Genomic DNA, 144,179 nt, shown 5'->3' with positions numbered 1-144,179 from the left:
TTTGGCATTCTTTTTTTTTATTGTTATTTATGCTTTTGTTACTGTTTTAAATTTATTAATTTCTTGTTTCATCTTGGTGACTATATATATCTTCATCCCATTTTGAGAAAGGATACGCGAATGGAGGAGTTATTAAAAGTATGCCTTATAGCCAGAAACTGAACAAGGAATTTTTTTTTTTTTTTTTTATAAGTAGAAACTGAACAAGGAATTGAACTTAACTGAGCAAAAACTTGTGCATACACTTAGTTCAAATATGTCCCCATGCTTATATTTAGACTAGGTATTCACGAGATTTCACCCCATAGAAGTGTTGGGAGTGTTGCTATCGGTGGTATCTTTGCACAGCTTGATGTTAGAAGTATGAGATATGTGGTAATTGCATAACCATTCAGTGGGGAAGAAAATGGTGGTGGTTTTTGGAGGGGAATGAAATGCTTGTATTTTTAGGCGCAAGAATATTCTGTGGTGGGTGGAGTGAATCTCTTAGATCTCTTGCTTCAACCAGTTGTTTATTTTACTTTAATTTAGGGATTTTGTTTCTCTTTCGGCGTTTAACACCTATATTTCATATTTCACACCTACTTTTAGTGTTGCCTTCTGCCTATTAACAAACTACCACATAAGAAAGGTGTGGTAGTTGGATAATCAACGTAAAACGAATTGAGTAAGGTGTATCTGTAACTGCCTAATCAGAGTTGATGATACATATTCAGCTCTAGTCACTAAAGATAAGAGTGTGTGTGTGTGTGTGTGTGTGTTGATTTCTACGTGTATTGTTGTCTCGTTCATGCAGGATATGGAGTAAAGTATATTGGTTTGACAAAACTGTGATTGTTGTCTGGGATGACATTTATGCATTGATTTATCATAGACCCTCTTTTAGCATGAATTGAAAATTCAATTATTCTGGCTCCATACTTTATTCTGCAACTTAATGGAGTGTGCATGTCTTATGCAGTTGACAGTTCCAAAAAGGGTGATCCGAAGGCACAGGCTTTGAAGACTGCTAAAGCTGTGAAAACAGGTCCAACCTTTAAGAAGAAGGCTAAGAAGATACGAACATCAGTTACCTTTCACCGGCCAAAGACATTGAAGAAGGAGAGGAATCCTAAGTATCCTCGAATTAGTGCTCCACCAAGGAACAAGCTTGATCATTATCAGATTCTCAAATATCCCCTCACTACTGAATCCGCAATGAAGAAGATTGAAGATAACAACACTTTGGTTTTCATTGTTGACATCCGTGCTGACAAGAAGAAGATCAAGGGTGCTGTCAAGAAGATGTATGATATTCAGGCTAAGAAAGTGAATACTTTGATCAGGTGAGCCTTTCGTATTACCAGATAACTGTCGGTATTTCTCCTTTTCTTATCACAATTGTTAGATGGAAAAGAACAGGATGGTGTGTAAAATGAATCAATTCCACAACCATAGATTTTTACTTGTAAACAAAAAATCTTGTATTTAGTTTGCTCATTGTAAAGTACTCCAATTACTCTGTAGTAGTTCTCATTGCTATATTCTTTCCAAAACTAATTGTTGCACACATTTTTTAGTAGCATGTGCCTTAATAATTTCTCTTATTCTGGATTGGTATTAAAATTTTGAGAAATTTCTGATAATGATGCCAGTTCCACCTATAGCATGTTTCCACCTGTCTGAAACAAAAAGGTTTCTTATGCAGTGTTTAAAAGACATGGCTGCCTTTCTTTTTTATGGATGCAAATTTGATCTCTAGATAATAGATCTGGAAACTTGAAATGTTGCACGTACATAGAGGGGTGCAACACATGGAATACGTCATTTCGAACCCTTGTGTCTTGTAACTGGCTCTACTCCTGTTGTCCTGTAAGAACTCTTTGGTGAAATATATGCTACTTCATATGCTTTTCAGTTTTCATGGTTTTAATTCTATTATACTTGTTTACTTTTTTACGTTACTGGCCTTAGTTATAAGTTGAGCCAGTTAACTGAAGTGGACTCTATTCCAGATTGTGGGGACAAATAATATTGCTCAATTGTGGTTCTGTTTGGTATAATTGAGTTTGAAAATGTCAAATTTGACTGTTGGAACTTGGAAGTGTGTTTCTTCAGAGTTGATTTTAAGTGAATTTTAGTATGCATCACATGGGGTTTTACTTGACGTTGGCTACCCATTTTTTGCAAGGGTACTGGTTTACAAAGTTATGTAATTTCATTATTGTTTGTTATACATGTTTAAACAGCTTCCAGTGTGTCTTTTTACTTATTTTTTTCCAATCTCTCTGGAATATAGTCAGATTCTTATCTTTATATACTTCCTATAATACAGGCCTGATGGTACCAAGAAGGCCTATGTTAGATTGACACCAGACTACGATGCCTTGGATGTGGCAAACAAAATTGGTATTATCTGAGGTAGTGTCTGGCATCCTCTTTTGTAGCTTTTTCTTTTGTGTTTTCAATTTAAGGAGTAAGTTCTGTTGGCACTATAAACAGCGAGATTTTGAGAACTAGTTTTAAGAGTTGTAATCTTGTGTCATTTATTGTTTATGTTTGTCTTTTATTATTAATTGATAAATTAACAAGGTAGGCTTGAAGTTATGGTTGACTTGGTGATGTGAATCTTTTGCATACATGCGACCTTTTGTGAAACTAATAGGTTTGGATAATGAGTTGAGTTGAGATGAAAGTTAAACGTTGAATAAAATATTGTTATAATATTATTTTTTAATATTATTATTATTTTGGGATTTGAAAAAGTTAAATTGTGTTTATTATATTTTATGTGAGAATTTGTGAAAGTTGTAATAATGAGATGAGATCGGTTGAAAGTGTTTCTCAATCCAAAACCTAACCTAACTCTTTCAGATGATATTCGGAGAAAAACCAGTCATCAGTAAATTCAAAATTTATTTGTGCCCAACTATTAATTACCTTACTTGGTTCGAGTACTGAGTAGTCCGTCTTAGAAGAGGAAGATTTATTTTTTGTTCTTGCTGATGCAAAATCTACTTTGGAAACAAGCACCGGAAATATTAAAAACTGGGAAAGCGCCAATTATTGTGAATAATTGGTGTCAATGTTGCAACCAAATTATAAGGTTTTGCGTCACCTTGCATTTTGTTAATCCTAGCTACATATCTTCTTAATTCGAGTCATGGGTTTAAGGCTCACCCGCATTGCAAGATAAAACATGCCAGCTTATTTTTCATTTGCATGGCTACGTTCACCCATGGTTAAGCAACGGGTGCACCTGGTTTGCTGAAAGTCTGCATTATACGCAGGTTTCCTGTTATATTTGGATGGTAATTCACAGTTTCGGGACTGAGATATGAATCATCTAATTCCGGTTGATTTTGTTTATCCTCCCTCATCTTATGATATTCAGCTTCATAGCTGAGTTATCGAAAGTCTTGGAACCTTTATATTTCTATGGTTTGGAAGAAGACTCGTGTAAAGTTTCGGTTGGTATTACCATGGTAATTTCAACAAAATCAACAATTATAACTACCTCATCAAAATCGCCAATTATCTTTAAAAAGCTTGACTTCATGAATCAAATCAACTGGGGTTAGTGTTAGAATTGTGGAACGGAGGGCCTTGTAATGCGTTGTCCTTTCTTGGAAAAAGGTCCTCGGAAATTCGGAATATCCAGCATCGTGTGAAAAGAAAGATTCATGGTGTATAGCGAGATCATGAGCACGTGGTCTGCAGGGAGGACAGCTTGATTGAGACTCAAACCAAATTTCAGTGCGAGGAACGTCATGGAAGGCATTCTGTTTCGATCAGCTCCAATTTTTTTTTTCATATTTCTAATCATGGATTTAAGATTTATTTCAATGACATGATAAAAATATAAATTTGCCAGATCATTTTTCACGTACACCACTGCTGCAAATCGGCATTGTACTCGAAATTTCGTGTTACATTAGAGAAACCAGTATGTTTTCATAAGCTGATTTTCGCAAGACTATGATGTACATTATCTTGTTTGTTCAACAGGATAATACAACCCCTGAAACTTGTAGTTTTCAAGGCTGTCCTGTAGATTTGCTGTTAGCCAAACTCCCCAAAGTTGAATCTCATTCAATGAACAACTCCATTGGGTAAAAACCAAATCAACTGGCGCCGTTAGAGAATTCATGTCTCGGTCCTGAGTCTGCTATGATTGTAGAATGTAGAATCTGGTAACGTGCTGCCCTTTCATGGAAAAAGTCTTCCCTCCTTAGAGTTTCCAGCATTGTGTGCAGAGAAATAGAAGATTCATGATGGATATCGACATCATAGACATGCGATCTGCACAGAGGACAATTAGAGTGAGACTGAAACCAAGTGTCTATGCAAGGAACATGGAAGGCATGAGTGCAGTTGGGTAGATGTTTTAGCCACTGCCCTTCTTCGAACTCACCCAAGCAAACTGCACACTCTGTGTTTCTTTCCGTGTCTTCTCCTTCATTCTTCTTCTCAAATTGAGTGATGGGAATAGAGTTCAGGACGGAAGATTCCAATCCATGGCTGTGAAACTGTAGGGAAAGATCATCGGATTCAGGGTCGGCCTCGTTCATAAGCTGCCTTCTATCTCGGTTTCTAGAGGTCGCACCACGAAATGCAAGGCAGACACTTTTGAGTATACTGTAGTAACTGCACAGCAGAACAATGGTGCAAACACTTGCAATGAAGGAAATTTCCCATTTATTCATGGGTGAATTTTTGTAGATAGGAACATAAAAGGGCAGAGGTTAAAGTGAAGGACTTTGCCTATGTTTAATGTTTGGAGATATTTTTGCGTTTGGGAGGAAATGGGGTTGTTGATTAGATCGAAGCAGACTAGATATGGACATGCAAACGGTAGGTGATAATATTGAGGAAACCCTATTGTATGAGCCGCCAAAATGTTTATAGGGCCATCTATGTAGGGATTCTCTTCTTGTTTACTCCCACACCCCTACATGTACAGCCTCAATACTCATGCTTTGGCAATAAAGACATGCATGCGGCTGAGTCTGCTACTTGATGACAGATAACGGATAAATATATATATATATATATATATATATATATATATATATGGTTTTCTTGGTCCAGGCCCCTTTCCAGAGTTCGCAAGCTGTCTTGTTTTCTAGGAGAATGTCGTCTGGTTTGTTGTGAGATTTCCAGTCTGCTTGATAATCATTCCTATATATAAATCCCCTTTAAGAGTAAGGTCAGCCGTTCAGATTAGCTTCTGCCGCACTCGCAAACTTCTCCAGCGTCCAGAGTGAACATTACATTGAGTGAGACTGAAACCAAGTGGGCAGCAAGAATTAGGAAAGGCATCTTTCAACCTGGTTTCATGAAAACGTTAGATCAGGAATTGGAAGTATGTAGCAGAGCCGTTTCGAGTATGCAGTAGTAACTGATGGGATAAAAGATGGTGCAAACTGCAAAAGTAGACACCAAGGAAACTTTCCATGTGAAGAATCAAGTCTTGGAGATCAGTATGGACTTGAATGAGTGCAGCATGCTATGCCCAAATTTTGTAGACCGGTACAAAAAGATGTCAGACTAAAGTTTCCAAAAAACTTCAATGAATTTTTGCTGCAATGCATTGGGGAGCCTTTATATTCCTAGAAAACATCATCCAGAGAGCCTCAACGAATCTCAAAACTACTGGAGATGGATCATTGGATGCCATGATTTGTACAGTCCACCAACAGTTGAAGCAACCCACCAACAGTTTCTTATTAACAAGTTGAAAGTTCTCTTCTGCTTACAGATAATTGTCATAATAAAAAAGTGACTGATTTCCAGAGATTGAATTCATGCCTTCAACTTTTAAAACTTGACTAGACGCTAAACATAAAATGATTCGTACAAACTTAAAGTGGGCAAGTTTCATCCAGTCACTTTGAAAAAAGTAGGACACACCCAAGACCTACATGAAAAAATAAATTTTTTCATTGGTTTATATCAGCTTCTATTCATCCTCATATCCCATGCTGACAGTTTTTTTTCATAAGATGTGGGATGTGGGATGGTGAATAGTGACTGATAAAAAAAAATATTATTTTTCATGATGAACTTTACTTTTTTTTCAAAAAAATTGCACGAGACATCCTCAAATAATCATTACAAGCAAAATTTTTATCTGATAACCGTGAAGCAAAAACCATGATGCAAAAAAGAACAAAGAAAGTTCTCATTAAAATAACATACCATATTTAAATCAAAAGAAAAAATATATAGATTATTTGATACTATTCACAACTTTTGCAAGACTATGTAACAAATATTAGTTTTCTTTTGAATTCATTTAAATTTTGTTTGACTTTGATGTGTTTGAATTTTAAAAAAATTACTATATTAAGAAGTTATGTAATAAATGTATTTGTGAGAGGATTGCGTACCTTACCAAAGTAAAACTCTATTATTTCAAAATTATATAGAAAATCAGTAATATCGGTTATAAAACTAAAAAGGAATGAAAAGAAAAAGACTAAAAAACTAAATATTAATAAATTAATTATATAAATTGTTTTTCAATTTACAAATTCATGGTAACATGACATATAGAATTTACTTTTGTTTGATGGATCTAACGGAAGTGAATTGTCACATCTGATGTGCTTATTTTATAAAATTTGCTCTCGTCACTAATCTCATACTGAAGAAGTCTGTGACTCTATGAACAAGAACATGCAAGCAACCATTTGCAAACAACTGCAATTAAAGATTCTTTTAGCACCGAATGAATTTCGTCTTTTGTATACAGAAGTAAAACCCTTCTCCTTTTTGCTTTGTTGCATCTAGTTTCCATGTGTAATTCCAACGTCAAAATCCTTAGTACTCTGATTCAGCACTAGCATCTTGCTGCTGCATTATCTTTCAGCACACTTTAATGTGTTTCTAGTTTTTGCTCGAACTTCTTCATTTCTCGTCTCAGAATCAAATGGAAATGTGCGATTTTGAGGTACAATTTAAAAAAAGGATAAACCCAAGTTAAAGAGAGCTATCTCATTCAAAACTCAAACCCAAAAAAAAAGTATCCCATTTACACCATCAACCACTGAAAATTGGTTTTTCTACACAAGAGAAGCAAAGTCTAGCGATTTCATTGAAACCTTTGCCGCTTGGATTCTGGGATATGATTGTTAAAACTAGCACAAGAAGTCAATAGCCGTGGATTGCTCAAACAGGAAGAAGAAGGATCGGCACAAAAATTTATCAGAGAGGCAGAACAAGCTTGGGAACTCCCACGAGACATTACAGGATATGGGGATGAGCTCTGTGTTTTCTGAATCCCAAAGCTTGCATTTGCAGCAGATTTAAAACTGATATTTGCAGTTTCACAACCCTCAATGGAAACAGGAGGGATTTTGAATGGCTGCGAAGGAGGAGGATTTCTCCAACGAGGAAGTGGCCCTGCAACAATCAGTGTCTGAAGTAAAGGGCCGGCATCCATCACAGCCTGCAGGAGTTTTCCCTTTTCAGGGAGAGCTTTTCCTTTAACAAGATTCTCGATCACTTCAGAATCCGGATCGATCTTTACCTTTCCTGAAGAGGCTAAGCCTGGGGAAACATAGCCACTACTATACTTATGAACAAGATGCTGATTCACAAGACCCATGTTTCCTGAATCAACCACATTAATGTTGGAGAAATCCGGAGATGAAACAGCATCAAAGAACGAATCTACAGGGGAAGATCCATAAGAATGGTGGTTATGTGTTTCAGACAGACTGTTAGATTCTGTAATGCTTGAGTTTGCTTTTGCAGGTATTTTTACGAGGGGACTTTCAGGTTGGACATGGGTGCGAACGCTGGGTAATTCAGTAGTGCTAGAGGGCATGAGCTTGTTCAGAAGCTTCTGCAGCTGATCTCTAGCTTCATCTCGCTCTTGGTTTGCAATCTTTAGAAGATTGAGCAAATTCTTCACGTACTCCTTGTTCTTTCTGATTTCCTCATTTGCTTCCATTTTCAATGATTCCAGTTCAAGATTGGTGTAGAAAAGCTTCAGCCTCAACTCATCCATGCTCTGACAAGTGTTCAAAACAGAGCTGTTAGTTTCAGATTGAGAGCTCATAAAATAGCAGAGCAAAAATATGAGAATTTCAGGGAACAATTGCAAAACGTAGGAACATAAATATACAGATACAGAGAAAATAGGTGCAGAGACAGAAACACATAAAAACACAAACAGAAATCACCAATTATGGAGTTCGTATTGAATGTTTTAACCGAGACGTTGAAATCGTAAAGAAGAGTTCCCAAAAGGCAAAAATATAAGCATATACCAAAGTTTTCAGAAATTGCAAAAGAATTTTAATGATTTCAGGGGGCGGAAAATCAACATCAGCCAATCATTTCAAAGGTGCCATGGACCCCGACCTCCTTTTTGAAAAATCAGAGAATCTTATTGGCATAATAGAGGCTCCAAATAAATCAGATTGATGAAAAAGTTTAAAAAAAAGGAGGAACAGTAAAACCCCAAAAAGTTTCAAGTCTTTCTTTTTGAAATTGCAGAAAAGAAAAGAAGAAAATGAAAGGAAAAAAGAATGTCACCATGACTAAACCTGCATCTGAAATCTGCATTAGACTATTTAACTTAACCCAGAGATTTCTAATGTTCTTTGTCTGAACGGACCAAAAACGTTCAATATCATGGAAGAACAAGGCTGTGACTAAATGACAAAAAAAAGTAGAAATTTTGACAATTTCCTGAAGAATGATTTGCATGCACAACACTTCAAAATTTGACTGAGAATTCCGAAAGGGGGAAACGCTTATATTCTGGAGATTTTTGTTTTTATGAGCATTATCTTCTGGAGAATTACCAAAGCAAAAAGCAACCCATTCAAGCCAACATTCTTTTCCGGAGAAGAAGAATAACTATAGCCACGCATGGTAGCATTCAAACAAAATGATGATACTCTGCATGGCAATATCCTTTCATTGGCAAAAATTAAAAAAAACCATTCTTCTCTGTCAAGAAGTACCAAAAAAACGCAAGGAAACAGCCAAACATAACAGATTCCTCACAAGTAAAGCTACGCCAATGAACTGAAACATGAATTTAGAGATAACCCGAAAGAAATTTAAATAGAATAATAGTCTCACAGTAAAAAAACGATCATAGAACATAAAACTTATGTTGGAAAAAAGAAGACGAAGAAGAAAGGTTTTAAATGACAAAACCAGAAGAAGAAAACCAACAGAAATTCAGACCGAGATCAACATGGAAACGAGGAATGAGTCAAGACCAACCTCTTGGTAACTCCACAGAGAACCAAACTCCTCCATACTCCCTCCTCAAAGTTAAAAAAAAAAAAAAAAAAAGTCCTTATTTTCAGAGAAGGAAGGCAAATGATAAGGTGTTTAGGAAGAGGGGGAGGGGAGTTCAAGAAAAGTGAATGGTGTGACTTATTTATAGAAGAACGACGAGGCATATAAGACAAGAAAAGGAGAGAGAAAGGTTTGTCAGGACGTTCCAGAGGAGGCTGTCGGCGTCTAAGAAAATTAAGGAATGCCAAAACATTTCCATCTAGAAAAATTCGGGGATTCCATTTTCTCCTCTCTGCAATATAGAAACCTTTGCCACTCTTTCAGGACCTCTGTCTCTTACTTGCAAGAGTCTCTCTCTCTCTCTCTCTCTGTGACTTTTTCTGGTCAAGAACAGAATCGGCTTATATTTTTCCATATATATACAAATCCTTCCCAAAAGAAAATTTAAACGGTCATATTGATGTTTTCCTAAGAACAAAAGAAAAAAAAAACAAAATAAGGTGGTCCAGCACTTTGCACAAGGTTGAAACTTTGATGTTTACAACTTTACGCGGTTGATTTTAGCCAAGTTTCCATCAATACCCTCTTGCAGATGGAGAGGAGTTTCCTCTGGTGGCCGCCAGAACACGAGACAAGCACCGTAGGATCATTTTTCTGTTCAGTGATTGGTTCTTTTGCAGTGGTCCACAATGCTTCCTATTGTGCCCTCGAGTTAATGAGTTCATTGGTCTTATACCCACAATATTTTGGTCTTTTACCGATTTATTTTTTTTTCTTTTGATTAGAATATTCATTTTGGTCATGGTAAAGATATATTTCAAAATTGTTTCGTAAAAAGTGTAATATCTTTAAATATTCTGATCATCTCTTGTGACCATTATTTAGGATGGGTTGACCACCGATTTGGGAGGCGTTAGCTTATCCGTGTAAAAAAATAAAAATTCGGTTGAACCAATCGACTCGGTTTGCAATCGGTCTAATCGTTACAGATTTTCATATTTTAAAAATTGATTTGCAGTTTTGAATTGAACTCGACCAATATATATATTTTAATTTTTTATATTATATATCAAATATTTTATATTATATTATATATATTATATGCTAAATTACTAATTAATATAACATGAACTTTTGATCATATTATTCATGTCTATTAATCTAAAAACTAATAAGTTAATCTCACTAATAATTATTAAGGTAATCTCACTTATAAGTTAGACATTAGACTAGCATAATTAGACACTAATAAATTAGTAATTGTTAATAATATATACTAAATTTTAACAATTAAATTTAGTGTTAAGAAAATTATAATACATGACCTCAGCAGGGGAGTTAGGGATGTAAAAAACTCACCGTTTCAAGTTTCAATGGAGTGAAGGCTTCATCAACATGATTTTCTTCATCAACTTTCCCAAGGCTAAACGCCGCGTTTCATTTAATCCACGTACGCTGTCGTGTGCGAGACCTTCCCCATTATGCCTGTATTTAGAGTGCGTTTTGATGTTGAAGTGAGTTGAGTTGAGTTGATAAAATATTATTAGAATATTATTTATTATTATTATTATTGTTTTGGAATTTAAAAAAGTTAAATTGTTTATTATATTTTGTATTGAAATTTAAAAAAATTATAATGATGAGTTGAGATGAATTGAGATGAATTATATTTCCAAACGAAGCCTCTAATTTTTCCTCTCCAAATTGGCAGTCAGTGCACCATATTCACTCTTTTAAGGGTGGCAGGTAAACCCCTTATGGATGATATTTTTCATTTTTACAATTATAAAAATAAATTTGAATGGAAATGATTAGATATATTAATCTCTTTTTAGAAAACAATGAAAGATTAATGTGTCATGAGCTCTTTGCATAGTGCTGGCTGATGCAAATTCTCGTTTGTTTTTAAAAATGAGATGAGTTGAGATTAATGTTAAAAAATTAAATAAAATATTGTTAAAATATATTTTTTAATATTATTTTTATTTTGAGAGTTAAAAAAGTTGACTTATTTATTTTATTTTATGTAAAAATTTGAAAAAATTATAATGATGGAATGAGAGATTTTCAAAATTTTGAATTGAAAACAAACCAGGCCAATTAAGCTTTATGCCAGGTTCAACTGTAAATTATATATATATATATATATGTTTTGCCACAATCTTAATTATCACATCTTAATAAAAATGTACTACATATAATTACAGTTTTTTTTTTTATAAATTAGAATGCATATTATATAATAATAGATGATATATAATTCGAGAATGTGAATAAACAACGAGAGAGAGAGAAAAAAAAGAATGAAGTTATGAACAGTGGCCCACCGTTTCTTCCTAAGTACTATATCATAGTTTTCAAGCTTTGAATTATTGAACATTTATTTTTCAGTACTATACACGACGACATCAAACGCAATATAATATAATATAATTATATATGTTTAATTTTGTTTTTAATCATTTTGTCCATTAATAATTAATAAGATTATCTTCCTAGGGTTATACTAGATTGCATTCTGAACTGCCCAAGAAAACTGAAACCAACCATCTAATTATATGGTTGACTTATTATATATGCATTATATTATTATTATTATTATTATTGTAATCTATTGTGCGACATGATGATCCACATGATCTCAGATTATTTTTTAAATTTCAATCTCCATGATTTAGATCATGAATGTTTTTTTTTTTTTAAATCAAACAACTCTGCTTCGATTCATCAAAAGTTGACAATACAATCTTGTCCCGGAGTATAAAACTAAAATGGCCTTCAGGACCATCTTCTATCCAAACTACCTCCTCATTTACATTGTATGCATAATTTGCTAAAAAATATGCTACCTTGTTTGCTTCTCTGTATGTATGTGTAACTGACCACATAGGTCTATGTACTAACAGCTCTCTACAATCTGCTATAACCTGACCGTTCCACTCCCAATTTTCATCTGCACAGTTAACAGCCTTGACAACCTCCAAAGCATCCCCTTCAAACACAGCCTTCCCAATATTGAGTTCTAAGCACAACTTCAAAGCTCTCTACAAAGTTATTGTCTCTGCAACAACAGAAGAATTAACATGTATTTTTTTCAGGCCAAGAGAAACAAGAACATCCCCTGCTGCATCTCTTATAATCACACCAGCTCCCATTATCATGTTTTTCTTATCAAAAGCTGCGTCCCAATTTACTTTCACTACTCCTTCCCTTGGTGCCTTCCACTTTGCAAGCTCTATTCCTCCTCTGCCGTTGCTTGTAGTTCTACTGCTACTTGCTGCTACATGTTGTCCTTGAGCACTTTGATACTCCTCTATGCTATGTTTGGCTTGGGAAAAAATGGCTTTTGGATTAGAAAAACCATTTTCAAAAACAAATTTGTTTCTTCTCAACCACATGTTTCGAAACACAGTAGCTACTAGGGCCAGCTCTTCTTTATTCAACTTCTCCGCCATTTTCCTCTATGCTACCCCAATATCCTCTTCTCCACCAACCCATTTCTGCACTGGACTCCCTTTCTCAGCCCATACGTCCACTGCTGCAGGGCACCTCCATAAAACATGGCACGGGGTCTCTTCTTCTCTCTCATAGATGGGGCATGTAAACTTTTCTACCACCCTTTTTTTAAACAAATTACCTCTTGTTAGCAAACAATTTTTAATAGCTTTCCAGATAAACATTTTGATCACACCAAGAATATTCAAACCCCATAACTCTCTCCATCATTCACCTCTCGCAGACCCACATGAAGGCTCTCCACTTATCCTTCTCCTCCTCTCCATCTCAAAATGGTATGCTGATTTAACACTAAAGACCCCTTTCTTGGATGGAGCCCAAATCTGTTTATCTTCTAAACCTATTGAGCTTATAGGAATGCTACATATAATACCAACTTCTTCTTCATTAAACACCTCTTTCACTAACCCCTCATTCCACCCACCACCCCCTTCTTCAATTAGTTGGTCTACTCGAGCCTCTGCTGCTAGTACTCTCATTGGAGACTGTACTTTATACGAGGACAACTTGGGGATCCATCTATCCTCCCATACTCTTATTTTCTTGCCATTTCCAACTCTCCACACCAATCCATCCCTCAGAAGCTCAAGCGAACCCCATAAACTCCTCCAAATCAGTGACGGGTTAATCCCAAGCTTTGCTTCCAACACACTAGAATGCTTATGGTATTTATCTTTCAACACTCTTGCAGCCAAGGAATTATGATTAATTAAAACTCTCCAACATTGTTTTGCTAGAAGAGCTTTATTAAAACTCTCTAGCTCTCTGAAACCTAATCCCCCATTGAGTTTTGACTCTCTCATTCTACTCCACTTCATCCAATTAATCTTCTTGTCATTGTCCTTATAGCCTCACCAGAATTTAGACATGAGAACAACAATCTCCTTGCACAATTGTTTTGGTAGAGCAAAGATATTCATGTGGTAAGATGGAATAGTCTAAATTACTGCCTTTAGAAGAACCTCCTTTCCAGCAGGTGAAAGGAAGTGATTTTTCCAGTTATTTATTTTGAGCCAAATCCTATCTTTATTTCCTCGAAAAGAATTATACTTTGATCTTCCCACTAGAGTAGGCAAACCTAAGTATCTTTCATAATTGTTTTGCACCCTACCTCCAATCTCCTTCACTATTCTGTCCCAATCTCCATTCCTCCCATTGGAGCTAAACATGATAGAAGTTTTCTGCTTGTTTAAACATTGCCCAGAAGCCATCTCATACTTGTTCAAAATACCGCTGATTTTCTGCCATTCATCCCAACAAGCTCTCCCAAAAATCATGCAATCATCTGCAAAAAAGAGGTGAGTAAGTCTAACACCCCCTCTAGCCACTCCTACTCCCCTTAACTCACCCATCTCTTCAGCCCCATTAATGAGATTACTCAGCCCTTCAGCACATAAAAGGAAGAGGTAGGGGGAAAGTGGATCCCCCTACCTTAGTCCTCTTGTTGGTTTAATCACTTTCTCTGGCTCCCCATTAACCAACACAGCATATGAAACCGTGGTGACACACTCCATTATCAGCTTTACCCATCTATCCCCAAACTTCAACTTCTCCATTACCCTTTTTAGAAAGGGCCACTCCACCCTATCATAAGCTTTGGAAATGTCTAATTTCAGTGCCATGCTACCCTCCTTTCCTTTATGTCTAGTTTTCATAGTGTGCAAGGTCTCATAGACCACAATTATGTTGTCTACTATCATTCTTCCCGGTACAAAAGCACTTTGGTGCTTTGAGATTACTGCATTCAGCACCCTCTTCAATCTGTTGGCAATAGCTTTAGCAACCAATTTGTACAACACATTGCATAGGCTTATTGGCCTATAATCTCCCACTTTCATTGGTTGTTCAACCTTTGGAATCAATGCCACATACGTGAAATTCACAGATTCCACAATCTTCCCACCATTTAAGACACTCAAAGCTGCCACACAAACCTCTTCCCCCACTGTACTCCAAAATGATTGGTAAAAACATGCACTAAACCCATCGGGCCCAGGAGACTTGTATGGCCCCATCTGTTTTAAAGCAACTTATACCTCTTCTCTAGTAAAACTCTTCTCTAACTCCTCCACCATGCTACTTGTAACCAGTGATTCCATTGATTGCACACATTCCTCAATCACTTCTCTAGAAGGCTGACCTGTCCTATATACTTCAGCAAAGTGCCCTCTGAAAGCCTCGGAAATCCCCTCTTGATCTTCTTTCACTTCAGATTGGGTATCCACAACAGACAAAATCTGGTTTTTCTTTTTCCTTTGACTCACACAAGCGTGGAAGAACTTCGTATTTTTATCGCCTAGATAGTACCAGTTTCTTTTTGCCCTTTACTTCCACCTTATATCCTCCTGCTCCAACAGCTTTCCTACTTCCAATTGTAGCTTGTGTAACTCAGCAGTGTTGTGTGGCCCTTCCCTCTCTTGTAACTTTTTAATTTTTTCAGTCAACAATTCTATATTTACATTTCTTTCCTTGTCAATCTTCCTGAATCCATTTGCCAAACTGCCACTGCACCTCCTTAGAAGCTTCTGCACATCCTTCATAGGGTCAAGAGTCACCTGTTTTTCAGACCACACCTTTGCCATTACCCTTTCACATTCATCTTCCTTCAGCCAACTTGCCTCAAATCTGAACATATACTTCATTCTCTTCCTCAAATTCTTTGCCCCTGTGATAGATAGAACCACTGGTTTGTGATCCGAGCATCTAGCTACCATACTCTCCACCCAAACATCTTGGAACATTGCCCTCCAGTCACCATTTACTACAAATCTATCAAGCCTTTCTTTAGTGAAAGTATGATCAGAGTGACCATTACTCCACGTGAAAGGATTCCCCACACACCCAACATCAAACAGACCATTCCTCTCTAAAGCTTCTCTGAATTGCACCATCTAACTTTCAGCTCTCAAACACCCTCCAACTTTCTCATTTTGAGTCAAAATTTCATTAAAATCCCCTGCTACACACCATGCAAACCCCTGTAATGGCCTAGATAAAAGTTCCCACGAAAGCTTCCTTTTTCCCACCTCTGGATGCCCATAAAACCCAGTAAACCCCCAGACTTTACCATCCTCTTCATGAATAATTGCACTCACATGCCATTGAGAATAGCTAATTATTTCCACCTCTTTCATATTTTTCCAAAACAGCACTAAACCCCATTTCCTTCCTATAGGATCCACCACAAAACATCCATCCATTCTCATTCTGTTTTTTAAGACTTCTACTCTACTAGCCTTTATCATAGTTTCTATAAAGAACACAACTTTGGGAGACTTATCCTTAACCAAAATGTTAATGTCCTGAACTGTCCGAGGGTTCCCAAGCCCTCGGCAGTTCCAGCATAATAGATTCATAGCTGCTGGCAGGGCTACATCACAGCCTCCGCCACTACAACCTCCATCAATTGCCCCTCCATTCCCAAATCTAACTTCAACTTCTTTTCTCTTCCTCCAGCAACATTCACCCCCTCCTTCCCACCATCACAACTTCTTTTTAAACAATGGACAGAGTTAGAAATCTCACCTGAAGTGCCTTTACCACGAGCCCTCCTCTTCCATCCCCTCCCCTTCTATGTGATGAATTGCTTGAAGACTCCAGAATTTTCTTCATCATGCTCATCCATATGACTTTCTTGAATCGCCACGGCTCCCTTACCCTCACATAGAATGACTGGCCTAGTTTCTTCTTTTCCCTCTCTAGGATCCCCCAAGCCTTCATCCATATTCCTCTGAGTAGTAATTTCTCCTCCTATTTCTTCCACTCCTTCCCCCTCCTCCCTCAGTTCACTCCCCTCATCCCTGATATTAGGTCCCCCTCCTCAGCAAATTGACTTTGTTTTTTGAGATCCCCTTCCCTCATCTCCCTCTTTTTTATTACTGCAGGAGCTCTCAGCCAGGATCCGAACTGAAAAGGCCCTCCCGAATCTTCCTCCCCTTTACAACCTATTTAATCACGTAAAATACATCCACACTGGAAACAAATTTTAGGTAGCTTCTCATATTTCACTAGTATCCACATTCTTTTACCCTTCAGCATAATTGTTCTTCCTCGTGCAAGTACCTTCGTCAACTCACACTCCACTTTCACCCTAAGACATCGACCCCACGCCATCCAATCCTCCTGTATATCTACTTCAACCACTTTCCCTATTGATTTCCCTATCGTCTCGCCCATTTTCAGATTTATCCCACTTAGAGGCAAATTATGCAACTGGATCCAAAATTGCTCAGTCGAAAAATCAAACTGGTTTGGTTGGGTACTTCCATCAAACACTCTCAGTGCAAAAAGATAATTATCAAATAGCCATGGACACCCCTTTAGCACTATATTCCTATCTCCCTGGGATGCAAAAGTAATTACAAAACAATTCACTCCAATCTCACAGAAATCCATGTGTTTACTCACTCTCCAAATTTTCACCATTATAGATCTCACTACCTCCTTTCCGATCTTCCTCTCGGCACATATTTTCCCCACCAGGCTCCTGTCTCCTCTCTTCTTTACTTCTTCCATATCGCTTAAAAAAACCTCAATGGGAGCCTCCTCATCTTCATTCAAATTCAGACGTTCACAGATCTCTTCAATGTCATCCATCACTGCCGCATCCTTCTGACTTTTAAATAATTGTATGTAATAATAATTAGATCTATTTCAACCCGCATTACTTCCAAATAAATCAAAGAGCTGATCATTTCAATTAGCATTTCATCTATTTTTCATCATCTTTAAAATAAATAGTTTAGGCCTCGTTTGGATAGCTAGTTGGTTTCATCTTATTCCATTTTATTTCATCTCATTGCAACATCCAAATACTACTCAAACACAAATACTTTTCAATTTATTTTTCATACATTTTCATCTAATTGTTATTAATTATTACAACTTTTCCAAAATTTTATATAAGAACCAATAAACAATTCTAACTTTTTCAAATTACAAAATTAAAATTATATTAAGAAATTATATTTTAAGAATATTTTAACTTTATAATATTTTTATTCAACTTTTTCTTTCTCATTTCTCAAAACTCAATAACAGTCTTAACTCAAACTATTTCATTACTATTCACAAACTATCTGATCACAATTATTAATAGATTTCTCATCTTATCTGACAATCCAAACAAGACCTAAACAATAAACTCTTAATAATTTGAGATTACAATACTTTAAAAGTATATTTGTTAATTAAAAAAAAAATTACAAGGCTCCTCCCTTGCTTACATTATCAATACAATTAGCAAGACCAAGTAGTAGGCGCAAATCCAGACACAACACCAGGAATTTATGGCGGTCGTCAGGTGCAGACAAAGTCCTCATTTTCTTCTTTATATTATTACTCTTTGGAAAGTACAAAACAACAAAAATCTCTCAACCTTAATAAAAACCTTGTAATTCTGACATTATCCAACCAATGAACATGGATTCAGAATTCCATTGAAAAAACCGGAACATTTCTTGCTTTGTTCCCCGACAAGCGGTTTCGGCACTCTTCAAATATTTATATATATATATTGAAGCATCGTACGTAGCATCACCATCTGTCATACATAATTACCATACAACTTCCATACCTGCTCGTTGGGATCCATCCCTAATGATGTTTGCATCAACTATGTGTCATCATCCTTACCCAGAAGACTGCCACCATTGAAGTAGTATGAATGTTTTATACAACTAGTAGCTAGGGTTGCCACAAACATCATTATATTTAATAAACTTTTAACTATATATGTATGAGTATTAAATTAAAATGCTTCATTTGCGACAAAAGGTAATATATATAATATATTGGGATTCTCTAAATACAATGCATCTAGCGGCTTGCTTTATTAATTACTACTACGTGGTTAAGTGTGTGTTTGTGTGTGATCTCACTATGTTTATACATTATTTAATCTTTGCTTTAGGGATTAGCTATACCTTCATCAGTTGACCCTCCCACGATCTCTTAAATTTAGTACCAGGACTTGTGCAGTGCTTTAAGTTTGATTATTTATTTTATATTTTAACTCTATCTGTATCGGATTATATATACCTCTACAAGTACATGTTAGAGCATGAAATAGACTTAAGGGTGGTTTGAATAGTGAATTGAGATGAGATGAAATGAAAATTAAATAAAATATTGTTAGAATATTATTGTTATTTTGAAATTTAAAAAAATTGAATTGTTTATTATATTTTATTTGAAAATTTGAAAAAATTGTAATGATAAGATAAGATGAGTTGAGATGTTCTCTGAATCCAAACAATGCCTTAATCAAATTGCCATTAATGTAGAATAAGAATTCAAAATTACAACTTCTACTTTGATATGTACAAATAAATGTACAAATTTATGTGATTTGATATGCTAATTTTATTATATATAAGGTAGATCTAATATCTAGCACATGAAATCACATTTATATTTATGTGTTTACTTTTATAAAATTTTTTTGTGTCTAGCACTTCTAAGATAAATATATATAAATATATATATATAATAATTTATGGGCCCTATTACAGCCGAATTGTAAAAAATTGACCGCATCCTGATATGCGTGAACATCGTCGTTAGAAGTACACGCATGCTCGTGTGAAGCACTATATATATATACACACACACACAAAGTTATAAAGCCACCCTATAGGGTTATTATCGTAAATTCGCGAGATTAATTTAACTTGTAGAATGGTCCGAAAAAGTGCAGACCAGTTACCCTTTTACCTCATACGCTCCTTAACGGGTAACGACTTTACCTGTCTACCCAATCATGTAAAAAATCGTGATAAAAAAATAATTACGAAAAAAGTAGTAGTAGAGGTAGAAAATAAAAACTAATAAACAAAATTAATTAGAACCTGCCACGTGTCAGCATGCAGTTAGAGAATCAATCTCGCTCTAAGCACTTTTTCATTTGCAGATCATATATACATTTAACTACGAGATACACAACCAATTAAATAATAATAATAATAATAAAATATTATCCATCAGTAAAATAACATGTCTTTATCATAAGGTGGGGCTTAAGAACTATTGGCACAACCCCATGGAATTGTCCTCTTGTGGACTTGCACATGGCAATTAGGTACAATACATGTGGGGTGATCCACAATGCAACACGTGTACATCTAAGAAATCCAAGTCTAAAAAGCGTGCACGTGCTGCTCATGTCATGACCCTCGCCGCATGACATTTGTCGTAACGACCGTGCGGCGAGGCACATGCAAGGGGTGTGGAGGGTGCTTATGGATAGGTTGCACGTGCCGTGCACAGCAATTAATTTGACCTAAATGGATTGGAAATCAAAACGTTAATGGTGTCGTTAGTGGGGGGCTAAAGAAAAAAACAATATTAGCAAAAGCTAGAAGAAAGCAGTCCACAAACGGCAACGTTTGTCCAAGGTAAGGAACAAAAGGGTCGGTGTCAGAGGAAGTTCTTAGTTAATTAGGCCTTAATCTGAAAGATTTAACAGAGGTGACAAACATTTAAATTGGATCTTAGGCTGCATTCGTATCACATAGTTCAGTTCCGAAGATGCAGTGCATGAGACAGAACATGTAGCAATATGAATTCTACGTGGGGACTGTGCTAGCTTCTCTTTGGGTTTAGAAAAGATTAGCAAAGACGTCTTCAAATTGGGTTTTTGAAACGACGCTGCAGCAAACTGACAATCATCTGAATACTTTCACACAGTGTTTCTAAGACAAAGTTGCTGGAGTGTAACGTCAACTCAACTCAAACTTACACATATTTCTATCGTTTTCATTTCATTTTGCCTTGTAATTCACTCCAACGCTCCCTTGGAATCTTGTTCTTTCATTTCCACCCGTCAACTCTAACCTTAAAAATCAGGATGTGACTATTATCTACTACGTACGCAGCCCAAGCAATATCATGTTTTACTGATATATACAGTAATAGAAACATAAACATGCTAGTTTCTCTGAATTTCTTTGACATGCGGGAAATGCTCAAGAGTCAAGGGGGAAGAAAGAATGGCAATTCTACGCGCTTCTTTTGAGCAGTTCTGTCGACCAATGAGAAAGTGCAAATTATAACGTATGATAATTAGGAAGGAAATGAGTGCCAGTTCTAATGAAGATAAGAATGCAATAATGAGTACCAACCCACCTTGCAGTTGCTGTCAAATGGGTTGTGATCACAAATTGTGAAGATGATGGTGACAGACATTGTGGTTGATGGCCTGAACTTGTTTGTGTGGGTCAAGGCAAAAGATCTCGATCGAGCACCTAATTAAAGGTCTATCAGGGCATCCTTTGATTTAATGATGTATATATAAATTCATTAAAGAACTATATAGAATATTTGAGTTCTATCTCTTTCTTTCTGTCTTTTCTTCTTTTCATTTCTCCCTTCTTCTGTTCAGATCAATAACAGTCTTGATCAGATATATAGTCAAGTCTTGGCATATACCCCTCCTCTATTAATTTAGTTAAATCATGAGTGCATGCAGTACAGCTCAGGGGATAAAAGGTAAGAAATGATTTCGAGTCGGTTTGGATTGGGAGATAAGTCATCTTACTATTGTTCATTACTATTCACAAATCATCTTAACTCAATAACCTACTCTCACCCTATAAACAAGAAAATAACCTGCAATGAGTATTTTATGTTTTGTTTTTCTTGATTGTTTCTTTATTTTGGCCAGGGAATAAAGGTTACTAGCGGTGGTCATACCTTGCACATAGACACAGTCACAGGAAAGTATCTCGGCCAAGTACTGCGTTCTTTAACCAGCCCTATAGAATTAGGTACTGTACTATCATGTTACAAGTGTAGTCGAATTTAGACTCAAAATAACATGATACTGTATCATCACGTTACAAGAAAAACAGAATTCAAACTCAGGCAAATTATATGCTGTATACTCCTAGCTATAAGCTGTTTGAATTATTGGAAAAAAAAAAAGGTGAAGATGCCAATCATAATCTAAGCAGCTACTTAGTAGCATCGATCATTGATAAGTATGGATCATAGGATTCTTTAATCAAACTCACCCAAAAAACCAATCCATTTTAACTAAAAAGTAGACTCCATTTTCAATACCCATTTGACCAAATTATCAAAAACACTGTTGGTTTGGTCGGATTGATCTGCTAGATTCTATCAATGCTCAAAGGTCGTTTTTATTAAAGCAATCCTTAAAAGTTTGAACAAAGACTTGCAAAACGTACGCTCTCTTTGTTGTAGGAAAGGTCCTAATTAACAAAGGCTAGCTAGGCTCATCTGCATTGATGCTTTAAGGTGGAGTTTGGTGTAGGAGTAGGTTTGTGACGGCAAAGTGAAAAAGAAAAAGAAATAAATAAATAAAAAGGGAACCTAGCTTTGGTGTTGTCTTCTACTTTCAAGGCACGACTTGATCAGTGTGAAGTAGTCGTTCGGTTTTTACCCCCTTTTAAATGATTAGCTAGCGTATGGGGGTCCGTTTGGAATAAAGAACATGAAAACAAAAGATTTTTTTGGTGCCCATAGGAATTACAAGGTTGTGAAGAAGACCACCTAACAGACAGATCTTGAGGTCATGTGGATTTTATTTAAGAGGGTGTTTGTAGTCTGCAAAAGTCAGATCATATCTCTTTCAATGAAATCATTAGTACTGTAACAATGATTTAAGAGGGTGGTGCTTAGATAAAAGCCAACTTGCCTTACCTAATGATTGATGCTAGTATATCTGCTTAGACCTGTTATAGAATTTGCATAAAACCCATTTTAAATCTCTATTCCAGGAGCGGAGCAGGAAGTAGTTGTAAGTAGTTGTAATATGGGTTGGTTTTGATGATGAGATGATATGAGATAAAATATAAAAGTTAAAAAAAAATATTATTAGAATATTATTTTTTAATATTATTATTATTTTGAGATATGGAAAAATTGAATTGAGATTTGAAAAAGTTGAATTATTTATTATATTTTGTGTGAAAATTTAAAAAAATTATAATGATAAAATGAGATGAGATGATATTACCCTGTATGTAATATGGGAAACATGAAAAGGAGTAATTCTCTTACATGAATTTTGCAAGTTTTGATATAGCCTTTGATTTTATCATGTCTATGAATTAGGAAAGATGGTGCTATGTCAATTTGACGTGGAAAGAACTGTCAAACAAAGAGTAAAGAGAGTAGAAAAGTTCAGAGATAATGATATTCTTACACTTCTTTTACTACTACTTTATTATTCAGCTATCTTTTTTTCTTAATTTACTCTTTAAATTTTGATAAAAAAAATTTCAGAATATGACATTCTTGCATAATTTAGAAAAAAATAAATTCAATCAACTATTATAATCATATAATTTAATTTTAAAAAATTAAATTTTTATAAAAAATGACCTTTTTTTGCTATTTGAGTCAATTTTTATAAAATTGAATTTATTTTTAATTAAATTACATGATTTTTTGATTGACTGAATTTATTTTCTTTTAAATTATGTAAGAAAATCATGTTATGAGATTTTTAATCTAAATTAAAATAGCAAAAAAAAAAAAAAATGAATAGTAAATAAGGTGTAAAATATCATTACCCAAAATTCGGACCCTTTACCCCCGTTCTGTCTGCTAAACCCAAATGGTTTAAAAAGGTTGATGCCTGAGTTTGACTTATCAAGTGTATTACTATTATCCTCTCTCTCTCTCTCTCTCTCTCTCTCTCTCTCTCTCTCCTCTTTTATTATTTTGTTTTTGGTGTCCTAGATTCTAACCATTACCATTATCTACTTCAAATAAAATCTTTAGCAGGCAGATTTTCTTTCCCAATAAACTTTGGTAGACTCCGAGCAGTAAGACAAATTACATTTGCGAGTCACTCTATACACTGCTCATATAGTGACATTTAATTCGTAATAGAATTTAATTTTAATCTTTCATTACAAATAAAATATTATGGTATCAGTAGTTTTCTATACTAATTTGCAAGGAGAAGCACTCTTGTACTAATCTCTCTTATTTCTCGAGCCAAACCCAATTACCTACTCCTAATTCCCTATGAACAGACAAGAAGCTGAATAGTAATCGTTGATAAGATGTTGGGCCTCGGCTAAGTTTCCTGGCCATTCATTTGCTCGGATTAGGCTTTTACTTACCGGACTCTGCAGATGTGATCAAGCTCTGGGTCAATTAAGAACAATGAGGCTAAAGTCCATTCTATATTACCAGCTCGTTACAAGTATTGGTGAAGCCCAACATATGATCAGCCCGGTTTGATGGTTTTTTTTTTATTTCCTCTTCTTTTCCTTTCTATTTTTCTCTCTTTTAAATGGATTGAGAGATAAAAAAGAGTGGATGAGATCCAAAGGGCATCCCTCCCTCCAATATCTCAGAGGTAAGAGATCCAGGGATGAATCCTCTTCCCATTATACAAGGAAAATGATATATATTTATATATAACACCATCATCTCATATTTTTCATAACATGTTGATGTGGAATTATCTAGGAATGTAGAACCAGGCCGGATTTCTTCCCGGTCTGGTCCGAAACCCAAAATTCGAGTGTATCCTGGCGGTTATCTGCCCGGATTACACCGAACGATTGAAAGAAACCCAAATCTGGTTACGGATCCGATTTAATAACCCAGTTATCCGTAATGGGTCCCTTTTTTAAAGTTTAAATATTTTTTTTTAAAAAAAATATTAATAAATCCGGTTACAATCTGGATATCTAAATCCAGATTAAATCCAATTACAATCCGGATATTTGGATTTATAGCCAAAATAGGAAAAAAAAATTCGGATATCCAGATTGAATCCGTTTATTTGCCCGGATTATTTCCGGATTAATTCGGGCGGATAACTACCTGGTTTTTAAAATTCGGATTTGGATCTAGTTATGGCCGGATATCCGGATCCGAATCCAAATCCACTTGCACATCCCTTCAATTATCTATCAACATTTGAGTATGTTATTTTGAAAAATAATAATTAATCTTTTAATACAATGTATTGGAAGTCATGTGACCAAGATATAGCATATAGCATATATTACTGTGATACCCTGTATTTTAGTATTTTTTTTAATTGAAGTAGTATTTTAACTAATTTAAATATTGGTTCTCTTGTTTTAAGTGTATTGGATTTCTTGTTGGTTTATTTTTATGATTTTTAAGTTTGAAATTTATTTTGATATGCTTTCTTAATATTAATTATTGTTTTGCATTTAAATTGCTCTTTAATTTAAATTAATTTGTTTGTGGGCTTTAAAATTATTATTTTTGGATTTTATTATTATTTTATTTAAGTTATTCATTACGTTTAAATTATTTTATTCAATTTACTATTTTGAAATTCTTTTCGTTGAATCAATTTTGTAACCCAAGATGTGAGGGTTGGACCTCATTTCTTTCCATCACTTTTTCATTTTTTTCTTTTTCCCTCTTTTCTTTTCCCCCTGCTTCTCCCTCCCACGCACGTCTTCCTTCCCCTTCCCCATTCATTTTTTTTCTTCCCTCTCAGCTTGCCGCCAAGCGCTGCCGTGGCCGTCACTGCCTCTCCCAACCTCTTCCCCACTGGCCAGCAACCACCCCCTCTATTTTCAACCCCTCCCACACTGCCAATCTCCTCCACGCACGATTTCTAGCCGCACAGCTTTTGGTGCTCCAGTGGCGCCACCATTGTCTACCACCTTTTCACCATAATACCAACGGCCTCCCAGCTACCTAACACACCCATCTTTAGCTCCGATCCACCACTGGTGAAGCTCCTCCATCTCCATTTTTTATTTGAGCATTTCGGCTTCCAATCGCCGTCCACGCCACCATCCACGGCCAACTATCGCTACCATTAGTTTCACTAACATCTCTAAGCCCTTTCTTAGTAATTTCAAGTCTTAGTTTGTCCCCATTTGAAATTGAGTTTTTGCGACCCACGATCATAGTCAAACAATGAGCTCAACTCATTCCAAACTAATTATTGATGAGATCAACTTTTCGTAAAAAAATTAAATTTATCTCAACTTATTTCATATATTAAAATATATATTTCAACATATTTACATTCAAAAACATTACAATGAAATCTACAAAATACTACTATTCATATATGGACTCAAATTATCTGAGATCACCTCAACATCCTATTGTAGAACCTAGTCCTAATTCCCTATGCACAGATAAGAAGCTGAATGGTAATGGTGGATAAGATGTTGGGCCTCGGCTAAGTTTCCTGGCCATTACCGGACTACTTTTAGAATGCTTTCACTGAAAACAGCCCAAACTAAACAAATAATTGTGCAGAGTTTAGCTCAAATTTGGACTCTGCAGATGTGATCAAGCTCTGGGTCAATTAAGAACACTGAGGCTAAAGTCCATTCTATATTACCAGCTCGTTGCATACAAGTATTGGTGAAGCTCAACATATGATCAGCCCGGTTTGATGTTTTTTTTTTATTTCCTCTTCTTTTCCTTTCTATTTTTCTCCCTTTTAAATGGATTGAGAGTTAAAAGGAGTGGATGAGATCCAAAGGGCATCACACCCTCCAATATCTCAGAGGTAAGAGATCCAGGGATGAATCCTCTTCCCATTATACAAGGAAAATGATATATATTTATATATGACACGTCATCTCATATTTTTCATAACATGTTGATGTGGAATTATCTAGGAATGTAGAACCAGGCTAGATTTCTTCCCGATCTAGTCCGAAACCCAAAATTCGAGTGTATCCTGGCGGTTATCTGCCCGGATTCCATCGAACGATTGAAAGAAACCCAAATTTGGTTATGGATCCGATTTAATAACCCAATTATCCGTAATGGGTCCCTTTTTTAAAGTTTAAACATTTTTTTTTAAAAAAGAAAAATTAATAAATCCGGTTACAATCTGGATATCTAAATCCAAATTAAATCCAATTACAATCCGGATATTTGGATTTATAGCCAAAATAAGAAAAAAAAATTCGGATATCCAGATTGAATCCGTTTATTTGCCCGGATTATTTCCGGATTAATTCGGGCGGATAACTACCTGGTTTTTAAAATTCAAATTTGGATCTAGTTATGACCGGATATCCGGATCCGAATCCAAATCCACTTGCACATCCCTTCAATTATCTATCAACATTTGAGTATGTTATTTTGAAAAATAATAATTAATCTTTTAATACAATGTATTGGAAGTCATGTGACCAATATGAGAAAAGATATTTGCAACCGTGAATTGTGCAACCACTGCATAATCGCTTTGAAAAAAGTGAATAAAATATTAGATCCACATGAAAAAAATTAATTTTTTAATAGTATACCATACTCTTTTTCAAAACAATTACGCGGTATTTACGCATTTCATAGTTATATATAGAATTACTTAACCAAGATATAGCATATAGCATATATCACTCCTAAGAAAACCGAGACGATAAGTTATGTGAAGATAAAACTTCCAAGTTTCCAATACATAGTCTCCCAATTATTAATCTTGCGAATCTTATGGTTGTATTATTACAAGAACCAAATTCATTGCAAAAACAGGACAATCATTTACCTTTCTTTACTATTTTCCCGATCTAGATTACAAGCTTCATCATTATGAGATGAACAAAAAAGGAGGAGAAGAAGAAAGGAACCCTAGATGTAGCCACTGGCCTCCATTATGCAATTGCAATATGCAGTCTATTATTATTTTCACATGTAGTTGGGAGAAGAAAGGACTACCACATGTGCCAAATTTATTGCATAACTGGCACTGACACAGACATTTGAAATTACAGAGTGTCGTGAGACTGAGACTTGTCCCAAGCTATATCCCCATAACAACTTAGCTCAATTAATTTTGGTAACAAATCTTCAATTGATCTGCATGGGCATGCATGCATGTTGATAGAAATTAATTACCATTTTTAATAACTTTGATCAGGATCTCATCTCCATCCTCATGATCTGACAATTCATTTCCCTTAATCGCAAGGACTGTTCCATCTAGTTCATTTTGAATCATGTTGTGACTATTCAAAGGATGAAAAGACGACTTTTATCTATATATCCTATCAATCAAATATATATGTTTGGTTGGTTTTGTGACTTTTTTTTTCCCTCTTCCAATATTTGTCTTACCGGAATCTATCAGAAAAGGCCGGAAACCACCGCATGCAGCTGCCAACAACGACTCCGGCCAATGAGCCAACTTATACATTAATTTCCTCAGATCTATCCATGCCTATCAAGGCATGATTTCCTCATCATGCATGTGCCATCGATCCTAGTTGTGATCATGATCACCATCCAACATTTAATTCAACTTAATTCCATCCATCCAAAACATGTTTGGACCCAAGTTTTTTAACCCTATATATATGTGTGATTACTTTTCACTCTATTATTGGTATAAGATTTATAAAGGTTAATTTATTGCTTGTTCAGAAATTAAGAAATAACATTCAATGCAATGCCTGCCTGTATATATTCAAATAATCAAAAGGTTTTTGGATCAGTAGCACACTATGATCTGATCCAACAATATGTATGTATATATGTGTGTATATAAGAAGTGCATAAATATCTTATAAAAGTAAACCTACAAATTGACATGACTTTATATTATATATAATATTTACTTTATAATAATAATAGTTTTATAATTTAACATAGACACGTCAATAATGAAGAGAATAAAGAAAAGGACAAGAGAGATGTCGGATTCTTCTAATAAAGAGTGGCAACTCGACCCATAATATTCGCGGACAAGATGCATACAAATGCTTTTCATGATTATTATAGGCATGCCATGACATGACATCACATGATATATATATATATATATATTTATTTATATATATTTGGGAAAATGGTCGTGCGTCTCATGTATGTGGGCATCGGTTGAATTATTTGGCATAACATGTCACACACACTACCTACTAAATTAATTCTGAATTAGTTCTAACAACTCATTCCAGCCGTTTAATCCAATTAAAATTTAGACAGTTTTCTGAAGATCAAAAAATAAAATTAATATTAGACCAGCCTAAATAGAAACCGATCATCAACATGATGCTGTTAGATATATATAGTCGATAAATATTAATGCAGCTAAGTACTATATATATATATATATATATATATATATATATATAGGATCAAGTAGTATATACTGGAATATAATTATATCCTGTTTCTAGTTAAAAAATTAAGAGCTGGGAATTTTATTTATTTATCTATTTTGGTTGCTTTTAGTTGGTGGGGATTACGTAGATGATCATAGATCTGATCAGTAGCTCCATGATCTATCATATCCTACAACATCATGATCTTTCATATCCTACGACTTTATATATAATTAATCACCATTCTTCTATTGTACGATTATACATATTGCAATTATTAAGTAATCATGATTCCATATCTTGACATGAATCACTCTCTTATTTATTTAAAAATAAATCAGGATGTAAGAGCAAGGCTGAGACACTTCAAAAAACCACATTAATTATGATAAAATGAACAGTACATAAAATAAAGTTAAATAGAAAATGGACAGTAGACCGAAGGTTTGGGCAAGCAGGCATGTCCATCGTAACAGAGTTTTCTAAAGTTCTTCCAGTGGAATAAAGAGTTGTAGTTGGGAGCTACAATCAATAAAAGGGAATTGCGCTATATGTTGTGAAAACAATGACAGATAAGCAAAAATAAATACAAATAAATCAATTACACCATACAAAATGAATACGGTTCGGTAATATGCCTATTTTTACTGAGCTGCAGAGGATTTTATTGTACTGAAAAATCACAAAATATACTTTAGGATAAAATTTCACAATTAAGAACCCTTAGAACTTCTATACTATTTATTAAGTATATATTTATAATGTTACACGACGAAAACCTAATTTTTATTTTTTTGCGTTGTTTGAGCGAAATGTCAAGTGTTCTTCGAGCGAACTCTTTGTTTGACATTCGTTCGAGCGGCCTGTTAAGAGAGACTCGAACAAACTCTCTACCTGATCTTCGCTCAAGCTACTTGTTGTACGAATATCGAGCGAACTTTCTACCTGACACTTCCTATCGGCCCAAGATGAAGCAAGTATGGCCCAAGCCGAAGCAAGTATGGCCTAACCCTCCTTGAAAATCCGTCAAAAACCATAACACATATTTGTCGAGTCAGGTCATCAAATCAAACCGACACAACAACAAACCAAACTCCACAAATTCATCAGTATACTCTCCCTTGCATCCACATTTGGGGAGAATATTGGAACATAGTCAAATAGATAGGATTGAATAGTCTTAAATTATCCACGGGTAGCCAAGAAAACACACTTATCATTAAAAGTGGAATTTTTTTTTTGGGGGTGGTTTGTTTGAGGTCGAAGAGTCTAGTAGTGTGCAATGCATGTGGAGGTTATAAACAGGTATTTGATGTTGTCCGTACGTGAGACTTATCACGTGACATTTGAGTCCACAGCTAGAGGGATACCATGCATGTAGAGCTCTTAAGTGGCTGGAGGGCAATAAAGTCATGATAAACATATTTTGATCGATTTAGAGAAAAATTAAGACAATAAATCGGAATCGGGATGCTTTTGTCGGTAGAGATGGTTGAGGCAACACAGAATGCAGGCTGCTACAATACAAATTTGAGCTCATTCGAACCCCAATTAAAAGACATGCACGTGGTGAAACAGTCGTGATGAAAATGATTGGACGTAAAAGGAGTTTTGACTCACTGCAATTTCAATTTCTGTATATTTATTTCCTTTTGGGTTGGCAGATAAGGATGAGATCGATCTCAACATGATTTCCTCAAATGCCAGCGCGAATATACATCATGCATTTCAAAAGATTCATACAAAATGCACAGTGAGAGTAGTATATATAATGTTATATATATATATATATATATATATATGTATGTATGTATGTAGTCAGCTAATTGTGCCCCCATGCATGCATTTTAGATCTGAACGAATGTAAAACAAAACATGATCACGCGCTGGGAGATCTAGACATACATGCATGCTGTTTTCAGATCAACTCATGAATCCAGTGTGCTTACCAAAGTTTGTCATTTTGCTCCTCCAATTATTAATGATCTTGCTGTTAAAATACATACAATCAATTTCTTGTATTCCTTTTTTAAAAAAATAATAATTCATTATTAGAAGAATAATTTTTTTATATAAATTTTAAATTAATTATTTTTTTAAATAAAAATATCATTTCTAAAGCATTTCTAAAGCGTGTAATTGTAAGAAAAATATATTAAAAAAAATAGTAGATAAAAGAGGAAGGAAGCAGTTATTTTATTTTAGATAATGCTACAGCCCCCGCTGGGGTCTAGCATTGTTCTTTCAAATGTTTTTTTTAAAGTTATTTATTATATAATTTTTTAACTCTTTACATATTTTTAAAAAATAAAATAAATTTAAAACATTATTAAAAAAACACTTTTTTAATCAGAAAGTAAAAAAAAAAATTAAAAAATACTTTCTTAATCATAAAGTAAAATAAGAAAGTATTTTTAATAATATTATAAATTTTTTTATTTTTTTAAATATTTAAAATTATTAACAAAATCTATATAAAATAAATAAAAAAAAAATACACAGTGATACAAGCGGTAGGGACGCTTAACATTTTCCTTTTATTTTTATTTTTAGTTGTTCAACTCTGTGGCAACATTTAAAGCAAGCATTAAGGTTGGCAGCTACAAACCCTACGAGTTTAACTCAACCAAAGCATGTGAACTTTATTGGCCTTTTCAATACACTGGTAATTCAGGTGGGAGAAAATTTTATACACTATATTGTTATTTTATTTTTATTTTATTAAATAAAATGTGATATATTTATTATTATTAAATAATTATTTATTATATATTTTTTTATCATAATAAATATATTACATACAAACTATTTAATATAATAAAAATAAGATATTAATGTGGTTACTCGTTATTTATATTAGATAATCAAACCAACTCAAGCAAGCGAAGAGGTCGACATCAAGACAGCATAAACAATCCAATGGTTGGTCAAGCAAATAAAAAACAAAATCCTCCATTAGTAACAATCAATCATTGGTGGACCCCTCCACCACAACCACCACGGCCATCCCCACCGTTTTGGTCGGCAGAAATGTTATTGTCACTGAGAGTTGGTTCTCTCGATTGCGTCCGACAAATTTTTTTTTTTTTTTTTTTATTTAGTGATTAAAGAATTATTTTTTTAGTGATGTAGTGATTTTTTTTTTTAAAAAAAAATTGTTTAAAAGTATAAAAAAAAAATGAATAAAAAAAAAAAAACATTTTTGCTTCGTCGGGAGCCGTCTCGTGCTACATCCGGCTCTTTGGTCGGTGATATGAATTTCTTCTGCCCGTACACGTGGCATAATGCGAAGGAAATGGAGGCACAGCCTACAGCCTTAAGCAGACAAGGACAGGTGGCAGCCAGAAAATGCATGCGTTCTTCTTATTTCTCGCTCTAAATTCTGATGATGCTGTCACCGGATACAAACCGGCTCTTCCGGTTCCAGAGCAACTTGCTATATATGAACACTGCCACCTAGTAAAAGCTTGTAGAGCAAGAAGCAAGAGGAAAACAGACATTTTCTAAGCTCAAGGGAGGCTGTTTCTGAATTTTCAGTATCAGAAAATGCCGCTTTCTCAGATTGCCGTTGGATCTACGACCGAGTTTACACATCCCGGAGCTCTCAAAGCGGCTCTGGCCGAGTTCATATCGGTGCTCATTTTTGTTTTCGCTGGCGAAGGCTCCGGGGTGGCATTCAGTAAGGCCCCTGAGTACTGATTCCTTTAGTTTCCAACTTCTTTGTTCCCTTGATGATTTTTTAATTTGTATCTGGAGATTAAGAAACTGAATGTTGTTTTGGCAGACAAGCTAACGGATAATGGGTCGTCAACGCCGGCGGGGCTAGTGGCTGCAGCCCTGGCTCACGGGTTCGGACTGTTCGTAGCGGTTGCAATAGGCGCCAACATTTCCGGTGGGCACGTAAACCCTGCAGTTACATTCGGGGCCTTCCTGGGCGGACACATCTCACTCATAAGGGGTGTTCTGTACTGGATCGGGCAGCTCCTTGGAGCTGTGGTTGCTTGCTTGCTTCTCAAGTTCTCCACCGGTGGACTGGTAAGACATTCATGGATGAAGTCTTTAAAAGCTAGTTTCTCAAAAGAAAGTTTTTTTCCAAAAAAAAATTACATATACAGACTAAAAAAGCAGAAAGTAAACGAAAAGGAACAAAACTTAAAAGTTGGGAAACGGATAGTGACGACGCGGTAAAACTCGTTGCTTTTTGGCTGGAATAGACCAAATAATATTTTGATGACGCTGGTTTGCACAAGGCAATAGACTCAGTTAAGCTCATTGATATTTTTTGTATGGTTATGAAAAATGATCTTCTCTGGTGTCCTTTCTCTCTTTTCTCTTTTTAATACGAAAAAATATATATATATTATTATTTCATCTTAAATTTTATGGATCATTCATATTTAAGCTATGATTATTCATTTAATTGGTAAACTTACGACGACGTACACTTTAAATTTGTCACATCATTGAGTATGACGAGAGATGAAAAGTGACATTGCCCTTAGTTTAGACACTCATGTTACAATCAACTAATTTCACTTAATTATATGATGCAGTCAACACCAGCCTTCACTCTATCATCTGATGTGAGTGTATGGAATGCCGTAGTGTTCGAGATAGTGATGACCTTCGGGTTGGTGTACACGGTGTATGCCACAGCCTTGGACCCAAAGAATGGAAACATTGGTATCATTGCACCCATTGCAATTGGTCTCATAGTTGGCGCCAACATTCTAGCCGGTGGTGCCTTCGATGGTGCATCCATGAACCCAGCTGTCTCCTTTGGCCCTGCTGTGGTCAGTTGGTCATGGACACACCACTGGGTCTATTGGGTCGGTCCCCTCATCGGCTCTGCCATCGCTGCCGTCGTGTACGAAATCTTCTTCATTAGCCCAAACACCCATGAGCCACTCCCCCCACTGATTTCTAAGTAGTATCATCATCTCTTTCTTCATTCTATTGTCAGTTTAAAAGGTTTGGAAACTTGGATGTCTGGCAGTTTTATTTTGGTTTCAGCAATGTGGGTGGGTGTTTTGATGTTTTGTCTGTATCTTGTTAATTGTTGATTCTTGTGAACTCTGTCCTGTATTCCTGCAATCATTTTGATGAGTAGTGTCCATCTGTACTCACTTTTAAGAAGTTTTCTAGTTCAGCCTTTGAATTTGACAAGTCTTTTAGATCTAAGGGACAATAATCATTATTATAATAATAATAATAATAATAAAAGTGATGGGTTTAGTAGAGTGGGGTAAATATGTTCTTTAGAACTCACCAGAAAAGGGAGAATAGAAAATTAAAGGGTGGTGGTTTTAGGAGTCTCCATCACTGATACAAAATGCCAATTGAGCAAGAATATTCCAAATGTATATACTATTCCTCACCCTAAATGATATGCAAGAGGTGATTTATAATTTCTTATGACAATATTTTGGCTGGAAATCCAACAACCCCAATAGTCCTGTCCAGCCCACTGGTTTGGTTTCTGGCCATGACATGGGCAAGGCAGTCAATGCAATGCCAGTTTTCCTGTCTCCTTTCTTCTACCCAAAGATCCTATATAAGTGTAGGAAAGGGTAGTCCGGATATCCTTCTGAGAATGAGTTGAACCATTACAAAAGGATTGTTGCCTGAGAGGGGAAGGGACTGGGGCAGGTGGCTTAAAAAGAAGTCTAATTTGATTATTGATCACAAAGAGCATCATAATTAAAGTCGTTTATTCTCGAATAAACCAGATATTAGATTACAATGCTGCTCTATTTCCAGGTCTTGCAACAGTAATTGCACTACCATGCCACGTTCCACTCCCATTTCCATGCAACAGACCCCAGTACTGCAGCCTTTGCGCTAGAATACAAGTTCCTCCTAACATATAATATTTCCAATCATGTAAACATCTAAATCTTGTCCGAGTTGAATATTTTTAGGGAACTACATATATAAATGGCCTGACTTCAGTGTTTAAAAGAGTAGTGAATCAAGAAATACCAGTTAACATTTAAACATAAAAATCTACTGATCTATTTTCATTGCCTGTATGGATGAAATGGTGGAAGACAAACACGTACCTTGTTTTCAATATTGATGCCAAAACATACAAGGATAGAGAGTGTGCGCTGTGTAGGAGGAGACTGGTACCCTCTGCCTTAATAGTTCTTAGTTAATACACAAAATGAGCATAAAAGAAATCATTGGATCAATTCCAAACATATATAGAGTGAGGGTAGGAACTTCCTCAAGTGTCCACAAACTTGGCCCGACCCATTATGAACCCACGACTGAATGCCTATGCAATCCACCCAAATGAAATAAATATAATAACAATATCAAATGATTGCGAAGCAAGGGTACATGGCACACAAACATATGACCTTTGGAGTTCCAGCAGTACAAGCATGTGAGCTGTCCTTGTTTGGATACTGAGAGAATATTTTACTATTGTTCATTATTTTTTACTTAATTTTTATTACTATTCAATATTTTATCATTACTTTTTCATTATTTTTTTCACTATCATTCACATAATACCTCAAAATACCTCACTACCAAAACGCAATCTAAATCTGAAAAGGGGACAAAGATTTGTTCAAATTTTTACCTGCCAATTAAAGGTTTTATATGGAAAAAGATCATAGAAATTTGAAGTGAATTACAAATATAAAGTGAGCCGACAATATTTTTTGGGAATCTAATGTTGCTTGATAACAATAAATGCTTTAAAACTTATTTTATATGTTTATTTCTCTTCTACTTAAAGTCTTCAAGTTCTTATAGATCTTTTTCTTGGAATGAGCTCCAACCTTCACAATTCTTCTTCTTCTTCCCAGTTTACCCGCCGTTGCTTAAGCATGTGCAGGTAAAGTTGTAGCCTAAGAAAGGGTAGCATAGAATAAGAACCTGATAGAAAACTCAATTAGATGTCAATGATGAAAATAAAAAATCATATCTTTATTAGCATATGGCATAATGGTAGGAGGAGACTCCAGTTGTCCCGAGCTACACCAGAACCATCCTTTAGTTTAGTGAAAATCATATGAAAGAAGAATAAAAGGAGAAAATTAGTGACAACTGCTAATGTTCATGAAGATGCAGGGAACATTGTAGTATTCTGGATTTTATGCAAAGGTGGTGAGTGGGATTTCAGAGATCAAGAAAATTCTTGCACTAAAAAAACCTTTTTGGAATATTAGAGTGTGGACATGGTTTAAACGTTTCATCTTGTAATATGCTCCTAGAAAGAGCAGGCATCTCAAAGATCAATCATTGTGCCTAACGAATAGGATGTCCTAAAATGGTTTTATAAAATTTTAATTTTTAATTTTTTTTTGAAAAACAATCTTGATCTATCTCTAAATTAGGGATGGGATTCAGGATTGGAGCAAATTAGGACAGAGCAAGTACAAGGCAAACATAACATGACACAGATTTGAAATTCACACCCCTATTCCTGCCTAAAGAATATTTAGATATTTTCTTTGAATCAGCCGAAGTAGTAGTTCCCAAAGCAGTTTAGCCCACTGATCTGTTCATCAACTGATAATATTCCTGAAAGGAACATAAACTATAAAATGTTTAATTTCCAACTACAGGCGTAGGGAACATTACCCATCTTCACTTGAAATCTGAAGTTTAAACCTTTATAATTAAACATGCTACTACTTAAGTTAATTTCCTGCCAAAGCCATCATTATACATCACCTCAAAGGAAAAGGAAGAGTGGAAAGAATGACAATACAATAACTTTTACATTCACAATAATATCAGTCTGCAAAATACATCAATCTAGAAATAACTATGGATAATGTTTCAGTCTGCAGATTTGAGAGCTGGACTATAATCACACTGAATAGACATGGAGCTGGACTATAATGACACTGAATCGATGTTGTTGAGCTTCTGTCCAATTGAACACTCTCTGCTTATATACATTAGATGATGTTATGCGGTAAAGAACACACCACTAGATTTTATTAATTAGTCACATTTTTTGTGCCAGTGATTGGTAAAATGAAGTTGGCATGTCTAAATATTTTTTCATCCACGGCTTTCTCTATATCTATGGTCCCTTTCTTATGTTTGATTGTAATTTGAGGGAGCTAATAATTGGGATCTGTTATCCTTCTCTAGATAATAGATGTTTTTTTTTTTTTTTTTAAAGTTAATTCTATATCTCGTTTCAGTAAAGACTCGAAAAGATGAAACATAGCTTGAAACTGTTTGACTTCTCACCTCCATAGATAGTTTTTGGCATTCATGCTTTGATTCCTGAAGACGAAGTACAATTGTCTTTAGCACTTGTGTGCTTTTGCTAATATTTTCTCCTTTCTATAGAAGTGGATGGTCTTGTTGGAACTTGGCTGATGTGACTCAGCTGCCCCAGCATATTATGGGCCGGCCAGGTTAAGAGAGCTATATGTCAAAATCAGATTTGATTTTAAATGGAGGCGTCTTTTCTTTTCTTTCTTAGTGTAATGAAGAATATCTGGCTTTCTTGTGCAGCCAAAACAATAAAGTAGACATATGTAATGGAATGGGTTGCTAACCACTAAGCTTGTATTTTACGTCAGGAAGATCAAAACCATTTACCAGGACCACCTCATGTTAAAGCTGAAACTCTTCTTGCTCTGTGTGCAATAGCCTTCATGCCTTTTGAACAGATTCTTATAGATGTCACTGTCCCAATTAACTCACAACCGATCCATTTACTTTGTTTCCTCAACTTTGACATAATTGATAACAATGAAAACTTGCTTTAATTTTGCATCGTATCTTACCATGTTTCCAACAAAGAAAAGCCTTACTTGGACTGTTGGGATTATTTGAAGTTTCACTGCAACAAGGGTAGAATCGCGCTGTTTAACATCTGGGAGAGATTTCTTTACTTGTTTGCCAGTTAAAGGATAAGGTCAGAAGATAAAAGAGTGTTCTATTCCTTGGTAGATTCTTATCTCAAGATCATTTTGAAGAGTCAATGTGCCATCTTATACAGGACTAGGAACTCTCTGAGATTCTGAGTATGCATATCAATTGTAGAACATCAAAATTCAAATGCTGTAGTTCTTAGGTTGCTTTAACCGGAAATCTCTTAATACCCGCAATCACTTGGTTGGGAAAATCTTGAAGTTACCATGTGTTTTTTGCTACAATGACTGCCATAAACTGCTACGAGAACAAAGTTCAACAGCAATCTATTTACTCCCTCTGATAAATCTTCTAATAATACTTTTACTTGAACAGTTGAACTTCCTGCCATAATCTCTGGGACAACCTGCAAATTAGGAGTCTGTCTACCTACATATGCATAGTTATATAAACGAAACCCTCCTAACATTAGAACTGTGCCAGCTTTATTGAATAGTACCAAGTAGCATATTATACATTACATCCATGGACTTACCAATCTCCTTATGGGAGATTTGATGAGGTTCTATCTTCCTCTCGGAAAAGTAAACACAAAATACAAAGGGCAGACTAGATGTATGCATGAGACTATTACAGTGATTTTCATGTGATGCAGAGCAGAATCAGAAAGCTTAGAGAAAACCCATGATGTACAGCAGGTTAGAGCTTTTTTTTTTTTTTTTTTTTTTTTGTGCGGGGGGTGGGGGGGTGGGAATGCATATAACACATATGAACAAATCTTAATCAATAAAATTATGACTAGCCAGTTAGAGACGCCCTCCCATATTCATAAAAGGGGAAAAATTGATCGCCCATGGGCGGAAACATCTTACTCTCTTCTTCATCGAACCTCCATAGCGAGTCCAACCAGAACTCCCATGGTGGGGAAGCCGGAGGAGGAGGAGAGAAACTTCTAACCTCTTCACCATAGCTATCATTGGCTGGTTTTATATTATTCTCTTCTGACAGAGCAATATCTTTCCATATGTCATCCATGGAGTACCCATTTTCACCCGCTTTCTCTTCATTCTGCTTTTCTGCTGGAGCTATGACAGGGAGGCCTCCGGTGTCATAAAAGCTCTCTGCTCCAGTCTGTGGGAAGGGCAGAGAATCCACAGCTATTACCTTAGGAGCTCCTGTTTCTTGAAAGCTCTCTTCTCCAGCTTCATCTTTCCATATATAATCTATTGCGTATCCAATTTCCCCCATTTTCACTTCATTCTTCTGCTTTTCTGCTGAAGCTATGATTCGAGCACCTCGTTTTTCAGAAAAGCTCTCTGCTCCAGTCTGTGGGAAGGGCGACGAATCCACAGCAAGATTACTTGCTGATGACAAATGAGAAGTACAAGATGATGGTGGTGGAGACACAGCCTGTTTCTTCTCTTGAGCCTTCTTCCTCATATGAGTTCTCCAGTAATTCTTAATCTCGTTATCTGTACGCCCAGGTAAGTTGCGGGCAATTCTTGACCATCTGCATTGGATCATCACCAGAAACTTAGTGAATACAATAATCTCTGAACTGGTTATCAAGAAAACCAGTAAAATCAACGTTTGATAGAGCACACAACTTAAGGATAAACATGGGTAAAAAGTAGTCAATTCTTTCTATATTATTTATGTTCGCAAACCTGTTTCCCCATTTATCGTGAAGTTCGAGCACACGGCGCTCTTCATGAGGAGTCATCTTGCCTCGTTTGAGGCCAGGGTGCATATAATTAACCCATCGCAACCTGCAACTTTTTCCTGTTCTGTTCAAACCTACAACAAAATCAGGAGGTTAAAGGCAGCCCCTTCCAAAATCCCCCGTCTCCAAATAACCATACCTATTATTTTTGTCTCCCGCCACCTTCAAACCTGAAACTTTTGCTATAAAATCCCATCGTCGATCTCCGAACAAACCCACAAAGCAGTTCAATTTGAAGTCCTCCTGTTCTGTCCATGGACCCTTTCGGATTCCCTCTTGCACCATTTTCATTTTCCGTCCTCTTTATCTCTCTTTCTTTTAACGCTTTCTATAAAGGGATTCTTCTCCACCTATTCAATGGCACATGGACACCAAGGTGTTTACACCGCTAGTATATATATAAGCCAGTTTCCATTGTGGAGAAACAGTGCCTAAAAGCTTCTTTAATATTATATGATTGATTGGTGCATCTGCACCGTACATATTGTGCTCGACATGCTCATTCTGTGATAGGCACCTTATGCCTCTGATGCCAGCCATTATAGGCAAATAATCAAAGTAAGAGATTGATCTGTTGATGTGCATTTCATTATCAACCTCCACCCCCCCCCCCCCCCCCCCCCCCCCCCCCCCCTCCTTCTCTCTACTTGTTTCGATATGATTTGCTCGTCTGTTTAATGAACTGAGCATTTGATCAAACAAAATACCGCAATTTGATCCAGCTTTAGACAGGTGTGATGTAGAACCAATCTTTTGAATTTGAAAGAAAAATCTTTTTACTTAATAGATAGTTTGAAGATCATGTAGTTTCAAGTAATATTATGCATAGTAATATGGTATGGAAGAACCAAAAAGTGGCCGCAACTTCAAGGAAACCCTTTTAATGAATTCTCAAATAAGCATTATAATTAGCTCAGCCCTCTTCTTAATTGGTTGGATATGGTAGAATTGATAGTTAATTAATGGAAGTCACTAGATCTTCTTCTCCTACCATCGGATATGAGGAAATGATGGTAGTGCCCCCTTGACTTTAGTAAAGGCCATTAACTAGAAGCTAAAGAAAAGAAAAAAGGAATAAGGACAAATCTTGGAAAGAGAGGAATAGTAACTCATGTATGTATGTGCCTCGAAAGTGGTCTTTTCTTTTCTTTATTGAAAAATGAGAAGATGGAATATTAAGGGATTAATCCAAGAAATCTATTGTTCACTAAATTCTGATAACTTAGGAGATCGAGTTCCCATCTAGCTAGGAGATCAAGTACTGAAGAGATATGCTTTCTGCATTCGGCTAATGTGATTGGCCAAAATAATTATTTTATATTAAAAATAATTAATGCAGTCAATTACATTAGTGAAATGTGCAAAGAATTCGTAAAAATAACTACACATAAAATTTTTTATATAGAAATAAATTGTGCAGCCTAAACATGATATTACATATATAATTTTCGAAGCATTAACTTATCTACTATATATACAGCCATCTTATGTTGTTTCTGTTATAAATTGTCACTTAAATCATTAAACTTAAAAAGAAGTATAAAGGTACCTAACATTTAAACTATTAAAAAACTCTTTGGTTCCTCATCTGATTCTCTCTTATATAAAAACCCGTTAGTTTGCTCATTTAAAGCTTCTAATGCATGAAAGTTGAGGGAGGGAATTGATCTGAAGTAGGTTTTAGATAAGGAAAATATTAAATGTATTTAAAAAAAATTACAAGAAATTTACTTTTCCACGTGTCAATTATTGGTATGTTAAAAATTATAAAATTTAAATTTAAAAAAAAATTATCAAAATGAATTTTGTAAATAAAAATATAAGTATATATAACACTACTAGATAGATAATGAGAGTAGCGAGGGTTGGTTATGAAAGATGTGTGACCAATCTCCAAGCCGGCCATGACGTATGGTACTTTTACAACTTCAAATCACATTTTTACTTGTCAATCCTGCAAACCACGTTAGTTTTCACAAGCTAGTTAAGAGATTGATCAATTACATATAATATCTAATAATTAATATAACAACAATAATAAGAGCAAAAAAAAAAAAAAAAAACTAGAATCATGATGGCATTTAAGAAGGTATAAATATTCCATATATGCAAACTGCTAATAAATATATTTAAAACAGTAGTGTTAGATTCATAAAAGATAGAAAAGTAAACTAGTCTACAAATTGATGTGACTGAATATAACTTTACAGTAAAAAAGAGTTTTATGGTATATTTTATTTTTATAAGATCTGTTTGAGAACTAATCTTTCCGATATTCATCTGATCTCTACGTATAGTTCCACAATCTCTAATCTTTGCTGCACTCCAAAGATGGACCCTGTTGCCTACTAACTTCCTCAAACTCAACTTTGATGCAGTGGTCATACGATTCATGCACTCAGTTATTGTTGCAGTTTTTTTAATATGTTTTTTGTTAACTCATAAGGCTTTTTTAATCGATCTTTGATCCATTAGTCCTCTTTTGCTCAATTTTTTCCCTCTCTTCTTCTCTACATATAATTAATGAAAGCTTTTAACAGTGAACCAAAAGATTTTTGTTGAAGAGGAAAAATCATTACCCGTGATTTGTGAGTTTTTCCAATCATAGATTAGGGATAGTGATTCAACAAGAGAGGCTAGCTAGCTAGCCAGGGAAGAAGACCCAAAAATGGGGGATATATTGAAATATACTATATAAGCAATATATCTCTGATATAATTGATCATCAACTATTCATGTCATGATGCGCGTCTACGACTGCTAGTTATTTTGATTTGCCTACAAGATGATGACAAAACTGTGTTAGACATGATCATGTACGTCTTACTCAAGTCCTCATTAAACAAGATCAGGGAATTAATAATAAAAACTTTATCAGTCTTGGCCAGTGTACTATTTTTGTTTTGCTTGTAGTGTATCTATCGGCATATCTGATCATGATCTCAGTTCATATTGTGCTCCAAATTATTGCCTTCAATTAGTAATGTTATCTTAGAGTCCGAAAGTTCAAACACTTACACCTCTTCATCTAATTTATTGCCAAAACCCCGTGATGGGATTAGAGGAAAAAAAAAAAAAAGACCAAAAGGAAGATGCTCAATCTGTGATTTGCCTCACATGCATATCATGTAAAGCTGAAAATTTTGAAGAACGTACAGTTAATATAATATATACTATAAAAGGCTGTATTTTTTTCCCATTATTTATATACTCCATGCAAACTGATCAATTAATGTCTGGAATCTTTGGAAAGACGAGATTTAGAGACTCAAGATCAGCAAAAGCATTCCATGATTATAGTCTCCTTAAAAATTCTAATCTAAAACGGCATGCAATGTTTAATTTCCTAGTGATTTTCCGTTGTCTAACTTTAATGTTTATTGATCCTCTAGAATTCTCTTTGTCCGAAAACCTACACAGACAATTAAAGGCTAGGCCAGGCTAAGTGCTATATTTTAGCCTTAATTAGGAACAATATATATAAATATATATATATATATATATATATATATATATGCATGGCATGATCATTTGCATCCGCTAATACTAAGAACATTATAATTCGTATGTTAATGTTTGCAATGTATCCGGCAGGGGCGTGCACTGCATGCCTTAGCTCTTTGCTTTGGCGAGAGATCAGAGGGGTCGACCTTCTTGGTGGATGGTGATGAAAGAGTAGCCCAGCCAGGGCAACCACTGACGTGTACTACACTAATTAATATATGTGTGTGTGTGTGTGTGGCCAACCCACTTATATCTGATCTCTCTTTATTTTATATATGTTTTTCAATCTATGTGTACGTACGCACGCTCGTGTCTGTCATTTGTTAATTCGTGCAGGGATATATAATGACTGGTAGACCTAGGTTTTTTTCTTTTAAATGAAGATTGATAATTATATATATTATCTCAAGCGATGGTTAAAACTCTTCATAGAACTATATATGTGTGCAATGTGCGCACATATATACATTCATGCATGCATATATATATATATGCACATTCACTTATAAACATATATACATATAGCTAGCTAATTCATGGACACACCTCCTGGCCTGCAAGTCTTCTATTGAGTTAGAATGATGAAGGGCTGAAGAGATTTGCTTGTCTTACCCATTTCGGATATATATATATATATATATAACGAAAATATTTTAATAAGTAAATTTATAAACTGATATAATTTAATATAATATATTATATTATAAAATTATTTTTATTATAAAATAAATCTAACAAAATTTATAAAATTACGTCACTTTATAAATTTATTTTATATAATCTCTTTATTTCATTCCTGTAAAATATTGAAGCAGAGGTCGTCGATGATATCTAATTGTTGGATTTGTTTCTAGCTAGCTTTATTACTTATATTTTTTTAATCATAATGGATATTCCAACCCTCGTACGTAGTTGCACTAGGGCACGCCACGTGTGAATAGCTATTCGTCACTCAAGTACTGATAAAGTTCCCACTAGAATACTTAATAAACTTACATGATAACATTTTATATATTTATATGCGAGATAAGATATAATTATTTTTATATATTGTTTGTTTGCTTGCCTTTTTTTTATTATTATTATACAATGGCAAAGGAAAAACATAGAAATTTAAAAGGACATGTTGTTTTGTTCTTTACCGATGTATAAGTTGCACCAAAAGACGTTAGTGGTGGGCAGGGAATTCATGTCTCGCCTAGAATGATCATGTAAAGATCCCATATTTTGGGATGGTGGGAAAATAGCAGAGCTAGCTTTCTATATTTAATCAAGCTTACGATAATTGAGCCACGGTTACTATGATTATATACCGTGTGAACTTCTGACCTCTTGATGATAATCAGATCATATAAGCCTAGCATCCATATATAGCACTCAAAAAAATTCTCATGCATGCCATTGGCTAAAGTACCCTAGCTAGCTAGCTAGATAGTGGGTTGTTCTATCTGGGATCTAAAGGGGAATTCCTTTTTCTAGTTCTTTTTCCTAATAGGAGAAACTGGTGATCAGTCAAAGGCAGGTAGAACAGTAGCCAATTATATTATTAATGTGATTGAAAGATTGGAATGATTACGATATATATAATATATACATGCATATATATATATATTGATCAAGTGGGTGATCACATTTCACTTTAGTGCTCCCTTGTTTTGGTCGTCCCTGCATCATTGCTTTTGGCAACTAAGCTCTTGATCATGAGCTCATGTACGTGTATCTTTCACGGTATTTGGGGTTAATTGGTTGAGGTTTTGAATTAATGGATTCAATGAAGCAACAGTAGGTGGTACTTGGATCATGCATGTTGGCCTATTTATGAAGAATTCAGAAGATACTCATAATTCTTGTTGACGTTGATCAGAGACAAGTCGTTGTATATATTCTGTGTAATAGTTTTGCTAGCTGGCTATTGGTACCTCTGATCGTAAGGTTATCTTTCTTATCTTCGATTATTAATGGAGTCCTTCCAGAATTTTGCTAATGGGTTATACGTATGTACTTCTAATATATATATAATATAAGAAATATTCGAATTTGTTATTTTTCATAGCTTAAGTCCGAACAAATGATAATCCATCATGGAAAAGTAGATAATCTTGAGTTTGGAACACAAAATCCATATTATCTTCCATTTTGTTGAGGTATGTCCACAATACCGTCCTTACAATAGCTATAAAAACATACATGCGAGGTACGACGTTGAATTCATAAAAGATTTTAGTAGACCTTTCCTAATACCAATTGAATTTAGATGGATTGACAGCTCAACGGTACTGATCTGACCAAGTGGTATCAGAACTAGAAGCCATGTGTAAGGCGATTTTTCCCCCTTGTCTCAACGAGCCTGAGAATGACAATTAAGGAAACAAGAACCAAAGGCCAGCACAGAACAAGTAGAGTCTCCTTCCCGGTCCATGTGTAGGCTCCTCTGGAAGCCACCTGCATTAGGAAACATGCTGCAAGAGATGGGACTCGCCGACCTAGAGACCCCTTGAATAGTATCCAGCTCTTGAGTGCTTATCCATGTAGTGGGTGTGATGTACGGGGGACCCTCAATCTTCTGACAAAAGGAGCATCAAAGGACTACCAAGGATGCTAGCAGGATGGGAGAAATCGAAGAACCACACTGCATTAATGACACCACTATCTGAGCTACATGACACATTAATGACGACGTTGCAAAGGCACACCTCATTAAAGGATTTTGACAAAAGGAACAGTACGAAGACCACGGACTCCATAGAGACAAACAAGATTTGTCCCTCTAGACTTATGGTATAAATAGCAAATCTCAGGTACGAAAAATTCTCTCTGATCCCTAGACTCTCTTACTTATTTACAAACTTTCAAGAAAATTTACAGACTTTGGCATCAAAAACTCTCTGGCCCCAAGGCCACTCTCTCCCAATTGTCTTATTTCCTATTTTTTGCAAGCCCAAGTTCTGAAAACCTGAATTTCTAGAACCTAACTCAAAGGCATGTGAAATACGACATTAACACCATGAATTCGAGTTACGGGAGCATCATCGCGCGTGAGGGAGTTCTGGGAGCATAATCGTAAGGAGGGACTGTTGATGTGTATCTACAACACGGTTCCCTGCGAATGTTCCAAAAACAGGCCTGCAAGTGCGATGTCGAATGTCATAGAAGACTTGATTGGACCTTCACTGATGACGATTGGTTTTAGGTGATCAGGTGCAATGTCCAATATTATAAAAGACTTAAGAGGGTTTTCCTTAACACCAATTAGTTTTAGGTTGGATTAGCAACCCATCCGTATGACACATTTAAATCAATACGACATCAATGGGGTGAAATATATATCCCTATGATCAGTTGAGTAATGGGAAGTGGGGTAGTCCCCGAAAATGTCCGTTCCTTTGTTATTGGATATTGATACGACAATCAGTTTTATGAAATTGCGGTACTAAGTGATCGAGACATTCATTTTTGGTAATTGACACGTCGCATTAGGTTTCAATTCATCACATGGTTTCAATTGATCATATGTTACCATGAACGGTGAAGTACTAGCTAGCCCTCTTTCTTTTTTTAATGTCAAGGTGCTTTATCCTATCCATAGGCGGAAGACTCATGAAGTACTACTGTCGTGTAAAGGAGAAAAGGCATATACGTCGTGAATTGTCTTTTCTCAAAAAAGAAGCAACGACTGTATTTGGGAATAAACATGCCCGCATTACATGACCACAGTATATCGATTTTGTTGCTGCAATTATAACATATATGGACGTGTTATTTTCTAATTTGAAAGCATCTGCCAGCCAGATATTCATGGCCCTTGCCATACTTATCTCCATATAGCTGATAAATCTATGATAAGGAATCAAGCCCCATGTCGTGATGATGGCCTCGTATGTTTAATTGTCCCATGGAAGCTTCAAAGAACAATTACACACACACACACAAACATAATATATATATATATATATATATATATATATATATATATAATTCGATCGATCGCAAAATATATATGAAAATTGAGTAAGTGGTGTATGTGTCTAATCGCATGATCATGAAATAAAATTCTTCTTTGGAGATAAGCCTAGCTAACGTCAGCTGGAGGAGGAGTTTAGTACTGTGGTGGCGTTTCACCATGATAAGTGGTGGGAGAAAGCGCGCGCAGGTACACGTATAGATATTGCCTCAATCTGACCTGATGAGTGAGGGAGACATTGAAATTGAAATGTGAGAAATCAGGATTGATGGCATTTTGCTATCTCACGGCCGATCGCTATCGTGATACCACACATTGCTCTCCACATGCATATCTATCGTCATCGATCAGGATGTGCACCCAACGACGTCCCTGGTTTTAAGCTCTAATTTGTCGTTTTTTGTAACACTAGCTTGGAATTTGGACAGGTGCATGAGATATTGGAATAGATTTCAATTAAGCCTGAGCCGTGTATATATATATAATCATTAAAAAAAATAGTGGAGGAAAAAAGAGATCGGATGGAGCATTAGTAACCTTCAATATTGGAAACTGTTCATTTGTCATCATAGAGTACTATACCATCTTCAACGTTCAATCCTTTTTTGACAAAAATTTATTTAATTTTCTATTGATCTATTGATGTATTTTTTGGCCTCATGAGCATTATGCACGTCGGATGACCGATCTCACTTGTTAGTTCTTGGTGGCAGTGTGTTTGGAGTGTTCATTCATGTCTTGGTTAATAATAAATGGCAAAAAATAAAGATGGTATTTACGTGGCTTGACTCGGCTTGGTTTGATTATACAGATAAGAAAAGATGAGATAAAAGTTGAATAAAATATTATTAGAATATAATTTTTTAATATAATTTTTGTTTTTAAATTTAAAAAAATTAATTATTTATTATATTTTGTATAGAAATTTAAGAAAGTTATAATATTGATTATATCTTCATTTTATCTACCAAAACAAACAAGGCTAAGGCTTACACTCATGGGCCTTGGATATAAAATCTACAATAAGAAGAGTTTGATACAAGCACTCCACCCTCAGTAAACTCTATATAATTACTCTCATAGAAAAAATGGTTTTGGAGCTCTATGCATGGCTGATCTCTCCCCCTCTCCGGTGGTCCTCCATGCAAGTCTCAAAATGAACAGATCATGACAAAGTCTCCTCCTCCTCGTTGCATCCCTCTTCTAGTTTGTCTTTTTGTTTTATTTCTCCTTATCTCAACTTTATGTCACCTCATTATGTTATGTCTAATCAATTCCGTGTCTTTGTCATATTCTCTCTTCCAACCTAATACAGTGGGCTAGACCTTTTGGTGGGCTTTACACCAGCACTCATTTTATAACTCCAACATTATATGTTTGAATCATGAGTAATCATCTTAATTTCTTCCTATAACACAATGTTATAATGAAACATTAACATATAGTTAAGTACTACGCAGTTCTAATTCGTCTACGTACGTAGGTGCATGATTCACAATTTAGTATAATATATATATATATATATATATATATACACACTCATGTTATACGAAACCAAGAACTACTACTTCTGTCATTAATCAGGTTCAAAATAGAATGATTACCCTATATATAATATTTATCAGAAGAGCTAAAATGGCCTGTGCATGCATAAATGATATGATCTAGCAATTGATCTATACTTAGAGCAATGATCAGTAATTACACCAGACAAGAAGACAGACGTATGTACACGTATAAAGTATTAATTAGGAATCATACGCACAATTAACCCTACGTTACCATATAAAATCATCCTTAATCTCTTAATTAGCTTAATCTTGGACGATTGGGAAGCAAGAGAAACCCGTTTTCAACCTCAATAAAACCCGCTCTAATTGAATCCATGCATCTCGTAATTTACCCTAGCCTCTATATATATATATATATATATATATATATATATATATATGCAGATTGGAAGTACGTGGCGTGAAACTGCTCTAAGTTGGTTTCAAAGAGTCTCTTATTCTTCTCAAATAGGTGTCGTTAGGACTGTTCATCCAACCCAATCCGACTCGAAAAGGAACACTTCCGGCCCGACCCGACCCGATTATGTAGAATTTCGTTTGGCCAATTAATTGATTAGCCGACCCGAAAAGGATGTCGGAAAATCGGGAATTCCGACCAGATTTTTTTTTTAATTATTATTATTATTATAAATTTTATATATTAATAATTTATTTATGTGTGGTAATAATCTAGAAAAATCTGATTACCATTTTATACAAAAAACTTGAATACATAAAACAAAATCAATATCCAAATTAAGAAATCACTTAAAAGTTAGCTATCAGTTTAAAAAAAACTAATAATAATAAGAAAAAGAAGAAGAGTGGCTGAAGACATACTAAAGTCTCGTTTGTTTTCACAACTCCTCTCAATTTATCTATTCACATCTCATTTAATCATTACAATTTTTTCAAATTTCTATACAAAATAAAATACACAATTCAATTTTTTTTAATTTTAAAATAAAAATAATATTAAAAAATATATTTGAATAATATTTTATTCAATTTTTAATTTTAATCTCAACTAAACTCATCTTATCTTATTTTATCTACAAAAATAAACGAGAACTTAGAGACATACATACCGCCACACAGATATAAGGTACAAGGGAGCACGTGTTTCATTTTACCATAAATTATAAACTCTTGTTTTTTGGCCAGTTGGGATAAGGGTATTAAATTAGAGCGTTGCTACTCTCCCGCCTGAGTAGCACTGCTCATTGTTACCGATAATGTGTTTTGCAACTTTTTTTTTCATTTTTCTATTCACATTTTTTAATATCTTTAAATATTTTTAAAAAATAAAAAAATACACCAATACACTTAAAATCACTTCTTTAATTATTAAGTAAAAAATTAAAAAAAAATTCCAAGCTGTCAAATATAGCGGTAATATTGGGGCAGCAAAACAGCTTTTTTCATTAAATTATGACACATTCTTTTTGGACGTATGGGGCCCACATGCACCAATTCTATACTATAGCTGTAACTTGTAAGTTGTATGTCAGAGATTGAGAGACAAGGCAAATGGCCTTCTCGAGGTACAAAAACGTTGCTGCTGCTTTTTGAAGAGGGTTGAAAGTTTGGGTAACGGGTAATGACCGATATCGAACCGTTTTATGCGGTTAAATGCATAAGTGGAATTTATTACACATTTTACGTTTCGGGTCAGTTAAATATGATTGGGTCGGGTCGGCTCCATGGCTTATTTGTTCAGCCCTAGGTGTCATAATCTTGGGTTTGTTGCCTACTATTATTACTTGGAGATTATAGGGTAGAAGATATTTTGCATGTATGGAAGGCAAATCAAAATCGGTACAAGTTGTGTGGCATTCTATCAAACACTGGATAGGTGTGATTAGTCAAGGTATAAAAAAGGTCACAAAGCTTACTCAGGCTAACTCTTACATCCTTAACAGCTTAGATATTCCATTGATCCCCATTCAACAACATCAAGCTCAATTTATCTCATAGTCCAAACCAAAACAGGGTAGAGTTAAGCTCAACTCAAACGGTAGCAGCCTTGGTAATCCTAGATTATAGGGCAGGTGGAGTAATTCAGGATATGTATGATAATTTGCTTCATGCGTATTCGGTTAACCTTGGCTATGGCACGATTGTTATGGCTCTATTAATCGTGCAGAATTGTTGGCATTGTTGGAGGGTGTCAAGCATTGCAAGCAGTGAAATTTTCTTTCAGTTGATATTGAACTGGACTCGAAGGTGATTATCTCTTGGTTGCAAAAAGGATGCAGAATTTGGTACTTAGAGGACTACTGGGAGGAACTGCAAGAGATGCTTCCTACGATGGACTACTCCGTTCTCTTTACTTTCAGGGAAGGAAATGCAGTTGCTAACTGGTTAGCAAAATTTGGTGCAATGGAAGGTAATTCAAAATGGCAAAACATGAGAGATTTGCCTAAGAAGTTGCGTGGTCTGCTTAGAGTGGATAAATGGGGCCTCCCTACTATTCGGTGCAATGGACTAGTCTAATGGTCTTTAGATGTCTTGCTCTATTTTGTTAGTTTCTTTGGCTATGTTTTAGTTTGTGGCCTAGTATTGTATTGTTTATCTTTTGAGACTTTTGTTATCAAAATTTTCCTCTACTAAAAGTGAGGTCTTTTAATAATATATATATATATATATATATATATATATCCCGGCCCACACCCCATATCTCGTAGAAAACAACCCATGATTTCACTCTCTCTGCTCAACTCTCCTCAATCTCATCGAACCCTCTCCTCTCTCGCTTCTCAAACTCTCTCTCATCTCATCGGACCTCTCATTCTCTCTCTTTTCAAATTCTTTTCAATTATTTCTTTTCTCCTCATCAGACCCCCTTTCTCTCTCATCATTTTCACCCATTATTTCACTCTCTCTCATCTCATCGGACTCCCTCTCTCTCCTCAAGCTCTCTCATTTTAGTCAAGTTTTCTCTCATTTTTGTTAATAGGAAGAAGAGATAGAGAGAAAAAAAAAAGTCATGTAAAGTGAGGTGTGTAGAAAGCTGGGAATAGTAGCTGATGAGAAGAATATTTCTTTTGTTAAACTATATATACAATTATAACAATTAGGAATTATATATATATGCATCTAATTCCTTGTTATAATATATATATATATATATATCAGATTAAACATTAATATTGGCACTAGCCGCCCTTTACAAACATAAATAAAGCCGTCAAAGCCACTTTCAAGTAAAAGTAAACTAATTATTAAAACCAGCTAAGCTAGTAAAGTAATTAGCAAGCCAATTTGCAAATTCCACATAGAATCACAACAAATATTTAACAATCGGGCGGCAAGAATAATATGTGCTAGCTAGCACCTAATAATTGGCAGCATATGTTGACTAGCTAGCACATATCATTCGGCCTGCCTGCCAAGTGCTTTCAGTACTGTCAAATATATATATATATATATATATATATTTATATATATATAGTCAGGTTATAATTAACAGTTTTCAACGTACAAAGCGCATTATATATTGACCTTTAACTAATATTAAGTCAAGAATATTAATTTATTACATTTTAGGATATCATGTCACAACCAATTCCTATAGGTGAATGATATTAATTAATGGTTAATAATTAGCTCGAAATTTCAAGTAATTAGCAAATTAACCACTCTCTTGCCACTCACGTGCAAAAGATGGAGCTCCTTGGAAGACAAGAAGACGAGAACCAAGGGTCGACTCGTTCACAGCTTTGCAAGAGTTTGAGAAGCACGCAAATATGTACCGATCGACGCGTGTGGTCCATGCATCAATTTGTTGAGGGAAGTGGATGATCAGACCTTGAGGGTGTGAGGCACATAAATCTTATTAATGGAATGGAGCATGTGGCGTTTTGCAAGAGTTATACGTGGGCTCGCCCGCGGCTTTGACTCGTTTGGACGTTGAATTAAATTGAATTAAAATGATAAAATATTATTTTTTTAATATTATTATTATTTTAAAATTTAAAAAAATTAAATTATTTATTATATTTTTTATTAAAATTTAAAAAAATTATAATAATAAATTAAAATGATTTTAATAACCAAACGTACCATAACCTCTTCTTACTTTTGTAGATATCGGCTTGGAAATATGACGGTAGCTCAAAGGTGATGACTGCAAGATGGTAAATCAGTCATTTTCTGTTCCAAATATAAAAACACACAAAATCTTTACATCCACGACTTCTAAGCTATGAGTGAAGCCAGAACGAGGAGGGTAACGGAGGGAGATGGCGGGAGGAGCCGCATGTCTCGTTTGAATTGGAAATTCACTTTTCATTTATTTCAGTATTATAATTTTTTAAATTTTTACGTAAAATATAATAAATAATTTATTTTTTTTTAATTTTAAAATAATAATAATATTAAAAAATAATATTTAATTATATTATTTACAAATTATCTCAACTCATCTCTGAATCTAAACGGACGTAAATAGACTTTTTTTATGAATTGAGAAGAAGTGGGTTTAGATCAGAAAGAGATCATAATTTAGAGCGAGAAGATGTTTAAATTTCGAAAGTGTATTTTCTTGATTTGCTGGAGTACTCAGGTCTATGTAAATTGGTTCTTTTAATTAGGAAATGCATATATACTGAAACGAAGAAAATCTTTTTCTTCTATTTTACTTTTGAAAGTGAACCAAATTAAGGCGCATTGGAATTGAATATATGTATAACGAAAACCATGTAAATTAATGCACATATATTTGAATTTTACGGTTCACGCATGCATGGGGGCATATATACATTAAGCCGTCCTTCTTTTTTCTAAGTATGAAAATGAAAAGAGTAACGTTAAATACAGTTTATATATGAGTTATGTAAGAGTAATGTTTGTATACTTCATGACTGTAAATATTATTTTTTAAATAAAAAAACAACTACATATCTTGTGCAAAACATATAGACTTGCAAAATATTATTTTGGTGTAATCAATTGAGATTTATGAGTAATGTTACTCATCTTCTATTTTCTCATCATTCTCATATCATCTTATGAGGTGGCAGTAGATGATTAGAGATTATTTATTATATTTCACTTATAAATATATCATCTAATATCACATTATGAAATGAAGAGAAGATGATGAATAAATTTTTTCATCATTATTTTAGGTTTTGAAACTTTATTTTAGACTCATGGAATTGATGCAAAGTAGGAGCTCCAAATATTTTAATTAGCCCTATCTCAAACCCTTTAGGGGTACCCATATGAGGCCCATGGGCCTTAATTCGTGTCATTAGACCATTCCCATTTCCCAATTGAGGCCTATTATTTTCCTTCTGGGTCTGACCCAAATCCCCCAAGAATAGGAAATACAATTTTAGTAATCATTTGAGCCCATGGACCATGTATTAAATATTAAAGAACATCTATATTACTACTTCATTTTTATTAGTCTGAGAGAAATGCTATATACTATAATCTCACTTCACTTCTTTTCTTACTGATGTGACATTATCCATCGATCGATGTTCAATTTCATCTAATGGTTAATGAGCATTTTTTGATATAATATTGTCTATCAACTTTTAAATTTATTATTTTAAAAAATAAAGATTAATCGTAGGATTAATGAGTAGTGCCATTTAATAAATTATAAATAAAATTGAAATAAAGGTGTTGAAAATGAGAGCAACAAATGCCAAAACCAGCACAGGACAACTTTGCCATTTTACGACACATATTCCAGACCCCAAGTCATTATAAATTCCAAAGTATATATTCCACAGCCGCAGTGATTGCAACATTTCAAGCACTGCTCACCTATAGGAATCTATGGATATAACTCGAATTAATAATTATATATAAGTTAAGAAAAATTCTACTTAGCAGTCTTACACTATACACTTACTTTTGTTTCTTATCTTTTTTTTTCCTCTCAACAAGTGTGTGGTGAAGGGCTGCTAAGTAAAAGAACTCTTAAATTAAATTGAGGCAAATTGTTAAACGTGGATGCATTCTTGAATGTTAATCTTTATATTTTTTTTTTTTTCCTTTCCTTTCTTTATTTGAGAAATGTTTAGATTTATAATAGATTTCATAAAAGTAAAACTCATAATTTTTTCTTTTTTGAGCAAAACGTGTAAATTAATATGACTAAATGTGATACATAAGATTTACTTTCTAGGAAAAAAAAAAAAGAGTTTTATAATCTTAACACACTACATCAACTTGAATCAACTTTTTGTGAGATGTATTTATAACTACACAATACATATGATATATAAGATTTACTTTAATTTACAAAAAAAAAAGAAAAAAAGGATTTTATAATAGAATACATCGTACCAACTTGTATCGGTTTATAAGTTTAGTTTCATAAAAGTATAAATAGGCCCCGTTTGGAATTTGGATTGAACTGAGATCAACTCGGTTCAATCTAATTTTAAACTGAGTCTAACATTCAAATACCTAACTCTCAAATCATTAAACTCATCTCAACTCAAAATATCTTTAAACGTGGGACCTACAACTTTTTCAACTCAACATATCTTTATACACGAGACATATAATATTTTTCAACTCCTCTTAAATACATTTAAAATCATATTAATACAACTTTTTTTAACTTCAAATATTTGTTTTTGTTTTTTCAAATCCGGCAAAATTATATCCACACTGGCCATTCTTTGTAAATTGAATAGATGTAAAACTGAAATAAATCTCAACTTAAATTTTATGAATCCCAATATCTTGATTATCATGATTTTCACAAGCATAAAGAACATTCCGGAATCCATAGCAATTTCTCGTCGAGATCTTCTTAATGTTAATTCTTGTGATTCTTGCATAATTAGTTCAATGGTGATAATCTCATTGGGAAGTGATTGATCATTAATTTGCTGTTCAACGTTGTCAAATGATTCTACAACCATAGGAACGAAAACTTCTTTAGAAATTATGGGTAGTGGGACTTGCACCCTAACTTCCTGGATATTTGTATTTCGTAATTGATCACTCCCACTAATTTCACCATTCTCAATGAATCTAGTATTACCTGTTTCAATAATTTTTGTACTATGAATATGACAGTAAAACTTATACCATTTTGGATTTCATTGGATAGCCAATAAAGTAATCACTAATAGTTTTGGAATCTAATTTTTTTCATATGGATTATAAATCTTAATTTCCGCTGGGCAACTCCAAACGTGTAGGTGCCTTAAACTTGGTTTATTTTCTATCTACAGTTCAAAATGAGTATTTGGAAATGCTTTAATAGGAATCCTATTCAATAAATAAATAGAGGTCTTAAGGACTTTCATCCATAATGAAATGGGTAAAGAAAAATTACTTAATATACTCCTAATCATATGCATCAATGTCCTTTCAGCCACTCCACTCTGGCATAGTGTATTGTGCACTACTCTGCTTCTTTAGTAAAGAAGATCGGGTAAAGAGGACATGTTTTTCGTAACTGTCAATTCTTTAATAACCACTACTCCACTTTTCATCAAAGTACGAGTAAAACTAAGAAACTACTTCTCTGGTGCGTATCAGCCAATATTCTAGAGATTGGGGGTCTAAAAGTCATACGTGTGACATTAAATATCTAACATTCTTCACTACCAACTCTTGTTTCATGATGTTTATTAAAAAGAAAAAAAAAAAAAAAAAACTCTTGTTTCATGATTGAACCGCCATGCACGTGAGGGCAAGCACGCACGTCCTACAAGCGCCATCTATTGTTGTAGGAGAAATTTTATTTACAGTTCTCAATTGGAGACTGCAAATATAAACACATTATTAAATGAGAAAAAATATTATTTTAAGATAGATAGTTTTGTAATTTTAAAAAATTTTAAAATTAAAATAACCTAAGCTTACATTACAATCTCCAAATAGAGACTGTATCTAGCATTGCTCATTGTTGTAATTCTCCTTATGCAAATCAACCTCCTCATTATCTATAATAATACTCACCAAAGCTCCTCAAGTACTTGTAATAGAGAAATGATATTTGAAGTTATAGAATATGTAAGTGCTGTGCATTTATTTTAAAAAAAATAAATAAATATGAAATCTATATAAAATAATAATAATTTTTTAATGATAAATCATATTATTTTTCAAAATGAGTATACGATATTTACCTAACTCATAATTATATCTAACATTATTTTTTTTTCTATCGAGTAATGCAAAATACACAATGTAGAGATAAATTTGATTCAATTATTATACTGCAGAAGTCCTTAAAAAAAAATCGGATTCCTTTTCTGTCAAATTTGCTCATCTTTTGGACCAAGTTTAATCTTAGCAGGCATCTTCGTGATAAGGGAGTCCTTTTGAAAAGTAATAATATGCTTGAGTGCTTTAAACTGTTTGTTTGAAAAAAAAAAAAGTAAGGAACATTCTTTCATTTTCAAACTAGCTTATGTTGTCAACAACATGAGTTACTCAAGCTCTTTATTTTCGTCCTTTTCCCTGTCAAGCTCATAATCCTTCCCAGGTTGTCATTTTACTCTGATCATTTGTCCTTTTTCTCTGTATGGCCATTACTGTTACCTCATTCTCCACAAAATCATTCTTACAGAATGGGTAAAGACTATTCTCAATCATACTTTTACCCTTTTTGTAAAAAATTAAGACATGGCAAAGGTATTGTTTTCTAAAGTCACCAATTTTTCGATTAAAGACTACTTCCTTCACAAGCATAATACGTCCAAAATGTTAAAACTTCTCAAACATCCAAAATCTAAAAATTAGCTATTTTTAAAATAATTTCTTTTTAAACAAAATCTAGAAACCTACTATTGAAGAAAAATGACATTTACATGACCACCACCTCTTGTGGTGGCTGCCACCTCCATAAGGTGGCCACCTTGACCACCACCACCAGCAATCCAAATTGGGACAATCTACCTGCTACTACAAGAAAAAAAAATATTTATAAAGAGTTATTTACGATAAGAATGACTATTTGAGAGGAAAATAAATTTATTTTAACAGGAAATTAATAATCATTTTAATAAGAAATAACTAATTACAAATAAATAAACCCTAGTGACCACTCTGGTGACCATGGGCGGCCCAATCTAGACTGCATATGGTGCATGCTTGCCATGACAGGGTGGTTTGGCAAGTCTAAGATGGCTTTTGTTTTCATAAATCTAAATAAAAATCTTTAATATTATTTATTATATCATCTCTAAAATGTTGGACGAAAAGTTTTGACATCTAACATAAATTTATAATGGCCCCCACCATCATCATGGAAATGGACCAGCAATAAAAAAGAACTTTAGCAGTGCATTCATCTGTTCTCCATCAACAACGCCTTGGGCCTAATCCTAGGCCCCGGCTCACCTTCCATGGATAAACCTTACGAAAGAACCATTAGATTTTCATTAAAATAGGTCCCACCAATTTTTAAAACTTTATCAAACCATCGTCTTAAGTTTTAATTTTTTTTTTCAAAGAGACGAAGACCACATGTCTAAGTAACCTTTTCTCAATTTTTACTAAAAACAATCTTTACTTATGACGGAAGAATACCGTAAAATCAAAAAAAAAAAAAGACAAACTCAATACACCCACTAGCCGGTGTTATATTTGAAAACAACAAATCAAAAACCAACCAAAAACTAAACTAGACACATCCTCAAGCTCTAATATGCGGCAAGCCCAGTTTATCCAACCTAAGCATACCCCTTAAAGTCCTTGGTGAAGAACTCCAATCCGTGTATTGCCTAACAATACCCTCTTCCCCTTGTCGCGCAAGAAAATCTGTCGGACCATTGCCTTCTCTAAATTGATGAGCAACGGTGAAATGAAGTCCCGTTAACAAGGTGAGGAGATATTCCCAGAAATCCCATAAGTACCAGTTCAAACTAATGTTTTGAATACCGTACCGGAAGCCGTACCGGTCAAGGCACTAGAACGAAATATTTCGATACCGGTACCGTTTCGGGATAGTCGATATATGAATAAATTATATATATAAATATATATAAATTAAATTCTAAAATAATAGTCTATATATGAATAAATTATATATAAATACATATATCTAAATTATAAATAGCCTAGTCTGAATTGGGGGTCAAAAAATAAGCTTGTAATTTGAAAAAATGAAAAAAAAATAAAATTAAAATTAAAGGCCGAAACGACCGGTACAGGCCGGTATTTAGGCCAGTACGAAACATATAGGGTATCTGTACTGCCCCAGCGGCCGATACGGAAAATTTTGACCGTATCGAACGGTACAGTATGAAATTCAAAATACTGGTTCAAACACTTCCTAGCTGACAGCCAATTGACTACTAGCATTAAATCACACTCTATCTCTAACTGCGTAAACCTCATATCCCTACACATGCGCACACCAAGTAGCAGAGCTCTCAATTCAACCATGTTGTTAGAACCATGTCCGAAATAGGACAAGAAAGCACCAATAAAATTGCCCCAGTGGTCCCAAATCACACCGCCACCTCCACAAGTCCCAGGATTCCCTCTACAACTTCCATCTACATTGTTCTTGACCCACCCCTCAACTGGTTTGAGCCAATAAATCAGTTGTGCCCTTCAACTCCTAATACTGCATAAAGGAATATCAAGTGCCTGCAAAATGGAGATATCTATTGATGGAAGAGACCTGGAACGCATAAGCAAGCCGAACAACTTTTGCAGCCACACTTTGACAGCTAGCCATACACTCTCTCTACTGGTTCGAGAAACTCCTCCATCCTAGCCTTACAACGTCGCACCCAAAGCCACCACGTGATAATGCAGGGAAGGATACCAATTAGGACACCACGCTGATAAGATTTTTTGGCGAAGGATAACCAGTGCAACACCGTCGCCGACCATGAACAAGTTGCCAAATAGGGAAGACCCAAAGCCGTTTCAGCCAAGTCCGAGACTTTTGCAGCAATATCCCCTGCAACCAACACATGATCAAGTGACACACTACTACCCCGCAAGCAGCAATCATAGCGTGAAACTATTGGAATGCCCAAAGTCCTAATGCCGTCACCTGTAGCCAAATCATTAACCTTAGCTTTCACATGCATACAACGATTTTTTTGGGCACAACAGAGTGCCAAATCCACTCCATCCCTAGCTATTCTATCCCTTTTCCCCGAATGATGTCACACGCTGTTGATGAAGAAAAACAACCATCACTAGCAGGTTTTATTCACACTTTTTTATACTATTTATGAACCGATCTTTAAGGGTTTGTTTGAATAATGAGATGAGATAATATGATTTTAGATGAATTAAATAAAAATATTGTTAGAATATTATTTTTTAATATTATTATTGTTTTGACATTTAAAAAAGTTGAATTATTTATTATATTTTGTGTGTAAATTTAAAAAAATTATAATAATGAGATGAAATCATTTCTCTATCCAAACGTGTTAATGGGCAATTAATCTTGAGATTCTCAATCTGCATTAGATACAATTTTTGCTAATCACACTTGGATAAATTAAATTATTAGTGTCGGAACTATCATAAGAATATTATTCTCTCTTATAAATCTGATAATTTCTAATCATATTTATTGACGCGACATATTTTAATTAGTTAAATATCATACTTTTCATATATTATACGTAACAAGCGGGATTGAGAACGAAAACATTAGATGAATGACTCATCTACGTAGAGATCAATGTTATTGTGTCCTCACGACTTACAATTAGGGAACTCGATCCATACTAGTTATAGAAAATCTTATTAAGCCCATAACACAACTCGGTATTATAATTTTCAATTTTCAAGCAACATTTTGCGCCATGCTTCTAGAGTTGGGTCACGAGCAACCTATTCCACACGCACACGTGGATGTTTTGTTTTGTTTTGTTTTTTAAGCTAAATAACTTGGACTTTGGTCACACGCAATATCTCCGTGGGGACACGAAATAAAGAATCTGTATGACCCACTGCCTCGTGTGACATGCACGAGGTCAAATGCATGTGCACATCCACGTTAGAGTGCGTATGGAAACATGTTTAAACTTTTGGACTATTTTGCCGAAAACATGGACTTAAGCCGACCGTTTTTCAATTCTTTTCTTCAGTACCGACCACAACTATTTTTTTAAAAATTAATAAAAAAAACGTTTTTTTTTTATTAATAAAAGGAAAAAATGACATATATTATGTACTTTTCTCGAATTTTTTGGTCCTCGCTGGAACTTTAGGGAACAATGAAAACCTATGATCATTCATTCATATGTGGGGGCCACATTTCTACTAATTTCTTCAATCTCATGCATTGTTAATTAGAAGATGTAGATGAGAAAATTCACAACCTAAAATCGAGAATATGGTTTAAATATTGGGTGGAAGTAGTGATATTTGATGGATGGATGGATGGATGGATGGAGTATGAAAAGCAAGTTATTTCAGAGAAGAGACAGGGATGGGGCTGGCCATCATGAATCGCAGCTTCATTTTCGCTGTCTACGTGCGTATGTACCTGATACCTGCGGAAACAACCCTACCCCTGCAAACGCAATCATGGCTTTTAAATAGTCAAAGTTAGGTTTAGAAAACCAAAGTATAGGGTCCCCAAGTCAACCCTTTCTCTCATCCAGTTTGAATTTTCCTTCGCAACTATTTAAATTGAGTTTTGCCACCTATATACATTAATATTATTTTCTTTATATTTTAAAATTAAATTAGTATTATTTTTAATAAAATATACTTTTCGACTAATCAAATTAAATAGATACATATATTAATATGTAGAATCGCTTATAATTAAATTTTTACATTTTAAATAGATGTATGTTGAGCTCTATTCTTAAGAGAAGACTATTTTTTCTCTCTTCTTTAGGACAGTACTAAACAATCAAAGCCTGAATACAATGTTAGGGTTGATTTGGATTTAGATATGATTTTAGATAAAAGATAAAAATTTAAAAAATTATTAGTAAAATATTATTTTTTAATATTATTATTATTATTTAGAGATTTGAAAAAGTTAAATTATTTATTATATTTTATATAAAAATTTGAAAAAATTATAATAATAAGATTAGATAAAATAAAACACTTTTTAAATCTAAATGGAGTCTTAATTAAAAATAAATAAATAAACACACAGAGAATTATTTGAGAAGTAAAAAACTCTATATTCATATATCCTTAATCAATTTGTATAAGTTATGAATTGACAAATTTCGCACAATTTTTTTTATAAAAAGAAAATCTATAAAAATTTGTCTAGTTAGACTTGCAAATTGCAATTGAGATTAACCTTCAACCAATTTCAAAGCAAGTAGTGATAAAGAATGGACCACATATGTATATATGTATATGTATATATGGCCTCGAGCTTTTGAACGTCGTAGGAATAAAGGTGTCTAGAAATCATTCCTTCCTTTTGCCCATTTTTAAATGATTTTGCTTGCAATTTTTTGTTGACATTTTATGACGTACATAGAGAATTCGTAGGAGAGGCAGAGGAGCTAGCCTGCTGGGCTAGAGGACCACAGTCTTTTTAATTTGAAAGCGTAGTAGACCTTTTCATTCCATCGACTACTATTTTTAGCTCAACTTTTGGAAAAATATCTTAAGAATTTAAAAAAAAAAAAAAAAATCTATTATGCCATCTCACTTAATTTGATTGCTGGATAAATTTTTTTTTTATTTAGTGATTAAAAAAGTGATTTTAAATGTATTAATATATTTTTTATTTTTTAAAAATATTAAAAAAATTAAAAAAATTTAAAAATAAAAAAATAAAAAACAAAATTACTGAACAGCACACCTAGCGGTATGGCGCCCCACTCTAAAAAAAATTGAAAAAGAAAAAACATTATCAATCAAGTGAAGTGGGAGCCTGACTCAAGTCAAGTAGAAACGACGGCGTTTTAGACGTGCATATCCGTCCAATCATATATAATAATAAAAATAAAACTAAGAACTCCACTGTCACGGTAACTGCAAGTACTGAAACCCAAATAGCCCTTATTTGTTTGGTAGCTGTTGTCTGCCGCATCCCCATTTTGAAATCTCTCTCCCTCTTTCTTCACATTTCACACCCTTTCACCCCCTCTCTATATAAAACTCCAACTCACTGCTAACTCTTTCCCCCTCATCACGCTTCCTCTCTCGCCCCCACGGTATTATCCATTCTCCCTTTCGTCCTCTTTCCCACCTTTTCTCTTTATCAACAACCAATCGATTCTTTCTTACTACTGCTCTTTGTTTTGTTTCGTTTTGTTCATGCAGTAAGAAGAAGAAATGGCGGTGGCTACCCGAGGAAGAGCGACAGAGCTGCAGCTTCCGAACAAGTGGAAGGACAGAGAGTGTAGCCCGGATAGAACCAAGGTGTGGACCGAGCCTAAGGTTAAGACCGATGGAAGATCGGTCCCCGTCGTTTATTACCTGTCCAGGAATGGCCAGCTCGAGCACCCTCACTTCATGGAGGTCCCTCTTTCCACTCCCGACGGTCTCTATCTCAGAGGTAAAAACACGGACTGGTGACTATTTTTCAAAGTATGTTATCTGCATTGCTGTATATATATGATCTTGGCTTTTGATTGGAGCTTTTTGCTTCCTTGTGAAGCATAATGCATTTTAAAACTGGGTAAAACCAAAAAACGCTCAAGTTCATTGCATTGATTGCTTTCCTTTCTAGCTTCTACCTGGTCAAAGTTTTGCCTCACTGTTTGGCTGCTGGGAAAAATACAAGAGAACGGAAAACGCAAAATTCAACTAATTAAGCTAGCATTATTGGTTTCTCCGCTCTCAAACATTAAATTTTTTCAGCGCGTAGAACACATCAATTTTCTTTTATACTTTGCAACCAAACAGAGCCTTATCTTCTACCACTTCGTTCCACCGAGGTCAATGATAAGTGTGAAACTTTCTCACTGTCAAGTTACACTGTTTCCTCAGATGTAATCAACCGCTTGAACCTCCTCCGCGGAAAAGGCATGGCTACCATGTACTCCTGGTCATCCAAACGGTACGGTGACCGCCCCCTGAGTTCTCCGTTCTAATTACTACTTCGGTTCCGCATTGTATCTTGACTCGGTTCTGATTATTTCAGGAGCTACAAAAACGGCTTCGTTTGGCACGACCTCGCGGAGAACGATTTCATATGCCCGGCGCACGGCAAAGAGTACGTTCTCAAAGGGTCTGAGGTCCTCGACACCTGTCTGAGCCGTGCGGTACACGGAACGGCATCATCGCGTTCCCTGAGGCCTCCGGAGATAAACAAGTCCGATGAGGATTCCGATTTCCCGGTGATCACGAGGAGAAGGAATCAATCGTGGAGCTCGATCGATCTCAACGAGTACAAGGTCTACAAGGCCGAGTCTTCCGGTGAGTCAACTGGAAAGGCTGCCGCCGACGCGTCGACTCAGACCGACGAGAAGCGAAGAAGACGCAGAGCGGTCAGGGAGAAAGAAGACGAAGAAGATGCGCGCGAAGAGAAAGCTCAACGCGAAACGTGCCAGAGTCGAAGCACGGAGCTGAGCAGGGACGAGATCTCGCCTCCTCCTTCGGATTCGAGCCCCGAAACGCTAGAGTCTCTGATGAAGGCCGACGGAAGGCTAGTGATTTGCTCAAGTGGGGCTAATGGTGACAATTCGAATCCACCAACGGCGGAGATTTGTCCAAGTGGGAGGACGAAGGCGTCGTCGGTTCTGATGCAGTTGATATCGTGCGGGTCGATCTCGTTCAAGGACTGTGGGAGCATGGCAGCGAAGGATGAAGGGTTCTCGTTGATTGGGCACTACAAGGCGAGGTTGCCCCGCGGAGCGGGGAATAATGGCAGTAATAGTAATAATCACGAGGGGACTTCGAGGGTAATTACTAGTTTCGCAGGGCTGAAATTGGAAGACAAGGAGTATTTTAGCGGGAGCTTGATTGAGACCAAGAAGAAAGAGGAGGCTGTTCCACATTTGAAGAGGTCTTCTTCCTACAATTCAGATCGGTACGTGAATTATTATTAGAAAAATAATAGTTGCAGTAATCGTTTTAAAAATAAATAAATAAATATAAAATTTATCTTAAAAAAATTTAACTTTTTAATAATAAATTTTATTTATTTTTTAAATAATTGTATGACACTTACCGTACTTTATCAAGTATTTTAACAAATCGCACATACATCACTGTCACTCAGCAACCATCCACTGTCAATAATTATTTTTTTCCAAACCAACTGAAATTAGAAACTTGACAAATTGTTATTTTCAATGAAGATTTCAATGATGTATTTAGATTAGATTTTTTGTAGACGACAATCGTTGCCATCAAGCAAACAACAAAGAGATGGGCAGGCTTAAACTCGTAGTATTTTAAAAGAATGTTGCCAAAACCTTCACTTTTTATTTTTTATTTTCAGAATAACGCAAAGTCGGAAAGGGATATGTGTATAAGAAAACGGTCTGTTTTGTTCTGAAAGTATTGAAATAGCGAAGTAGTGTAGTGCTGTACTCACAAAGCATCCATCAGTCTTCTTAAGTGATTGGGGGGAGAATATAGAAGCTTGATTTGAAATTTCACATAGGCAGTGACTCAAGCAGTGGATTGGTTCTTACAAGCATAGCCTTTTTCTGGGATTCTGGGTCAGTTAGGTGCTTTGATTCTCTGATAGCCCCTTTTGGCCTCCTTTTGGATCTTTCATCTTCTTGGATGAGAGAGATATCCGTACGAAGATTATAAAATTGACAAAATAGCCAGCTAGCTTCAATCCACTTTTTCTGAACAAACCGGAGCCAATGTACTGTGAGTCTGTGAATGTGATAATCAATCTCAATCTGTGATTCTGTACTGTCTCTTGTTATTTTGCTATCAAACTTATCAACTATCGTATTAAATACTCAACCATCCTTATTTATTGACCACTTGTGTATGAAAGGATCCATACTAGAGTCAGTGGGGGGGGGGGGGGGGGGGGGGGGGGGGGGGGGGTGGGGTGGGACCGATCCGTAGTGTGAACATTCATAAATAAATTCTTTCTATCCTGGGGCTCCTGAACTGATCTAAAGTCAAATTATTAATACTAAATTGACCGAGTTGACTTCCTGTACTGCTACCTTTAGTATGCTTAGTTATTTTAATCTATTTTTTTTTAATTACAGACTGATTTGTTTATTAATATCTTTGTTCAAGATTAATTTATAATAGTCATTGATTTGTTATTAATAATATTTCTTTTAATAATTTATGTGTCTACTTTTTTTTTTCTATTTATAATGAGTATAGATGAATTAAAGTTGAGGAAGGTATAGCATATTAGATTATAAATAATGCAAATTTCTTGGTATATTCTGAAGGTTTGTTTTGTTCGTGATGTGCATGTATGAATTTATGGACATGCATGCAGGACCTCGCAATTGCAATTGGCGGAAGAAGAGATGGAAGGAGCGCGCACGAAATGCATACCGAGGAAACCGAGGGCACTGCCAACGAAGAAGAAAGAGGGTAACAACGATGGCTCGCGTCTCAATGGTAGTGAGAGTCAAGGAGGGAACAAATTAAGGAGTTGAGGTCTAAACATGATCACGACATTGCGTAACATTGTAGTAGTTTCTACTTTTGTCTCTGAAAACTAAGAAGAAAGGGGAAAAGAAAATGTATGAAAGGCGACAAGTATGTAGTACTGGTGCAATATTTTGCATGTCACGGCAAGGCGATTCATCCTCTGTACTAGTGGAAAAAAGTGGCTGTTGATTTTCTGTTGGGGTGAGGAGGCAGGCCGGGGTGTGAAATTGGCTTTCAATTATCTGGTGATCGGCGCTAACCCCTATTCCTAATGTTTGTTTGTGTACCCTTTTGACCATTTCATGTATAAATCTGACTTTGAAACATAGGAAATAGAATATTGTCGCGCCTCGGGAATTATGAAATAACCTTTTGCTTTGCACGTGAAATAGTCCTCCGGGGGTGATTTTGTTTCCTGTGGCCGACACGGTGTTTATGGAGATTGGGATGGTGGTGCTTACCAAGAAAGTGCAAACTCTGCGTTTGGACATCTGTATTACGTGTGGGAGTGTGTGCGCTCGAGAGCTAGGTCGGTCTGGTTGTTCCCATTTTGGTTGTTTAAAGAAATGTTTAAAGAGCTGCCACATTACGTTTTTTTTATTTTTATTTATTTATTTAAACAAAATCCTTTTCTCCCTCCACATCTGATTTCCTCTCCCCCCACTTGATTCTCTCTCTCACCTCACTGCCTCACCCAGCCCCCCATGTACCACCTGCAGTGCCACCGTCCACCACTATCGACTTCCCCTCACGTCGGCAACCTCCAGCCACCTTCAAACCTCTACGGAAGCCCCCACGCGTAGCACCCTCTCTCAACCCAAAATGGGTTCTCCTACACGGTTTGTCGTTGCTACCGCCGTCGTCGTCAGCCTCCACTCCCACTGTTGAGCACTACCGAGCCCTTTGACCTCCCCCTAGCCACCGTTGAGCTTCCATAGCACGACAACCCTCTCCCTCTCTTTCTCAAAATGGGTTCTGCCCCTTATCAAGCCGTACGCCACCACCCACGACTCCAGCCGCCACCTCGAATCTTCTTCAGTCACCACTAGCTCCACCGCATCTTCCTCAGCCCTCCTTGCTCATCTATGCCTCTTATTTAGCCCAGATAGGCGACGGGGGATATGGGTGAGGGAGAGGATGGGGATGCGAGTTGTGGGTAGGGGAGAGGATGGCGACGTCAGGTGGGGGTGGGGGGAGAGGATGGGTGAGGGGCAGGGGGCGGGGGACTTGGGTGACACCAAGGGTAGAGAGATGAAGAACAAAAAATTGAAATGCGTGAAATGAGAGGGAAGTTGGTTTTGCTGTGGGGGTGTTTTTGGTCATTTTACTCAATGACACCTGGGTGTGATCCTGATGATCCTAAATAGTGGCCACTCCCAAGGCTTTTTCATGTTTAAATGACTTTGAGCTTTCATCTGCCGGTAATTGTATTTGGGCTTTTCACCCACTTCTTTTACTACTTAAGGGATATATTTGGATGTTGAAGTGAGTTGAATTGGGTTGGATTTTTTTTATAAATAATAGTGAATTGAGATGATTGAGTGAGTTTTGTAGGACCCACTTAAGATGAGTTTATGTGTGTTTAATTGTTAATATGAGTTTAGATATATTTATAGGAAGTTGTAAAATAAATGGGTTCCACTATTAAATTTCACTATTTATCTAACATGGTTTGAGCAATTGCCAGTGCCTTAAAACTTGTAAAAAAAAAAAAAAAAAATTTCCTGACAAGTTGCACTTGCAGCCAGACCAACCAAGTAGAAAAAATGATAAATAATTGAGTTGGGCCGCACGAGAGATGGAAAAGTTATGCACAATGAAGAGAAAAGTAAATTGACAGAGATGAAAAAATAAAACCGGAAATTAATGTTTGTCAGTTGTGGGCCTTACAGATGTGTTCAATTTTGGACTCTATTCAACTTGTATAAAAACCTGCATTTGGATGTTCAACTCAGTCTAAAAATGAAGTGCATTGAGTTGTGCATCCAAACGGGACCTAAAAGTTATCAAAAATTCATCTATTTATGCGGAGAAATGGTTTTATACAGTATAAACTTCACTTAAAATGATAACATGAGGTGATCATCACATTATAATTAAATGATTGTAGTAATATTTGTAACATTTCAAGTTTCGCTATCTTTTGTTTTGTCTTCCCCACTAACCAAACATTAAAAAGTAGGTTTAAGGAGAGAGAGTCGTGTGGGTGTGTCCTAGAACACACAAGTGTTTCACGGAGATGATCACAAATTGAAAATGGGTAAAATATCAGACAAGGCAAAAGTTATAAAGATTCTATTTTTTGTCTATATGCAACCATTGTGATCCTATCTCATAGATCTCATGTACGTAGAAATCTCTGTCAATGAATATCCATACAATACCCTCTTCCTCTCATTGTCTTTTCACCATTTCAAGGCCAAGGCCAAGTCCAACTCAACCCTGGGGATGCAAACCTTCAACCCAAAATAGAGCAAAGCCCATTGTCACTATTAAGGAAAACCCTGAGGCCCAACTATTAAGCATAGAATTGAGGAAATTACATAGATGCCCATGGAAATTTGGATTCCCATTCCAACTTGTTTTTAAAGGAAATGTGGTTCTCACCTGACTCAAAACTGTCCTTTTTCAACGTAAACAAAAACATCACTTTCCAACTTTTCTAGTTGCATGTATAAATTTATTTAGGTAACTTTTAATTATCGTTGATTATAGAAATTTGATTATATAAATATATATATTTTTTATTTTGCCTGATGACTAAAAATATGATTATGTGATTTTTTAAGTTCTCATAAATATTTTTAAAAGTATTTATTTTATTTTTATTTCAGAAAGTAGAAAATCAATAAAAATAAAATTGTGAGATATAGTTTGAAATACAAATAATTTATGTGGAGTTCACATGAATAAATCAAATAGAGAAATCTCATATTATTATTGAAAGTTTGTGTAATATTTTCAATCATTTCCAGATGTAAGTTTAGTTACATTCATAGAATGTGGTCAGTTTTATTTATTTATTTAAGGAATAAAATATCATTTAGCACATAAGGAGCCATAAATTAATATTGAGAGGACAAGGCAGTGATATTATAATAACTGATTATTTTCTCGCTATTCATTTTATATAATTTATTTTCTTCTATATACAATAATAGGAGAAATAATATTATAATCGCAAGTCAATATGAAAAAAAAAAAAAGTCATTAACATATTCATCAGTACTGCATATTTATTTACGGTATTGAAAGATAAAAAATTTTAGATAATAATTTTCTCTTTTTTAAAAAAATTACTATATTCAGTGTTTTCTTCAAAATAAACACCATTTTTTTCAATAATAAAATTGTTTCATTCATATTTTCAATAAATAACCCTTTATTTTATCATTTACTAAATGAATCAATGATGAGAATAGCCATGGGTGCAAAAATTCATTGCACCATATATTCAAAGAAGAGAAGTACTATTTGAAGGTATTTACATCACATAATATCTACATGATACAATTTAATTACTAAAATTTAAAATTTATCTTTTAAATTAAATTATACCGCATAGATGATGTGTGGTGTAAAATTTTTTAAATAAAATTATTCATGAAAAGAATCTTAAAGAACTAGTTAGTAGTAAAGTTGTCATTTTGATCGGAATCCGGACTCGGTGCTTAATTTCTTCAACCTACCTATAATTTCTCTTTTCTAAATAAATGTAAGTGAAATCTCAACAAAATGGAGCAAACCTCTTTAAAAGCAAGACTTTTAAGTCTCTTGGGGGAATCGTAGGTGCGGAGTGAGAGCCAGACTCACTGCTGCGAAATTATCTGTGTTCATGTCCCTCAGTTCTCCTGCCCACATTTGTCTTAGACGCTCACCAAACAACATGTGTTGCTTGGATTTTCCGTCGGTTTCCCGCACATAGTTTATCCATCTCTCTGTCTCTCTCTCTCTCTTCCCATTTCTTCAAGTTCTCGCTTTTCTTGCATGCTATACAGACCTACAAACGGCTATGGGCACACTGTAACTACCAGACTCTGTTGACAGTCTTCCTTGCATGTTACGAGCCACTGCTTCTTTCATCATTGTTTCGTGATCTTCCTGTGCTTGTGGTAAATATTATTTTACTATTACGAATGGGTATTATTAATATTTGTTTATGAATAGTTATACAGTTGTTTTCTGATTATGGTTGTTTGAAGAAGGTGGGTTTCTGGGTTTTGATTCAATTGGATTGTTTCTGCTGATGGGTCCTGTAAGAGGATTCAGAAAGAGGAAAAAGACAGAGAAGAAGCCTGAAGAGAATGCTTCTGCTTCTGGGTCCCCGGGGCCGGAGGAGGGGCCTCTAGATTGGTGGGATGAGTTCTCACGGAGAATTAATGGTATATCTTCTTTGAGATTATGATTATTTTACTATTTTTGCTCTTGACGATCGTTTTTGTTATAATAGGTATGTAGCTTCGTATTTATAATCGATGGATTTTGGTACATGGATTGAATTGAATTTGGTCTAATCCAATTAGGTTTATGCTTTATGTCTCATACATGTTATATGCTGAAATATCATAGATAAATTATGTATGTAGGAAGGATTCCTGGTCTGACTTCAAAATCATCTCTTTACCGGACATTCTTGTTTGATTGTCTTATATAATGCAGTAGGGATAAGACTATATATTAGATATATTAATGACCTCGTAATAAAATCTAAGAAAATAATGATACCTTTCTTGTTGGAGTATGCTTGTGGATTATGTGTGCCACTAGAGCGTCAAGTAGTTGGATGGTGTAAAGCATATATATATATTTTTTTTCCAAAAGCAGAAATTTTCGGATGTTTTCACTTTAGAGTTGGAAGTGAAAATTGTTTTGAGAATTAATTCAAGTGGTGAATCAATTGGCACTCTGATACTAAAAGGTAGAACTGCTTGTAAAGGTGCCAATTATAGTGTCTAGAGTTGGAAAAAGTTCAAAAATAAGAATAAACAGCTTCTGTAGGCAAGGGAGAATTTTTGTTAACTACGCCACCGGGAGTTGTTCAGCTGATGCTATTTTGCATCCACTGCCTAAATTGTGTAATGTTTGATTTTTTGCATGGGGCATACTAAAAGATTGAGACGTGAGGGATACATCTGGAATCTATCTATTGAAGTGGTCAAATAGATTTTTAGTTGTTAGAAAAATAACTGGTTATGATTTAGGAAATGTGAAGCGTCTAGCTAGGTGTCTCTCTTATATACTTTCTATGTACTTGGGTTGCTTCTTTTGAACTTGTTTATAAAGATTGCTAACTTATCAAAAAAGAAAAAAATTTGATATGGAAAACTAATAGTTTCAATGAGTTTTAAGCATCAAATCATTGCAGTAGGACTTTGAAAGTTTCATTCTCTCGATAGTCTAAAAACAAACTTGTAGTCAGTAACTAGTCAATAGAATGCATTGCAAGACCTACTCCCCAGTTGCCAATAGGTTAGCTTAATTTTATTACAGTTGGAAGTCATTTAAGTGAGAATCAGCTCAGAAAACTCACATACATGCATACATTGATATCGGACTTCAAAGCGTTTAGGTTCTCACCATTTGTAAGACCACAGCTTTAATGAGAGGGAACAATTCACTCATGGAGGAAAGCTCATTTTGATGCATAACATGATATTGAGACTGCCTTCTTATGAAGAAAAGGAATATTAAGACTGGATTAAGAAACTTTCCTTTCATCTTCACTTATTCATTAAAGTTGGTGCAAAAAATAAAGCCAGCTTGTTTTGGTACAAACGCTGCTAATTTACCATAAAGCAGAAGCCAAATATGGATCATATTTTGCTTTGCTTCTGTTTGATGGGAAACTAGCAGTTTTCTAAGACTTTGAAATGTTCAGGAACCATAATAGGCAGGCATACGAGATAAACTGCTACAAGAGGCTGATGAGTTGGGGTACTATTAACAAATGAATTAATGGGAGGGTTATCTACAGATATCCATAAGCTTCAAAGATTTATATTCAACATAGAGTAAAATAGTGGATACAATATATGTATCCAGGTGGTTTAGTGCACTAATAGATGATACCAAACGTCTGAAAACTTGGAATGGAGGTATTTTTTCCAGGTCCATAGGCCTAGTTACCTAGATCTCAGAGCAATGAGATACATATTTAGGTATACTAGAATGAACTGGTGCCTGCTCTGAATGGTTTGATTTCATTCACCTCCAGTAGTTGTCTGGTGATAATATTTAAAAGAATAATATTTAAAAGGTTATGACTCCCATTTGATCTATTATTTAAAAGAATAAAAAGGGAAAACAAAGTAGGAAAGGAGGGGGAGAGAGAGTTTCCTCAAAATCTCTATTTTTCTGAAATCTTTATTGGCTAATTATTATTATTTTGATAGGGAGAGATTTTTCTCAAAATCTCATTTTTTTGGTTAACTATTTATCATGTTTGTTTGTGCAAAGTAAGCGTAGATTCTGCTAAAATGTTGTACCTTAATAAACTTTATCCCAAAAATTCCCTGAAAATAATTTTGGGAATTGTTAAAAAATTTTCTTCATACTTTTTTTACCTTGCTTCACCTGTGAAACAAACAGTGAGAGCCAGGACAAATCCAGTCGCCTGTGATTTCTCTTCTCTTCCATTCTCTCCTTCCTAGACAGATTTTGAACCTTCTTTATGATAATGGAATAGTACGGGTACTTGTTGAAGAAGAAGAAAAGAAAATTAATAGGACAGGTAGTCCTCTCATTTGAATCCTCTTTCCAAGAACTTTCTTGTAAAGAGTTATTATAACTGAAAGTCTCATAGTGTTTAAGAGAGGATGGGCAGTGACCATTTCTACAAATAGAATATAGACAAGTTATAAACCCACGTATACCTGAATAAACTACATCCTTTAGTTTCTGTATTTCTGGTCCCCAGCAGCCAGTGTAGTGGTTCACCTTATAACATTGCAGTTTAAATTCCTTTGAGCTCAACTGGTTAAAAATCTCTCCTTCAAGCTTACAATTGGAGAAAATTTCATCTTAATGAGAAAAAAGGCACATTCATCATGTATCACGCCTTTGGAACTTATTTAGATGGATGTTTGTTTCTCATCTTTTGACTTGGCTCCAAAGCAGTCTGACATAAGAACAGGTAACTTCTTACCTCTATGCTCTATATTTTTGTCTTTGTTCTGGGACAAGGTTGGAATGGGTTATGCATAAGCCGAAATGACCTCTCTATAGAAAACTGGTTAGTTAGTTGGTACGGGTTCTGCAAAAGCAGAATCGACCTCTATATAGAAACTAGTTATAGCGCAAAGTACTGATCGATCTTATAACTGCAAGTCTATATCTATAGGAACACTTGGTCAACTAAGCAGTTGAGTGATGCAAAAAGGATAATTCTATGTTATAGAATGGCTCAACAATCACATCCAATCTTTTTCTTATTCGTCTCATATGTATGTTTTGATGTTTTGCATGCTCCAAGTGGATCGTGATGAATTAACCCATAAATTGATTCTGCTGGCAAGATCATGTTCAATCAATAGGATTTTTAATATACTAGGGTTGCGCCCCTCTGCACCTTTTGACAAGATCACATTACTTACCAGAAAAAAAAAAAAAAAAAATCACCTGAGTTCTGAAAATCCCTTTCAGTATACTCTGCAAACAAAGTTATACTCTTCATTTGACATTATTTATATATATGCTCTGTATGTCATCTGTTACCAAGTGGACTTTCCTTGATAGTTTAGGATTAAGATACTGTCGGTTCTATGTTCTATATCATTAAGTCCTGCCAAGTGCATTTGAGACATTTAAATGACCCACATTTGTGAATCTTAATTTTCTCCTTGCTCTACTTCCCACTGCAGGTCTTCAATCTCCATCCAAGGGTCTAGATAGGTTTGAATCTGTTTTTAAGATATCCAGAAAAACCTTTGACTACATATGTTCACTCGTGAAGGAAGACATGATGGCTAAGTCTGCACATTTTGTGTTTGCAAATGGCAAGCCATTGTCTTTATGTGATCAGGTAGCTGTAGCCTTAAGAAGACTGAGCTCTGGCGAGTCACTAGTGACAGTTGGCGATTCGTTTGGGTTGAACCACTCAACTGTCTCCCAAGTGACCTGGCGTTTTGTGGAATCCATGGAAGAAAGGGGGCTTCATCACCTGAAGTGGCCTTCAACAGATACGGAAATGAGGGAAATAAAATCTAAATTCGAGAAAATGCGAGGCCTCCCTAATTGCTGTGGTGTTGTGGATACAACCCACATCATGATGTGTTTGCCTGCGTCGGATCCCTCAAGTCAAACCTGGCTCGATCATGAGAAGAATCATAGCATGGTGTTGCAGGCAATTGTGGACCCAGACATGAGGTTTCGAGACATAGTCACTGGATGGCCGGGAAAAATGAAGGACTGGTTGGTATTTGAGAGTTCAAACTTCTACAAACTCTGTGATAAAGGAGAGAGGTTGAACGGAAAAGATTTAGAGCTCTCTGAGGGATCAGGAATAAGGGAATACATAATTGGCGACTTAGGGTATCCTTTATTGCCATATCTTATCATTCCCTATGAAGGGACAGAACTCCCAGAGTCGAGAGAAGAGTTCAACAGGCGGCATCATGCCACTCGGATAGTGGCACAGAGAGCATTGGCGAGGTTGAAAGACATGTGGAAAATCATTCAAGGAGTTATGTGGAGGCCCGACAAACATAGGTTGCCGAGGATTATTCTCACATGCTGTCTACTTCATAACATTATTATTGATATGGATGATGAGGCGCAGGACGAAGTACCTTTGTCTCACAACCACGACTCAGGTTACCACCAACAGATTTGTGGAACTGTCGACATAAAGGGGGTGCATCTGAGAGATAAGTTGTCTCTGTACTTGTCGGGAAGGTTGCATTCTTAATTAAAAAAAAAAAAAAAAAAATCATTTCATTTCTGCATTTGAATTATTTAGGTAAAGATTGTTGTCATTAATTTAGAAAGAGTATCTGGATCAGGATCTCCTTAGAATTATGAAAGTGAAGTCAGAGATTTATTTGTTTTAGTCCTAAATTGTAAATGATTTATATAGACATGCAACACAAGGTAAGACACTCAAGAAGGAACAAGATGACAGGCTCTGTCAACCAGGCGAGAGCTTGAGATAATTGTACTAAAAAAAAAATGTGCACAATTATGGGACTTTGTTCAATAACTGCGAGAAATAGAACTAGCACGCTTTACATAATAATGATAAGGACTAAGGAGCGTGCGAGCAAAACTGACTTGAAACAACTGCACTCATAGGAGAATTTTTCCCAAGTACATAATTATTCTTTATTATAAGTAAGAACAAAACTTTATTGATTGAAAATATACATAGTCCAAGTACACAATAAGTATACACGGAGTACACTTCTGTTCCAACACCACGCAAATTTACCGGTGAGCCAAAAATACTAGGAACTGGGGATGTACTGGGACATCAAGGGAAGCTTTGCCACTTTCGACCTTTATGAACTAAGGGGTGCACCAAGCCGTAAGCCCATGAAATAATTAAATCATAAACAGAAAAGAGTAAACAATGTAGGAATCCGAAAAATCATGTCTAGTAATGAACTTTCTATATGTTGGACCTAATATCTCTATTGCCTTAAATATCAATAAATGCTGTTCTAGAAAGCCAACCATTTTCAAATTCATCAAGACATGCTGTAGTGTAAAATCTACAAACTGTGTGCTATGGCTGAATCCTCAGGTTTTGGATATAGAATGGTTTTTCTCTGACCACAATTAGTGAGGTACGTGAATCTAAATTAAAAATGGTTTCATGGATTTTTTAAAATTGTTAGCCCCAGGCTTTTAACATATTTTTATGTAATTCCTGTTTTCTAGTAATTCTTTAACATAATATATTTTTGAACATAAAGTCCAAAAGGCTTATGGCTCAACACCTTGAACCTCATGCCTGCATTACGCTAATGCCATAAAAAAACATGATATGACAGAACAATAAGGACTCCATTTGAATCATGTAAAATGAACTTCCATGATTTCATTTCCATGGGAGGTCTACATGTTTATTGCTTCCTAATGGATGCATTCGTCGTGTTCATGTTGCAAGTGTTTCTAGATATATGCCTACATCATAAATATGCACAAGTTCTCAATAGCATGATGGGTTTACAAAGTTTGAAAGGAGAATGCTCCACGAGGTGAAGAAAATGGAAGCAACACTGTGCTGAGGATTATAAAGCTTTGGAGAACTAAAATACCTTGAAAACTTGGTGCATTAAATTCGTGCATGGATGGTTGTTATAAATTTCTCAGACCATTTTTGCTTTACAGAATCTGGGACAATAGATTCATTGATGAAAGCACTCCATACATTACCACCACCAGGACCAGAAAGAACTCAGTTTATCTTTGCTGGTGTGCTGGCACAATCAAGCATTGAAGTATTAACCCCTTTATTAGAAACAAATTTCTTCCTTGAACCAGATTTTCTTGAAGGCTGAAAAGGCACAAAGGTTTGTTTACAGCATAAAATAACAGGAGAAAAGAAGTTTTGTTTCACCAAATAGTACTTAACTAGTTAGTCCTCATACTTACTTTTGAACAGTTGCACAATTTCAATGCCTTGAGTGTAATGTTATCTTCTTCAGCGTCCAAGCGATGTTTGCTCACAACTGTTGGTGTCCGTATAATACTAGAAATGTTTTTCTTCCATGAACCAGAATTCGGGGAAGCCTGAAGAGAAGCAGACATATCCATAGTGATGGATGACAGAAAGATTTTCTTCAAGGCTGAACCGAATAGTACTTAACTAGTTAGTCCTCAGACTTACTTTTGAACGGTTGCACAATTTCAATGCCTTGAGTGTAATGTTATCTTCTTCAGCTTCCAACCAGTGTTTGCTCACAACTCTTGGTGACCGTATAATACTAGAAATGTTTTTCTTCCATGAACCAGAATTCTGTGAAGCCTGAAGAGAAGCAAGCATAGCATGGTCATGGATGACAGGAGGAAAGAAATTATTTGCTTTAGTGGTAACAGTAACTAAAACCCACACTAAGCTGATTGGCTGGTTTCAATACCTTAGGTGTTGCAGTATTTTCCTTTGCTTCTGTTACGTATCTCTCAACGGCTTTCAACGAACGAAACCGCTGCCCAGTTTCTGGCTCAATATATAACTGCATAAAGGAATAACATTTCTTAATGTAACTTCAGGTGTGCTTATTATTCAGAGCACAGTAGCTGAAAAACCTAAGCCTTCTTTTTGTTAAGGAAAGGGGTCTTAGAGCACATGCAGGAACAGAAAGGTATGCAGGAACTAAACTTATAGAGTTTTGTTTCAGGGAAATGGATCATCTACAAGTACAACATATCCTAGATTGCAATAGAAACTATTCATGCTAGCACACAAAGGCAGGCAACCAATATATCCGCTCCAAACCGCTGGAAGGCCCAGAATAGGATTCCTAGAATACTGAATAAATAGATGACAGTTTGTAAAGAAGGCCACCCTTAAAATTTCAGAAATAGTCACTTATGTTAAGGTCTGGTAACAATTGTACTTCAAACCGAAGATTACAAATCAGGGTCACAAAGAGGTACTTAAATCTTACTTTCCATCCATTATTTTAATAGAAAACTATGGAAATAAAAGAATAGTTCTTACTTTCAAAATTTTTCTAGGCGCCCATAGGAAGTCAATCTGCGCACAAATCTAAATCCAAACTACCCATTCATCTTGCATAACTTCAGTATAGTCAAATAAATTCATAAATGGTCAATAAGATATGGAAAAAGTGAAATTATCACAATAAAATGAAATCTCATATACAGAAAATCAAGCTCTACAAGTAAGAAAATAACCACAACCACATACAAGTAAAGATTTTGCTAAAATATTTCATTGACTTTACCCAACAGCCAGCATGGATACCATATACCTAGATCTGTAGTGTACCTTGTCAATGACACCAACATAATTGATATTGCTACGAGGTTCCCCTCCCCCACAAAAAAAATAAATAAAAAAGAAAGAAAGAAAAATGTCTGAATTTAGAAATGTTTGGGATCCATGGGTGCCTATGTATTAAAAGGTACCCTGTAGATTAAGGTTCTGCCAAGTTTAAATCAATGTCATAATTCATCCCTTTATTCAATGCAACCCAATTCTAGAATTAAGTGGAGAAACTAAGATGCGTAACTACCAAGAGTACTTACTCTATTATCGTAAGTGTGAGACCCTGCCGTAAGGATCGTCCTTCAGATCATGCGCACCACATGAAAAGCTACAACTTGATTGATCCGCACAATTCATTTATGCTACTATCCTTGGGAAAAAGTAGAGAGAGAAAAGAAGAGTGAACGTAGCAAGTTCCTTGACTACGTCTTGCAAATAAGGGTCAGGTATTGTTGCAAGGTTAATACTCATCTAATCAAGTTAGACATCAACAAACGAGAAGTATGGAAGGAAACTCATTCAGTCTTCAATTGCAACTTTATTATAGTTTAGGTTCAAGATAGAAAACTTTCACCAATACAATTCCAGCTTTGAACCAGATGGCTTCTGTCCCCAAACAAGAGGTGAAGTGTGAGGTCATGTTTTCAATCTTGTATGTGCGCGGACTTCTATTTAACTATCAAAAATATTATTTTCTCAACAATACAACCCTCTTGTGCCTTCAGTTGCAGTTTGCACGGCCCTCAGGTGTTATTAGCCGATTAGGCTTGTAATATATGTAGGGGTGGATGTTAGTAGAGATAAGCAAAGCCCAATCATCATGTATTTTATATGCAAGAGGGATCATAACGTATGTCTTTCTTTCTTCTTGTATAGAAAGATGAGCTTGCCTGCTCTTGAGAAGTCCCTTTTTCTCTTTAATTTGGCAGATGACCAAGTTTAAACCAAAGCTTCAAATAATAAAAACCCACAACAATCCCAACAGCAATACATTAACCTAAGTTAAGGTCCTTTCAGAAACAGAATTCATGTATCTATAACTACTGAATAAAGCAACTTTTGAACTCACAGTATTTTCATTTCTTGCTTTTACTGTATCAGGTGTAGGTGTATCTTGTTTTTTGTCTCTCAAGTATCTCTCAACAGCTACCAGAGAACGGAACTGTTGTCCAGTCCTGGGTTCATAGTAATACTGCAAAACAAGATAGAGGTTCTCAAGTATGTAACGCATTATAAATTCAAGTGAACGAACTTCCAGACAGAACAATCTAACACCCAAATTTCAAAATTAAGAAGCGTATCCCCTCTACCCAAGGGTGCAAGCAGTATGATACATAAGAGCACAGTTGCATAATTCTGATGCTGAATAATGGATAAAAAAAAAAAAAAAAAGTTTAGGCTGTCAAGCTATCTAAATGTATGCTAAAATTGCAGAAGACCATTATATTATCATAAGGGAACTGCAGGCAGCTAGAGGACTTCATCATATGATACCTAGCAGAAGATATCATCATGAACCCTGTTCTACCAATAGGGATTTAAAAGTTGTTTGAAAAAAAAAAAAATGATGGTTAGATTATAAGAACTTATTTTAAATTTTATGATGTCTTAATTATTTAACATTTTATGTAGATCATTGGTACTAGAACAGTAAACAAAACTGTTTTGGTCTGGCAGCAGTGGAGTTGAATGTAAGCACAAGAGAGTGTATGTAGTTTCTTAAGTAAAAAATATCATAATGCACTTCTGTCCATGGTAACATAAGCCAAGTGTCAGCACATATTATTTCGCTAACAGATCCCCAATCCCACACGAGTAATGCTAGATATAAGTCCCAAATAGACAAGCCTCATATAAGCTTTTTGTAAAATAATGGGTCCCACTAATAAATAATAGTTTTTTTACACTTTTCTAAGGTGGAGTCACTTTTTTACAAAGGCTTGTATGGGACTTGTACGAATCATTTCTCATCCCACATATATGTCAAATCTCACACATCTAAATTAAGGAGATAAGATTTTAGAGTCTCAATTGCTTTTTGTATTTCTTTCTTCTTCTTCTGCCTTTTTTTTTTTTTTTTGGCCTTTTCGAGCCTCTATAATGATTATTTATTGTGGGTGCATTTTAGAATTCCAATTAGCTGCTGAAGATCATTAATGAATTACTTTCACATATCTGAATGCACTTCTTGACCAGATTTCACTTTCCAGTCATTTCCTTTACTATTAGGGATAATGATGACAACAATAATAGAAACAACAAATGTCGATACATGCAGGTATTAAGTATAATAAATACAAACCTAAATCTATGGAAGCATGCATTCATATACAGATACATACACTATCAACAACGCAAATAGTTATATTATTCGAAAGATTAAAAAAGGATTGAAAAAAGAGAGGGATAGCGAGAGAGAACGAACCTTGTCAACACGGCCGGTGGAGCTGGTGGTCGAGCCACGAGGCTTTAACTCAACGAATCAATCATCGGGAAATCTGAACGGAGCCGAGGTGGACGCTATCTGCAATTCCCTTCCGGCATTACGGTTGGGTTCTTCTGATTCTCCCGCGGGCATTAGCATCTGCAAAGGACTTGGCGTGAAAATCGACGATTCCCCGTCATTGTATGGACTGTTTGTTTCCGTTCCATTTCCGTCTTAGAAACGATAATCAAGTTGGGAAAAGCCACTCCCACCCATAGTTTTTTTATTTTTTTTGAAGATAAAGTCTCATGTATTCACTTAAAATGTTGTTTGGATACAAGTTGGGATAGTATCAACAAACTAGATACTATCTCTAATACTAAGTCCATCTCGACTTAAAGTATGAGTTATAACATTACCAGCTCTAAGAGTATGCCTCACAGTCAAAGATGTGAAAGAGTTCAAAATAGACTTAGTGTCCATAATCATTATTCCCACATAAGAATTATTGACTTCACTAGTCTTGAGATAGTTGACAACTTGTAAAGAGTCCCATTTTAAAATGAGTTCCTTCCAGCCTAGTGACTTGAAGAAAATGAATGTTTGCAAGAGAGCATAGGCTTATGCCAACAGGGAGTCAAGGTAGAAATCATGCTTCATTCTCAAAGTGGCCTTAACTATTTATTCCCAATCTCGAATAACAGCTCCAACACCCACCTTGTAGTTGTTTTTGTCAAGGGCAGCATCCCAATTCAACTTGAGCTGGCCACGTGGAGGAGCTTCCCATTGAGATGACCTCCCCAAATCCATTGTTGGAGTCTTGGTAGCATGTTGAAGTTGACTGAGCTCCTTGATGAAAACCTTGGCTTGTTGAATAAAGGAGTTAGGATGCGTGAAAGTTTTGTTAAACACTAGTTCATTCCTTATTTTCCATATCATCCAAGCTGTGATAGCAATCAATCATCATCTCTTCTTCTAGGAACTCAAACAAACTTTCTACCAGTTGTTTGAAGGCCTATGATTGCAGGCTTGTTTTCTGAAGCTTCCTGCTGCTTTGACCCCAGACATCTCGGGCAGATGATCATTCCCACAATGCATGCTCAATGGTTTCTGGATATAAACGACAAATGGGGCAAGAAGCATCTTTAGTAACCTTTCTTTGGAATATGTTTGTTTTTTAGGGAAGAGCATTTAGGCAGGCTCTCCATAGAAAAGACTTTGTAGCATTTGGAATCTGCAGATGCCATACTTTAGTCTAGGGTTTAAACACCCTCTCGAGCTCATAGGCTTGGCCTACCTCTCTTTTATCCAACTCATCATTTAGGTAGTAAGTACTCTTGACTGAGAATGTGCCAGTAGAAGTGCATCTTTATATCATCTTGTCTGGCTTCTGGTATGGACTGCGGGGTATCCTCTTGATGATTCCAACTTTTGTGATGTTAAAAAGTGCTTCTAGCATGGGAAGATTCCATTGGTTTGTAGAGTGGTCGATGAGCATAGCAACTTTAGTGTCTACTGGTAGGAACTTGGCTAAACTTTGAGGTTTGAAAATGGATTTTTGAGGGATCCACTTGTCATTCCAGATGGTCACATAATTCCCATCCCCAATATGCCAAATTAAACCTTCCTCAAGAAGTGGTTTAGCAGAGGTAAAACTCTGCCATAGGAAGGATGAGTTGTAGCCCACTTTTGCTGTAAGGAAATACTTTCCTTTGAAATATTTCTCTTGAAGTACCATAGCAGCAAGTGAGTTTGGAAATGAAAGAATCCGCCAGCATTGCTTGGCTAGAAGGGTAGCATTAAAATTTTCAAAGTCTCTAAGGCCCAGACCTCCTGACTTCTTAGACTTGCTCATCTGTTTCGATGCTACCCAATATATCTTGTGGTCTTGGGACTGCTGCCCCCACCATAAGGATCTGATCAATTTGTTGAGGTCATGAAGTAATTGTTTTGGCAGCTTGAAAATTCCCATGCAATAGGTGGGATTGACTGGATCACAGCCTTTACAAGGATCTCCTTCCCTGCTTGTGATAGTAGTTTGGTTTTCCAGTTGCTTAGTTTGGCCTGCACTTTAGCTAATACCTCTTTGAGAGAGTAGGTTCTGGATCTGCCAATGAGTTCTAGTAAACCCGAGTATTTCTTACATGAATTGGTCCCTCTAATTCCAGCAATGCTTGTTACTGTCTCTTTAGTTTCCTTTCTAGTATTCATACGGAAAAAGATTGAGGTTTTGTCCTTGTTTAGTCTTTGCCCTGATATGTGTCCGGCATGTGGTAAAGATGACTCCATTCAATCGAGTTGGCCTTGCAAAAAAGTAGAGAGTCATCTGTAAAAAACAGATGATTAATGTGCAAATGGTTCTTTCTAATAGGTAAGCTTGTGATGAAACTATTACATTCTGTCCTATTAAGGAGGCAACTGAGAGCTTCACCACACAAGATGAAATGTAAGGGAATAGAGGGTCCCCTTGCCTAAGGCCTCGAGAGGGGCAGAAAAAAGGTTGGGACACCCCATTTACTATGAGTGAATAAGTAATTGAGGTAACACATTTCATGATTAAACCAATCCAAGAGTCTGAAAAGCCCATCTTGTGCATAAGAGAAGCCAAGAATTCCCACTCAATCCTGTAGTAAGCTTTACTCATGTCCAGTTTTAAGGCCATAAAACCATCCTTGCCCTTCAACCTGGCTTTCATGGTGTGCAGAGATTCAAAAGTCACAATGATGTTGTTAGTTACAAGCCTCCCTGGGACAAAAGCTGTTTGTGTAGGGGAAATGATCTCAGTCAAGACAGTTTTGAGTCTATTTGTAATGGTCTTAGCAATGATTTTGTAGAATACATTACACAGACTTATTAGCTTGAAGTCTGTTACTTGAGTTGGGTTAGTCTTCTTTGGGATGAGTGCTATGAAAGTCTCATTTAGTTTGCCTTCCCACTTGCCTCCATTTAGTGCCTCCAAAGCTACCTCACAGACTTGAAGCCTACTATATCCCAGTATTCCTGAAAAAACTTTGCTGGGAAACCATCAAGCCAAGGAGAGCCTAATGGATTCATACTGAATATGGTTCCTTTAATCTCTTCAGCTGTGACAGGTTTGGATAAGGTCGAGTTCATGTCCTCTGTGACTACCTATTCCATTGCTGCAAGACAGTCCCCTATACCCACTGGTTGAGAGGTTGAATATAAGTCAGAGAAAAACTGTTGGAAGGCATTGCATATTTCCTGAGGATCACTTGTTTCCTGACCTGAGCTGGATTGAATCCTGCTTATGGTATTGGTTTGTTTCCTCTGACTTGCACACTTATGAAAGAACTTGGTGTTTCGATCCCCATCCTTTAGTCAAATCTGTTTAGCTCTTTGTTGCCATTTGAGATTTTCTGCATCCATAATACCATTCAACTCTTTTTGCACCAACTTTATCTCCGCATTTAAATATTTAACTCCATAATACCAATCTCACCCATAGTTAGGTCCCATTGGATTTAACATGAATAATGCTATAAGCCTATACAGTATCACCAACGCTCCTAGCTCCTCAGTATCTACCGCTCGCATTTTTTTTTAATGATTAAATATGTGTTTTTTAATAATGTTATGAATTTATTTTTAAAAAATTATTTAAAAGTGGCTACAGTGACTTATTTTTCTGTAATTTTTTAAGGAAAATTATACTCTCTCTACTAGTTTTTATCGCTCGTGTTATTGTTGATATTTTTTATTTATTTTTTAATTTTTTGTACTTAGTGATTAATGGAGTATTTTTTAATAATATTATGATTTTTTTATTTTTTTAAAAAAATTAAAAATGTTAAAAAATAAATGTGAAAAAAACAATAAATAAAAAAGACTAATTATGTCTAATTCCGCTGGAGCGATTGACTTAGCATTATCCTTATTTTTTTGTTATTTAATAATTAAGAAAATATTTTTAATAATGTTGTGAATATTTAAAAAAAAAATATTAATAAATAAATAAATACAACCCGGAAGCCAAGCTACATCTCGGTGGGACTGCTCAATCAAGTTCTGGATGTACCCCAATCCCAAACACAAAGGTTCAGGGCTTTTAGGTGGTGTTTGGAGTTTGGGTTACACTTTTTTTTTTTTTTTCCTTCTTTTATATATATATACTTTGAAGTATACAAAGTGAATGATATAAAATAATAAATAATTAGATCACATTTGACATTTGTTACTCTTTTATCTTAAATCTTATTATTCTCAATTATATTTAATGATTTGATCAACTTTTAAGTGACAATCATTTATTTTTTGATATTAAAAGATAAGTACTCTCTCTCTCTCTCTCTCTAGTAGAAAACTCTCCCATGTGTTTTTTTTTTTTTTCCCTTAAAAAAATCTCCTTTTTTACCATCTACCTACTTTTTCTATAAAGTTAGTTTTACTTTCTTAATTGATTTGTTTCTTCAAGGCTTAAAAAGAAAGACACTATAATTTTCTGGCAACATCCGAGAGACGTACGTGGTATGAGAAGGCTCCCAAGTCACCAATCATTCAAAAAAAAAGTGGCAATTTCATGATTATCACCGTGCATAGACCTCATACGCCGTCAACAACTGCACATGGCCTCACGCGTCACCCATTTCGAGAGCTTTTCTCACCATATGCATTGGACAAACATATTTGCAAGGAGAAAGACGCGTGGGCCCCATGCGCTATCACAAATTTCAGAGTTAGTCCAAACTGTAACTCTTCCATTTTTACCTCTATTTTACTACTTTCCATATTATTTTCCTTACTGCCTTTTCAGATTTTGCTAAGATACTCTTATATCTAAAGAGTTTAGTAAAATATTCAAATCGTTGGTGTCCGACGATCACCATTTCCTCTTTGGTCCCTAGGTGGTCTCTCTCCGCCACAACTTATGAGCTCCAATTTTTTTACTTTCGTCCTAGCTCGAGAATCACATGTACTCCTTTGGGATAGTGTGGAGTTTTGTGACGACATAACGCAATGGAGTTTGGATTTTTATCTGACTTTTTAGTATATGATTTGTCCTATTTGACCACAAGATCTTGAAGACAAGGCAATGGACTTCCCAACAGCCACTTCAAGACAAAATAAAGTCACTACAATCACCATGGCCTATGGTCATGGAACTCCAATTCCACACTAAGATTGTATAAAACCCGCCACTTGTGTGGTACTCTCTTAGCAAGAAAGGGTATGAAACGTTTATTTATTTCCAGTACTCATTTCTTTTTCTTTTTATATAGTGCTACACTAGTTAAGAAATAGTGTTTGTTGGAGTCCCCCTACCCTCGACTCATGTATTTCTGTATCTCTTAATTATAATATATCAAGCTTGCTTAAAAAAAAATAACAGTCATTTAAGATTTGTAGATCATTTGTTGTAACATAAAATCTAGAGTAACAAAACTATTTTATTTTCTTTTTTTCAGCATGACCACCAAACTATTAGAATTTTTAATTGACACCAAATTATACCTCATTTACAATTTATCCACTACTGGAATATTCAACAATGAAGATCGTGTGAAGACTCCTATTTTTCATCTAATTAAAGAGGTAGATTTTAATAAATGAATAAATTATTATTATTATTATTATTATATCTGAAATTGGAGTTAAAAAAGACTTGTATCATTGGAGATGACACTTTGTCCCTTTCCTTTCCAGTATGGCAAGGCTCAAGCCCTCTTACATTTCAGGCTTTTGTGGTTTCTTATGTTTATAATTCTATCCAAAGGTACATTCACACAAGTTTTCCTGTTTTATGTACTTTTTCACAGTTGATCTTTTCATTAAAACTAATTACCAACCAAACAACTTTCCGCTTATGTTTTTGCCAAAAATAATGTATTATGAAAATGCTTCTGCGAGGATTTATTATAATTTATTATAATCGTTCCCGATCGAACGTGCATGTAAGGATGCTCTAATGATTAGCCATCTTTGATCTTTTTATTTTAGCGTTTTGCTTATTAGACAGAAAAATAATAAAAAAAAAAAGCTAGTGTATATTATTTGGCAAAATATACATACTGATTTTTTTTCGGAAAATTATAACTTACAGCTATTTTACAACCCTAAATAAAATGGATGATAGTTTTATAATATTAAAATTTATTTTTAATGAAGTGACATGATTTTATTGACAGTTTGAAAGTAAATTGTAAAAGAATTGTATTTGTATCATTATTTTTTGAAAAATTATAGGGGGACCAACAATGGTGAATCCATTTTAATTGATATTATATTTTTTTATTTAATAATTAAGAAAGTGACTAATAATAAATTAGTATTTTAAATATTTAAAAATAATTAAATAAATAAAATTACATTTACACTTTTTTTAAATCAAATTACATTTGCACTTGTTGGTACAATATGACACCATACTCGATCCATTGTCGTTACTTTTTTTATTCTTGATAAACAAATTGAGACGAAAATAATGTCCAAAGTCCAAATTATAAATATATTAGAGCACTCGCATTGATCTCGCTAAAACGAAAGAATTTTCAAAATTTGATGAATTAGGAGTTTAAAACGTTGGCATTGAATTCGGTAAACATCAAAATTTTAACTTTGAGCTACATAAAATTTATTTTTATCTTCATATTTAAAGATTCACTATTCATAATCTATCCGATTATTTTATTACAAAATCACTTCTTTCAACTGTTATTCCCCTTTTCACCCATAATTCCGTTTCTTTCTTCCTCTCCCGCATCCCTTTCTCCCATTTCTTTCACCCGTGAATCTAAAAAAATTTTCTTTCTCCCTTTCAATTTTTCCTCTCCATTTTCTTTCTTCCCTTTCTCTTTCTCTCTTCCCTCTAAAGCCCGACGCTACACTCTTTCTCTATTTTTCATTCTGTGGAAAGTTAAGCTCCAAACTGCAAATTTTTGGTTCTTCACCGGGTCTTAGCTTTAAGGTAACAACGGCTTTGAGGTAAATCTTTGGGATTTGTTTGGTTCCTTAATCTCTTTTTATGGTGTTTCGTTGTTCTAGTTTCTAGAGATAAAATTTTCTGAGTTTTTTTTTTTTTTTTTTTTTATGTAGTTTTGTGTTTTTATGTAATATTTGTGTAGAAAATGAAATGAAAACAACCTAGAATGGAGTGTGGTACAGAAAATGAAAAGGGGAAAAAAAAACTCACCCTCGAAGTAGCAAGTAGTATTGGTCTTGACTTGCTTTCTCTGTAACAGTTCTTTTAGGATTTTTTCATTTTATTACTTTGTTGATTTGGATCTGTTATGATGAAAATATTTGAATGGAAGAATCTTTGATAGATCTGGATTTTTTTTTTTGTTATTTTGTTAAACATGGGTATAAAGTATATGTTGCTAAACATGGGTATAAACACAAGATTTTTTTGTTATTTAGCTATCTGAACTCTTTTATGCCATTATGCTTTGTTGAAGACTGGGTGGAGCACATTCATGAACCACAAGAAGCTGGTTGCAAGGGACTTGGTTGTGTTCTTGAGAGCTGAAAATGGTGATATTTGTATTTTTACATTTTTACTTGTTTCTCTTTGCAGAAACCATGTACTTAATTTTATTGGCATTAGCTATTTATGAGTTGGTGTACATACACAACAATCACTATCATACTACGTATTTTTATAATAATATGTTTAGTATGCCAATAAACAAGCTTGCAAGTAAAAGTTTTCTAGTTTTCTAGCTTTATATCTTGCATTTTCTCTAATCCTCCGTAGGAAAGTTTTACAAATTAAAGTTAGAAGTCCTTTCGTGTTCATAACTTTTAAACCCTCCCTATTCTCATCTATTGTAAATATGATGGGGTTGGTTTTCCACTTTCCGTTCCTTGTGTAGATGATTTGACTAAAAATGATGAAGCCTTTTTTGTATTTGACATAGACTGAACTTGTATATGTGCCCCTGGACTTGTTGTGTAACTAAACCGCTAAAATTATCTGGGTACTGCTACTGAAGTGTAAAACTGCTACACAAATGTACTGATAGATGTTTTGGCATTAGAATTGTATCATTGATAGGTGTATGTTCTGAAATGAGCAAGACTTATAGCACCGCATGTCACCTGTTTTGTGTTGCTTGCTTTGTTAGTGTGAATCAATAGCAATCCTGCATCTCCCTTTTACTAAGAATTGGCTTGGCTGCTCTCTCCCATAGAACAATTAACGTCTTCCAATGCAAATGTCATATAAGTTGTTTTGTTAAATTTATGTTCTTGTTTTTTTGTTCTCTCGTCTGGTTGGTGTTTAGAAACAAGGAGCTATTGCTTGTAAACATCAGAATATGCTGATCAGGTTCATGAATGAAGAAGAACCATTGGAGGTTCTGATGCTGCAAGCTTATATTCTGAAGATATTGCTCGAGTTGGAGTAAACCAGTGGCTGTCTGATTTGATGGACATAGCATAGTATTGTTTTATATGTTTGGAGTAAGTCATAACACTACCAGAATTGACATGGTTGCCAATACCAAGGATGTATATGTGATAGATCAAACTCTACTGGAGTAATTTCAGCATGTTCATTCATCAATAATCATATATTCATTCAGCAATAATCATATGTCAATACCAATTATTGCTCGAGAGAGAAGATGCTTGTTATTTATTTTGTGTGATGGCAATAACTTGAGTTAGTTAGATTTATAGAGATATATAGCAGACTAATAGTTTGGATTTGAAAATTAGTTTATGAAATGTGTTTGTTGAGTAATTAGATTGAGAAAAAAAATTAGTTAGGAAAAAATATTTTAATTATCAAATTAAATTATTAATGTACATATAGTTAGTATAATTACAAAATATGAAAATAAAAAATAAAAATAGTATTATATTACTATTTTGATAAATCCAATAACTAATTTAATGTAAAATTATGGATAGAGAATTTTTAAATTTATAAAAAATATATATTTTTTATTAAATTTTAAAGATAACTTTGACGAAACCAGCAATGATATTGGCTTCATCAAAACTCAATTAAATGCAAAATATAACTCATTTTTTTTTTCAACTGCATTGGATTAGCCCAAGGGTATTTTGAAAACTTTGAACTACAGTAAAATAGACCCACCCCTCATATTTGGCGTGATACTGTTCACCCACCAAATGTATTTTTTATTCCAGTTTAATCCCGACAACGGCCTCTTTTCCTTTCCCTCTTCCCTCTCCTCACTTTCTTTTTGGCCCGCGTATTTTCTCTCTCTCGCTTGCTTTGCACACCGAATCGCGCTTCCTTCTTTTCATTTTTCATTAATGCAGAATCAGAAACACACTCTCGGTTTTGAGATTCTTCCTCGCGCGACCTTTTTCTCTTCAGGTTCGTCTCGTTTCTTTTGTCCTCCAACCCTAAATTTGATATCAATAAATTAGTTGGGGTCTTTTGCTCTCGGTGAAGATTTTGAAAAAACTACTTCCACCCATCATGCATAGAACGGATCTAGCTTTTCTGATTTTTTTGCTGTCTTCTCAAGCGCCCTCAGTCTTGCGGAGCATAGCCGCGTCCGTCTGAAAAGGGTACGTTGTTTCTTTCTTTCTATAAACGTCCAGAAATTCGTGTGAAGGCAAAATTCGTTTTCCAGATTTGCATATTCTGTGTGAAGGAAAAATTCGTATGTGCATATTTTGTGTGAAGGCGAAATTCGTTTTTCATATTTGCATCTATTGGTATATTTCTATTTTTATTAGCTTTTATTTTTTTTGGGGGGTTGAGTCACTAGTAAATCTTGTTTTCGTTATGAGCAATAATTGGTTTGTGTTGTTTGATTTAATAGAAATAATTGGTTTGTGTTATTTGATTTAATCTTATTGTCACTGGTAAAGCTTTTATTTTCTCCTGTGTTGCATTTTCGACTCTGTTTTTCCTTTTTCTGTTTTCATCTTCTTTTGAAAACTTAGTTAGGTGACCATGAGGTAATTGTGCATAGAGCATACCCTTTTGATAACACTTAATTCCCTCAGAAACTGTAAAATAATGAAACTAACAGAATTTTTAAGTGGTCATAACAGAATTGTTTGTCCTAGTAATCATTCACCTGTTTATACTAGGATTGTGTTGATTAAATTTGGATATTTAGTAGTTGTTGGGTCTGGTTTTATTAATGCTCTGTGCTAGCTGTTTATAGTGAGATTGTGTTGATTAAATTTGGAGATTTAGTAGTTGTTGGGTCTGGTTTTATTAATGCTAGCTGCTGGCTGTTTATACTGAGATTGTGTTGATTTGATTAAATTTGGAGATTTAGTAGTTGTTGGGTCTGGTTTTATTAATTCTAGCTGCTGGCTGTTTATACTGAGATTGTGTTGATTAAATTTGGTGTCTTATGCAATTGATTGAGCTGAAGGTAAGGTTAATTTCGTGTCTTTTAGTGTCTTATGTTAATATTTGGTTGTTTCATTTTTTGGGCATTTCTTGTTCAATTGTTTGGTCCATTCTCTTGTTGATGTTTTACTCATTGACTCCAATGAGGCCTCTGTGTTTAGCCATGGTTCTGAGATTCCTTCACTGGATTGCTTCTATGTTCCATTGGATTGCTTCTATTTTCCATTGGGTTGCTTCTATTCATGGTGGCCAAAAGATAAGTCCAGCTTAAACACATGCATTTATTTTGAACTGATCTACAACTTAAACACAAGGTAAGGGAGGCTGCTGCTTTGTTGGCCATTGATATGCAGCTTGGTCACTTCTTTGATATGCAGCAACCTCCCTTCTCTTTGGCTTGCTGCTTGGTCACCTTTCTGCTTTAGCTTGGTCACTTCTCTTTCATACGCAGCAAGGTTGCTGCTTTGGGCTGCTTCTAAACATGTGTAACTTAGTAGCTGCTTCTAAATATGTGTAACTTAGATGTATTTTAGGATTGCAGTTTGGACATATGAGTTAGGATTTATTTTCTTAGTAGCTATATCACATGTTTTGATGAATTTATTACATGATTTTAAGTCCTATATATGTACATTAACCTGCTGTATTTTGGCTTGCAAAATCTTTTACATTTAGAGTTTGAAAACCTGAATTTTAGCTTGCAAATACATTGATCAGAGTTTAAAAACTTGAATTTTAGCTTGCATATTCTACTGGTCAGTTGTTATTCTTTTGTCTAACTCCTTAAAAATTACGATTCTTAAAGGATGGATACTCCATTCGTGGAAGACCCCTTCTTCACCACTCTCTTACAAAGTGGAGGAGAAGGTTGTAATAGTACTCCAACATACATGCAACATTCTAATATTGTAGTCCAAGCAATCCCTCTTGACAGTGAAAAGAGGTCCCCAGCAACAAAAGTTCAAAGAAGTGCATCTTTCATTGTAGAGGAGGATAACTCCTTGTCTCCATTTGGCTCAACATTAGAATTGATGCCATATGGAGTACTAATAAAAAATCTACTCTAATGTGGGACAAAATTTCTGATTTTTATCACGAGTATAAAATCCAAACACTGTGAACTATTCTGTAGGGTCGTTGATCAATTGTTGGTCCATGATCTAGAAATGCACAAATAAGTTTTGTGCATTTTTAGCGCAGGTAGAATCATTGCACTCGAGTGGTGTGATCGAGCAAGACAAGGCCGTATGTACCATTTTCTTTTAATATTGCAATTATGTAGGCAAGAAATATTTTCTAACAATATTCCTTCACCTTTACAGATTGAAAGGGCAAAAGTAATGTACAAAGAGATGGAGAAGGGAAACTTCATAATGGAGCATTGTTGGTGTCTTTTGAGATACCAACCCAAATGACCGCAACACATGATTTCACTGAATACGAGAAGGCCACACGATAAATGTCCAGCCAATGAGCAGACAAGTGAAGTTGCCGACGACCTTGTAGAGGAGAACGTTGAGAGGCCTCCAGGCAAAAAGGCTGAGAAAGAATACTTGAGGAAGCGGAAGTCCCAAGAATCATGTGATGCTGAGTTCCACAAGGTGTTAGCTGGAATGATTGGGGATAGACGGTTGTTCATGGCAGAGAGGAGAGCATGGATGATGAAGGCAAATCACGATAGAGGTGCACAACTGGAACTTGATAAGAAAAAGTTTGAGGTGGAGATGATGAGCAAGGATCTTGCTAGCATGAATGCCATGCAGCAAGCCTTTTTTCTTAATATTCAAAGGAAAATTTATGAGGACTCTTTTGAATATTTCCGAAGGTACATCCGACAAATCTCCATCCACACCTCATGGAGGTGTCTAATTGTTGGTACTGATTTTAGATTTCCAGCTTTTAGTGGCTGCCCAGCCATAATGAGATCTAAATTTTGTGGGCTGGATTGTGACTTGTTAAGTTTGTAACTTTTTGTGGGCTGGATTGTGACTTGATCTAAATTGTAACTTGTTAAGTTTGTAAATACTTTTGTGGGCTGAGCTGCATTTTTCCAGATTTGTAGGCTGAGGTGCACTTTTTGAGTAAATACTTGATCTGATTTGTTAAGTTAGAAATTGTTTTGATTTCAGATTTTTGTGGGCTGAGGTGCATTTTTCCAGATTGAGTTGAGATTTTGTTGTGGTTTTGTGATGGCTCATGGTCTGATTTCAGATTTGTGGTGGTTTTGTGATGGCTCATGGTTAGTTAGATTGCTTGTTATTTGTGATTTGTGATTTGTGGAAATATAATGATGTTAGCACACCTAATCTGGATAATGACGTAAAGGTTGGAAAAACACACACACCGAGGTTGGTGTTATTAGATGGATTTTGAGTAAGGAATCTTGTGTACTTGGGTGGATGTGAAGGTAGGAAACACACGATTTAAGTTTTAATCAGGGTTTAATGCCACCGCCGTCTAAGTATTTCAGATTAATGCCACCAAGATTGGTGTTACTAGATAGATTGGTGTTATTAGATGCATTTCAAATTAATGCCACTGCAGTTTAAGTATTAATCAAGATTAATTAGGTTGAGGAAAAAAATTAGTTGGGAAATAATAATTTAAATATCAAGTTAAATTATTAATTAACATATGGTTAGCGTAATTGTAAAATATGAAAAAAATAAATAAAAATATTATTATTAAAAAAATAATATTATATTATTATCTTGACTTATCCAATGACTAATCTAATGTGGGGTTATGGTTAGGAAGATTTTGGATTTATGAAAAACATGTACTTTTCATTAAATTTTAGAGATGGCTTTGATGAAGCCAATGCCAATGTTCTTAGACTATAACTTTGTGAGGATGACTTGTAAAAGAACATACATAGCTCCCTTGTCTTTTGTGTCAGAATCTCTTTTCAGGTATGTGAGAGAATATTTAGTTAAATAAAAATGTTTTAAATATAAAGAGATTTTGTTCAAGTAAATTCATAAATTGATATGATTTATGTTGAAGCCATGTCAGTTTATAGATTTACTTTTATAAAATTTTTTGTATCTATAATACTTCTCTTTATCTAAAAATTTAAGTCGGTGTGAAAAGATATATTTAAGATTTGAACTCGTAACCTCAAGATTATAAGCCTTGTAAGCTACCAAGCTGCTCTACCCTATAGAAATTGGGAACTAATGGATATATACTTAATTTTTATAATTTGTTTCAAGTCTAGAAAAAAAATCTTCAATTATTTGTCTGTCATCTTTAAGTTCTTCACTTCCACATTTTCTGCCATACCAAACGTACGGGATGACTAAACGCCCACGATCATTCCCCATTTTTTCCTCGTCTCTTCTACAGGCTCTAAACGAGTTTACCAAATTAACAAAATAGACATCAGTTTGAGTGTCTTTCTATATCTCTTTAATTTCTTGGTAAAAAATAGTCTAGTCCACAGGATTCTAAAAAACACATGAAAATGCAGGCAGAGATGGAATATATAATAGATCATCGAGTTGACTAGCTAATCTCTACAACAGCATGAGTATAATGCACGGCTTTGTGTCTATGTTCAGCAGCTAAACCGAGTGCCCAATAGCCAAGTGAAGTGAAGTTCCATTAAAAAAAATAATAATAATAAATAAAATAGCCCAAGTGAAGTCAGCTAGAATTAAACTAAAAATTGTGTAAATTGTCTTGCCCACCACGCATGCACTTGCCACTTGGCATCATGGCTGTCGACAGTCGACGTTGCAGGTGAAAGTGAAGAGTCATCTGTGACATGCGATCAGAGATGGAGAAATTGGTACTCTATTGACTTTGAACTCATAAATATAATATTAATTGTTCGGAGATAACTTCCTTGAACTACTTATGCCACATAAAATATGGGTAAGAAATTTGGGACTAATAAAGAGATGGATCGCTTTCCTCTCGGAATAATTCTATATATTATCTTCTACATCACTATTAATATGTGATTTTTTATTTTCATTTAAACATATATATTGGTGTAAATATTTATATTTAAATAAAAAATAAAAAAATAAATATATAATATGAAAATGATGAATAATTTTCTATCCTTGGAGCTACCTGTTTCAAGCTTTCAGCGCTCAACGCGCACGCAATCAATCCAAGACTGAAAAGTGTAATTAAACACTTAATCCGTGTGCATGGTTTGGCGCCGCCATGTTTATCGTTTACAAAAAGCAGCACACGAACCATGACGAAAACTAAAATAGTCCTCCTTTAACAACCGTGATTTGTACAGGGCCTACAGGCCATGATTAGGTTAGGATTTGATATAATTTTTTACTTTTTAAATTTAGAGAGATATAGTTTGGATATGTGATTTTTATTGTACGTAATTGTTAAATAGATTATTAAAAATAGAGAGATAATTTATCTACAGATTTATTTTATAAAAATAAATTTATAAACTGATGTGTCTTGATGTGATATATTATATTGTAAAATAAATTTATTGGATCATGTGAAATCATGTCATCTGTAAATTTATTTTTATAAAATTCATTTATAGTTATAATATTTCTTTTAAAAACAATTATAGTGCATCTCATGCTTTTTAGATAATATTAAAAGATTGATTTGCCACTTTTTATTGGAGCGTGTAAAGCTATTAATTACCTAAGTAATCACTTATAGTATGCATACACGTTATTAAAAGGTTTCGGTCTCTTTCATACTAATTTTAAAAGAGAGCTAAAAGGGATGCAAGTAACTGGAAATTGACAAGAACTTTCCCGGCCAATCAAACTACAATAAAGCAACTTGACTATGAGTGTAAGGAAAAATTGAAAAACTAGTTGAATCGGACTGAATCCGGTTTGATCTAGCTTGTAATCAGTCTTATCTGGTATCAATTACCGATTTTTATATTTTAAAAATCGATTTAAACTAAACCAAACCAATATATATATATATATTCTTAAATTTTTAAATTATATATAATTTTTATATTATTATATATATATTATATGGTAAATTTCTAATTAATATAATATGGAATTCCAATTTTAATATTCAAATCTATTAATCTTATAATATAAAACTAATATATTAGTATGTATAATTAGACACTAATTATACTATTTTAATCTTATTATTTAAGTTTATTAATCTCACTAATAAGTTAGATAATACTTATACAATACTAGTATAATTGAATATTAATAAATTAGTAATGGTTAATAATAAATACTAAATTCTCACAATTAATTTTATTATTAAAAAAATATAATATTAAACTTATATAATGTCATTTATAAGTGTAAACAGTAAATCGAAAAATCAGACAGGACCGGATCAAAATTGGAAAAATCAAATGTTTCGGTTTCAGTGATAAATCGGTCCGTATTAATTCATAAATTTCCAAGATATATATCGGTTTGGTTTTAAAATTTCTCTAAAACCGAACTAAATCGGATGGATCACCCTAACTTGACACATTGCAGCAGAAGGACCTGGATGAAATTTATCGATGATCGGCAGAAAGCGAAAGTTTGATAAAAGAAACGAACGTTCAAGTCGGCAGGCATATAAATTCTAGAAACAGCCCCAGTTTGAAAAACAGTACAGAAACCATTTTTTTTTTTAAATTAGTTCGAAAAACCGTACGTACGTACGTACACTTTGACGCATATATACATGATTAATCACGGCAGAAGAAGGCATGCACTCGAAGTCTTGAAGGTTGGTTGGGGAGTAGGACTTTAGGAAACTGATCAGCAATGCTAATCACGAGCCGTCTTGGAAGATGCATGCATGATAGATTCATATTGTTCACATGTCATGGTGATTGTTGATCAATTATATCGATGAATACCAGATGTTTTAGATAAATATTGTTTTTATATAAATTAGTTAGATGAAAATCATTTAACTGAAATAAATTTAATTTGATATATTAATTTAGTGTGACTTATTTTTTTAAAAAAAGTAAAAGATGACAGTATCTCAATTTTATTGATAAACATTTACTTATGACCGAAGAATATATAAAGATAACACGAGGAGTTACATTACAAATTTCAAAATGATCAAGCTCTTGGAACAAATATCATTGGCAAATACCAGCCGGATATATACGATATAGAGTATTTTTTAAAGATAAATACATTATAATTTATTGACGTTTTCTAAGCATTCACACGATGATCCGCCAAAAATAAAAACCATGTCTACAACTAGTGGTGTAGCAAAGCTCCATTTGCAACATCACTCAAGACCATGACTAGACCTAAGAAATTCACACTGCATGTGATAATTGCGTAGATTATATGCTTGACATTTTTCAAAGAATAACTCGTTTGGTTTTACAACTATTTTCATCTCATCTAATTATTGTAATTTTTTTAAATTTTTAAATAAAATAAAATAAACAATTCAACTTTTTAAAATTTCAAAACAATAATAATATTCTAATAATATTTTATTTAACTTTTATCTCAACTCATCTGTAAAAACAAACGATGATAATTTTTATAATATTTTATTAATAGCATTCCTTATGGTATTGAGCTTGGACCATATTAATCTTCTAGAATTATCAATCCAGGGACAACATAAATTTTATGTGTAAACTATTTTCATTCATGATATTTTTAAGAGTAATACTAAATATAAATTTTAAATAGACAAATTTCATACAATCTTTTTATAAAACAATGAGTCTCATTAATAAATAATAGTTTTTTTTACACTTTTTTTAAAATAAGGTCTATTTTTTTACAAAGGTTTGTATAGAGCTTGTCTATTTAGGACTTGTACAAATTATTTTCTCTATTTTTAATTATTATTTTTTTATATTTTTATTCTCTAGACTCGTACCGTACACACTACACGGCCCCTTTCCCAAGGAATCTACGTACAGCCCTTCCGCTACGCGGACACAGGAAAAACAAGTAAAGCAACGCGCTGACGCATACTTCACACCCAATGGCCAATACCAAACCTATTCGAAACCTTACTCCCCAAGAGATCAAACTTCGGACTGCAAATCTCCGCGTCAGCACTTAAGTCATACTTGGCCACTCTCCCTCTGTGTCTGTGTGTGTGTGTGTATATATATATGTTGGCCCAAACAATTATTCCATTCCATTCAGAAATATAGCTTCTTCTTACTTAGGAAGTTTCACACACGTATATTTACATCTCTTGAAGTCGGTGGCCATGAAGAGAGGCAGAGAGGATGGAAAGCTCGAGACCGAAGACATCGCCAATTGCTTGATGCTATTATCCAAAGTCGGTGAAACTACTGACGTCAACAGAAATTCTAGCACTCCTGCTTTCGTATGCAAAACGTGCAACAGGCAGTTCCCGTCGTTCCAGGCCCTGGGAGGCCACAGAGCCAGCCACAAGAAGCCGAGGCTGATGGCCGGAGACCTTTTCCATCGAGTCCCAACCTCGCCCTCGAAGCCGAAAACCCATGAGTGCTCCGTTTGTGGGCTCGAGTTCCCGATTGGACAGGCGCTGGGAGGCCACATGAGGAGGCACAGGGCGGTCGTCATGAGTGAAGGTTTGGTGATTAAACATGCAGCGCTGCAGCCGGTGATGAAGAAATCGAGTAGCAAAAGGGTTTTGTTCCTGGATTTGAATTTGACCCCGCTGCAGGGAGATGACCTCAAGTTGTGCAGTTGGTGATGATGATGGGGGAGATAGATTAATGTTTTGGTTGAAGCTATACTACTTTTGTATATATGTATGAATATTGCTTGAACGTTGAACCGAGATGGCCTACAAATTAGAGACAATCCCCTCATGAGAGTTGCAGAAGATTCAGATAGGGGTACAATGAAATTTCTGCAATTCAATCGGGAAATTATAAAAGATCAGTGTAGTTTAGCCATTCTCTCTCTTTTTCTTTTTCTTTTTCTGATTTTAAGCTGCGAGTTATATATGTAATGGGGTTTTTTTTTTTTATTGATGTTCATATGATAGAACACAAGAAATTGGTTACACCGCCTCTAGTTGTAGCTTAATTAAAAACTATCTTTTAAGATAATGCATTTTTTGTAAGGCATAGGCGGGGGGACCAATAAATTGGTTTCAAAATCCGTTTTATTTTTCTTTTTTCCATCACTTCTGCACTGTGATTATTACACTAGGGTGTTTGTTGGGGAATCTCACCCCCTCCTCATGTATCATATTTTCCTTTTCTAATAAAATTTACTTGCTTAGAAAAAAAAAATGATAGAACACGAGATATAGAGCCAGTTGTTTTATTTCTTTTTCTAGATATATTTTTATTTTCTCAAAGTTTTGTTATTTTAACATAATTGTTAGGGACAACTGTTTTACTTGATATTAAACTAATCAAGTGTTTTGATTTTCATAATTAACAAATCAAACGATTTCATTTTTATAATTATCAAATCAAGATATTTGATTTCGGTAATAATCACAATATTTACATTATCTTATCTTCATGTTGCTTAATTTGTATTTAAACAAAGTTAGAGGTGCAACCTGCACCCCTCGAAAGGGGGTACCCTATCTGGCCCTATACCCTCTCATGGGCAAGGGGGACAATTTGGGTCCCTGAACCTCGGCACCACCCTTGTGGGCGAATGCCCCCATTCGCTAAGAGGAGGATTAGCCCTCCAGTATGTCTGCCACCCCGTTCAACATTGCATTACATTGTTACATAATACGTTATACAAATCTTACAAAATTATAAATCTTACAAAAAATTCTAACAAAATCGCTTAAGGCATTACAGAAATTAGATCTTACAAATCCAAACATAAACCAAAAAAAAAAAAAAACTTACATATTAGAAAAATCTAACAAATCGAACAACAAACCCATGGGCCACCACTGCAGTCATAGGTCATATAGTCTATAGATCTGTTGGTAGATTTGTATGGCTCATGGTCACAGCCATGGGTAAATAAACCTGTAGACTTGTCATAGATGGATTCACCCATAGTCGCAATCGCTAGCTATTACCCACGATAACGACGTTAAAAAAGAAGTTCTCTCATCTCTGCCAGCTTAGAGGAGGAGGAGGGGAAGAGAAATGAGAAAGAAGTCAATGATGGTGGCCATTGGCTCTCTCTCTCTCTCTCTCTCTCTCTCTGTGTGGGCAATGGGGGGATGGCCTTGGGGTCAATCCGTCCTAGAAAGCTGGATGAGGGCACCCACCCACGGGAGGTGAGGCTGGGGCCCAAGTCTCCCCCTGCCCATGCGGGGGAGGGGTGCAAGGTTGTGGGCTGCTTGCTCGAGATGTGCGAGTAGCACCCTATTGGCTTTAGAACTGACTTTCACATATAATTAGTACTTCCACTCATCAAGTGAAAAAACAAATGGTAAATTCTGTTGTGGGTGGTGAATCCCTCCTCCAACTCTCTACCTTTCTCTTGGAAAAAGGTGTCTCCATATTGAGTGAATGAGAAGGAACCCATTCTCTCAACGTGACCCCTAAACAAATAAAGGGAAATGAGTTGAATCCAAAATTTTGGATTCCATTCCTATATAAATGTATTGGAACAAAATATTTCGATATCACTGTTAAAGACTCAACCATTGATCCAAAAGTCCTTTTGGATACTAATTTGGTTAAACATTTAATCTTTAGAATCATAACATTCCATCATGTTTCCGAATCCAACGTTTACGGTGGCCCACTCTATCACTTTGTGGTAGCCCTTTCTGATAGTAGCTGAATTATGCATGGTTTTACTAGTTTAAATAAATCATTATAATAATTATGTAATGTTAATTTTTATATTTTTATTAGTTTTGAAATATTTATTTTTCTTATTGAGATAATAAAAAGTTAGGTTTTGAAAGTGAACGTAAAAGGAAGAGATAGAAGAAACAAGAATAAAATGTGAAGATCTACAACATGGGCCATAATGACTTAGTCAAACATAAGGGTGGGCAAAATTCTCGAAACTCCGACTCCGTCCGAACTCTAACAAGGCTCCAACTCCGGTGTCGGAGTTCGGAATTAGAGTCGGAGCCCATGTGGGCTCCACATGGGCTTCGAACTCCAACTATGTATACCTTATATATTATATATTGTAATATAAACATCATATAGCCAAGTGGCCTAATGGTTGAGACATGATTTTGGTTCTTAGAGAACTTGCGATCGAGTCCCTCAGGCGTTGTGTTTTGCAATTTTTTTTAAGAAAACCTAAAACGATGTCATTTTTAATAGGTATACATTCATCTCTTTCACAGATCAAAACTCTAACCTACGCATTCAGCATTTCCTCTCTTCTCTCTTCCCCTTCCAAGCTCCAGCGCCTCCATGAGTAACGCCACTCCATCATCTAATAGGATGTTCCTCTCTACTTGGTATGATCGTCACCACAATGAAGATACTCCAATCCACGGGCGGCACCGATGCAAATCTGGAGGCGCCACTTCCACAGAAGAGGTGGAGCTTTTGTTTTGTGGAGATGCTCACGGAGAGCCCCAGAAGCCATGAAATTGTAGACAAGAATCATCTCATCTTCACATCTTGGTCTTCGCAATATCTTATCAACGACACGAGATGAACATGACAGAGCTGGGAGAGTAGCTCGATTTCTTGGTTCTTTTCTTGCGTATCTTGCTTGTTTTCTTTTCATTAATCTTGTGAGAGAGTAGCAGACCCATTACATGTTCTCTGTAGATTGATTTGTATTTTATGCATATAATTTCTTGATGTGGGTGATTTTTGCAATTTGATTTGCTTTAGTTTTTGCTTCTGTGGGTGATTTTAATTTCTGTTAGGTTCCAGTTCGAGACATCATCATCACTTCAGATTGATCTCCACTTCACCTTTGTCTTATTTCTCATGCCTCTGGGGCTTCTATCGCCACTTCACCTCTGATTTTTTTTTCTTTGTGGGTATTTTGGCAATCACCTATGACTTCCCGAATCCGACTCCGACTTCAAGAACTTTAATCGGAGTCGAACTATGACTCCAATCGGAGTCAGAGTCGGATGAGGTTTTGACCTCCGACTTAGAGTCGGAGGTCGAAGATGAGCATTCTGACTCAGTCGGAGTTAGAGACCACCTCTAGTCAAACATTGAATAGAGTTATAAAGAGAAAAGAAAGTGTGCTGGCGTGAAAAGTGGGAACCTAAAGAAATAAGAAGTAAATGGTGATAGGGAGACATGAAGAAAGAAAAGACTTCGCGTGAAAAAGAAAAAATAAAAATAAACCTAGCTTGAAGGTCTATAAATAGACATATATATAGGGGTGAAACAAAATGGGTGAACCGGATCGAACCGGTGGGTTTGGTTCGGTACCGGGTTCGGTCCGGTCTAGTTTCGATTTTTCTTTTTCTTATATTGGACCGAACCAATTCATATATATATATATACTTTTTAATTTTTTATATTGTATAAAATATTTTTTATATTATATATCATTTTTTATGTATAATTATATATAAGATAATTTTGTATTATATGATAAATTACTAATTAATATAATATTAAATTTTAAAATCCTATATAAATAACTATATATTATCACTATAGTTTATTGTATTAGTAGTTATACTAATATAAATCACAATATATTATAATATACTATAATATATCATTATATTATATATTATAATATATCACTATAGTCTATAATACAATTATAATATAATTATAATATACTAAAATATATTATCACTATATTATTATATACAATAATATATATATACTATATTATATATATTATATAATATACCGGAAAAATCAAACCGAACCGGATTGAAATTGGTAAACTAGGAAGTGCCAGTTTAGGGGTGTAATTGGTACGATATCGATTTTTCAAATCTCAAAACCGGTATATACTGATTCGGTTTTAAAATATATCCAAAACTGAACCGAATCGAACCGGTTACTCCCTTACGTATACATGGCATGAGAGAAGGGGATGTCGAACGGAACCAATAGAAGAGAAAAAAATAAGGCTGCGTCGCAGGAGAATTTAGGAGAAGAAAAAATCTAGAGTTCTACCTCCCGTTTTATAGCTATGTTTACGTTCTGAGAGCATTGTAATTTTATTTTTCTGTAGCTTCTTTTAAATATTGTCTTGATGTTTATTTACATTCAAATTTTAGAGTTTATTTTCATGAATATGTCTAGCTAAGTTTTCAACTAAGGTTAAGGATGAAATCTCATTGATGATTAGTAATGCTGATGTCGTGTTTCACAGCCCGAGCACTTCTGCGATAACCAAGCTCACGCCACCTGCAACTAAGAGGAAGAAAGGGCTCTGGTGACGTCTGGGGTCACTCCAATGCCAAAGTCAGTGAACAATCATTCGGTGAAGAGAATAACTTTGAAAATTGAAAAGAATAGTGAAAAGATTCAAGAGAAAGCCATCCCGTAGAAGGGATGATTGTAATTTATACCTGATTCAGACTCCACTACCGAGGGAGATTGTGGTGTGTCAGGCATCAGATCTGCTACCACTTATTCCTTGTTGCCATAGTGTGTCAGTTAGTGGCTTAGGCGGCAAATCGTGGTGTGTCAGGCCGTGCTTGGTCAATCTTGTTGCCACCTTTCTGCTAGGGTTGGGTGTCAAGTCTTGGCTGAGCCATCCTACGTACTCTAGGGGCATGTCGTTGTGTGCCGAGCCTTCTGACACATGCATTGAATGCGATGTGCCTTGAGTCTGACGGGACAACGATTGGGCACGCCCAGGCTTCCGCACAGTAGGGTATCCTATTCGGCGTCTTCTGGTAGGGCTTGGTAGGTTGCTGAGCCCTGAGACGATCTTCGTGGCATATCTGAGCTCGATGCCAAAAGGCCCTCTTAGGTTAGTTTGTGGTCATGGGCTCAGCATGTGGTTCTTTGGCTCGGGCTTTGAGCCCACGTCAGGGTTTCATCTTTGGGCCTGGAGTTTTGTAACTTGACCTCTTCGGGCCTGAGCCTTTCTGGGATAGGCCCCTCCCTCCCTCACAGTACCCCGCGAATTCCTATCACCGGCACGTGGTGGGAATTCATAACACTTCTAATTATGGTGCCCCCCATTGGGCAACGAAATCTGTCAATACTTGTCATTTGATCGCTGCTTAGAGCTGGTACTCCATTTCGATTTCGCTGAGCTCGACCGCCCATTTTACGAGCCGTCTCTAGGTGTCTGGCTTTTACAACACTTTCTTGAAGGGGAGATTGGTGAGCACTTTCATCGAGTAGGCCTGGAAATACCGCCTTAATCTTCTGGTCATGATGACTCGGGTGAATAATAACATTTCTATCATGGGGGTACCTTGCCTCTACTCCGCGGAAGGCCTGGCTCATGTAGTAAACGGGGTTGTTGCCTTTTTTTCGTTTCTCAGACAAGTATGGCTGATACGGCTTGCGATGACACCGCTAGATACACTGTCAGGGTATCCCCAGGCCTTGTATGGCTTAGCAGCGAGCTACTTCCACTTTTTTAGGGTTCGCCTCAATCCCTCTCTTGTACACCATGAACTCCAAAAACTTACCTGACTCCACTCCGAACGCGCACTTCAAAGAGTTCATCTTCATCCTATATTGTCGGAGGATGAAAAATGTTTCTCGTAGATCTATCAAATGTTGTTTGAGCGATTTGCTCTTCACCAATAGGTCTTATACGTACACTTCCATATTTCGGCCGATTTGTTGTTAAACATTCGGTTGACTAGTCATTGGTAGGTAGCCCCCGCATTCTTGAGGTCAAATGACATTGCTTTGTAGTAGTAAAGGCCTCGATCCATTACGAACGCTGTCTTCTCTTCGTCATCCGAGTTTATCCTTATCTGGTTATACCCAAAATAAGCGTCTATAAAGCTGAGGAGGGGATGCCCTGTTGTTGAATCCAGGATCAGATAGATGTGTGGTAAAGGGAAGCTATTTCTTGTGCAGGCTTTATTCAGGTCGATGAAGTCAACAGACATCTGCCACTTCCCGTTGGCCTTGTTCACCAAAACTACATTAGATAGCCATTATGGATTGTGGACCTCCTGGATGAACCCTGCCGTTAGCAGACGGTCTACCTCCTCAGCTATTGCCCCATACTTCTTGGCGTTGAAGCTCTGCCATTTCTTCTTGACTTTTCGAGCCGTTAGATCGATGCAAAGCTGGTGCTCAATGATGGAGTTGTCGATCCCAGGCATGTCCTCATGGCTCCAGGCGAACACGTCTCGGTGTTCGATAAAGAGAGATACTAGCGCCGTTCTCATCCCTAGGTCCAGCTTAGTCCCGACTTGGACCTTTCATTCCGATCTTTGTTGATCAACTTTAACTAGCTCCAATGGCTCGTTGGGTTTTGCCTGCCGAAGGGCCTGTTTATCACGGATTTCTTCACCCATTTGGTCAGGGAGGGGGGTGAACCCAGCTTGGGAGCTTCTTCTGTCCTTTAACTGTCGCGACTACTTTGACCTCGTGTCTCAACTCTCGGTCGCAGCATTCTTAGGCCAAGACTTGCTCGCTGCGAACTTCACCTACCCTCGAGTTGGTGGGAAACTTCATTTTGAGGTGGTAAGTAGATGTCACTGCCCTCAAGTTGTTCAGGGTGGGGCGCCCCAATATGGCATTGTACAAGGATGGAGCTTTGATGACTAAGAAGTCGGTCATGGTGGTCGCGGTCTTGGGAGTCTTCCCTTCCAATATTGAAAGAGTGATGACTCCCATTAGTTGAACGACGTCTCCCGTGAAGCCTTTGAGCGGCATTGGAGCCGGATGTAGTCGGTCCGAACGGATTCTCATCTTGACAAAGGCTTCTCAGAATAGGATGTCGGCTGAACTACTATTGTCGACTAGGATCCTCCGGGTGTTAAAGTTTGCCACTTGCATCGTCACTATCGGGGGGCTCCTCCGTATTTCATCCCTTGCTCCCAGCCTTCTCAGATTCGCATCCCGCCAAGGACCTATGTGCCTCCCTCCGCGTCGATCCACGTGGTCCTCCGATCAGCTCGTCTGATTACGCTGGTCTTCTTCCTTATTCTTTTCAGAGCATAGTAGTCTCGAGTGCTATGTCGATTATTCATGTGGTATTCATGATATGGGTGGCTTTCCTCATCTCGAGGTTGTTTTCTTCGGGGGCTTGGGCATCAATTTCCTTTCACGACCAAGTTTTTGTGAGCGCGGCTTCCTCTTGGGGCCGAGCTGGCGCTTCTCCTCTTCTCTTCGTATCTAGCACTCCTTTCTTTCCCCCTCTGCGATTGCGGCCTCCTTGTTGGCCCGACGCCTTCAAATCTACTTGCTCCACCTTAGACCATTGTGGGGCAGTCAGGGCCTCAAGGGTATTTTCAACGATGATGAACCTATTTGCTCGGTCCAGGAACTCCCTTAACATAGTAGGGGTCTTTCGTGCTATTTTTGTCATGAGCGAATTTAAAGGCCAGATTCCCCCACAAAGGCCGCCAATGTAATCATCTCGTCTTGGTCGTTGGTGGTCATACACTTTTCGATTGAACCGCGTGAAATATGATTTCAGATTTTCACCATTTCGCTATTTGATAGTTATGAGGTAAACTGTTAGGCATCACCTTTTACGACTTGCTAGGAATTGCGTCATGAAGAAGCGGGCGAGCTCCTCGAAGCTATCTACTATTCCTGATGACAGCGACCCAAACCAGGTCCGGGCGTCCCCTCTCAGTGTTAGTGGGAAGGCTCGGCAGGCGATTTCTCCTGGAAAATCATGCAGGGTCATGTGGGTTTTGAACGTCTCTAGGTGCTCTAGCCGGTCTTTGGACCTATTGTACATTTCCATCTGGGGGACCTTGAACTTTGGAGGAAGTGGCACTACCATGACTCCCGCGCTGTATGGGAGGTCGATACTGACGAGCAACTGGTCAACAATGGATGGCGTGTCTTTTTTCTTAGCCATTTCCACGAATTTATCACCAAGCTCTCGGATCTAGACATGCATCTTGCATCTCTCCTCCTCCGTCGTGGCATCCATAGGGACCCGTAGCGAATCCTAGTGTTCGTTGCAGCTCCGCTCTCCCCCCTACCCTCACTAGCTCTTCATTGGTGTGCCCAAGGGTCGCATTTTCCTGGCGTAGCATCTCAGCTTCTTCCGTCAGTTTTCTTACTGTCCTCTCCATGCTCTTATTGTCCCCTCCATGCTTGTGAGTCTTACTTCCATCGTTCCCTCCTCATTGTATCCCCCTCGTGTAGTTTGGGACCGCGTTGTTGTCGACATGCGAAGTACACACTTTTATGGAAAAAAAATCCCACAGACGGCGCTACTGTTGATGTCGTGTTTCGCAGCCTGAGCACTTCTGTGATAACCAAGCTCACCCCATCTGCAACTAAGAGGAAGAAAGGGCTCCGATGACATCCGGGGTCACTCCGATGCCAAAGTCAGTGAACAATCATTCGGTGATAAGAATAACTTTGAAGATTGGAAAGAATAGTGAAAAGATTCAAGAGAGAGCCCTCCTGTAGAAGGGATGGATGCTATTTATACCTGATCCGAACTCCATTGCCGAGGAAGATCGTGGTGTGTCAAGCGTTAGACCTGCTACCACTCATTGCCTACGAAAGTGGAGTTTAATGGGACCGCAATTGAGCACGCCTAGTCGTCCGCATGCAGTAGGGCATCCATCTCGGTGCCCTCTGGTAGGGCTCAGTAGGTTGCCGAGCCCTAAGACGATCTTCTTGGCATATCCGAGCTCGGTGCTGAAAGGCCTTCCTGAGTTGGTTTGCGGTCATGGGCTCAACACATAGTCCTCTGGCCCGGGCTCTTAGCCCATGACAGTGTTTCGTCTTTGGGCTTAGAGTTCCGTAACTTGACCTCCTCGGGCCTGGGCCCTTCTGGGATGGGCCCTTCCCTCACAAGTAGTATTATTTATGAGATTGATTTTTTTTCCAATTATTTATGTGTTCAACGATCTATTGTTCTTGCTTCATATCAGTTGAGAGAGATAGAGTTCTTAATATGAGTTCAATCATATTTTTCTCATCATCTAGAATAATCTTAATCAATTGAGAGTCTGATTTATAATTTTGTTAAAAATAAAATCTTATATCTTTTATGATTTGTTTTAATAGATACAAGTAATGATTTGATTTTATATCTTTGAGCAAAGAAGAACATATTTTAGATATTTTTTTAGGAAAAAGGTTTCAACGATGTTATTTTCCATGATAACAAGATTGATTTCTAGATTATCATGTAGATGTTTGGGAAGAATAAGTACATATCAATATATTATTATGAGTTAATGAGGTGGATTCCAAAACCTTAGTTACTTTCCATTAATAGTTTATTCGTTATTTAGATTAGTTTGCATTTTAGAATTTATTTTAGTTATTTTTATTGTGATTATTTTATTAAAATAATTATTTCTTGCTTTTATTAATTGATTGTTTAGATCTTAATTTCTTATTTTGTTTTACAACTCATCTTTATGAACTAGATTATAATTTATTTGGTTTATATTTCATTGGTTTCCTACGTCTTTACAAGTCCATGTGGGTTCGACCTCGTTCTTGCTAAAACCATACTTCGGCGGTTCGTGCACTTTCGAGTATAATTAAAATTTCACAACAGTTTCTTTTTTTTGCGGCTTTACTCATCTATCAGTATTCACCGACTTAACATTATGCCCATACATAGTACTAAGATATTTTAATCCACCTTAGAGGTCGCCCTTTTCGTGACTTAAACTCGTGAAATTAAGCATATCAGAACCTAGAGTGCATATCCAGGTGCAAGATCATAGACTTCATGAAGTTTAATATATAATATCTAAGTATTTATTTGTATTGTATCCCATATTTTTTTTGTTATCATTATATAGTGTAAAGTATTAGAGACATAAATAGATGAGTATTGATATACATATAATACATTTTCATGACATATTTCACAACAATATTGTGAGTTGAGGGTATTTGATTACCCTCCCCCGCTCTTATTTCTATTTTTTTCCCACTTCCCACTTCCCCGCCCCTCCTCCTCTTTCCTTTTCTTTCTTTTTTATTTTTTTTTAATTTTTTATCTCACTTCCTTCCTATGCGCTAGTACCCCTCCTCCACTTTCCTTTTATTTTTTCTTTTTCTCTCACTTCCCCTGCGCCCCATACCCTTCCCCCCACTTCCCTTTCCTAGAGGCCCCCTATATAGAGAGTCGTTCGCCAGTTCCCCCTGCACCCCAGTCTCTTCAAGTCGCTGATAGCTCTATATTTTTGAGTATATCTCTCTATTTGATTGTTGAGGAAATGAAAGAAAAATAATGGCTGCTCTCTGTTTGGTTTTTGAGAAAATAAAATCACAATTTGTTCGCTATTTGGTTGTTGAGAAAATGAAAGAAAAATAATAATTGTTCTCTGTTTGATTATTGAAAAAAGGAAGGAAAAAAATGCAAAGGATCGAAAAGAGAAGGAACATGAGAGAAAGAGAGACCACGAGAGAGATGTCGGTTGTTTGCTACCGTGATAAGTAAAGACACTGTTCATGATAACCATCCAATGTAATTTGCAGTGAAATCTAACAGCGACATAAAAATTGTCGATATTCACAATGAATTGTTTTGCGGCATGGAAAAAATCTCTATAATAGAGGATATTTACTTGGAATAGCGATGCGGGTTTGTGACAGAGAAGTAATGGGGGAGGCAGAAGGGGGATTAAGTGTGGGGGGAATTGGAAAAAAAAAAAAATTTAAACTAGCAACCCTTTTACTTGTGAATTCTTTTATAAGTAGTGATACTTTGCCGCTTGAGTAGCATTACTGAAAGGTATTATTAGACTAAAATTAACTTTTTTTTTTAATTTTTTATTCATATTTTTTTAATTATTTTAAAACATTGTTTTTAAAAAAATATTAATATATTAATAATCACTTGTTTAATCATTAAGTAAAAAAAAATACATGAAGCATTAAAATGAAGAAATAAATTAAGTAAATGAAGAAATAAATTAAGTAAATAAAGTAATATTTTTCTTCTTTTATACCTCGACCAATCCTCATATATAATATCCATTGCTTAGAAAAAGGAGAAAAACTTTGTACTGGCCTACCAAAACTGATCGAGTTTCCTATATGAAAAGTCACCTACCATTTGTTTTCGTCACAATCACTAGGGGAAAAAGTTTAAAAAACCGGGACCCATGCTTTAAAAATTTATCAATACAACAAAAGTCGGCTTTTGTGGCAGTTTTCTTGCTGCGAAATAACCGTCTCCACAGATGATAAAGTTTTCCTATAAATCGAATCACGCTACTGGTACCGTTAGGTTCGATAAATACATTTTTTCATTTTTTTTTATCTATTTTTTAAAAATTAAAAAATATACAAATTTATTAATAATCATTTTCTTAATCATTATTATTATTTTTTTTAAAATACAATCGGTCAAACTGTCGGTTGAGTTGACATTTCTCAAATTGAATAGGAAGACTTATTAAAAAAATGTGTGATTATTATATATTCAAAATAATAAAAAAAAAAAGATACATATCAATATTTAAAAATACATATCGTCTTCATCTTCATTTATTTTTACAGATAAAATAAAATGATATGATATGAATTGAAATTAAAATTAAAAATTAAATAAAATTTTGTTATAATATATTTTTTTAATATTATTTTTTTTTTAAAATTTAAAAAAGTTGAATTATTTATTTTATTTTATGTGAAAATTTTAAAAAATTATAATAATTAGATAAGATGAGAAGAGTTGAGAGGAGTTGTGAAAATAAACAAGAATTTTATCTTTGCAATTAAAATGTGGTGGAAGAGTAATTGCTACTTATATTATGAGATGATGATGGATATATTTTTTCGTGGTGGAAATAGCATCCGATCGCGATTACTATTGCAGGAGATTTATCATTTACTGGTACTACTCTTTGAACATTTGAGTATTGCAAATTCAAAAATATACCCAATTTATTTATCTCATAACTGATGGATTTTTGTCCTGATTTGCACCTTCAATACTTCAAGTATATTAACACCCATCATTAATCTCCCTTATTTCCTTCCTTTGGATTATCTTTTTAGTATTTCAAAATTTCAGTTTTGGATATACTTTCTTATTTGTTGAGGAAACAGATTAAACTAATATTCTGGATATATGTACTTCACATGATTCCAATTTTAAAGAGACGTTTAGAGAATGAGATGAGATGATAATTTATTTGAATAATAATAAAATGATTTAAATTAAGATATTTTATTAGGTTGTGAAAAATGGATAAGAAAAAGTTAAATAAAAATATTATAAAATAAAGATAATATTAGAATATTTTTTTTATTTTAGAATTTGAAAAAGTAGTTACATTTCTTTTTTATATTTTGTAAAAGTTTGAAAAAGTTGTAATGATTAATAAAAAAGTTAAAGATTTTAAATTAAAAAATATTTATATTTAAGTGATATTTGAAAAGAAAATTATAAAAATTTTTTAGATAAGAGGGTTAGTGCTCCCAAACAAATAGTCAATCTAATAAAAGTGCAAAAAGTTGTAAGAGGAACAAAATAATCAATACAAGCTACAGGCGATCGATGTGATAAAAAGAAGCAAAACCTCCAATCATTCATTTTCATTATAAAGTGCATATATGCAAGAATCCTTCTCGTTACAAGAAATCAATTAAACGTACATACATGAAAGACAATGGCAATGAAATTTTTTCATTGAATGAGAGAAAAAAATAATATCATTAATCTATTTATTATAACTAATTAATCTATAATTTTACTTAGATTAATTAGTCATCTAATTCATCTAATTCGCCGTCGCTAAGATAAATTCCTAACTCTGCCAGAACCGAGACCACCAGGCTAGTGAAGGGATATCCATCTGAATAATCTCCTTCTGAAGAATCTCCTTCTGAATAATCTCCCTCTGAATAATCTCCTTCTGAAGAATCTCCTTCTGAATAATCTCCCTCTGAATAATCTCCTGATGAATAATCTGCCTCATCGTCATGCTCCTTCAAGAACTTCACCAAAAGCAGAGAGCGTGCATGCATGTGTTAGTAAAAACTACTTAATAAAAGTACCATAAAATAAATTCACGGCTACACTACAAATCAAAAATCATGTCATCAAAGCAAGCTATTAAGAATATTCTCAAGATTTTATATACTCACGGCCTCCTCATCATCACTGAAGGTGGATGATGCAGAATCATCAGTACTAATAGTGGTACTGATTTGTTGGACAGGACCGTTCTCCGCCTGGTTTGGTTCGTCTTCTGTTGATTGGGGTCGTTGTTGTTGAAGCTGACGACGCAGGTCGACTTGGAGTTGATCCAGATATGCTTGCATCAACCCACTGTAGTATTCTGCAGCGGGAATTAGGGGATCGACATTGTACCTTGCAGCCATATGTATGATCTCTTTCTCGCTCTAAAGTAAGAATAATAATCTCAGTTCCTTGCAGTTGAACTTTCTTTGTATAAATTGGAGTGCATGATATGTATATATAGAGTCAGTTTATGGAGGGAAATTTGAACACAATTAGATAATGATAAAACTTATCAAAGATTGAGAGTCAATTATCCCCAATACCTATTTGGAATATTATTATTATAAATTGAAGATATATCATATATACGTAGTTTGTGAGCAGGATTTGGAGTTGGAGATTGAAGAGGATTCATAATGGATTATCATCAATTACATCACGATTATCATTAATACTTATAAGATCCTATATGGATGAACAGGAATAAAGTAGTTTTGTTTGACACTTTTTATTTCGTTCAGAGAAAAGCTACGTGTGTTTTGCATCATCTGAGCATCCCATTCGAATTTGAGAGCCCACATCCCTCGAAACTGGAACGCCTCCCTCGGCCTGGGTAAATAGAAAAATTTTAAACGGGAAGCAGCTACATGCTTGTATCTCTTAAATGGTGTCCTTACTTTATCCATATTGCTATAGAAAATCAGAAAGAAGACCTACCCGCTTTAAATGGACAAACGTTTCATGCTTGTGCGGACTGAAAATTCTGCTACAGCTTTACTGATTATAATCTAAATGGTAAAACAGGGGGATCAAGGGACTTGATGAAGGGATCCTGAGCATGAAAGCAGGAGGAAAGCGTCGACTTGTCATCCCAGGATCAGTATGTTTTTCACATGATATTTGATGCTGCAACATATTTTTGCTCATAATTTCCTTTGCAAGATAAAATGTTCACAAATGGGCATTTGAATTCATGTTATTTTTTTATTGCTTTCTAGGAAATTTAGGGACATTTTCGATGTGAGTTTGGAATACATAACAGGCCTTGAAGTGGATAATGTGTTACAGAGTTCTTCCATTAATTCATTAATTTATTTTCACACTGTACAAAAGCAGTATTTATTCTTCATTCCAAGCCTCATATGCATGGTATGGTGGCAACAGTCTAAAAATTTGACCATGGCTTGACCCTTTTTTTATTATTATTATTACGAGCCAACTCTAACTACAAGTTCTTTGCCTCCATTGGCAGCCAACTGCCGAGGAAAGAGAACATGGAAGGAAATATTGGCATAAAAGGAGAAGTCCTACGATTCTCCAACTCATACCAAAAAAGAGGAGTTTATTTTATTTCATTGTTTAATATTATTATAGTCAGTACTATTTCTTTTTTTTTTTTAGAAGAAATTGGAACTCATTTTATTAAAAGCCATCGCTTATGACAAATGAATACTATGGTTACATTCCAACACTACGGAGTAATTCTGCTTGTTTTGTGTCTAGTTGTGGAGATGGGGCAACCTAAGGTGCAGCCTGTGACCAAAATCTGCTTCTCTTGTGTATGTTGTGTTGTGAAGGGCCTGCTAGTACAGCTTGTCCAATTTTGGAGATGGTGAAGCCATTTGGTGCAGCGGGTGATCTCAAGCAGTTTTTGTCGTGTATGTTGTGTTGTGAAACAAGTGTTAGTGCATGTTGTTTTGTATCCAGTTGTGGAGATGCACCTGGTGTTTCTTGTGTACATTGTAGACTATGGGCTTTGTGTGCAAACACTTGTTGTGTTGTGAAGATGTTGTGGTGTAGTTTGTGTGTACACCTTGTGGAGATGCTATGCTGTAGTATGTGGAGATGCTGTGGTGTACTATGTAGACTAGGGGCGTTGGTAGCATCCACCATGTGTACCTTATGTATATACAGATATGTAAGTGAAATTCAGACTCTGATGAATATGACAACTTTATATGAATTTCTACTATTTTGGTTTAGCTCTAAATTTTTTTGTGTTCCTGCAAGAAAACATAGGGAGAGTACCATTGCAGTTGATCCATACAAAAACCATCTACACCATTACAGTTAATATGGAACTTAGTGAGACTGAAAGTTACAATGCTCTCTTCATGTTTCAAAATAACTTTAGGCCGATGTTTGAAAACAAATGTTTCTGTAGGTAGGCAGGAACAATATCTCCCAAATGGCCATCATATATGGCAAACAGCCCTAATTCACGTCTCTTCTGCATAAATTTAGTAACATGATAGTCCTCCATCGGATGATTAGCCTTTCCTTTTACTAGGCTGAAACCATACTTTATTACCCCGTCATGGCTTCTTCCTTTACCAGAGCAAGATGAGGAACACACTCCTGCAAGCTACATAACAAAATTATGAATAACAAAGACCACAATATAAATCTAGCATGGCTTAGTTGCAATTAGAAGGCACAGAAGCAAACAAATGGTAGTTTGCAATTTTCAAGCCATTCATACAGCAGAAGTTAGAAAATTAAACGAAGAAATCACCATCATGCTTGATTAACTACTTCATCACAAACAAATAAAGCATTGAAAGTTATCAACATGGGGACCTTTTCTCTGACCTATCAACATGGAGAAATTGTTTCTTCACCATATAAAATCAAATACAGTAATCACACACATCCATGATGAAAATAAATGATTAATCTCATACTCAAAATTATCTTTTTGAGTATGACTACATGATGACAAGCATGGGCAACTAATTTTCTCAGGAAAAGTAATTTTCGTGCCCATTTTCCAAACAGAGTAAAGCATTAGTCCACATGATTCTCACACCCAGAAAAATGGAGCCTTATGTCTGCACCCAGAAAAACTTAACAAAAATAAAATAAAAAAGGGACCCCGAACTTGTTTTGACTGCACTATGATTTTTTTTTTTCAAAAGCTTAGACCTAAACTATACCTCTTACGGCATTTGATATGGAAGTATGGATCAAGTGCACTCTAAATACTAAGGTATCTTATGAGCAAGGTGTTTGTAAACTATGTTCTTAATCTTTTTAATTTACTTTTGTAAACTTGGTCGTCTCATCTAAAACCAAATAAATTGAAAATTACAAACTAATATAGCAAGTACTTCCATTGTGCTTTGAATAAAAAGACAACCATTTCAACCAACAAAAAAATGTAAATGTAGGTGACTCGTGAGTTTTCAGGGATCAGATGCTGGTCCCTGCATTTAAATGAGCACATCTGTGAGTCCATTTTTAGCCACACAACAAGAGTCAAGAAACAAGACTCGAAACTTTTACTTTTAGCAAAGCCGTGTGATTTGCTCTGCTTCAGCTGCTAATGCTTGGTTAATGGTTTCAAATTACTTTAGGTGTGTTTTTTCAAAGGTTTCATATCCCTTTTGACCTATGTTTTATTTCTAAAAGTAAATTAAATACCAAGGTATCTGATGAGCAAGGTGTTTGAAACGAAGTTCTTAATTTTCAATTTATTCGTCATGGTTCTATCTTCTCGTGCTTTGAGCAACAGAGTTTATTCTTATGTTTCTTTTTCCTTCAAAACCCAATGCATAGGAGCTGCAGAAGCAACGGGAACTCCTGTTTGTTCCTCTCTTCATATCACATTTTAATCTATGGAAATCGAGAAATACACAATCACAAACTCAAAAAAATACACAATGACAGACTTCAATCACTTGTCAAAAACCTAAAAAAAAAAAAAAAAATTTAGATCTTCAGACGGGTTGTCTTCCGCAGATATTCGGACGCTGGTAGGCATTCAAACTCGAATACAGGATCGATAAATACATTTTTTTGTTCTTTTTATCTATTTTTTAAACATCTTTAAATATTTCTTAAAATAAGATAAAAATACACAAATTTACTAATAATCATTTCTTTTTTTTTAAAAAAAAAAAAGAATACAATCGGTCAAACTATTGGTCTAACCATCGGTTCCTTGACATTTCTCAAATTGAATTAGAAGACTTATTAAAAATGTTGGGAATAACTATAGATCTAAGACTAACTCGAAGTATAGTAGCGGAACTAAACGAAAGAAATTAATGACAATCACACAGAAAGAACACCAAGAATTAAGTGGTTCGACTCAAAATGAGCCTACGTCCACTGGTGGGGTCGGTATCGAAGATTTCACTATCAACAGAGATGGAGTACAGATGAATACAACAAAACTTCACAAGAAAGTTTTCTCTCAAACTCACTCTAGACTTCTCTCTCAAGAAAACACTTAAAAAACAAGACAAAATGATTTTCTGAAGTCATTTGAAAAGAGGAGGCGCTGTTTGATATTTATAAGAAAAGTGAGAATTCACTTTTGTGAACATTGGCTCGAGCGAACGTCGAGCGAGTGTCGAGCGAGCGTAGATTTTCTGCACTTCGCTCAAGCCAACAGTTGAGTGAGAGTCGAGCGAAGCTCTCTGCCTGAACTCGCTCGAGTTGGGTGTCGAGCGAGGGTCGAGCGAAGCTCTCTGACTTGGATATTGCTCGAGCTGAATGTCAAGCGACACTTGAGCGAAGCTCTCTGTCTGAATTCGCTCGAGCTAAGTGTCGAGCGAATGTCGAGCGAAACTTTCTATCTGAATTCGTTCGAGCTGAGTGTCGAGCGAATGTCGAGCGAAGCTCTCTGTCTGACTTCGCTCGAGTCGAGTGAACCTCCGCTCGAGCGAACCTACGACACATGCACTGTTCAATCTGAATTCAAGCCACCTCTTAACAAAAAAAAATATGTGCTTATTATATATTCAAAATGATACATATCAATATTTAAAGTAGTGCAGTTTTTTCCTGTCAAAAAAAAAAAAAAAGACTTGGTGCGTGGTTATATTGTCTTCCATGGAGGAAAATACATATCGTCTTCATCTATGCAATTAAGGCTATTAATTGCGACAATAAAATGTGGTCGAAATAGCATCCGATGAGTATTGCAGCAGATTTATCTTTTACTACTACTCTTTGAACATTTTTGGCTCTATTACCGACTAACCACCCAAATTCAAAAAAATACCCAATTTATTTCTATACTTCAAATATATTGACACCCATCATCATTAATCTCCTTTATTTCCTTCGTTTGGATTATCTTTTTAGTACTTCAAAATTTCAGTTTTGGATACACTTTCTTATTTGTTGAAGAAACAGATTAAACTACATAATTTCTTACAAAAATATATATATCGACAGGACAAGTATTTAACAACCTGGTAAAATTGTAAAAAGTGAAAAATAAAAATAAAAGTAAACGCCTCACATGATTTCGACATTAGGGGACGTTCGGAAAATGAAATGGATTGAGAATTTATTTGAATTATAAAAATTTGATAAGAAAAAATTGAATAAAATATTATAAAATAAAAATATTATTAAAGTATTATTTTTTAATATTATTTTTATTTTAAAATTTAAAAAAGTAGTTACATTTCTTTTTTATATTTTGTTAAAATTTGAAAAAATTATAATGATTAAAAAAAAAATTGAAGATTTTAAATAAAAAAATATTTATATTTGAACGATATTTAAAAAAAAATTTATAAAAAATTTTGAGACAAGAGGGTTAGTGTTCCGAAACAAATAGTCAATCTAATAAAAGTGCAAAAAGTTGTAAGAGGAACAAAATAATCAATACAAGCTACAGGCTATCGATGTGATAAAAAGAAGCAAAACCTCCAATCATTCATTTTCATTATAAAGTGCTTATATGCAAGAATCCTTCCCGTTACAAGAAGTCAATTAAACGTACATACATGAATGACAATGGCAATGAAATTTTTTCATTGAATGAGAGAAAAAAAAATATCATTAATCTATTTATTATAACTAATTAATCTATAATTTTACTTAGATTAATTAGTCATCTAATTCATCTAATTCGTCGTCACTAAGATAAATTCCTAACTCTGCCAGGACCGAGACCACCAGGCTAGTGAAGGGATATCCATCTGAATAATCTCCTTCTGAAGAATCTCCTTCTGAAGAATCTCCATGTGAATAATCTCCTTCTGAAGAATCTCCTTCTGAAGAATCTCCATCTGAATAATCTCCTTCTGAAGAATCTCCATCTGAATAATCTCCTTCTGAAGAATCTCCTTCTGAATAATCTCCCTCTGAAGAATCTCCTTCTGAATAATCTCCTGATGAATAATCTGCCTCATCGTCATGCTCCTTCAAGAACTTCACCAAAAGCAGAGAGCGTGCATGCATGTGTTAGTAAAAACTACTTAATAAAAGTACCATAAAATAAATTCACGGCTACACTACAAATCAAAAATCATGTCATCAAAGCAAGCTATTAAGAATATTCTCAAGATTTTATATACTCACGGCCTCCTCATCATCACTGAAGGTGGATGATGCAGAATCATCAGTAGTAATAGTGGTACTGATTTGTTGGACAGGTCCTTTCTCCGCCTGGTTTGGCTCGTCTTCTGTTGATTGGTGTCGTTGTTGTTGAAGCTGACGACGCAGGTCGACTTGGAGTTGATCCAGATATGCTTGCATCAACCCACTGTAGTATTCTGCAGCGGGAATTGGGGGATCGACATTGTACCTTGCAGCCATATGTATGATCTCTTTCTCGCTCTAAAGTAAGAATAATAATCTCAGTTCCTTGCAGTTGAACTTTCTTTGTATAAATTGGAGTGCATGATATGTATATATAGAGTCAGTTTGTGGAGGGAAATTTGAAAACAATTAGATAATGATAAAACTTATCAAAGATTGAGAGTCAATTATCCCCAATACCTATTTGGAATATTATTATTATAAATTGAAGATATATCATATATACGTAGTTTGTGAGCAGGATTTGGAGTTGGAGATTGAAGAGGATTCATAATGGATTATCATTAGAAAAAAAAAAATCTGTAGTTCACCCACTGTTTATCATCAGCCATTGCACACCTGACATGGCAGACCGGACCGGGTTCAACGAACCGGTTCCTTGCCCCAGCCACACTCCCCGAAGCCCTCAGTCGGTCTCGAATTCGGAGGTGTGCTTCGACGGAAAACCCAAACTGCTTCTGGGTTTCAACCCTCAATCCCCTCACTTCTCTAATCCAACTTCTTCACTGTAAATCCCTCAACTTTCCTCACAAAGCCCTGAATCTTCTTCTTCTTCTTCTTCTTCTCCGTGAATCGCAAAAAATCCCCTGACGATTTCGAAAACCCCAAATTCTCTAAGTCGTCTTCTTCTTCTTCTTCTTCTTCTCTGTGATTCTCTCATTCCCCTCACATGCATTGTGATTTCCCCCTCGAAATCTGCAGCTCTTTTAAACCCGTGCTTCATCTCCAGAAACCCAACGCACCGTGCTTCATCTCCCCCCTCCCTTAATCCTCATCGGCTCATCCCCGTGATTTTCCCATCGGCTCATCCTCTGATCCTTTGTTCCAGATCCGCGACGAGAGGACTCCACACCATGATGAAGAAAAAAAACCCACCAAATCTGCGGCGAGAAACAGGTAATGTATCGACAAACCCATTAATGTTCTTCAAATTTTACTTTGGATACCTCCTTTTTTCCGTGTGATTCTAGGTTTGCACCGTACATTTGTTTGGCTCTGTGGTTCTAGGGTTTAATGTTCTTCAAATCTGGGTGAAATCTTACATTGAGGAGGCATGTGTCATGGTGCTGGCGACGGAAAGGGAAAACCTTGATCTAAAATGTGAAGATAAACTGAAGTGGACTCGCGGAAGTAGAGAGCTGAAGTGTGAGGATCAAAGCGTCGTAGTGGGTTGCCGTTGAAGAGACGACGTTGTGCGAGTCAAAGAGATACGTTGCCGTTTGAAGCTGAGAGGAATAAAAATGCTGGTGTTATTTTAGTTGAAGCTGTGCATTTTGTTTTGGTCTGTCATTTTAGTACTGCTGCTTTTCATTGTTATTTTATCTTTATTTCTCCTTTCTGTCATGAGAGATGCTGTCAGTATTGTACCGGGTGGGTATAAGGGACAGCAGAGAGAACGTTGAGAGAACAATCTGGAACTTTGGGTTAAATAGAATCTGTAGTTGTTTTCTTTTGTAAGGAGGTTGATTCTCCCTCGAAGCAGAATCCCTATCAATACAAATGATGTGGCTAAGGCTTTTCATCAAATAGGTCATCTGCACTGGAATTCCTCTTGTAGTTGCATGCATCTTCATCGGTCTTTTTTGCCCAACCTGCGTACAACAACCAGCAGAAGAGAATTATTAGTAGCTTCTTGACATTATGTTGACGTATTTTTTGGTTTGTATTTTTATTCCATAAAATTGCAATCGTTTTATAAATTTCGTCATATGCCTTTTCTTTGATTCTTCATTTGATTTCTGTGACTATATATTATTGAAAAAAGACAATATATTATTTTTTACTGTACATGTTGGCTTTGATGTAACAGTCAATTTGATATCTTTAAATATGCATCCTATAATTTTTATGAAATAGATATAGATGATTTATTTGTGCGTATTTTTGTGATGGTACACTGATTAATAAATCTTGAAAGTTGAAATATCTAAAAAAAAAAAACTGATCTTTTGACTGGAACCAAATGAGTCTCCTGCATTACCTTGAGATGACTGCTATTATATTTATTGTAATATCTAGAAGACACTTCTTAGAATAGTTTGGCAATTAATCTTTTCCTTTTTTTTAGGGGGATACTTTATGCCTTCATAATGTAATCTATCTCTAGATTTCCCATAAAAAAAAGGTGATCTCTAGATACAAGAAGTAATTGTTTCAGGTATCAGCAATTTCAATAGTCTTGTCTTAATATACAACTTTGTTGTTTTGGAACTCTTTAATTATGATCGAAGGCACCCCAGTGTCTAGTAGGTGTATCTCTCCAAGAATCTAGATAGCTTTCCCACTTCCCCTCATAGAGATTTTTCAACCAAGAAGCTTGACTGTCATTGCATAGATTTTGTCCTGCAAGGCATGCTCCCAGGAGTGTCTTGGGCCTTTTATTTTTTGTATCATGATCATCATTCTTATTATTATTTTCTTATGCTATCTTAGACTTCCTGTTTCTTATGAAATTAATCACAGATGTATCCAAACTCATTTTGTGAATTCATGCATCATTAGTTTGTTATAAATGTAGCCACATATATTCAAACCTTTCAGGAATGAGTTGTGCATCATTGCCAAACAAACATTAGTGTTTATATGAATTAGGGCAGACTATCTTAAGGGTGCAAGGAGAGGGCATTGACTGCAATTTGGGAGTTGTCATTTGTAAATCAATTGTGTTTTCTTCAGTGCTCACACGACAAAGCAGATTTTTCCTTTGGATAAATCTTACTTTTTTTGTTCTTTACTTTATTCTTAATTCCTGAACACATACGAAGATGTTTATTATTTTTCAACTTCTCATCTCAAAGCAATGCCTCATTATGACAAGCATCAAAAAGAAACGCAACTAGAACTTTTGCTTCTTGAACTTTGTTATGCTGTCATATAGAATCGAGAATGTATAAGAGTTTTGCTTCCTTAGAACTTTGCAATTATGTCATATAAGAATCGAGAATACACTTTCCATGGAAAAGCAGGCGGTGGAGAACTAGAATATGGGTTCAAGGGAAGCAAAACTTTACCCCTTAACCTCCTATGTTTCCATGTTAGTCATGATAGTCTCGAATGCTTTACTTCAATGATGAAATGGACTAAGAGAGATTTATTAATGTGCCACCATTAACTTTGGCCATCAAGAATCAAAATTGAAAAATGAAAAGATTGCATTTTATTCTATCAACCTAGTCATCATCCAGGTAATGCTCTAATCTCTAGAAGATAAAAACTTCCCAAAAGTGGGCATTCATAATTTATTTTCCCGTAACTTTGAGAATTATCACAACTAATGGTTCATGAAGTATACACTCTGTTCATTGCATCATCTAATCTATAAAATCTGATGATATAACAAAACATTATATGTCCTCGTCTGGCCCTCTTCAGCTCTAAATTTTGTAAAGATTTTGTAAATGAAGAAATCAAAGCCGGTCCTCTAAAAGTTATGTAATCTTTAGCAATACTGAAAAGATTTGGAAAGACGATCTTAAGAGGAGAATCCCCGCACCAAATGTCGTGCCAAAAGCTCCAATGCTTGATAAGGTGCTCTAAAATAATGTGCTCAGAGGTGGGAACCGAAATCATAATCTTTTCCATCAGCTCCTTACCACCATAATATGTGATTTGGCATGAACTCGTGCCTTATCAATATGTCCACCATAGGGGATCTCTGTAATTGAGAAACAAGACATTTAGATGCAGATTGTAAGTGAAATGCTACAGTGGAAATAATGATAAGTAAGAAGTGTTTCCTCTGTTATGGCCCTTGTAGCAATAATAGCTCTAGTAGTGTAGTCCCTACAATGCATCGTATCAGCCAAAACTGGCAGTAGCATTAAATTTAAATGGAAAATACTAGATGAATAAATTATTAGCACCAGAAATGTATGAAACTAGATTGTTAAGGCAGTGATTTCCTTTGCCTTAGATTAGAACCATGGAGATTCTTATAGAAGGACCAGCTCAAATGCAAATCAGAAATGCAAGAATACTACACCTCAACATTTATGTTATAAGGAATCTATCTAATTTTGTTATAAAGAATCTATCTAAAGTTTTTTTGAAGTCCAGAACTTCGCAATCCAAGAAATGAATATATATATATATATATATGAGAAAACCTTCCCGCAGGTGTCTCCTATAACTCTTATATATCGGAAGCCAATGAAAACTTGCCACGTGTGCGGTACATAAAGGAACACTAGAGTTGTGCAGCAGACGAAACCCCTCACTCCTTCTCTGAAGCGAAAACACTCCCTCTCTCTTTGCTCTCTCACTCTTTACGCAAACAGAAGAAACCCCTCCCTCCCTCTCTGAAGCCAAAACACTCTCTCTCTCTCTCTCTCTCTCTCTTGATCCCCCTCTATTTGCTCTCTCACTCTGTCTCTTGATCCCGAAAGGCGAAAACCCTCCCTCTCTCTCTATCTCTCAAGCCTCCCTCTCTCTCTGCTTTCTCACTCTCTCTTTATTTGCATACATAAATGGTAATACAAAATGTTGATCCCCACTTTGAAACTGGAACACGACACGAAAATTTGATGTTAGATGTTTGGCTAACTGAGTTACAGATATAATAATTTCAGGTTACCCTGTCGAGAGGATCGATAACATCAATGCATCAAACAAAAGAATCGATGGCCATTTCAAGCATCTGGCTATGCACTAGCAGCACGCAGAACATGCTAGTTAAAATTGTTCATCCTAGTGGCCATGTTGAGCTCCATGATAGGCCCGTCCTTGCATTAGAGGTCATGCATCGGAACCCAAGATGTTGCGTCGCCCATCCACATGTTTTCTAGCAGCCATGGGCAATTGTCAAACCTGAGACAACTCTAATGCCCGACAAGAATTTCTATGTTGTACCCCTTGAAACCATAAGGAAGCTTCAGCAACAGAACGCTTTGAAAAATTCTCCCTCTTTAGGTTCGCAAACCCCAAGCACTCAATCTAGCAAAGGAGATAAGGAAGATCAAGATAATGGCAGTGCGGGTTCCCATGAGAGATCGAAGGAGAGAGAGAGAGAGAGAGAGAGAGCTTCAAGCGAATTCACTCTAGTCATTTCTGTGAGAGATTGACCTGCATGAGAGAGAGAGTCGAGCGGGAAGGAGAAAATGGAAGATGATCCCTGGTATGCGTCCCCAAAGTGAGAATGGAGGAAGGCTTGCGTGGCAGCTTCCTATTAATCTCCGGTAAGACCATTTTATAGGAGACACTGGTCAGAAGAGGAACTGCATATATATATATATATATATATATATATATATATATATATATATACCTAAAGAAATGAAGGAAAACGATATCTCAGAAAATTTCCAAAAATTGAATTCATGAATACCAAAACATCTATTTGGCCCTTTTTCTTAGGAAGGTTCATTTATATTTACCAAACTAATATGTCTTCCAGTAAATGATTGATAAAAGAAATATTCCATTGCATAAAAATTAAATGTTATGATCAGTGTCGTTCTCATTCTCGGGTCCAGCTTAGTCCCAACTTGGACCTTTCATTCTGGTCTCTACTGATCAACTGTAACCAGCTCCAAGGATTGGTTGGGTTCTATTTGTCAAAGGGCCTGTTTATCAAGGATTTCTTCATCCCATTCAGTCAGGGATGGGGGTGAACCCAGCTTGGGTGCTTCTTTTGTTGTTTCGACTATTTTGACTACTTTGATCTCGTGCCTCAGCTCTCGGTCGTAGCATTTCCAGGCCAAAACCTACTTGCCGCAGACTTCACCCACACTTGAGTCGGTGGGAAACTTCATTTTGAGATGGTAAGTGGACATCACTACCCTCAAGCTGTTTAGGGTGGGGCGCTCCAGCATGGCATTGAACAAGGATGGAGCTTTGACGACTAAGAAGTCGATCATGGTGGCCGCAGTCCTAGGAGCCTTCCTTTCTGGTACTGAAAGAGTGATGGCTCCCATTGGTTGAACGATGTCTCCCATGAAGCCCTTGAGTGGCATTGGAGTAGGACGTAGTCGGTCCTAACGGATTCCCATCTTGACAAAGGCTTCCCAGAACAGGATGTCGGCCTAACTGCCGTTGTCGACTAGGATCCTTTGGGTTTTAAAGTTTGCCATTTACATCGTTACTACCAATTCGTCGTCATGCAGGTGGAGGATGCCTTCTTCATCCCTCTCGTTGAAGATTATCGTGGGGCCTCTAGTGCGCCGCAAGGGCCAATTTGCAACTCTTTTAGCGGCGAACACTTCCTTGTAGCGTGCCTTTTGGCATGTGCCTTCAAGGCAGATAAAGTGGCTCCGCCTCCAGCATACCTTCCGTTGATTGTGTTGATCTCTCCGAGTGGTCTGTTCTCCACACGGGGGGCTCCTCTGCATTTCACCCCTTGCTCCCAGCCTTCTCGAACTCACACCCCACTGGGGACTCGTGCGCCTCCCTCCGCGTTGATCCAAGTGGTCCTCCGACCGGCTTGTCTAATTATGCTGGTCTTCCTCCCTTATTCTTTTCATAGCATAATAGCCTCGAGTGCTATGTCAATTATTCATGTGGTATTCAGTCTTCCTCCCTTACTCTATTCCTCATCTTATGTGAGCACGGCTTCCCCTTTGGGGCCGAGCTGGCTTCTCCTCTTCTCTTCGTATCTAGCGCTCCCCTCTTTCCCCCTCTGTGGCCACGACCTCCTCGTTGGCCTGATGCCTTCATATCCACTTGATCCACCTTGGACCATCGTGGGGCAGTCACAACCTCGAGTGTATCTTCAGCCTTGATGAACTCATCTACTCGGTCCATGAACTCCCTTAGCGTAGTAGGAGTCTTTCGTACTATTTCTGTCATGAGCGGATTAAGAGGCCAAATTCTCCCCATAAGGGCCGCCAATGTGATCATCCTGTCTTGGTCATCGGTGGTCATACGCTTCCAATTGAATGGTGAGAGATATGATTTCAGATTTTCACCATCTCGTTGTTTGATAGTTAGGAGGTAAGTTGTTGGGTGTCTCCTTTTATGACTTGCCAGGAATTGCGTCATGAAGAGGCGGGTGAGCTCCTCGAAGCTATCTATTGTTCTTGATGATAGTGACCCAAACTAGCTTTGGGTGGCCCCTCTCAATGTTAGTGGGATGGCTCGGCAGACGATTTCTCCTGAGAAACCATGTAGGGTCATGTGGGATTTGAATGTCTCCAGGTGCTCCAACGAGTCTTCGGACTTGTTGTACATTTCCATCTGGGGGATCCTGAACTTGGGAGGAAGTGGCACTGTCATGACTCTCGCGTTGTATAGGAGGTCGGTAAATTATGTCTATACATAATACCAAGATATTTTAATCCACCTTATAGGTCGTCCTTTCCGTGACTTGAACTCGTGAAATTAAGTATATCGGAACCTAGAGTGCATATCCAAGTGCAGGATCATGGACTTCATGAAGTTTAATATATAATATCTAAGTATTTATTTGTATTGTATCCCATAATTGTTTATCATTATATAATGGAAAGTATTAGAGACATAAATAGATGAGTATTGATACACATACAATACAGTTTCATGACATATTTCACAACAATATTGTGAGATGAAGGTATTTGATTACCCTATCTCACTCTTATTTCTATTTTTTTTCCCACTTCCCTACCCCTCCCCCTCTTTCCTTTTCTTTCTTTTTATTTTTTTTAAAATTCTTTTATCTCACTTCCTTCCTATGCACCAGTACCTCGCCTCCACTTTCCTTTTATTTTCTCTTTTTCTCTCACTTCCTCCTGTGCCCCATACCCCTCCCCCCACTTCCCTTTCCCAGAGGCCCCCCCAAATAGAGTCGTTCGCCAGTTCCCCTACACCCCAGTCCCGTCAAGTCGATATTCTCGAGTACATCTCTCTATTTGATTGTTGAGGAAATGGAAGGAAAATAATGGCTACTCTCTGTTTGGTTTTTGAGAAAATAAAATCACAATTTGTTCACTATTTGGTTGTTGAGAAAATGAAAGAAAAATAATGATTGTTCTCTGTTTGATTATTGAGAAAACGGAAGGAAAATGCAAAGGATCAAAAATAGAAAGAACATGAGAGAAAGAGAGACCGCGCGAGAGATGTCAGTCGTATGCTACTGTGATAAGTAAAGACAGTGTTCATGATGACCATTTAGTATAATTTGCGGTGAAATCTAATAGCGACATAAAAATTGTTGATATTCACAATGAATTGTTTTGCGGCATGGAAAAAATCGTCATAATAGAGGATATTTGCTTGGAATAATGATGCGAGTTTGCGACAGGGAAGAGATGGGGGAGGCATAAGGGGGATTGAGGTGTGAGGGGAATGGAGAAAAAGAATTTAAACTAGCAATCCTTTTAGTTGTTAATTCTTTTATGAGTGGTGATACTCTGCCACTTGAGTAGCATCACTGGAAGGTATCGCTAGATTAAAATTAATTTTTTATTTTTTATTCATATTTTTTTATTATTTTAAAACATTGTTTTTAAATAAACATTAATATATTAATAATTACTTGCTTAACTATTAAGTAAAAAAATTTATGAACTATTAAAATGAAGAAATAAATTAAGTAAATAAAGTAATATTTTTCTTCTTTTTTACCTCTACCAACGCTCATATATAATCTCCATTGCGTAGAAAAAGGAGAGAAACTATGTACTGGACTACCAAAACTGATCGAGTTTCCTATATCAAAAGTCACCTACCATTTGTTTTCGTCCTAACCACTGGGGAAAAAGTTTCAAAACCCGGGACCAACGCTTTAAAAATTTATCAATACAACAAAAGTCGGCTTTTGTGGCAGTTTTCTGACTGCAAAATAATCGGTTGAGATGATAAAATGTGGTGGAAGAGTAATTGCTACTTATTATTATAATTCTCATTATTTTTTCATCTTTATATTATATGACATTAGATAATTAAAATTTATTTATTATATTTTACTTATAAATTATCACTTAATACTATATTATAAGATGATGATGAATATATTTTTTCGTGGTGGAAATAGCATCCGATCGCGATGAGTATTGCAGGAGATTTATCATTGACTGGTACTACTCTTTGAACATTTTTGGCCCTCATTTCAACTGCCCACACAAATTCAAAAAAATACGCAATTTATATTTCTCATGACTGGTGGAATTTTGTCCTGATTTGCACCTTCAATACATCAAGTATATTAACACACATCATTAATCTACCTTATTTCCTTCCTTCGGATTATCTTTTTAGTGCTTCAAAATTTCAGTTTTCGATATACTTTCTTATTTGTTGAGGAAACATGATTCCCATTTTAAGGAGAAGTTTAGAAAATGAAATGAGATGATAATTTATTTGAATAATAGTAAAATGATTTGAATTAAGATATTTTATTAAGTTGTAAAAAATGGATAAGAAAAAATTGAATAAAAATATTATAAAATAAAGATAATTTTTTAATATTATTTTTATTTTAAAATTTGATAAAGTAATTGCATTTCTTTTTTATACTTTGTTAAAATTTGAAAAAATTATAATGATTAGAAAAAAAATTGAAGATTTTAAATAAAAAAATATTTATATTTGAGCAATATTTAAAAAAAAATTTATAAAAAATTTTGAGACAAGAGGTTAGTGCTCCGAAACAAATAGTCAATCTAATAAAAGTGCAAAAAGTTGTAAGAGGAACAAAATAATCAATACAAGCTACAGGCGATCGATGTGATAAAAAGAAGCAAAACCTCCAATCATTCATTTTCATTATAAAGTGCATATATGCAAGAATCCTTCTCGTTACAAGAAGTCAATTAAACGTACATACATGAATGACAATGGCAATGAAATTTTTTCATTGAATGAGAGAAAAAAAAAATATCATTAATCTATTTATTATAACTAATTAATCTATAATTTTACTTAGATTAATTAGTCATCTAATTCATCTAATTCGTCGTCACTAAGATAAATTCCTAACTCTGCCAGGACCGAGACCACCAGGCTAGTGAAGGGATATCCATCTGAATAATCTCCTTCTGAAGAATCTCCTTCTGAAGAATCTCCATCTGAATAATCTCCTTCTGAAGAATCTCCTTCTGAATAATCTCCCTCTGAAGAATCTCCTTCTGAATAATCTCCTGATGAATAATCTGCCTCATCGTCATGCTCCTTCAAGAACTTCACCAAAAGCAGAGAGCGTGCATGCATGTGTTAGTAAAAACTACTTAATAAAAGTACCATAAAATAAATTCACGGCTACACTACAAATCAAAAATCATGTCATCAAAGCAAGCTATTAAGAATATTCTCAAGATTTTATATACTCACGGCCTCCTCATCATCACTGAAGGTGGATGATGCAGAATCATCAGTACTAATAGTGGTACTGATTTGTTGGACAGGTCCTTTCTCCGCCTGGTTTGGCTCGTCTTCTGTTGATTGGTGTCGTTGTTGTTGAAGCTGACGACGCAGGTCGACTTGGAGTTGATCCAGATATGCTTGCATCAACCCACTGTAGTATTCTGCAGCGGGAATTGGGGGATCGACATTGTACCTTGCAGCCATATGTATGATCTCTTTCTCGCTCTAAAGTAAGAATAATAATCTCAGTTCCTTGCAGTTGAACTTTCTTTGTATAAATTGGAGTGCATGATATGTATATATAGAGTCAGTTTATGGAGGGAAATTTGAAAACAATTAGATAATGATAAAACTTATCAAAGATTGAGAGTCAATTATCCCCAATACCTATTTGAAATATTATTATTATAAATTGAAGATATATCATATATACGTAGTTTGTGAGCAGGATTTGGAGTTGGAGATTGAAGAGGATTCATAATGGATTATCATTAGAAAAAAAAATCTGTAGTTCACCCACTGTTTATCATCAGCCATTGCACACCTGACATGGCAGACCGGACCGGGTTCAACGAACCGGTTCCTTGCCCCAGCCACACTCCCCGAAGCCCTCAGTCGGTCTCGAATTCGGAGGTGTGCTTCGACGGAAAACCCAAACTGCTTCTGGGTTTCAACCCTCAATCCCCTCACTTCTCTAATCCAACTTCTTCACTGTAAATCCCTCAACTTTCCTCACAAAGCCCTGAATCTTCTTCTTCTTCTTCTTCTCCGTGAATCGCAAAAAATCCCCTGACGATTTCGAAAACCCCAAATTCTCTAAGTCGTCTTCTTCTTCTTCTTCTTCTTCTCTGTGATTCTCTCATTCCCCTCACATGCATTGTGATTTCCCCCTCGAAATCTGCAGCTCTTTTAAACCCGTGCTTCATCTCCAGAAACCCAACGCACCGTGCTTCATCTCCAGAAACCCAACGCACCGTGCTTCATCTCCCCCCTCCCTTAATCCTCATCGGCTCATCCCCGTGATTTTCCCATCGGCTCATCCTCCGATTCTTTGTTCCAGATCCGCGACGAGAGGACTCCACACCATGATGAAGAAAAAAAACCTACCAAATCTGCGGCGAGAAACAGGTAATGTATGGACAAACCCATTAATGTTCTTCAAATTTTTCTTTGGATACCTCCTTTTTTCCGTGTGATTCTAGGTTTGCTCCGTACATTTGTTTGGCTCTGTGGTTATAGGGTTTAATGTTCTTCAAATCTTGGTGAAATCTTACATTGAGGAGGCATGTGCCATGGTGCTGGAGACGGAAAGGGTAAACCTAGATCTAAAATGTGAAGATGAACTGAAGGGGACTTACGGAAGTAAAGTGCTGGAGTGTAAGGATCGAGTGTTCAAGTGTTTTTGGTTCGTAGTGGGCTGCTGTTGAAGAGACGACATCGTGCGAGTTAAAGAGATACGTTGGCGTTTGAAGCTGAGAGGAATAAAAATGCTGGTGTTTATTTTAGTTGAAGCTGTGCGTTTTGGTTTGGTCTATCATCTTAGTACTGTTGCTTTTCATATTATTTTATCTTTATTTCTCCTTACTGATACGAGAGATGCTGTCAGTATTGTACTGGGTATAAGGGAGAGCAGAGAGAACGTTGAGGGAACAATCTGGAACTTTTGGTTAAATAGAATTTGTAGTTGTTTTCTTTTGTAAAGGAGGTTGATTCTCCCTCGAAGCAGAATTACCATCAATACAAATGATGTGGCTAAGGCTTTTCATCAAACAGGTCATCTGCACTTGAATTCCTCTTGTATTTGCTTGCATCTTCATCGTTCCTTCTTGCCCAATCTGCGAACAACAACCAGCAAATGAGAATTATTAGTAGCTTCTTAACAGCAAAGGAGGTAATGCTCTAACCTCTAAAAGATAAAATCTTCCCAAAAGTGGGCATTCATAATTTATTTTCCCGTAACATTGAGAATTATCACAACTGGTTCATGAAGCATACACTTCGTTCATTGCATCATCTAATGTATAAAATCTGATGATATAACAAAACATTATTTGTCATCGTCTGACCCTCTTTAGGTCTAAATTTTGTAAATGAAGAAATCAAAGCCAATCCTTTAAAAATTCTGTAATCTTTAGCAATATTGAAAAGATTTGGAAAGACGATCTTAAGAGGAGAATCCCCACACCAAATGTCATGCCAAAAAGTGATCTTGGACCCTTTCCCCACCTGAATCTCATAATTAAGCTTTAATGCTTGCTGAGATGCTCTAAAATATTGTACTCAGAGGTGGGAACCGAAATCGTAATCTTTTCCATCAGCTCCTTACCGGCATAGGGTGCGAGCTTAATATGTGCTGCGGCATGAAATTGTGCCTTATCAATATGTCCACCACAAGGGATCTCTGCAATTGAGAAACAAGGCATTTAGATGCAGATAGTAAGTGAAATGCTATAGTGGAAATAACGATAATTACGAAGTGTTTCCTTTATTATGACTCTTGTAGCAATAACAGCTCGTGGTGTAGTCCCTACAATGCATCGTATTAGCCAAAACTGGCAATAGCATTAAATTTAAATGGAAAATACTAGATGAATAAATTATTAGCACTAGAAATGAATGAAACTAGATTGTTAAGGCAATGATTTCCTTTGCCTTAGATCAGAACCAAGGAGATGCTTCTAGAAGGACCAGCTCAAATGCAAATCAGAAATGCAAGAATACTACACCTCAACATTTCTATTATAAGGAATATCTAATTATGTTATAAAGAATCTATCTAGAGTTTTTTTGAAATCCAGAACTTCTCAACCGAAGAAATTAAAATAAATATATATATACCTAAAGAAATAAAAGAAAACCATACCTCAGAAAATTTACAAAATTTGAACTTATGAATACCAAAACATCTATTTGGCCGTTTTTCTTAGGAAGGTTCATTTATATATATATATATATATATATATAAATCTTACGAAACTAATATGTCTTCCAGTAAATGATTGATAAAAGAAGTATTCCACTGCATAAAAATTCAATGTTATGATTAGTAGGCTTAAGTTGTTCTTATATTTGTCCATCTCTTCATTCAATTTTACATACAAGTTGAAAATGTCAAATTTACACGTTTGAAATAATAAACCCACTATTTTTTGTGAGGTTTGATCCAATTACACACTAATGCTCGCTTGTTTATTCTAACATTAGAGCCTTTAAATACAAATGTGTACACTCAATTCATCAGAAAACCACACTGTACCCATGGGAAACAGAGTTTGGTCTTTAACAACTAGGTTTAAGTATTGGAATTGATGCCAAGGTTTAACACCAATATAGAAGAACATGAACCGCAAAAGTTACAGATTTTATTAAGGACATATTCTCAACAGAAAGACTGGAGACAAATCAACTTTTAGAATGAAGAGAAATTTCCATGCACTTTTTGCTGTTCTATTCTAATGTCATTCAAGGGTACAATATTATACATAGTCAACTATCTAGGTGGAGGATTTCTCTTATATGGGAATCATACAATACTTATTTTAAATAGTAGTTATTAATATGTCATGGGTCATGAATCTATGTTAAACAATGTGCCATAGTTAACATATTATGTCTAGTTCTGCAGTAGCAATAGCATTCAAAAGATGATATAGAGGAAAGAAGTTCAATAAGAGTAAAGACTGATGTTAAAGTAAGCTCTCTTGTGAAGGAAAAAACTCAATGAATGGAAAGATAAATCCAAATAGCAAGTCATTCAGATCATAAATACTATATCAGAATACAAGTTTACTCCTCAAGTTATGTATCAGATTTCAGTTTCATCCATGAAGCAGTGATTATTCAATTTAGTTCTTACCTTATTCTTACCCTCACACTTTTTTCTTTGCACATCCTTCTAATAAAGAAATGACACGTTAAGCTATATACAAATCTCAGGAAAAATATATATAGAGAGATAAGTAGTACGCATACTAGGTGTCACAAAACTTAAATCCACGTCTCCAAATATTTAATTATCTTTATATACATGTTGCTTTACTTGATGTATCCATTTATCATCTTGTTGTTTTTCATCGTCCTTTCTTTTTCATTGCATATGTAGAACCAAGGAGAAGATTCTAGAAAGACTAGCTCAAATGCAAATCAGAAATGCAAGAATACTATACCAGACCTAGAAAACACTAGATAGATTCCTTATAACAAAATTAGATACATTCCTTATAACAAAAATGTTGAGGTGTAATGCAAAGTGTCCTAAGTCCCGAATTCTATGGGATTTCTCTCTGCTATGAAGCTGGTCTTATATATATCTTAAAGCTTTTATGCAATGTAATAGAAATAGCAGAGTTAAAAACCACTGTTATGACCCTTGTATAACTTCACTCAACCCCATACAACATTCTCTCCCCCGAATTCAAACCCATAAAACTCCTCTCTAAAAACTTTCATTATCCTTCTCAACTTAGGGACACAAAAACAAGAACCTACACAGCCCAATTCATCTTCCCCTCTCTACAACAAACAAGCCAAGTTCTATATCATACTTGTAAGATAAATCTCACCCAAATAAAATCAACAACCTCCCTTCAAAACCCCTCTCTATCTTCAGGAACCAAGACCCTGTCCTTTTCATGGAGATCTTCCAGGAGACAAGTGAGCCTTGGATTCATTAGAAAATGAAATCTTTGGAAATCGCAATTGAAAGAGGGCTAGTGGGGTTGGTATTTGAGGTCTCTATACATATGGTTTGGAGCAAAAGGGATTGCCTGTCTAGAGCTCCAGTGGTTGCATCATTACAACAACCAGACTCGCACAACAAGAGTACACAAGCAATAGACAAATAAATCGATCTCAAGAGAAATTGAAAATTGCAAAGTTACCTGCTTCTGTGGGCAGAGGGGCACCCAAACAAAGATATGCAATGAAGCGCAAGCAGGGAGAGATGAAGAAACGCGATGCAGGTTGCTTGGTAAGGGAGGAAAGGGTTCTTTGTGGGATTCTCTCTGGTTTTCTCCATTCAATAATCTCCCAGGGAGTGGTGGTGCTGTGCAGACGGAAGAACATCACTCAGTTTCGTTGGACAGAGAGAAGGCGTCGCAGGTGGCGGTGGGCTGAGGAAAGTGACGAGACGCGAGCAAGGAAGGAGGTTTTTTAAGGGGCAAATTCGAATGGGGGAAAGAAACTCATTTCCTAAAGACCAAAACAAAACGCATGTTTTGCTTTTTTTTTTTTTTTTTTTTTTAAAAAAAAAAAAAAAGAACAGGCCTGTAGGGTATGCAATGTGTGCACTGCTACAGTAGCTGCTTTTACTCCTTTCCCGCGCGCCAAAAAGGAAAAATCCATAAGCCCTCCTGGCAACCCAACCATGCTGCCGTCTAAAGCACAACCTCCACTATCGCGCCTCGCCAGCGACAACCCCTACTCCCTCTTGACCTCACTCTTAGAGTCTCTCTCTCTCCCTCTCTCTCTTGTTTCTCTCCCTAGGTTTCCTTCACCGCCCATTATCGCTGTAGTCCACCAGCCACCTCTGCCTCCACACCTCACAGATTGACTACCTCCGCCAACAAGTTCCTCTCACTTTCTCTCAGCTCTGCCTCTTGGCTCTCTTTGCTTTGATTTTTCTAAGGCTTAAACTTGCCTCTCTTATTTTCTTTATTTTCCTCTTTTTACAATCACTCAAGGACACAAAAAGTGTGCATTCGTTATTTCTGACTTCGGAGAACTGAATATCATTGCTCTTTTGGAGGTACATGGGTCTTGGGCATTTGTTGTTTTTTTGTTTTTTTGTTAAAAATACTTCGAGAGTAATTCTTTTTACTGCCATATCTTTATTTTTAGCTATCCCAGTGCCAACTCTTGGATTTTTTCCTTATTGAAAAGTATTCTTATATCTATCATAGCTTGTCTCTCTATTTTTTTTGGTGGTTTTTGTCTGATATGCTTGTGATTCGATGTTTTTGTGATATGATGGTTTTTTGAGTTTTTGTGATCTGATGTGCAATTAGTAGAAACTGGAAATTAAACTTAGAAACTGGGTTGAAGATTGCATTAGCAGTTAAATTATTAGCCAAAAATCCCTTCATTGCTGGGGGCACACGGGACCCCACCTTCGAGAAAAAAAAAAGGCACGAAGCTTATTTCTATGTGTACCTGAATAATGGATTTGTAATGTATTTTTTGAGATGAATTTATATCAACTACAAGGAAAAATGTAATGTATTTATGGTTTAATAGTGGCAGTTGGTTGTAGAATCTATATGTATATTATTACTTGCATATTATTACTTGCACAGATAGTTGAAAGAGAGAAAGAAAAAGATACGAGAGAATATTTGACCAGAAGAGAACACTAAAATTAGGGCTTTCCTACTTCTCATTTATTATTTAAGGTTAAGTATTAAATTACACATTCATATTTTTACTCATTGGGTTGAATCTTTATTCCTTGGGTTTGATAGTTCTTTCAATAAGATCATTCCATTAGATTTTTGTTGACCAATTGAACGGAAATATGCTCACATGGATAATAATGAATGTAGTTCATTTACATTCCACAATTATGAGACCTGCTGCAACGATTGGTACAGAGGATAGGATTTTGAATTAATGGGCACACTTTGTAAAACAATATGGCTTTCTTCCGCACATTGGGGATGGATAAACCAAGTATGTCTTGAATCTATCATTTACAATCTGGTGATAAATTATTTTAGTTGAAGTTTAAAACATATCATTACTACTCATGGTGGCTGTATATTATTTTTAAATTAGTTATTAACAATTTCCTGGCAATGCTTTTTTGCAGAATCCAACCTGTATATGTTGTTGATGTTGCTAGTGCAATTGTTGCAGCCTTAAAAGATAATGGCACGAGCATGAGAAAATTTTATGAGCTTGGTGCACCAGGGGTCTTTACTACCATACATGAATTGGTAAACATTCTCTTCCTCAATGTTCTGGCTTTTTTATGGGTGAAAAAAGTTTTATTAATAAAATAAATTGTTCTGCCTGTTGCATTGGTATCATCTAATTTTTACAAAAATCTTGGCACGTTGTAGGCAGAACTTATGTATGACATGATTCGGGAGTTACCTCGCTATGTCAAAGTTCCTTTCCCTCTTGCAAAGGTACATAGATAAACGACAATATATTAAGGCTATTGGAAATTAATCTTTTGAATACTATCGTTTAGTGACATTGACTGATTCATTGTTAGTTTTTATTGCTTTATATGTGTGGGTTTGTTGGCCTTTAGCAATCCTTATTCAGAATATATGTAAGTGATTAAGTTATCAAACATGAAAAGTTTGTGCTGAGCATCTTGACATATCATGATGTACAAGTAACCCTTTATTAGTGCTATTTGCCAATCAGCCATGATCAACTTTTTTTGTTGCCATATATTTTGGGCCATGAGCAATGTTTGTGCCTTTGATTGTGTGTGCTTATCATTTGGTCTTAGATGTTGGAGTGGTTTTTTCATGTGTTTTATTTGCTAATTTTCTTAATTACTTTATGTGCATAAATGTTTTTAGACTCTTGCAATGCCACGAGAAATACTTCTTAAAAACGTTCCCTTTCCATTACCCAATCTTGAAATTTTCAACCTAGATCAGACCCTTGCATTAATTGCATATGCAGTCCTGTTAGAGAACGGTGAGTTCAAATAACGTTTTCAAATAAATGTTATCCCATGACCTTTCATTCTTCTTTCCATACTTGTTGTCTTATGACCTCTGTTTTTTTTGGATTAATTAGTCTTCCCTCTTTTTTGATAAGTTAAGTAGTCTTCCCTTCTGGTTGTCTTATTCTATCATCTCTTGATTTCTATAGTTGTATCTACGACTTTGACCCTGTCAAGTGTCTTATCCAGTATGGTAAGAGCGGCCCCAAATTTGGCTCTACGGCCGGTAAAAAAATCTCTCTTGATGCATGAATGAGATTCTATGGGTTTCTATCCTAAATGTTTTTAGTTCATAAGCTCTAAGAAGGCTTGTAATACCTCCAATATTTCTTTTAGCAAATTAAAATAGATGTTTGAGTGCATGAATGTTGTATCTTCCATTCATGATGTAGAATTCACATCTGTGTTTGCTAAAAATTATGATTAATAAAAGTCAAGATACTTCGTCTCTACATATGACATGTTACAAAAGTTTTCATATAATTAAATTCTAGATCTCCTTCACAAAGAGAAGGTACGATAGACTTTGGCAGTCATTTTTTTTAACTATTTTGCTTAAAATAAGAAAATAAAAAATTTATGTGAAGAGTGCTTCCTTTGCTTATAATAAAATGATCTTTAGTGCTAGATAATTTCCCTCATGTCTGCCCTTAGTTGACCATCATCAATCTAACTTTTTTGCTTGTGAATGGTTCAGGCTGCACTTGATTTTGTTCTTTTCTCTTTTAAAGGCCTGCTTAACTATAGTTGATTTAAGGTTTGAAGTAATGATAGTACTCCAACACTTCCAAATACTTGGTATTGGTATTGTTGCAACCATTAGCAATCATTTCTGGATATTGTATAGCTATAGTTCATTAAGAAATCAAGGGAAAATGGATGAAAACTTGAAAAATCTGAAAGAGAAAAGAACTAGCTGTTGTCTATTATAGTTGAAGATGACTGATAATTGTTGCATAATATGCATGAAAATCTGCCTGCACAGAATATTGAAATAAAGTAATTTACTATGTTCTAAGCTATTACAACTTTAATATCAATACCTTTATGTTGTATGTAATGAATACATTTTTTAACCAATTTGTGCTATTATCTGCTTCTACAACAGATGACTTTTATTTTTTAATTTTTTTTCTTCCAAATGGGCAAACGTGCCTCGCACGTTGAGCCACTACTAGCATGAATATATAAGTGAATAATAATGCTAGTATGTCTTCTCATTTTGTTCTCTTATTTTGACCGTTCATGTATTTAATTTTTTTTTCTATTTTTTTAATTATTGATTAAGGAAATAACTATTAGTGTAATGATATTTTTTTGTTTCTTAAAAATATATATAAAAAAAAAAGTATCTGGCACAACAGTCATTGATGGACGAATAAACTAAAAGGAACTAACGATAATTATCACACAACCGGTAACGGCTCCAACAATTCAGGGTGATTTTGAGTAACCGCTGTTAATTGATTTTCAAGTTTATTTCGTGTGAAACTCTCTCTCTCGTGACGATGAGAGTCTCTTTCTTGCTGCAACTGCAAGTTATTATTTCTCTACATTTTGGAGTGGGTTGTTTTATTTCTTTCTGGCATTCTGGTTGTGTACTTGTGATATCTTGTGATGGCAGATGATCTTACAGAGAACTGGCATTCCCTTTCATTATCTGAAGCAGAAAAGTCTACCATATGCTTCTCTGATTCTATGGAGTCAAATAAAGCTTTTGACACTACGAAGTGTTTTTTTTTTTTTAACTTTTGACTATGAAGTTTTATAACAAGGAGGCATTCAAAAGGACGATGAAGAACTTATGGCATCCTTTGGGGGTTTTCAGATTTATGACATGGGAGAAAATCTTTTCTTGGCAACATGCTCTACAAAAGGTGAAAAATAGAGGATATTATCCAATGGACCCTAGACTTTTGGAAACAGTCTGATAATATGCACTAATTATGACGGGACCCTACAGATAACAAAAGTTCCTTTATTATTTGCTTCTTTTTGAGTTTGAATTTATGATTTACCACTAGATGTGATGAATGCACGAGCAATTCGGAAAATTGCAGGAACTCTGGGTGATGTTGAAGATGTTGATCTCATTGAGTCAAGGCTTGGCTGGGGGGAATATGCTCGTATGTGCATATCTTTGGATACAAGTAAACCATTGCCGCGTGGTAAACGTGTTGCTGTGAGTGAATCAGATTATGTATGAGTCCATTTTAAGTTTGAAAGATTACCACAATTTTATTATTATTGTGGGATACTGGGACATGAGGAGCGTGATTGCCTGCAATGGATTAACAATAAAGGTGTTGTTGGGAACATTGATTTTCCTTATGGTTCATGGCTAAGGGTGGGGGGTGTTTCTGTGAGAGCACATAATTATCTGGGATCATCTAATGAAGGAAGTACAAGCCACTCTTCACTTGAAGATGATGAAGATGATGATTGGAGCAATTTGTCAGTGAAGGATCTGATGACAGTTAATGATTCTCCACCTCAATCGTTGACGGTTGTAGAAAAGAGTAGTTGTGTAAAATTGCAAAGGGGAAGGAAAACCAACTAATTGTTTCTAAAGGAAAACCAACCAACTGTTTCTAAGGTCGATGGGCCTTGTGTGGGCTAGGGGCCCATTTCGGATTCAACTCAGCTGCCTTCTATACAGACGCAGAAAGCCCATTCAGAATCAGCATCTTCTTCTTCTCATAAGGACAAACAGAGGATATCAAGGGTAGATCGCTCCCATCGTGCACGTGTATCTCGGCTTCTGTTGGTTCCTTCAAAGCGTCAGTCGATTGAGAAAGCTTTGGGAGATTCAAGTAATTCGGTTCAGTGGAAGAAACAGAAATCTGTTGGAGATGATTCTTTGGTGGATGTCGCTATCACATCGGCGGAGGCTGAGGTTCAACCTAGCCTGCAGCCATGAAAATCAATTGTTGGAACTCCCAAGAGCTTGGGAACCCTCGAGGAGTTCGAACCCTTTGAGACCTTATTTGGAGGGAAGATCCTGATATTGTCTTCGTTATGGAGACACATTCTAGCCATTCTCGTATGGAGGTCTTAAAGGTCCAGCTGGGTTTTTCTTGGTTTCTAACAGTGGGTAGCATTAGTTGGAGTGGTGGGCTATGCCTCTTCTGGCGATGGGAGGTAAATCTTGTCTTAAATTCCTATTCTCAGTTTCATTTTGATATGTTTGTTTTGGACCCAATCTTTGGAATTTCTTGGCATTTATTAGCAATATATGGGCATCCAAAGACAAATCTTAGAAGAGATACTTGGGCATTGTTACGTTTATTGAAAGATCAATTTAATGGGCCATGGTTATGTTGTGGTGATATTAATAAAATTTTGGACAATTATGAGAAATTGGGGGGTAGAGAGCAACCTGCTGGCCAGATGAGGGGTTTTCGAGATGTTTTGGATTATTGTCAATTGCGTAGTATAGATGTTGTTGGGCCTTTGTATACATGGAGTAATTTGAGGGAGGGGTTAGCTCTTGTTCAAGAACGGTTGGACATATTAGCTAGTAATTTGGAATGGTTTGATTTATACCCCTCTTGTAGAGTCTGTAATCTTATTACTTCAGTCTCTGACCATAGTTGTTTGGTTTTGAACACGGATGGATTAGTGCACAAAGTTTCTTGGAAGCCTCGGTTGTTTAAGTTTGAGAGCAGAGGTCTCATGTAATGGTTGGGAGATGGGGATCAAAATACTAAGTTCTTCCATTTTAAAGCTTCTCAAAGGCAGTGGCACAATCTTATCACCAGACTAAGGAATGATGAGGGTGTTATGCATGAAGGATCTGAAATGCTTCCAATGATACATGATTATTTTTCAAAAGTGTTTTGTACCACTAATCCTTCTAATTTTGATGCAGTACTGCAGCCTATTCAGCCTTGTGTTTCTGTTTCTATGATTGGTGATTTAGTGCATGACTTCATAGCAGCTGAGATAAGGGCAGTCTTGTTTCAAATGCTCCCATTGAAAGCTCCAGGCCTGGATGGTATGCCCCCGTTATTTTTTCAAAAGTATTGGCATCTAGTGGGTGATACTATTAATAACTCTGTTTTACAAGTGCTGGTTTCAGGTGTTATGCTTTCCGACTTAAATCTTACAAATATTGTATTGATTCCAAAGACCAAATAGCCTGAGTATATAAAGGATTATAGACCCATTATTTTATGTAATGTGGTCTATAAGCTCATTGCTAAGGTATTAGCAAATAGGCTGAAATTAGTTTTACCTAGAGTTTTTTCTAAAAATCAATCAGCCTTTATTCCTGGAAGGTTGATTACAGATAATGTTCTACTGGCTTTTGAAACTGTAGATGCTATTAAAGAAATGTGAAAAGAAAGGTTGTATGTCGATTAAATTGGATATGAGGAAAGCCTACGATAGGGTTGAATGGATTTTTTTGGAAAAATTACTGCTACGTATGGATTTTAATTCTCAATTCATCTGTCTAATAATGATGTATATCACTTCAGTTTTGTACAAAGTTCTTGTGAATAGATTTTCCACTCAGCCTATTAAGCCTACCCATGATTTATGTCAAGGGTGCCCTCTTTCTCCCTATTTATTTGTTATATGTGCTGAGGCACTATCTCTGTTACTGAAGCAAGTTGAAGAGTAACACCACTTGAGAGGTATTAGTGTGTGTCATAAGGCTCCCCGGGTCAGTCACTTATTCTTTACAGACGATAGCATTATTTTCTATCAAGCGTCTATTTTAGAAAATTAGCATATAAAAGATTTGCTATCTAGTTATGGTGTGGCATCAGAGCAAAAGCTGAATATGAGAAAAACAAAACTTCTTTTTAGTCGCAACACGGAGCCAGCCATTATAAATGCTATTAAAGGAGTGTGGGGTGTTCAAGATATTTAGCATCATGCTAAATATCTTAGTTTACCCTCTTTTGTGGGAAGATCATGGTTTCAAACATTTAAAGCAATAAAGGATAGAGTTTGGATAAAATTACAAGGTTAGAAAGAAAAGTTATTGTCACAAGCTGGCCGAGAGGTGCTGATTAAAGTTGTAGTACAGGCTATACCCACTTATACAATGAGCTATTTCAAAATTCCAAAGGGCTTTTGCCAAGAACTTGAGAGGATGATTGCACAGTTTTGGTGGGGACAAAGGGGTCAAGAGAGAATGATTCATTGGCTGAAATGATGCAACAAGTGTAAGTCAAAATTTAATAGTGGATTGAGATTTCGAGATTTGGAAGCTTTTAATTCAACATTATTGGCGAAGCAAGGATGACTTTAACTTCAATCACAATGATCTCTTTTTGTATCAGTATTTAAAGTAAAGTATTTTCCCAATTCTGATTTTTTATCTTCGGTGTTTGGCTCAAAGCCATCTTATGTATGGTGCAGCATTTATGAAGCAAAATTTGTAATAAAAGCTGGAAGTTTATGGCGAATTGGTATAGGAGATAAAATTCGGATATGGAAAGATAATTGGCTTCTTGATTCTAACTCTAAAAAGGTTATTACTTGCTGTAATACCCTTGCTGAGGATGTTTGTGAAGCTGACTTAATGGATGCCTCTTCTCCTAGTGGGTGGAATACAGATTTGGTAAAATAGGCATTTATTCCATTTGAGACTAATACTATTTTAAAGACTCAGTTATTCCTACATTAGAGTGATGATAAATTAGTGTGGAGTGGTACTAGAAATGATATTTTCATTGTAAAATATGATAAAAATAAATAAATTAAAAATATTTTACTATTATATAAAGAATAAATAAAAAATCCAATGTTAGGATTGAATGTGAATGTATGGAATAGGCAAAGGAAAATTCATGTGATATTAGCAAAAACTTGAGTTTGACTTTGGTTATTTCAATGAAAGTGCTCGAGAGCCAATTTGTATATAGGCTTCATGCAATTCTAATCTAAATCTAATAAAAATGCAAAAATTTAAAAAAAAATAAAAAGAAAAAGAAAACCAAATACTAATTTTTAAAATAAAATAAATTAGGAAATATTCTACAACAAATTTTATAATATCGATCTATTTATCTTTAATTACTTTTACATAGATTACGTTTGGGTAGTAAGGTATTCTGTGAATAATAGTAAAAAATTAATGAAAAAAATAATGATAGAATATTGAATAATAATAAAAATAATAATAAATAATAATAAAATAATAAATAATAGTAAAATATTTTCTATATCCAAACTAGGTCTTAGATTTTGTCGCCTCCATTATTAATATAAGATTCGTATGCTGCCATGAACGAGCTAATCACCTAGTTAGTTTAGGTGTCTATTTCTTCGTCGTTGATCGTGATGACCTTAACCAAAAGCAACGAGCATGTGTAAGTGAAAATATAGTAAAATGTATTAATAAGTACCATAAATTCATGCCGAAACAAAAAAGAATCACAAGATTTTACTCATCGTTTCCTGAATACCGAATGAATCATCATCGGAATCGGAACCCCAGTCGGAATCGAAACCCCAATCAGAATCGGGACCGTAAAAAAGCCATTCATCAAAATCGGTTCTCTCAGGATATATTTGAATTGTAGTCATCATAAACATCAATCGGCGGGTTCCAATGTCACGACGAAAGGAACGAGTTTTCAACTCTTAAGAAGAATGTGAGTCGTGAGTAATCCACAGTATCGGTGGTGAATTGTTTGACTGGTACAATTTTCTCGAAAAGTATTGATTGGGATTGTTGTTGCCGATACCGATAGAGTTCGACTTCATGTTGGAGTTGCTCCAAATATGCTTGCATCAGTAAACTCATGTAGTAGTTAAGGTGTCGTTTGGATTCGAAAATGAGTTGAGATGAGTTATGAATAATAGTGAGATAGATTGTGAATAGTAGTGAGAGTAGTGAATTAAAATTGATTAATACTAATGAAATGAAATGAAATGAATTGAGATGGGTTGCGAATATAAATCTCTCTTTATCTTCAGCATTAATGAGAGGAAAGAAAATATACCGTCCAGCCATATCTCTCAATACTCTTTGATTTCTATGATGATTTTCCCGCACAATTGCAGGTATTCAATATACATAGTGTTGTTATCTCTCTTTCTCCGTCGATGAACGCTTTGAATTTAAGTTTGGAGGGTGCAGTCATACGTATTTGACATAAATACAATGAGCTTTCGCGGTTTCTGAGTAGGATTAGGAAGATTTGGAAATTAAACAGAATTTGTGATGAATTAAAATAAGGTTTTTCATTGGGACCAGGATTTGGTGAGAGAATTTTAATCGATTGAGTCAATTGATCCACGAGAAAAGAGGAATAAGTAATTGAACATTGCAAAATCACCCAATTTTTGTAGAGAAATGATACTTGTAGTTTGGAAAGTGTAACTGTCGTGAAATCCCTTTAAAAAAGTGACTTAATACGAGATCCACATAAAAAAAATTAATTTTTTAATAGTAGACTACACGCTTTTTCAAAATGATTACATAATGTTTGCGTACTTTATGAATGTACGTAGCATTATTCATTTTTATATATATTGTTGATTGCTATCTAGAATGACAATATATGATATGATCCAACAATCTAATACGAACACGATACAAAATAAGGAGGTTTGGATTTGATATAAATAAGTTTGGGTCAAAATAGATTAACTTATTAAGACACGATTAATAAATGAGTTAATTGCAGGTCAACACGCGAAACCCACAATCAACTAGTATAATGCAAATAAATTTTATTTTTAAATTTTATAAATGTTTAGTTTTCTATGCATTGTTTTGTTGTTGCTGATAGAAGATAAAATATAATAAAAAAAAGATGGAGAAGAGAGGAGGAGGATGAGAGATGATTGAGTGCTATATCTTTGCTATTTTCAATTGTAATTGAATACAAACCATAAATTCCTATTTATAAGGAAATTTCATTGAGATAAGATAAGATAAATATTAATAAAAAATCAAATCAAGTTAATATCAAATTAAAGTTATTTGATAATTATGA

At 35.5% G+C, this 144,179-nt stretch overlaps 13 protein-coding genes and 1 long non-coding RNA gene across 19 annotated transcripts in view; 7 read left to right on the top strand and 7 right to left on the bottom strand.

The window, feature by feature from the left end:
- LOC121239868 (60S ribosomal protein L23a-like) overlaps positions 1 to 2,591 on the top strand; it is a 3,257-nt gene extending 666 nt beyond the window's left edge. For both annotated transcript variants that reach the window (XM_041137222.1, XM_041137221.1), the window contains exons 3-4: positions 962 to 1,325; positions 2,315 to 2,591. In XM_041137222.1, the coding sequence (XP_040993156.1) occupies positions 962 to 1,325; positions 2,315 to 2,399 (449 nt within the window). In that variant the 3' untranslated portion in view covers positions 2,400 to 2,591. The remainder of the gene's footprint in view (positions 1 to 961; positions 1,326 to 2,314) is intronic.
- Positions 2,592 to 4,037: 1,446 nt separating this feature from the next.
- LOC121239867 (RING-H2 finger protein ATL16-like) lies at positions 4,038 to 4,766 on the bottom strand. Its single transcript, XM_041137220.1, has one exon. It carries the CDS (start codon positions 4,683 to 4,685, stop codon positions 4,104 to 4,106), a length of 582 nt encoding a protein of 193 aa, XP_040993154.1. The 5' UTR covers positions 4,686 to 4,766; the 3' UTR covers positions 4,038 to 4,103.
- Positions 4,767 to 6,953: 2,187 nt separating this feature from the next.
- On the bottom strand, positions 6,954 to 9,628 carry LOC121240009. 3 transcript variants are annotated; one of them, XM_041137439.1, is made up of 2 exons: positions 9,229 to 9,628; positions 6,954 to 7,999 (listed from the first exon to the last, which is right to left on the bottom strand). In XM_041137439.1, the coding sequence occupies exons 1-2, from the start codon at positions 9,262 to 9,264 to the stop codon at positions 7,076 to 7,078; spliced, it is 960 nt and encodes a 319-aa protein (XP_040993373.1). In that variant the 5' UTR covers positions 9,265 to 9,628; the 3' UTR covers positions 6,954 to 7,075. The 3 variants fall into 3 exon arrangements, with proteins under 3 accessions (XP_040993373.1, XP_040993372.1, XP_040993374.1); XM_041137438.1 differs by lacking the exon at positions 9,229 to 9,628 and adding an exon at positions 8,799 to 9,113; XM_041137440.1 differs by lacking the exon at positions 9,229 to 9,628 and adding an exon at positions 8,172 to 8,461.
- A 22,583-nt stretch (positions 9,629 to 32,211) lies between these two features.
- LOC121239248 (aquaporin TIP1-1-like) lies at positions 32,212 to 33,931 on the top strand. The gene is made up of 3 exons (XM_041136453.1): positions 32,212 to 32,484; positions 32,590 to 32,840; positions 33,359 to 33,931. The coding sequence occupies exons 1-3, from the start codon at positions 32,352 to 32,354 to the stop codon at positions 33,734 to 33,736; spliced, it is 762 nt and encodes a 253-aa protein (XP_040992387.1). The 5' UTR covers positions 32,212 to 32,351; the 3' UTR covers positions 33,737 to 33,931.
- Positions 33,932 to 38,398: 4,467 nt separating this feature from the next.
- On the bottom strand, positions 38,399 to 39,758 carry LOC121239247 (transcription factor MYB48-like). Of its 2 annotated transcripts, none has more exons than XM_041136452.1 (3): positions 39,524 to 39,758; positions 39,329 to 39,458; positions 38,399 to 39,171 (listed from the first exon to the last, which is right to left on the bottom strand). In XM_041136452.1, the coding sequence occupies exons 2-3, from the start codon at positions 39,409 to 39,411 to the stop codon at positions 38,460 to 38,462; spliced, it is 795 nt and encodes a 264-aa protein (XP_040992386.1). In that variant the 5' UTR covers positions 39,412 to 39,458; positions 39,524 to 39,758; the 3' UTR covers positions 38,399 to 38,459. The 2 variants fall into 2 exon arrangements, with proteins under 2 accessions (XP_040992386.1, XP_040992385.1); XM_041136451.1 differs by having other exon boundaries at positions 39,329 to 39,448.
- Positions 39,759 to 62,341: 22,583 nt separating this feature from the next.
- Positions 62,342 to 66,303, top strand: LOC121239881 (protein SOSEKI 2). The gene is made up of 5 exons (XM_041137236.1): positions 62,342 to 62,504; positions 62,614 to 62,848; positions 63,283 to 63,352; positions 63,437 to 64,324; positions 65,723 to 66,303. Exons 2-5 carry the CDS (start codon positions 62,626 to 62,628, stop codon positions 65,883 to 65,885), a joined length of 1,344 nt encoding a protein of 447 aa, XP_040993170.1. The 5' UTR covers positions 62,342 to 62,504; positions 62,614 to 62,625; the 3' UTR covers positions 65,886 to 66,303.
- Positions 66,304 to 69,625: 3,322 nt separating this feature from the next.
- On the top strand, positions 69,626 to 74,975 carry LOC121239917 (protein ALP1-like). Of its 2 annotated transcripts, none has more exons than XM_041137297.1 (3): positions 69,626 to 69,992; positions 70,086 to 70,262; positions 73,740 to 74,975. In XM_041137297.1, exons 2-3 carry the CDS (start codon positions 70,127 to 70,129, stop codon positions 74,783 to 74,785), a joined length of 1,182 nt encoding a protein of 393 aa, XP_040993231.1. In that variant the 5' UTR covers positions 69,626 to 69,992; positions 70,086 to 70,126; the 3' UTR covers positions 74,786 to 74,975. The 2 variants fall into 2 exon arrangements, with proteins under 2 accessions (XP_040993231.1, XP_040993232.1); XM_041137298.1 differs by having other exon boundaries at positions 70,083 to 70,262.
- A 1,158-nt stretch (positions 74,976 to 76,133) lies between these two features.
- LOC121239964 lies at positions 76,134 to 80,529 on the bottom strand. The gene is given in 6 exon segments (XM_041137379.1): positions 76,134 to 76,375; positions 76,474 to 76,611; positions 76,709 to 76,846; positions 76,959 to 77,054; positions 78,903 to 79,025; positions 80,259 to 80,529. Coding segments are annotated over 6 exon segments (753 nt in total). The 5' UTR covers positions 80,418 to 80,529; the 3' UTR covers positions 76,134 to 76,276.
- Positions 80,530 to 89,371: 8,842 nt separating this feature from the next.
- LOC121239668 lies at positions 89,372 to 92,587 on the top strand. The gene is made up of 2 exons (XM_041136943.1): positions 89,372 to 89,565; positions 91,887 to 92,587. Exon 2 carries the CDS (start codon positions 91,989 to 91,991, stop codon positions 92,529 to 92,531), a length of 543 nt encoding a protein of 180 aa, XP_040992877.1. The 5' UTR covers positions 89,372 to 89,565; positions 91,887 to 91,988; the 3' UTR covers positions 92,532 to 92,587.
- Positions 92,588 to 97,642: 5,055 nt separating this feature from the next.
- Positions 97,643 to 98,418, top strand: LOC121239670 (zinc finger protein ZAT11-like). Its single transcript, XM_041136945.1, has one exon. It carries the CDS (start codon positions 97,747 to 97,749, stop codon positions 98,215 to 98,217), a length of 471 nt encoding a protein of 156 aa, XP_040992879.1. The 5' UTR covers positions 97,643 to 97,746; the 3' UTR covers positions 98,218 to 98,418.
- A 12,593-nt stretch (positions 98,419 to 111,011) lies between these two features.
- On the bottom strand, positions 111,012 to 111,898 carry LOC121239669 (dentin sialophosphoprotein-like). The gene is made up of 2 exons (XM_041136944.1): positions 111,599 to 111,898; positions 111,012 to 111,448 (listed from the first exon to the last, which is right to left on the bottom strand). The coding sequence occupies exons 1-2, from the start codon at positions 111,833 to 111,835 to the stop codon at positions 111,215 to 111,217; spliced, it is 471 nt and encodes a 156-aa protein (XP_040992878.1). The 5' UTR covers positions 111,836 to 111,898; the 3' UTR covers positions 111,012 to 111,214.
- A 403-nt stretch (positions 111,899 to 112,301) lies between these two features.
- Positions 112,302 to 113,667, top strand: LOC121239673. Its single transcript, XR_005935338.1, has 2 exons — positions 112,302 to 112,575; positions 112,948 to 113,667. It is a non-coding gene; the product is annotated as an uncharacterized LOC121239673 (long non-coding RNA).
- Positions 113,668 to 117,430: 3,763 nt separating this feature from the next.
- Positions 117,431 to 119,414, bottom strand: LOC121239671. The gene is made up of 4 exons (XM_041136946.1): positions 118,599 to 119,414; positions 118,020 to 118,277; positions 117,766 to 117,869; positions 117,431 to 117,648 (listed from the first exon to the last, which is right to left on the bottom strand). The coding sequence occupies exons 2-4, from the start codon at positions 118,254 to 118,256 to the stop codon at positions 117,546 to 117,548; spliced, it is 444 nt and encodes a 147-aa protein (XP_040992880.1). The 5' UTR covers positions 118,257 to 118,277; positions 118,599 to 119,414; the 3' UTR covers positions 117,431 to 117,545.
- Positions 119,415 to 127,931: 8,517 nt separating this feature from the next.
- On the bottom strand, positions 127,932 to 129,777 carry LOC121239672. The gene is made up of 4 exons (XM_041136947.1): positions 129,079 to 129,777; positions 128,502 to 128,759; positions 128,248 to 128,351; positions 127,932 to 128,205 (listed from the first exon to the last, which is right to left on the bottom strand). The coding sequence occupies exons 2-4, from the start codon at positions 128,736 to 128,738 to the stop codon at positions 128,103 to 128,105; spliced, it is 444 nt and encodes a 147-aa protein (XP_040992881.1). The 5' UTR covers positions 128,739 to 128,759; positions 129,079 to 129,777; the 3' UTR covers positions 127,932 to 128,102.
- Positions 129,778 to 144,179: the final 14,402 nt, after the last annotated feature.

This window comes from Juglans microcarpa x Juglans regia, chromosome 7D, assembly GCF_004785595.1.
Source record: "Juglans microcarpa x Juglans regia isolate MS1-56 chromosome 7D, Jm3101_v1.0, whole genome shotgun sequence".
NCBI classification, from domain to species: Eukaryota; Viridiplantae; Streptophyta; class Magnoliopsida; order Fagales; family Juglandaceae; genus Juglans; species Juglans microcarpa x Juglans regia.
This window is presented reverse-complemented; position numbering and strand designations above follow the sequence as displayed.

Bases quoted from the DNA above. Each gene is read 5' to 3' on its own strand.
- LOC121239867 (XM_041137220.1), bottom strand. From the start codon at position 4,685: ATGAATAAATGGGAAATTTCCTTCATTGCAAGTGTTTGCACCATTGTT.
- LOC121240009 (XM_041137438.1), bottom strand. From the start codon at position 8,867: ATGCGTGGCTATAGTTATTCTTCTTCTCCGGAAAAGAATGTTGGCTTG. The intron at 8,000-8,798 runs GTAATTCTCCAG...AACACTTGTCAG, and splicing joins ATGGGTTGCTTTTTGCTTTG to AGCATGGATGAGTTGAGGCT.
- LOC121239248 (XM_041136453.1), top strand. From the start codon at position 32,352: ATGCCGCTTTCTCAGATTGCCGTTGGATCTACGACCGAGTTTACACAT. The intron at 32,485-32,589 runs GTAAGGCCCCTG...TTGTTTTGGCAG, and splicing joins AGGCTCCGGGGTGGCATTCA to ACAAGCTAACGGATAATGGG. The intron at 32,841-33,358 runs GTAAGACATTCA...TATATGATGCAG, and splicing joins AGTTCTCCACCGGTGGACTG to TCAACACCAGCCTTCACTCT.
- LOC121239247 (XM_041136451.1), bottom strand. From the start codon at position 39,675: ATGAAAATGGTGCAAGAGGGAATCCGAAAGGGTCCATGGACAGAACAG. The intron at 39,449-39,523 runs GTATGGTTATTT...AGGTTTGAACAG, and splicing joins GCGGGAGACAAAAATAATAG to AACAGGAAAAAGTTGCAGGT. The intron at 39,172-39,328 runs GTTTGCGAACAT...GATCCAATGCAG, and splicing joins CACGATAAATGGGGAAACAG to ATGGTCAAGAATTGCCCGCA.
- LOC121239881 (XM_041137236.1), top strand. From the start codon at position 62,626: ATGGCGGTGGCTACCCGAGGAAGAGCGACAGAGCTGCAGCTTCCGAAC. The intron at 62,849-63,282 runs GTAAAAACACGG...CTGTTTCCTCAG, and splicing joins CGACGGTCTCTATCTCAGAG to ATGTAATCAACCGCTTGAAC. The intron at 63,353-63,436 runs GTACGGTGACCG...TGATTATTTCAG, and splicing joins TACTCCTGGTCATCCAAACG to GAGCTACAAAAACGGCTTCG.
- LOC121239917 (XM_041137297.1), top strand. From the start codon at position 70,127: ATGGGTCCTGTAAGAGGATTCAGAAAGAGGAAAAAGACAGAGAAGAAG. The intron at 70,263-73,739 runs GTATATCTTCTT...TTCCCACTGCAG, and splicing joins GTTCTCACGGAGAATTAATG to GTCTTCAATCTCCATCCAAG.
- LOC121239668 (XM_041136943.1), top strand. From the start codon at position 91,989: ATGATTTCACTGAATACGAGAAGGCCACACGATAAATGTCCAGCCAAT.
- LOC121239670 (XM_041136945.1), top strand. From the start codon at position 97,747: ATGAAGAGAGGCAGAGAGGATGGAAAGCTCGAGACCGAAGACATCGCC.
- LOC121239669 (XM_041136944.1), bottom strand. From the start codon at position 111,835: ATGGCTGCAAGGTACAATGTCGATCCCCTAATTCCCGCTGCAGAATAC. The intron at 111,449-111,598 runs GTGAGTATATAA...CTTTTGGTGAAG, and splicing joins TCAGTGATGATGAGGAGGCC to TTCTTGAAGGAGCATGACGA.
- LOC121239671 (XM_041136946.1), bottom strand. From the start codon at position 118,256: ATGGCTGCAAGGTACAATGTCGATCCCCCAATTCCCGCTGCAGAATAC. The intron at 117,870-118,019 runs GTGAGTATATAA...CTTTTGGTGAAG, and splicing joins TCAGTGATGATGAGGAGGCC to TTCTTGAAGGAGCATGACGA. The intron at 117,649-117,765 runs TTATTCAGATGG...TTCTTCAGAAGG, and splicing joins GGAGATTCTTCAGAAGGAGA to AGATTATTCAGATGGATATC.
- LOC121239672 (XM_041136947.1), bottom strand. From the start codon at position 128,738: ATGGCTGCAAGGTACAATGTCGATCCCCCAATTCCCGCTGCAGAATAC. The intron at 128,352-128,501 runs GTGAGTATATAA...CTTTTGGTGAAG, and splicing joins TCAGTGATGATGAGGAGGCC to TTCTTGAAGGAGCATGACGA. The intron at 128,206-128,247 runs TTATTCAGATGG...TTCTTCAGAAGG, and splicing joins GGAGATTCTTCAGAAGGAGA to AGATTATTCAGATGGATATC.